The sequence below is a fragment of the Vulpes vulpes genome, chromosome 6 (genome assembly GCF_048418805.1).
Source record: "Vulpes vulpes isolate BD-2025 chromosome 6, VulVul3, whole genome shotgun sequence".
Lineage (NCBI taxonomy): Eukaryota > Metazoa > Chordata > Mammalia > Carnivora > Canidae > Vulpes > Vulpes vulpes.
In genome coordinates this window covers 250,442-387,913 of record NC_132785.1, presented here as the reverse complement: position 1 = coordinate 387,913, position 137,472 = coordinate 250,442, and the positions used below count along the sequence as shown (strand labels likewise).

At 50.4% G+C, this 137,472-nt stretch overlaps 3 protein-coding genes across 12 annotated transcripts; 2 read left to right on the top strand and 1 right to left on the bottom strand.

The window, feature by feature from the left end:
* The first annotated feature begins 3,288 nt into the window (after positions 1 to 3,288).
* On the top strand, positions 3,289 to 4,278 carry CCDC70 (coiled-coil domain containing 70). Its single transcript, XM_025987152.2, has one exon. The coding sequence runs from the start codon at positions 3,344 to 3,346 to the stop codon at positions 4,010 to 4,012; it is 669 nt and encodes a 222-aa protein (XP_025842937.2). The 5' UTR covers positions 3,289 to 3,343; the 3' UTR covers positions 4,013 to 4,278.
* Positions 4,279 to 39,427: 35,149 nt separating this feature from the next.
* On the bottom strand, positions 39,428 to 104,612 carry ATP7B (ATPase copper transporting beta). 10 transcript variants are annotated; one of them, XM_025987147.2, is made up of 22 exons: positions 104,403 to 104,548; positions 103,382 to 103,452; positions 72,701 to 73,931; positions 66,283 to 66,540; positions 63,742 to 63,905; positions 62,284 to 62,445; positions 61,332 to 61,408; positions 59,864 to 60,038; positions 58,617 to 58,850; positions 57,777 to 57,868; positions 51,801 to 51,928; positions 51,543 to 51,697; positions 51,195 to 51,329; positions 47,968 to 48,162; positions 46,790 to 46,972; positions 45,567 to 45,735; positions 44,145 to 44,288; positions 42,876 to 43,018; positions 41,360 to 41,563; positions 41,149 to 41,266; positions 40,600 to 40,702; positions 39,428 to 40,041 (listed from the first exon to the last, which is right to left on the bottom strand). In XM_025987147.2, exons 3-22 carry the CDS (start codon positions 73,884 to 73,886, stop codon positions 39,768 to 39,770), a joined length of 4,299 nt encoding a protein of 1,432 aa, XP_025842932.2. In that variant the 5' UTR covers positions 73,887 to 73,931; positions 103,382 to 103,452; positions 104,403 to 104,548; the 3' UTR covers positions 39,428 to 39,767. The 10 variants fall into 10 exon arrangements, with proteins under 10 accessions (XP_025842932.2, XP_072616597.1, XP_025842931.2 ...); XM_072760496.1 differs by lacking the exon at positions 104,403 to 104,548 and adding an exon at positions 103,632 to 103,767 and having other exon boundaries at positions 103,054 to 103,452; XM_025987146.2 differs by lacking the exon at positions 104,403 to 104,548 and adding an exon at positions 103,632 to 103,767.
* On the top strand, positions 104,187 to 119,294 carry ALG11 (ALG11 alpha-1,2-mannosyltransferase). Its single transcript, XM_025987149.2, has 4 exons — positions 104,187 to 104,260; positions 107,405 to 107,635; positions 110,157 to 111,088; positions 113,618 to 119,294. Exons 1-4 carry the CDS (start codon positions 104,217 to 104,219, stop codon positions 113,887 to 113,889), a joined length of 1,479 nt encoding a protein of 492 aa, XP_025842934.2. The 5' UTR covers positions 104,187 to 104,216; the 3' UTR covers positions 113,890 to 119,294.
* The last annotated feature ends 18,178 nt before the right edge of the window (positions 119,295 to 137,472 follow it).

Below are 137,472 nucleotides of genomic sequence, written 5' to 3'. Positions count from 1 at the left end.
CCCAGGTGTCAGGGACGGGGGCTGAGAGAGAGGGCAAAGGGTTTCTGTTCAGCGAGCACCTGCCCTGTGCCAGGTACCGAGCCAGGTACCCAGCCAGGCACTTGACACGTGGGACCAGAGCGAGGTCGGGTGTCATCGAAGCCCCGGGAAGGAGCCCCAAACGGACCAATGTCCACGCTGCCCCGAGGTCAGGGAGGACAAAGGGCTGAGTAGCAAGTGAGCTTGACAAGACGGTTTCGGGGAGTAAGGGGGCCAGAGGTGGGGGCGGGGGAGGTGAACCGGCAGCACAGGCTCGGGCTGCCCTCGGGGGAGGACTGGCCAGGGGGCTGGGGGCCCACTGGGGGGCCGGCTGGACCTGGGGGAGCTGCAGTGAGGGTGCAGCTGCCTGGCCCAGCAGAGGGAGCGGCTGCAGGGACGGGGCCAGCGTCCAAATTGCTTAATGTCATCCTTAAGTCGTCACCGGTAGTGCCCCTCCTGACTCGTACACAATGTTCCTGGTGCAAACCCCGGCCCGATGGTGTTCACAGGCAGCCCCGCTCGAGGACGTACAGCGCTTCCAGCACTTACCAGCAGAATCCTGATTCACCCCCTTAATTGTTTATATGGGTTTGTAGCCTACTCAAGCCTGAGTTACATAATGGGGTTAACCAAGGCGCCGACCCCACAGTCTGGTTGAGAGGATGCAACAGGGGAAGCCGGTGAATGCCCCATGTGACAGGGCTGAGTACGTGTGTGGGTGGCTGACGCTGTTACTGACTTTATCATCAGAAGGCTGGTTGCTGCTGACGCCGATCCTGGACCCCAGCTGACCCCCTAGAGTCCCCTAACCCAGGTCAGCGAAGGCTTGTTGGGGGCCTGCTTTGTGCTCTCGCAGAGGGCAGGAATAAACGTAGGGCCTTGGAGAAGGAGGCACTTTCTCCCACCTCGAGAAACAGTTACATAAATGAGACCAATAACCATAATGCAACATAGAAAAAGTTCCAAAATTCAATGAAACTCAGTTCAAGTCAGCCTATATTTTCACCAATCACGTCCTATGCCCATAGCTTCCTGTTAGAGGCCGGGTTATGGGGCGGAGCAGGGCACGCCCACACCTCTAGTTCCTCCGAGCACAACCAGTAAATAAGGGGAGTCAGTAGACACCGTAGTAGCAAGGAGGTGGTGATTAGCTGTGTCTGGAGGGTACAAGTAGCTTTTTTTTTTTTAAGATTTTATTTATTCATGAGAGACACAGAGAGAGAGAGAGGCAGAGACACAGGCAGAGGGAGAAGCAGGCTCCACGCAGGGAGCCCAAGGTGGGACTTGATCCTGGGACTCCAGGACCACACCCTGAGCTGAAGGCAGATGCTAAACCGCTGAGCCACCCAGGGATACCCCCCCCCCCTTTTTTTTTAGAACTTCTTTATTTATTTGAGAGAGACGGAGAAAGAGAGAGCGAGGGAGAACACACACACACACACGGCGGGGCGGGGCGGAGGGAGAGAGCATCCCAAGGAGACTCCTCGTTGAGCACCAAGCCCGATGCTCCTTCTCACATCCCTGAGATCACAACCTGAGCCAAAAACCAAGAATCTGTCGCTTAACTGACTGGCCACCCGGGTGCCATGGAGGGTCCAAGTAACTGTCAGAGGGGACGGCGTGGACAGGAATTCTAGCCCACGATGGAGGGGAAGGCGACCTGTGCAGAGGATGCAGCCCGCTCCTTGGCTCAGAGGCAGGGCCGAGGGTCTTGTCCGCAGAACTGGGTGCAGCCTGTTCTTACCGAGCCTTCGCTTTGGGGACAGTAGGAAAGTAAAGGGAATGACAAGCAGGACTTAGGTGGCAGAGGCCCTCACTCGAGTGTTTGGATTTGACCCCTGGGGTCTTTGGAGCTTTGTGAGCAGGTGTGATGTGATGCTTTTTAGAAACGCTCCGGGGCTATGCAGGGGCGGACGGGAGGGTAAGGGTAAGGCCAATCCCAGAGAGACCGCTGCGGCTGTCACAGGCTCCTGGCCCGAACCGGCGCCGTCAGTGAGGTGAGCAGGGGCTGTGCTCTCAACACGCGTTCACCGGGATGGCTGACGAGCAATCCGGAGTCTGCTGACGCTCCATTGCGTGGTGCTCGGCGAGGCCCGCCCAGAAAGTCCCAAATGGGAATCAGGGTCCTCAGCAGACGCGTGCACCCCTGCCCTCCAGGCTTCTCGCTGTTATCCCGTGTCCAGCCCTTGTCACCCCTTGTCACCCCTTGTCGTTCCTGGAGTGTCTGTGGGTAGGCCTGGCAGTTGCCGCATCTCATACCTCAGCTACGGGGCAAGGCGTTCCTCTTTCGGCTCCGTCCTGTTCTTCCCCTTTCTTCTCTTTCTTACCTTTCCTTCCTTTCTCCCGAGCTTATGTTTTATTGTGAAATATAATACATTTACTGGACTACGTGCATCTTAGCACATTTTTACAGGGAACACACAGGCAAGCAGCACCCAAGTAAAGAAATAGGATCGCCGGCCCCTCGGAAGGCCCTCGTGTCCTCGCCTAGGCAGGGCCCTTACCATCACCCCCCCACCGGCAGCCACCTTCGGGACTTACGGGATTCACTTCCTCGCTGTGCCTTTTTGTGTTATCACCTACGTATATTTCCATAAACAGTAGATTTTTACCTGTTTGGGAACTTTGTTTTTTGAAATTCGTTGATCCTGCTTCTTTCTTTCAACATTGTGTTTATAGGACTCACCCGCACTGTTGCACATAGCTATGCTATCCATTGACGAATATACTACCGTTTTTATTATTTTTTAAAATATTTCTTTATTTATTCATGAGAGACCCAGAGAGAGAGAGACACAGAGAGAGGCAGAGATACAGGCAGAGTGAGAAGCAGGCTCCATGCAGGGAGCCCGATGGGGGACTCGATCCCGGGACCCCGGGGTCACGCCCTGGGCCAGAGGCAGGTGCTCCACCGCTGAGCCCCCCAGACGCCCCTTCACAAACATTCTTGTTCCTGCATCCGGGGCCGGAGTCATAAGTTCCTCAGGGGACATGATCTGGAAGTGCAGCTGCTGGTTGTGAGGTGTCCGCCCTGTGGGTCAGTGCCGCCCCGTATTGTGAGAGCTCCTCTTCCCCACTCCCTCACCAAGATCGGCCTGGTCTCTCTCCTTACTGTTTTGAGCCTCGGTTCCCAAAAAAAGACTCTTCTACTAAAATAGGCCCCCTAGGTCAGGGTCTCAGCCTCCGTTTCCCACGCCCCCGGGCTTGTTCTCTGGCATGTGACACTCACGACCGTGTCTTCTGTGGTGCCCCGCAGGGTTTGACCAGCTGCCCTGGACGTGGCCGGCAGCCCTGTCCTCCGCCCCCCATTCCGCTGCCTGAGAAGATGTTTCCCTTCAAGGTGCGCAAATGGACGGGGCTGGCTTGCCTCCGGGCCGCGGTGGGCTCCTCACCCAACGTCCGCCAGAAGAAACTAATCCACAAGCTGCAGGAGGAAAAGGCCTTCCGGGAAGAGATGAAGATTTTTCGCGAGAAAATAGAAGACTTCAGGGAGGAGATGTGGAACTTCCGAGGCAAGATCCGTGCTTTCCGGGGTCAGATCGTGGGCTTCTGGGAGGAGGAGAGACCTTTCTGGGAAGAGGAGAAAACCTTCTGGAAAGAGGAAAAATCCTTCTGGGAAATGGAAAAGTCCTTCCGAGAAGAAGAGAAGACCTTCTGGATGAAGTACCGTACCTTCTGGAAGGAGGACAAGGCCTTTTGGAAAGAGGACACCGCCTTATGGGAAAGAGACCGGAACCTTCTTCAGGAGGACAAGGCCTTGTGGGAGGAAGAGAAAGCCCTGTGGGTCGAGGAAAGGGCTCTTCTGGAGGAGGAGAAGGCGCTGTGGGAGGACAAGAAGTCCCTCTGGGAGGAAGAGAACGCCCTCTGGGAGGAGGAGAAGGCATTCTGGGTGGCAGGCGGTGGCCCTTTTGCTGAGGGGCAGGTCCCTGACGACAGGCCCGATGTCGTCGATGGGGCACCACCGTCACCAGCCTTCCCCCGGGGCAGAGCATGAGCACACGGGGCCCCGTGCGGGAGGAAGAGGCATGTCTCAGTCTCCTTGCTTCAAAGAGCTAATAAAGTCCCAAGGCGACGTTTGTGAAAACGTCTTCCAAGAGGCCGCTGCCTGTGGTGGTCCCCGTGATCCTGAGGCCGCGTGCCCGCCCCGCGTGCCCGCCTCTGCACGCAGCTTGCTCCTGGGCCCCGGCGAGCCCCACGCGGGGGAGTGGGTGTGAACCAAGAGCCTCCGGCTGCCCTCGAGAGTCCACGTGGGAGGGGTGAGAGGCCGAGCCACCTGAGCCACACACGCCCCGGACGAGCCGCCGTGGGACGCTCACTCCGTCCGAGCCGTGTCCGTGGCCTGGGGCGGCAGCTCGGGGCCCTGAAGCGCTGGCCGGGCTCCCTCCCGCCTCCTGCAGGCCCCGCACCTGCACCTGCACCTGCACCTGCACCTGCCGCCCCGGCCCGCAGCGGGAGGCGGGCTCCGGGCACCCACAGGCCAGCCACGCGGACCCTGCCCGTGTCTTCCCACCCACGGGGCATCACGGTGCATCACGGCGCCGTCAGCTTAGGTTCCTCTCCTTCCATTGTTTTAAAATCAAAACGCCCCGGGGAGGTCCTACCTTCCGTGAATGTACACAGGTGTGACCCGCTGCTTACATGCCCAACGTCTCTTCCGGGGCCAGATGGTCTCCATGGAAGGGTATGGAGAGGACCGGATCGTGGGTGTCGGAAATGTCGAGGCTCACACCTGCTTCCCCCTTTCCGAGGCCGGGCCCCTGTTGTTATCAAGGCACCTGCCTACCTTGCTCTGTGCGGCCCCCCCTTGCCGAGCTCTCTCCCACTCCCAGCTCACCCAGCCGTCTGCACAGCTGCCCGGGCTGGCGGGGAAGGCGCGTAAGCCCACGCACAGATGTGGAGACTGAGACCCGAGAGGCGCGGTGACTCGGCACGGCCGGGCAGGCAGCCAGTGGAAGGGCTACCGGTAGGGCCCACGCGGCCTCCTGGTCCCCGGCCTTCCCCGAGACCCGCTCCAGGAGGTGGAATGGGGCCGTGGGGCAGCTCAGCCAATAAGGCGTCAGGCCTTGGTGAGCTCTACAGCACTCTGTATCTTCACTGACGTTTGGGGTGGCAGTGGGGGGACGGGGAGAGCAGAGGGTGGGCCCGGGGGGCTGAGCAAGCCCTCCTTGCCACGGGAGAGGGGGCTCGCCCCAGGAGCAGCCAGGCCTCCAGGTCCCTCTGGGAATGTCGGGTTTCTGGCAGGACCTCTGCTTCCCGGGGTCGGGGCCAGGCAGTGGGAGCAGCTTCCTCCTTTATCACCCACGCTGCCTGGCACCCTCAGCCCCCCATGGGCCCCTGGACGGGGACCTCAGCCCGCTGTGGGAACCAGGTGCCGGTGCGGAGAATCAGACTCCTGCCTCAGGAAGGCCTGTCTGCTGGATGGTGTGCAGGACGGGGGACCCCGGGGCAGCCGGAGCCGCCGATTCAGTGGTCCCCGTGGCTCTGATTCTGCCCCAGACAAAGCAAATAGAATTGTTCATCTTAAGACCAGAGAAACATAAACCCGGGGGAGCAGGAACTGGGGTGCGGTGAATAGAAAGCCCCCCCACGTCCTTTAGCAGCATCCCACAGGAACCACGTGGAGACGGCTGCCGAGGGTAGGACGGGAGGAGCTGCCCAGACAGGACACGCGTCCCTCTGCGATGCCCGCTTCCTCCAGCAAACAGCCACGAACTCCCACTGTCCCAGGCTCTGCTTCCTAGGCCTAGGTGGGCAGGTGGCAGGTAAAGGGGCCGGCGCGGCCCGCGGTGATGTGCGCCCCGAGACCCAGAGCCGAGAAGAGCTGCTCGGCTGTCGGCAGTGGGGGGTGGGCGTGGATCTGGAAGGGTTTTCTGGGAGAGGTGATGACGGGGTGAAGCCCACAGTCCGGGGCGGAAATTAGCTAAGGGAAGGGCCGGGGGGTTCGGGAGGCCAACAGAGGCCCCCGACTGGGCAGGAACTGGATTTCATCCGTTCCAGACACAGCGTCTATGGCCGTGACCCTTCCCTCGCCGCTGAATTCACCCCGAGGAGCCGTCATCTTCCTGCAAAGCCTGCGCCCACCCAGACGCTCTTACCCGGACCTACCAGAAGGGGAGGGTGGCCTTTGTTTTTTTTTAAGATTTATTTATTATAGACACAGACGAGCAGGGGAAGGGGCAGAGGGAGCGGAAGCAAGAGGATCTTAAGCAGACTCCCCCCTGAGCTGGGAGCCCAACAGGGGCCTCCGTCCCACAACCCTGAGATCATGACCCGAGCCGAGATCCCGAGTGTGTCGCTTAACTGACTGAGCCTCCCAGCTGCCCCACAAGGACAGCGTTCTTGAAGTGCAGTGGGTTCCTTAGGAAGGCGGATCCGTTCATGGGAGTCGCCATTGACCCCTTTAGGCTGTGGACCACAGGCCTCAGACTCAAAAATATGATTCCTGGGCTCCACCCCACGCTGGATCTCAATTTCTGGGGACTAAGCCTTAAAACCTATATTTGAAAGAGTGTTTTCCAGGTGATTTTTATGCAAGCTAAATTCTAGAAAACACTTGTGTGCAATAAAAAAAGCACTGGGCTAGGAATCAAAGGTCCTGATTCTGCGCGCAGCCCTGCAACTCCTAGCTAAGAGCTCGAGCACCAGGTTGAGCCACTGTTTCCTCAGCTACGGACGTAGTGGACCTTCGAACTGGAGAAGCGCCTGTCGGCGAGTGTGGGAAGGGAAGAGAGTCACAGCGTAGCCTCTTCAGAAAGAAATCTTCCAAACTTATCCCCAAATTTCCTTCTTTTGACCCTTTAGCACCTTCGATGGGGGTGAGAGTTTAAGGGTCGCGTAAATAGTTTTTGGGAACTTTTTGGGTCACTTCTGTGTTTGTCTTAGCACCTACTCTGGAATTTAGTATCTGTTGTTTCCTGGTCCTTCAGCCAAAACGTCCTTTAAATAGTTTGCTACGGGCACCCGGGTGGCTCAACGGGTTGGCGCTGCCTTCGGCCCAGGGCGTGATCCTGTCCCACGTTGGGCTCCCCGCATGGAGCCTGCTTCTCCCTCTGCCTGTGTCTCTGTCTCTCTCTCTCTCTCTGTGTCTCTCATGAATAAATAAATAAAATCTTTAAAAAAAAATAGTTCGTTACATCTCTCTGGAACCAAGGTGATTATGGGACTAATCTCCAGTACGTACTTAGGATTTCAAGCTCCATCGAAGGTATCTTCCTAATCACTGTTTCTCAATGAGCCTGCCTTTGGCATTTGGGTTAGAAAAGTCCTTCGCTGTATGGTAGTTTCTAAGACTTTTATGACAGCGTCTCTGGCCTCACAAATGCCTGCGCTGCCACCCAGCCTTTGATGACAATCAAAGTGACCCCCCATTTCCTCACATCCCAAGGGAGGCAGTTCTGCTCCATTGAGAACCGTGTTTCTTAGCTGACATCCTCGGCTAAGAGGTGGTAAGTTTTCCCGAAGCAAGAATGAAAAGAGGAGGCATTGTCAGTTAAAGATTACAAAAAAAAAAAAAAAAAAAAAGGCATGAACTGGCTTCTACTCCTTCCCTAAATCCCAATCAAGAATGGTAAGAGATTACTAGAAAGATACAAATCCGCTGGAATAAAAGGAATAAGAGAAAAGGCAATAACAAAATTTTGAAAGCAGAAAAGCAGATGGATGAGTAGAGCTGACTTAGCAGAAGCAAAGCTGAACTTTAAACTGGCAACAGCAGAAAAAGCCGAGAAGCGCCCCAGTTACACCCCAGAGCCACGTCCTCCCCCCCGAGGCTTAGGTGCTAGCGCCCAGCTCCTCCTGGAGCGGGGGTAAAGGGGGGCTAACGGGAGGAAGACGGGGTGAAAGTCTTTTTAGAAGCGAACTCCCAGGGGCACCTGGTGCCAGCTGGCTGGGTCCCGCTCAGGTCCTGGTGTCAGGTGGGCTTTGGCTCTTTTTGACCAAGTGCCAGAAAATTCCGGCTTTACTCTCGATGCCCAGAGGATCCAGGGCACCTACTGGTCGGTACATGCCTAAGGAGACAGGTGAGAGGGTGAATGATTGCAGGAGAGCAGCTCCGGGGTGGGCGGCTGTGACCCCAAGGCCCCCACAGGCAGGCGCGGGCCTCTGTAGGTGCTTCCAGCAGGGCCGTGACCTCACGGGGTCACAAGGGGGCACCAGGCCATCGACTCCAGAGCCACACGGGGGTGAAGGAGACACCCCCTGATCTGCGGGGGGCACCCCTGTGAGAGTCTCACCTGCAGAGAAGGGCGAGTCCCAGGGGTGACTCCCCGAGTCCCGCCGGTCGGTGCACCCACCCATCTCTACTTGATCTCTTGCTTTTGGGCCCCTTCATTGTGGGCACCTCCAGCTGGGAAGGCTGGCTTTGCCCCCTGCACCCTGTACCCCGCACCCCGGGCCCCCGCACCCCGTACCCCTGCACCCTGCATCCCCTGACCCTGCACCCCGGGCCCCGCACCCCGCGCTGTACTTCTGCAGAACGCAGAGCCAGTTGCTTAGCAACCAAATGAGATGCTGGCTTGACTGGCTGTGGACGCGGGTCCCTAACAGACTGGACCAAAGGCCCGACAAAGCCTTAAGGGAAGGATGGCGGCTCGGGCGGGGGGCTCACTGCTCGGGCCCTGTTCTCCGTGCCCAGCGCTGTTCCAGACTCGGGGTCCTTCGCCGAGTCCTCACAGCAAGGGACGCTAGGGTTAGCTTCCATTACCAATGAGGAAACTGAGGCACAGGGAGCCCAAGGTGACACCCCCAACAAGAGATGGAACGGGGATTCGGACCCAGATCGTGTGGCTCCCGAGCCCTGGCCTTTTTCAATTAAGTTAGAACGGCGGCCTCGGTGGGTTAAGCAGCCGCCTTCAGCTTGGGTCATGGGTCCATGCCCCAGGATTGAGCCCCCGCTCAGCGGGGGTCCCCTTGTCTCCCTCCCCCGCCCCGCCCCTCCCCACTGCTGGTTCTGTCTCCTCCTCAAATAAATAAAGTGTTTAAAAACACTCAGTAGCCCGTGTCAGGGCCCTTCCCGTAAAGCAGCTAAGACAGCTCGGCCCGGGCGCAGAGCCGGCTCCCTCAGTCCCGGCGACAGCCATCCGGGCTTCGTGGGCGGCCCCTGGGGCCCAGGACTCCCGCCGCCGCGGACTTGGCTGAGGTGGCAAGCCCCCTGCAGGCCGAGGCCCGGACCGGTCCCACGGTGGCCTGGGCTCCCTCTGCGCTCCCCACCACCGGACCTCGGGGCAGGGCCCCCTCCTGACCGCGACTTCTCACAGTCCCCCTCTCGTCCCTCGGGCCGCTTCCTCCCAGGCTCTCTTCCGTGAAGCTGGGGCCTCGCCGCCCCTCGCCTTCACCCTCGGCCCTGCACGCTGCCCCCGTGTCGTTCTGTGCAGCTCCCGGGGGGCTCGGGAAGGAAGCCGCGGGGCACCGGGAACCCGCCACAGCCTTGGCCTCTGGGCCTCTGGCCGCCTCCCACCTCCTCCCTGCGCTGTACCTGGACCTCTTCCCCAATTACCCCCCGTCCAACGGTCCCTGTTGGCCCCCCGAGGTTCGGTCAGGAGACCCCCAGTCCTGCTGGCCCGCCAGGGCCCCCCCGGGGGGTTATTCTAGTAGCATTTCTCCAGCCGAGACGGGGCCTAGCGGCGGCCAGGAGTCCCATCAGGTTCTTCCCCAACCGGTCGGCGCTGGGCCGAGGGGCTGCCCCACAGGGACCCCTCGGGCATGTTGACAATTTCAAGTGCAAGTTGCTTTGAGCCAGCCTGGGCAGCAGGACACCCGGACCCTCCCCCGGCCCCGGAAAGCTGGGACTGAGCCCCCTCCCGGTGCCAGGAGGCCAGCCCCACTGGGGGAAATTTGGGGCCGTGTGAACGACCCTTGTTACTTCCACCAGTTGGCCCCCCGCCCCCCCCCCCACCGCCCGGATTCTGCTCAGAAACCCCCTCACGGAGCTGCCGAGCCTGGGTCCTCCTTGTCCCGTCGGGTCCTCCTTGTCCCGTCCATCCCTCCCCGACTTATCATCGTCTCCTTGCTGGAAAAGCAGGAACACGGCCCCCGCCGCGGTGGCTTCTTACGCCTCAATGTCCTCGTCGGGGCTCTGCGCTGAGCCGGCCCCGGGCTCCTCCCTCCTGTAGCTCAGTCCGGCTGGAGGGCGTCGAGGGTGGAGGCGAGTTGCCCTTCGCCTTTGTGCTGTGTGGACCTACCCCTGCACCGACACTGGCCCGCGTCCCCTTAACGCCCGGTTAACTTCTTTTCACCTCATTTCCGTTACGTCATCACTTACCCTGAACCTTCAGATTGCGACGACGGCTCGTCGTCGCCTCGTTTCTAAAACGGAGCCATGGACTCAAAGTGGCTAATGAATGGATGTGCCGGGACGGAGGTGGTGCTGGGAAGTAATGGATGATGAGAAAGCGGGTCTGGGAGGGTATAGAAAATCGATTTTAAGAGTCTAAATTCCTTATTAGGCTTTGGAGACCATGAGAGGTTTTTATTTGCTTTCTCGTGTGATCGTTTCTTTTGCCGTCTACCCCCCCAAGCATGGAAGACGGATCCGGCTGAACAGAGCACGGTCTGGCGGAACCCTCCGGTGAGCCTGCGATGCCAGCCGGAGGCCAGGGGCAGGGAGGGGGACCCTCCCCGGACGCTAAGAGGCAAAGTCTTGGCAATTCTTAGCTCGTGGTAGGCCCCGGGATTTCCGCCCCGCAGGGCCTAGAGATCCAGGGGGGACAGGCCTTGAAGCTGAAGCCCCTTCTTCCATGAGTGGCTCGCTGCGGCCCCTCTGTTGGCTTCCTCCTGTCTGTCCCCAGTTTATCAGGTAAATGCCACGTGGCTCAGGACCTCAGGGGACTAAATGTGCTCATCCATGTAAAATGCCGGACACAGTAATTCCCCAAAAAATCTCTACTCCCGGCTCCCCCCCCCCCCCCCCGGCCCCGGCTCACATAGCCCGTCCCATCGCACCGCAAGGCCAGGCGGAGGTCTCATCCGCCCTCTTTGTGCCTTCGGCTCCCTCGGCTCCAGGCGCTCAGCAAATGTCTGAGTCCTGAGAGGACGGACCCTAACTAAGAAGGTCTTCTCCCAGCACCGAGCATCGTGTTTGCTTTGGACTTTCCTTCCTTACAAAAGTCGCCACAACGGATGCATCTGGTCCCGTCTGGGGTAATTTCTTCTGTTTAGACTCAAGGAACCAGAGACGGGGGGTCAAGGAGTCCGTCTCCCTAACTCCCTCTCTGGCGTGTCCGGACCAGCTCCGGATCATCGCCGGCCTCGCGCCTGCGGCAGAGAAGCCCATCTCTCCGCCTCGCCGTCTCTTCTGCGACCCACACGGAGCGCTTCGCTTCTGCCACTTCTGCTCACCAAGGGGACCGTCCCCGCACCCCGAGCAATCCTCGGCCACACCAGCAGGCAACCCCCAATTCCCGGTAACACTGTCCACCTAGAAATAGCATCAGATCCCACAGGCGAAGGGCTCCGTCCCCCAGCTCGGATGCCAGCCGCGAACGGTGGGCTCCCAGGCCACCCACGACTCTGCCTGATTCGCTGGGAGCCCCCTCTCAGGTCCCGTGCTTTGCTAGAGCATTTGCAGCACCTGCTTACACGTATCACTTTCTTAGAGGGCGTGCAAGGATCCGGATGAAGAGATGCACCGAGCGGGATCTGTCCTCTTGGGACTGGGCCACATCACCCTCCTGCGTGGAATGTGTCCATCAAGCTGGAAGCTCCCCAAAGCTCGAGCCCTCCGTGTGCTCCACTATTAACTCTCCTTCCAACCCGGCCTCCCTGGAGAGGTTGGAGGCAGGAGGAGGCCGAAGTCCCACCTCTAATTGCGGCTTGTCCTCCGGGAGACCAGCCCCCGCCAGGAGCCAGCCAGGAGCCCACCCAGAGTCCCCTCCGTGGAATACAAGGGTTCCTGGTGCTCTCATCCCTGACGAAGTCACCAAGGGTTTAGGAGCTTTGTGCCAGGAAGAGACCAATAGTTGTTTTATTATTATTGTCTCACAGCTACGCACTTTGCTAATTTTGAGTATTGCCATTACAAAGAAAAAGTGCAAATTCATGAAAATGGGGTCTTATTTTGGATTTTAAATTGGCATCGTTTTACTACCTGTGAGGCTATACATTTTCTTTTTCTTTCTTTTATTTTTTATTTATTTATTTTTTATTTTTTATTTTTTTGGGTATACATTTACTAATGGTTGTTTACTAGAGTTATTTCCTCTTCTGTGTGGATCCCCTGGTTACTTCCTTTGTTTCTTAAACTACAGGGTTTTTAGCATTTATTTCGGACCGATGTGTGTGAAGTATTTACACACTAATGATACTGTCTCCTGTCTTCCTTCTGTAAGTTCTTTTCTCATTCTGCTGTTGTATTATTTAGGTTCTGCTGTATGATTTTATTTCAGTGATACTATGGTCGCTCTCAATGTTTACAAACCCTCCAGACACATTTTTTTTTTCCTGGAAAATTTATACTTAGAAAATTCTCCTCCATGCGCAGACTTGATAAATATTCACTTCTATTTTCTTCTGGTTTTTCCCCTCCCATGGTTTATTTTTAAGTATGTAACTCATGAATGTATATGGAATTAGAGTAATATTTGGTAATGAGGAATTCCCTTATAATACATTAAATAACTCTTCCTTTCTCCTTGTTATATATTAAATTTATATGTGATTTGATATTTTTTTTGTGATTTGATATTTGTATCTCTCACTTCTATTTAATGCTTTAGCATATTAGTCAGAATTTCCAAAAGGACATTATATAAAAATTGGGCTGCCTGGTTTTGTTCTGGGTTGCAATAATGGGCTGATTCCCTCAGGATTCAGGAAATTTAAGGCTTGCAGCAGAACTTCTCTCAGCTGGGCAAGAGGCCCTGGCTGTGGGCCCCACAGCTCACAGATACCAACGGGCAAAAGTTAGTTTGTTTGTTTTACTTCAATCTCAGTAGAAAGATTTTGGAGTTTTGCAGCAGCTCTGGTAAACAGGAATTCTGGGGAGGGAGCTGGGAGCAGAAACAGGCTGGGGGCTGGGGGCCGGGGAGGGAGGCCGACAGCGAGCACCCAGCCTCAGCGTGTAAGCGCAGGAGTCCTTGGCAAGGGGCATCTGCTCACGTGGGCTGAGAAGTGGAGAGAAACAGTCTGCTGCAGGGGGAAGAGAAGAACAAAACACACTCAGAGGGGAGAGGAGTAAGAGCCAGGGCCAGGGGACCCCTGGGCTCCTCGCCGTCCGTGACCCCTGGGCCCTGACCAGCCACAGCGAGGCTGCTCCGTGAGGTCCTCCAGTCCTTACAAGACTTTCTCTGTTTTACTAACATTAGTTCAGTTCAAGTGGGTTTCTACTTCCTAAACCTGAAAAAAGCCCCAAGGAGCCAGAAGTGCCATCGTGCAAGACTGCAGACCATGAGGGCTCCACCATGGGCTGGATGAGCTGTCTACGCATTGGCAGGAGCAGCCCATCCAACTGGGGATGGGGAACGTGACTGATGGCTCGGAGTGGTTCCCAGTGTCACCCAAACCTCTCAACAGAGAATTCAACAATCGGAAATTTCTAACATGCAGAGAAAGGTCTGGAATATGGCGCAGCCCAGAATACTCGATTATTGTCTGGTCACCTTCAGCGCCTTCTGTCCAGGCTGAGCAATCTGCTTGCCTAAATTATAAGCATCAGAAGTTAGGACATCCATGTGTATCATCACTAGTTACTCTCTCGGACATCCAATCCACTGCTTAAAAACAACCAATTCTTAGAGAGGAAGACAAACCATGAGAGACTCCTAACTCTGGGATTACGATGACATTTCGATGAGTGGTGGCAGCATAAAGGCAGATGGAAAGGGTACCCTTCACCTCCACGCCGTCCGCCCCCACCCGGGCCCACTTCCACCGGGAATCTCGGGTCGCCTGCTTTGGGCCAGGTGCTAAGGGCAGTGAGACCGAATGGGGAGCTGCCCAGTGAGCTCCACAGAGGGTGCTTTGGGAGGTCGGAAAGGTCATGAAGCCCAACAGTGGAGTTCAGGAAGGGCTTTCCAAAGAAACTAAAGGAAAAGGATAAAACATGGCATGACGTCATTATGGGTGCCTCGGGCCGACACGCTCTCGGACAGTGGAAGTCTGGTATTCCGAGTGTTCTCATGGAACAGCTGGATTCCACGCTCCCTCCCCCCACTTGGCCTGATCTGATGTGCTGGGGAGGGGGGGTGACCAACGAGGCTGTGGAGTGTCTGTTTTCAAGCTTAAATGTAATTTGAGAACATTAGTAATAGAACAAGCATGGGTAACCAAGAGTAGAGTCTGGGGTCTTCATGAGGGCTTATTCCTGGAAGGTAGTGGGTGGGAGCAGTGATTTTGAGGCTCTTGGATTGTTGGTTTTTTAATTCAGTTCCTTTTACCCATAAGAAGTAATAAATGCGGGATCCCTGGGTGGCACAACAGTTTGGCGCCTGCCTTTGGCCCAGGGCGCGATCCTGGAGACCCGGGATCGAATCCCACGTTGGGCTCCCGGTGCATGGAGCCTGCTTCTCCCTCTGCCTGTGTCTCTGCCTCTCTCTCTCTCTCTCTCTCTCTCTGTGACTATCATAAATAAATTTTAAAAAAATTTTAAAAAAAGAAGTAATAAATGCAAGCTAAGTTGTGAATAAAAAAGACCTGGGAATCAGTCGAAATACTTGAACAGACCCCTGTAATGATTCATCCCTCCAGATGTTATCACTGGAGGCAGGGGACTGGAATAGTGGGCATAAAAATGGTTTTTTAAAGGACAATTTTAATGAAATATTGAGTAGATACAAAATAATATTTATAAAACATATGCAAGGAATAAATCATTGCAACACGGCTCTTAAAGTCTTACTGCGTCTTGCCATACACAGATGTGAGAGGCTCTCTTTGGCATTTAGATTGAAGTAGGATCGTCGGATCATAAAACATGTGCTTCTTCAACTTTAGCAAGTAAAACCACACTATTTTTTTTCAAAAGCATCCATACCAATTTATTTATTATTTTTTGAACCTATTTTTATTTAAATTCAATTTGCCAACGTATAGTAGAACACCCAGCGCTCATCTCGTCTGTGCCCTCCTCAGTGCCCGTCACCTAGCCCCCCATCTCCCTACCTGCTTCCCCTTCTGTAACCCTTTATTTTTTTCCCCAGAGTTAGGAGTCTCTCGTGGTTTGTCTTCCTCTCTAAGAATTGGTTGTTTTTAAGCAGTGGATTGGGGTGTCCGAGAGAGTAACTAGTGATGATACACATGGATGTCCTAACTTCTGATGCTTGTAATTTAGGCAAGCAGATTGCTCAGCCTGGACAGAAGGCGCTGAAGGTGACCAGACAATAATCGAGTATTCTGGGCTGCGCCCAGGTGACGGGACAAGTCGTCAGGAAAGGTAACGAAGCTGCAGTAACGGGGATTCGGCCACACTGGCCTGCGCTCCTAGAAAGGACGCAAAATTCCTTCTCTGGCCCTCCGGGACCGGGATGGACGGTCACCCACCGGAAACAGCGATGGCGTTAAAAGCCTGAACGTGTCGAGAGGACATGATGCTCCTCAAAAGGTGATTACTCTCCTTTCTATTAATAATGACTTTTGTTTTTAATCAGAGAGCGGGGAATGAAGGACAGGACGGACCGGTGGGAGCGGGAATGGAGGCACCGGGTTCGACGGATCTCGATCTCTCGAGAGGAGGGAGAGGCCGTGAGAGGCGGCAGGCCTGGAGCAGAGCCGGGAGGGCAGGGGCGCGGGACGCTCAAGAGGGGGGTACGAGAGAGTCAAGACGAAAAGGCAAGAGGATCTAAAGCGTTATCAGGCGTGGTGCGGTGGTAAGAACGGGTTAGCACTAAATCTGTTTTTCATCTAAATTATGTAAAAAAATAAATAAACATTTATTTTACATGACTTTATACCGCTGAGCTGTGTGTCTGAATGTGACATTGTTCTGGGACGGAAGCACGTGAGTCTCTGATCTCATCGGGTTGTGTACGTAGCCGTCACTTCCTCATCAAAGCCTCGTTAAATGTCTCACGTGTCGGAGCGCAGCCCGAGATTCTGCGACTGTGTACTTTTGTCACCCTGGGGTGTGTTCAATAATCAATACACACGTTGCTAAATGTACGCTTAGTGACATTTTCGGAATTGGCCTGCTGGGCCCTTATGTTGCTGGGGCCTCGTGCTTCTATTGAAACAAAAGCTGGAGACATTGTCCCCAAATGTAAGGTGAGTCTATCGTTGGTTCTTAAATAGCTTATTGAAGCATTAGCGTCCTGGAGGATTTTCCTTGAACTGCCTTCAACTCTGGTTTGATAAGTTGCTAAAGCAAAAATGAACTTCCTGCGAATTAAAACTCAGGCAGGACTGTTTACCTGCTCGAGGCTTCGCCCGCTCCCCCGTGGTCCTGCGCCCGGGCTGACCCGATGATTAAGCAGCGCGCCAGGCGTGCTCTGGAAACCCCAAAGCACTTGCGGTGAACAGCGGGAGGGGTACGGGACGCGCTGACCTTTCAGACCCGGGAGCCAGGCCAGCTCGCCTGTGATCCCTGCTCGTCACCCGCCAGCTGTGCGGCCTCAGCGGTGTGGGACAGTGACCTGACGCTGGAGCCGACGTTTCCGGCTGAATCTTGCCTCTGCCCCTGGCGAGCTGCGAGGGCTTGACGGGCTACCCCGGGTCCCTGTTGCCTCACCCGCAAGAACTAACCACACATCTTCCCGGAAAAAGTCACGTAAAGATCAGCTAGGCGACCAGGTGACACGCCCAGGACATCTCCTGGGGCAGAGAAACTGCCAACGGCGGCCGCGATTCAACCTGCCGAGCCTCTGCCTCCTCTAATCGAAGGGGGAACGGAGCCGTCGCTCATAGAGCTGTTAGGGATGGAGTGAGACAGTACTTCGGCAGGTGACACAATGCCCGGGGCACAGCGGCCCTCAGGCGCCCCTCTGGTGGCTGGTTCCACGAGGCCAACTGTGCGCCAGACGGAGGCGGTCGTGGGAAGGGCACCCCCTTGCCCCGCACAGGTTTAGGAGGAGCACCTGACCCGTCTCTGCCCGATAAGGCTTAAAGGCTGCGAGAGGCCGCCCCAAGGAACCCTTCACCTGTCCTCAGCCTCAGGGAGACACGAGCTCTGATCGGGGTCCGGATGCAACACCCCTACACGCTCGGTTCCTGCGTAGACAACAGCCAATGCGAGTGCACAGAATTAGTGACTGGCAACACGTTACAGCTGAGTGAAATGTCTCGGAGACCGAAACTCTTGGAAAGAAGCTTGGGCAAGGCGCCGGCTTTCATCTTGTCACAGAAGGAGGTTCCCCCGAGGGCCATTCCTTCTGGACGCTACAGCCACATCCTGGGCACATGGAGCTGGAAGGCTTATTACCCAAACACGGGATCCCAGTTTTGAGTCTCTGTCCCGCCTGAAACCAAGCCGAGCAAATCAATGTCCAATGCAAACAAGTTTTTATTTATTTTTATTTATTTTTACTTTTTTTTTTTTTTTTTTGAAAACAAGTTTTTAAGACTATGGCAACCAACATACACGTTTGTCTCGTGCCCCAAACAAGAACCTACAGAAGATGAAGCTACGTGAGTCACTCAGCTCCTCTAGGAGGAGCCTGTTAATCTTCGGGAGGATTTTCCTGAATGTTCAGCTTCCCTCTCTAGTGACTTTCAATGGAAACTGTCATTTTTCTTTCTTCACTGTAAGGCTTTCGGTCTCACGACATTGGTGTGGGAGAGTGACACTGGGGTATAGACAGAGCACTGACTAAGACTGATGCAGTGACAAGGATCCAAAGGACTATAGACTCTGCATGAAAGGAAAGATACTGATGGAGAAATTGGGGTCGAAGAGCGGGTAGGTGGAGGACTTTGGTTTTATTTTTACTTTATTTTTTAAATGCTTTTATTTATTTATTCATGAGAGACTTGCAGAGAGAGGCAGAGACACAGGCAGAGGGGGAGCAGGCTCCATGCAGGGAACCCGACACGGACCTCGATCCCGGGACTCCGGGGTCTCATGCCCTGGGCTGAAGGCAGATGCTCAACCGCTGGGCCAACTGGGTGCCCTGGTTTTGTTTTTATTTTTATTTTTTAATATTTTATTTATTTATTCATGAGAAACAGAGAGAGAGAGAGAGAGAGGCAGAGACACAGGCAGAGGGAGAAGCAGGCTCCATGCAGGGAGCCCGACGTGGGACTCGATCCCGGGACCCCGGGGTTACACCCTGGGCTAAAGGCAGATGCTCAACCACTGAGCCACCCGGGCTGCCCTGGTTTTAGTTTTAAATAACAATAGCTTTCAAGTTATTAAGCAATAATATTTACATTTGTTGAACCGTCCACATAAGCCAGGCAATGTTCTAAAGGCTTTACGTGTATCAACTCACTTAATCCTCTAAATTCTCCAGGGATTTATATTATTCCCAGGTACTTAGGCTATTTTTCCCATTTTACAGATGAGGAAAGTAAGACAGAGCTGTTCAGTGACTTACCAAAAGTCACACAGCGAGCAAACGGCAGAACTAAGATTTGAAAACAGTCTTACCTCCAGAACGAATGCTTTGTCATCTTAAATAAAGAAAGATCATTTTTTTCTACACATGTAAAGCTTTCTAAATTCCCTATATCGGGCAGCCCTGGTAGCTCAGTGGTTTAGTGCCGCCTGCAGCCCGGGCCGTGATCCTGGAGACCCGAGATCGAGTCCTGCTTCTCCCTCTGCCTGTGTCTCTGCCTCTCTCTCTCTCTCTCTCTCTCTCTCTCTCTGTGTGTGTGTGTGTGTCTCATGAATAAGTAAATAAAATCTTTAAAAAAAAATTTCCTCTATCATTCTTATTTCAAATCATAGTGTGTGGGGGGCAGGGCCACAAAGCCTTCCTGCGTGGGCCTCCAAATACTGTCTCTCCCAATCGGATGGGGCCCCCAAATGTGGGGCACACCCCTGGGGGTGGGGGTGGGGGTGGTGAAAGAATGGACCCAAGGTAGAAAAGAGGTAGAAGCGTACTGAGGGCACAAGGAGGTGGTGGGCAGGACACACCGAGAGCCTGTGCCGGGAGGCGGTGGTGAGAGGCGCCGTAGGGGGCAGAGAGGGAGTGTGAGGATGTAGGATCTTCCCTGTCTTGGTAATCTTAGGGTCGGGCCGCTTGTAGCTGGTCAGTGGGGGCCCAAGGCTATTTCCGGGCGGGCCACCCAGGGGCCTGGTGGGTCCTCTGCCTCGGCCTACGTCCCATTGCTCAAGCCCATTGCCTGCAAGTGTCCTTTGCGCCTGGTTCCTACCATATAATCTGTGCCAAGCATGGACTTTGGGCAGAGCCTCGGAGGTCACTGCCGGGGGCTCCATCCGCAGTAACTCGCTGGCGACTGAACATTTCAGGCTGAACAATCCTCAAAGGATTCCGTGCTGGCATCTGAAACCAGCAGTCTCCTGTCCTCGCATGAAATAATCCTGGGACCAAGCAGACGTAACTTAGTTATTTGCTCCAGGAAGTAGTTGTTTCTGGAAGATGAGATTGTCAGCCAACTAAAATAGCTAACTTAATCCTGACTGTTACCGGGCCCCTCAAAACTAACTTCGGAATCCTCATTTACGAGGCTCACTGATCCAGAGCTGTGATGTCCGAAATCCCACCCAGTTCCAAGCAGGCCTCAGGAAATATCAGAGAGGGAGACAGAACATGAAGACTCCTAACTCTGGGAAACGAGCTGGGGGTGGGGGAAGGGGAGGAGGGCGGGGGTGGGGGTGACTGGGTGGCGGGCACTGAGGGGGGCACTTGACGGGATGAGCACTGGGTGTTATTCTGTATGTTGGCAAATTGAACACCAATAGAAAATAAATTTATTATTTTAAAAAATAATAAAATAAAATAAAATAAAATAAAATAAAATAAAATAAAATAAAATAAAATAAAATAAAATAAAATAAAATAAAATCACTTAGCCCAGGACCCGAACTCTACGGATCTTGCCCCTATTTTCTCCTTCCCAGACACTGAGTCTCCACAAGGCTTCCTCACTTCCTCACTTCAGTCTCATAAACGGGGCTTCACTTGCCCCACGGCTCTGGTGATCTCGGCAGCATTAGCTGACGGTGGGAAGGCTCTCGCCCGCTGGTGGGTGGTTGGCCATACTCCCTTGAGTTCCTCAATAAACACCATTAACTGGCCAACCCGGGCAACTACCAGGCACCGGCCCGAGCCCTGCTCCCCTGGAGTCACGCCAAAGCCCATCTCGAAGCAGAAGTCTGAAGGCTGGAGCCACAGGCTGACAAAGGAGGATCAGGGCTACTGGTTCGAGCCTTCTCGGTTTTAGTTCTCTTGAAATGTTTTCTTTTCCGGAACAACGAGTGATGACAAAAATCTCTGTGTTTCAAAATTAAGTCCACCACTCTCCAAAACCTGCTTTACTAGCTGAGAGCCCAACCAGGTCAGAGAGAACATTCCAGACAATGGATGTCTCTGTTACGGAAAGTCACTGGCTTTGAGCTTGAGCTTTTCTCCGTCACGTTAATCCAGTAATGCGTAGCCTTATGTGGCTCATTTTCTCGCCTGCTTAAAGGGAATTAGAGGTATTTGGTTCCATAACCAGACCGCAGCAGGAGGGAAAGCGCGACTCTTCTGGGACAGCAAATTCTTAATGACTCGGTCATGACTCTGTCCATGATTCTCCATCCCCTACTCTCTTCTCCCATTTTGGAGGCTCTCAGGCCCAGGGGTGCACAAAGGGCTCCCGAGGGGAAGGTGAACTTGATTGCTTCCTCCCGGCTGTCTCTTAACTCTGTAGCACCCAGCCAGCCTAGGTTTCCGGGCCAGACCTGAGCTTATTTCTTTTCATTTCACCTTAAAAATACCTCTGAACGTATACACACCTGTACGAATATATATAAATGATAAAATGCGATCATATTAGCCACACTGTAGTTTTACTCGATGCAATCTTTTAACAATCTACGTCCTCCTTACTGCTCCCGCCTCTGCAGACTCCACTCCTCGCCACGTCTCGTCAGGCCCTGTCCCCACCACCTTCCAGGCAGCCCGTGATAACAGCTCTTACGATCACACACCAGCAGCCATGCGCCTAAGACCCGCGTTATCATTATTTATAACCGCCTTATGCGTGCTCTCCCGCATCTTGCTCTTCTCGCACAGTAACGTTTTATAGAAACCCCTCCAAGTAGATTGGCAGAGCTCTAATTCCTTCTTTTTCATGGCGATACAGTCCCTGGTCATGTGCACATCTCTTTCGTTTTTTAACCATTCTCCAACTGCTGGCATTTATGTGTGCTCACCTGGGGCAGTTCACCACTAGGATGAGGCTGCAGTAGCATCCTTGGACATAGGTCTTTTATTTTATTTTAATTTAATTTTTCAAAAGATTGTATTTATTTATTCATAAGAGACATACAGAGAAAGAGACAGAGAGTCAGAGACACAGGCAGAGGGAGAAGCAGGCCCCATGCAGGGAGCCCTACGTGGGACTCCATCCTGGGTCTCCAGGACCACAGCCCGGGCCGAAGGCGGCGCTAAACCACTGAGCCACCCAGGCTGCCCATGTTTTTTTGTTTTTTTGTTTTTATAAGATTTTATTTATTTTTAGAGATAGGGAGAGAGAGCATAAGTGGGTGGGGGGGTGGTGAGGGAGAGGAAGAGAATCCCAAGCATATGAGCACCGAGCACAGAGCCCAATGCAGGGCTCCATCTCAACACCCTGACATCATGGCCTGAGCCAAAATCAAGAGCTTTCTAGCTGTGAGATAGTTCCTAAGACTAAGGTGCTGGGGGTCCCCGGGTGGCTCAGCGGTTTGGCGCCTGCCTTTGGCCCAAGGTGTGATCCTGGGGTCCCAGGATCGAGTCCCACGTCAGGCTCCCGGCATGGAGCCTGCTTCTCCTTCCTCCTGTGTCTCTGCCTCTCTCTCTCTCTCTCTATGTCTATCATGAATGAATGAATAAATAAATAAATAAATAAATAAATAAATAAATATCTTTAGGAAAAAAATAAAGACGTGACGGAAGTTAAGTCAAGTCCTAAGATTGGAGCCCCAGCCCGATACGACTGGTGAGCTCGTAGGAAGAGGAGTCACCAGGGAGATGCCCATGTGAGGACCCAGGAGAAGACGCCGCTTGCCAGCCACAGAGCGAGGCCTCGGGAGAAACCAAACCTGCCAACACCTTGATCTTGGACTTGCGGCGCCCAGAACTGTGAGAAAATTAATTTCTCTTGTTTGAGTCCCCAAGTCTGTGGTATTTTGTTACAATGGCCCTAGCAAGCCCGTGTGCTCCACCGTGCTATGTCCTTCGAGAAGATTTCATTCCCTCTCATAAGTCCTGTGCACTCCTTATTAAACTTATTTTTAATATTTTATAAATTTTGTCACTATATGTTCATTTTGGGGGGGGGAGTAAATTTGGAAAATTTATATTTTCCTAGGAAATAATTCTTTTTTTGTCCAGTTTTTCTTTTTTTTTTTTTATTTTTTATTTTTTTTTATTTTTAAAAAAATTTTTTTTAATTTTTTATTTATTTATGATAGTCACAGAGAGAGAGAGAGAGGCAGAGACACAGGCGGAGGGAGAAGCAGGCTCCATGCACCGGGAGCCTGATGTGGGATTCGATCCCGGGTCTCCAGGATAGCACCCTGGGCCAAAGGCAGGCGCCAAACCGCTGCGCCACCCAGGGATCCCCTGTCCAGTTTTTCAAAACAATTTTTTTATAACCATTGAGTTGCCCATGACATTCTGATAGCTATTGGAAGATTTTCTATTATTATAGTCCCTTTCTTATTCCTAATCTTTTTTTTTTTTCCAAATTTTTATTTATTTATGATAGTCACACAGAGAGAGAGAGAGAGGGGCAGAGACATAGGCAGAGGGAGAAGCAGGCTCCATGCACCGAGAGCCCAACGTGGGATTCGATCCTGGGTCTCCAGGATCGTGCCCTGGGGCAAAGGAGGCGCCAAACCACTGCGCCACCCAGGGATCCCTCTTATTCCTAATCTTATGTACTTTGGCTTTCTCTGTGTTTTAATCTTAATATCAATGGTTTCATTTTCATTGATTGGACTTCTCAAAGTACTAGCTTCAAAAATCAACCATGAGAAAAAAAGAAAAAAGAAAAAAAAATCAACCATGTTTTCTATTAACTTTTCTTTGCTGTTTCATAAATTTTAGTCTTATTTATGGTCAATTCTCTATGAATAGCTATTTAACATCTCATCTGAGGTTTTAATAAATGCAATAAAAATAAAATAAATGTAAAATGGAAACAATAGTAAGCTATTTCCTTTTTTGTTGACAATATGATTATATACTTGGAAAACTCTAGTTTGAAAAAAAATTTAAATTCAAGAGGAGATGTAGAAAGATGGCTGGTTAGAAGCTAAATATGCAAAATCGAATACTTTCTTTGTTTTAGCGGTAAGCAGCTAGAGATATAAATGAGAAACTACTCCATTTTCTCTTTCTACCTCATTTCAGTTTATCTTGTTCTTTTTATAACTTTTTAAGACCCTGTTGCCTCCTCTCCTCATCCACTTTTCTTTCCTAACTCCCCTGATCCCACCCCGGAATCCTCTTCATCATATTTGAACATAACGGGTTTCTTCCTCCGTCTCTTATCCTGGCTCACACACACCCTCCTCTCCCCACTAGCCCTTCACTATATTTCTCTCTTCCCCACAAAGCAAACCAAAATACATCTTGAAAAAGTAAACGCTTTAATTTCAATTTTATTAAGTCAAAAAAACCAGCTGGTGTAGTTGGCATTTTTTAGAATTAAGCCTACTATTGGGGCACCTGGGTGGCTTAGTCGGTTGGGCCTTCAGGGTCCCAGGGTCCTAGGTCCCAGGTCCTAGGGTGGAGCCCTGCCTCGGGTTCCTCGCTGGGCGGGGAGCCTCCTTCTCGCTCTCCCTCTGCCTGCCGCTCCCCCTGCTTGTGCTCTCACACTCTGTCAAATTAATAAATAAAATATTTTTAAAATGAATAAAAAATAAACCTACCGTTACACATAGAGACATGTCTCCCAAATACGCACGGACCACCTAATACGTGCTACCCCTGTGAGGGCTCCACGGCCCCCCCAGTTAAGCTTGCGGACGGTTAGTGGGTCTCCGGGGTGTCCGCAGTCAGACCGGGGAGGCTCAAACGCTGAGTCCCCGTCTGCAGACTCTTGGGGCTGCACACGTGTGGGAGACCTAAGATTAGCCCCGCTGCGGAGGTTGCTCCCGGGAGCACGCGGCGGCCGGCTCTCCCAGCATCACCTCCAGCAGGAAACTTTTTGTCCTTTTGTCTTTTCAGTGTTTGCTCTTCTTCTCTGTTAAGGCACCAGGAAAGCGAGCTCCGGAACTCTGGGACTGTCCCTGGAGCTACTGGAAAGGCCACAGTCACAGCCCGCGCGGCCCGGGCCCGGACCCCAACCCCGGCGGGAGCCGCACCACAGCAGAGGGCCGGTGTCCCCCGGGCGAGCGGACACTGGGAGGGGGACCGAGGAGGCCGGGAGGCCGAGGTGGCCCAGTCCCCCAGCGGCCGAGGTGGGCAAACCAAGGCCAGGCCGGAGGGCCTCGGGTCACCACGTCAAGGGCGCCCAGCCAAGGACGGGACAGCGGCGGCCGATCCCCGCTCCGCCCTGGCCGTGAAGCCGCCGCGGCCTCTGTCGCTGGGACCCTCCTACCCCCGCCCTGTCTGCGCCCCACTCACTCTTGTTACCAAAACTTAAACATTTCAGTATGCCTCAGTTTATCCTCTGACGACGCAGAAACTGCTGTTTGCTCTTCTCTCATGAATCTGTCTGATCACAGGGCGGCTCAGCCAAGAGCTCAGTAGGGAGAAAAGGAGTTTTCCTTTTCTATGATTCTTACTAGACGGAACCTAAAGAATTTTATTTTTTTAAAAAAAGATTTTATTTATTTACTCAGGAGACACACAGAGAGGCAGGGAGGCCGACGCCGGACTTGATCCCGGGACCCCGGGTCACGCCCTGAGCCAGAGGCAGATGCTCACTGCTGAGCCCCCGGGTGTAGACTTTACCTCCTGGCACCAGAGCCCCTCAAGGAGGGGATTCCCAGTCCCACACAGACAATAAGCCAGGGGCAGAGGGGAGAGTTGGGGGGACGGGGGGGGGGAACAGCGGGGGGCAGAGGGAGGTGGGGGGGTGGGGGCTGGGGATCCCCTGGGGGTTGGGGGTTGGGGGGTCAGGGGAGCCCCTCAGGGGTCTGGGGGATCGGGGGAGCCCCTCAAGGGTTGGGGGGGGTCAGGGGTCAGGGGTTGGGGGAGCTCCTCGGGGGTCAGGGCCCAGGGAGCCTCTCGGGAGTCAGGGGGTTGGGGGGTCAGGGGTCGAGGGAGCCCCTTGGGGGTCAGGGGCCCAGGGAGCCCCTCGGGGGTCGGGGGTTGGGGGAGCCCCTCAGGGCCCAAGGGTGGGGGGCAAGCAGCCCAGCACCTCTCAGGAGGGCTGCAGGCATGAAAGCGGCCGTGGCTGACCACTCACGACCCGGGTCACCCCCTGTGCTTGGGGCCCGCACAGCGGCCGCTGTGGCCCAGGGCTCAGTCCACGGAGCTCGGCCACCGGTGGGTTCCCAGAACAGAACCTCCGAAGTGCAGATGTTAGGAGACCAGAGATTCGGGGCCCAGCCCGCGGCCCTGCGCTGGGCGGGGAGGGAAGTGCTTTCGACCGTGGCCCTGACCCCGCAGAACGACCGGCCCATGGGGGTGGCCAGCCCTCGCCCACAGCCGTGCCCCACAGGGATGAGGCCGCAGCTCCAGGTCGGGTTTAAGTAAAGGACGGGTGGGGGGACACGGGCAGCCCCGTGGGGACCCCTCCCCCTGCACCGCCTGTCCCCTCCCCAGGACCCCATCCCTTGCTCCCCCTCGGGTCGGCACCCACTCCTCGCCCCACAGACAGGAACCCGCTGCCCGGCTTCAGCGCCTGCTCAAGCCAAGGGACCCCCTTCGCTTCACAAGGAGGGAGAGTCGCTGAGGAAGGACCTTGGGGCCTGCACGCAAACCCCACCGCTGGCTCCGTCCCTGCCAAGGCTCGTCCCGCGTGGGGAGGGCGCCCCAGCTGTCACGTGCCTGTTTGACCAGAGGCACCCGGCAGGGGCGACCCAGCGATTTCCACGATGAGCCTAATTGAATATTCTTTCTGTCCCCAAACCGATTTGCTGAGCGGTTTCTGTTCCTTCACGACGGAGCCGGAGCCGGAGTCTGCAAACCTGCCCCGCAAGGCTGGGGGCTCAGGGTGCACCTTGGGGCGGGGTCGGGGGGCTGCCCGGACGCAGCTGGAAGCTTCTGTGCCCAAGTGCAGGGCAGCTTCACCTCCCTGCTGCGTGTCCTGTTCCCCAGGGACGTCTGTGGAGAGGGCTGTGCAGGGGAGGAGGGGACGGCCACCTGCGTCGCAGGGACACAGCAGACAGAGGCAGAGCTGCGCCCGGCGCGTCCCGAATCCAGCTCCTGGCCCCACGTGGGGGCTCCAGTAACTCTTGGAGAGAACCTTCGGAGTGAGCGGTGGGGCCGGACGCAGGCCACGGACTGGACCCGAAAGTCCAGGAAGAGCTTTGGAAGGTCAACGGTTTTTGATGAATATTTGTGAAATTGGGTTACCCCAAACTCTGAAGGTCGGATGGATCAACAGCGTGACGCAGAGTCGTTTTTAGGGATTTTGCTCTCTCCCAGCGGCAGCACAGTTCATCTGCTGGCCTTTCACCGATAAAGGCTTATTTCCACGCCTGAGACCATGTCGTCAGTGAGGGAAGGCGTCTGCAGGACGGTCCCTGCCGCGCCATCTGAATCCCGCGCAGCGACCAGCGCGGTGAAGCTCAGGGGGGCTCAGTCGGAGACTCTCGGAAGATTGGGGTCGTTGGTTCCCAGAGCCGCCTGCAGATACACGGGGCCCGACCCCCAGGTCGCTCTTCATCCTTGCCGTCCCCTGTCCCGACGCTTTGGCAGCAGCGACACCGGCCCCAGCCTGTGTGTCGGGACATCCCCGGCACGGGAGGGGCCACCCCACCTGCCTACTTCCTCGCCACCCACCCCCTGCTCTGCTCCCACTGCCGGGCGGCTCCTCTCGATCCCGGTGCCGCTCTGCCCGGGAGCTGGGGCCGGGGGCACGCGGGTGGGCAGACGGCAGGCTTGTGTACACGCGGCTCATCCTGCCTTCCACACGCCCTGCCGGTGCCGGCCCCGGGCCACGGTCCTCTCCCTTCCAGCTGAATCGGGGTCTGCCGCCCCCACGTTGGTCCTGCAACTGGTCAGAAAACAACAAACGGGCCCTTTGCTGGACTTCTCCAAAGCCTATTTTTTATTTTGGAAAAGTTGTGCACAAACCTTTTCCTCTGGCTTTTCCCGTCTCCAGCTCTGCGCGGCGGCTCCGCCCCAGGCATACGGACACCCGATGGTGCCAGCCGCCGAGGGCTCGGTCGCCGGGCAGCGGGGCGTGTCGGAGGACGCGGCGGGCTCTGCTGGGCGCGGGCTGCGTGCCCGGAACTAAGGTCAGTCTTGAGAGATGCCCGTAAAGCCCAGCCCTGAGGAGCTGGCTGTCTTACCGCGCAGAAGCATGTTAAATCTTCGACAGAACCCTCGGTGACCTTAGGAACGACACATTGCAAACCCAGGAGCGCGGCGCAGAGCAAGGACGGAGGGTCCCACACGGGGCCCTGGAGGGCCTGGAGGCCGCCTGGCACCTGTGCGTGTAGACACCCAGGGATGGAGACACCGCCCCCTGCCCTGGGCTTGGCCGGGCACACCGGGGTCCCCGCCCCAGCTACGATGGGCCAGACGAGCGGGGACATAGGCCCGGGGGGCCCGGAGCACCCGCCTGGCCGGGTCTGGGTGGTGGCCCCCGCCGGTCACGGGGCCTGAGGCTGTGACTTGAGGTCCTGCTGCGACTGCGGCCGCGTCCCGGAGGCCCTGCCCGGAAGCCCTGCCGGCCCAGCAGACGGCACAAAGGGCAAACCCGAGTATGGGGAGGAGGTTACAGTCGCTGTGAGAGGAAGACAGGGCCCTACGGCAGGGGTTTCAGCAGGGCCAGGCTGCGGGGGGGCCGGGGGGGCCGCGTAAGCAGCCTGGATCGCGAGCGTCCGCAGGCGGCTTCCTGACTCCCTGACCCTGCAGCTGCGGGTCACACCCGGGGTGCCCGCTGGGGAGTGGAGCCGGGACACCAAGGAGTCCAGACACGCTAGGCTTCAGGAGGGAGCTGGGTGGGGGGAGGAGTGCCCGCCCTGGGACCCACGGTGGGGGGACACCGACCTGGGACGCATGTCAGGGGAGGACACTGACCAGGGTCCGGGTAGTGCCCCCAACCCTTACCAGGTAGAGGGGGCGCCCAGCGAGCAACGCAGGAGTTGGCCTGTGCTCCCAAGGACACTCCCGCCAGGCGCCGCTCCTGTCCGCAGGTTCCCCCGCCTTGGGACTGGGCCTCGATGCTGCGTGCCTCCGCTCCTGCCCCGTTAAACTGGCTTAAGTGACTCACCTCGCAGAATTTTATGGGGTTAGATGGGGCGTTCCCTGATGAGTGATGTGACCTACTCGTGCTGGCCCCGAGCTCCCGGGGACGCGGTCACAGCCGTCCCTGACGCGCCGGCCTGGGCGAGGGAGCGGGCGGTGCTTCCAGCTCGCACCCTGGGCCCCCTCCTGGGGGATGTTCAGAAGAGACTGTGTTAAGGGACGTCTGGAATCCTCCCCCACCCTGCAGAGCGCTGGGGGCACAGGGCTCGACTTGGCAGATGTCCCGAGTCTCCTGCGGGCCGCTGTGCCACCGGCTGACCGCCTGGGGCTTCGCCTCCTGTCTTGGCCCCGGGCCCACCCGACGACCCTGACGGGGCTCCGCAGGCTGCACGGCCTCCCTGGACGGCCGTGTTCTCGCCCACAGGATGGGCGGTGCCCCACCGAGCCCCGGTCAAGGAAACCACGCGGCCCGTGGGGGGCTCCCCGGCCTGGAAGACGGAGGCTGCGGTGCTGCCCGAGGAACTTCTCCAGAGCTGCAGGGGGGCTGAGCTGCCCGAGGAAGCAGTTCGACGGCCGCACCACGCAGTGCCCATGGCGGCGCAGACCCGGCTCCTGGGGGAGCAGCCACGGGGCGCAGTCGGGCAGCACGGCCCCAGCCCACGTCTCCTGAACCGCAATGAGAGCCCCGGGTGAACAGGTGTGTGCGGGAGTCGTGGGCACTGCGAGGCCAGCCCTCGGTTCCAGATGCGAATCCTACTGGGAACACCCAGTCCCTGAGACTTCATCTTGTGACCTAACTGCCCGTTATGGATACAGCCGAGGTCTGTCACTGTTGTCACTGTTGTCTGACAGGGAGCGTCCACGTGTGAGCAGTGAGCGGGGTCGGGACAGTGAACAGAGGGAGCGGGAGGGACTCCCAAAGGCTCCTCGGAGCACAGAGCCGAGCGCAGGGCTGGATCCCACGGCTCTGAAATCACAACCTGAGTCAAAACCAAGAGTCGGACGCTCAACCGCTGAGCCGTGCAGGCGCCCCCGGGACACATCCAAGTTCTGTGTGGCCTGAGGTTTTAGGATTGGGCGCCTTCTCTCTGTCCCCTCCTTTATAAGTAGGTCCCATGCCCAGCGCGGAGCCCAATGTGGGGCCTGAACTCATGACCCCGAGATCAAGACCTGAGCCTAAATCAAGAGTCGGATGCTTAACGGACTGGGCCACCCGTCACAAATACAAAATCAGGTATGGAAGTGATGGTTTAGAATGTAGCCAAATCACAACAAATCACAAATATCAACCATCCCGAGAAATGACTTAACGCCCCCGTGTGACACTTTCGTCCTGTGTTCGCGGGTCCTGCTCGCCTCTTCGTGTGACACCAGTTCCACACAAGATGACCCGATCCTTCCTCTGGTTGCCCAGACAGGGATTCGAACTCAGCTCCACACCCAGACCCAGGGCTCGGTCCACTCCACTGCGCCGAGCAGCTCAAGCAAAGCCCCCACGTAATGTCACCTATGGGCGAAGCCCTGTGTCCCCCCACCGGCCACGTGGACTTTTCCTACTGAGGACGACGTGGTTTATGGGTCACACACCCACACACCTCCCAGTCCCGCGTTATTCCTGCTTGTTTTGTGACCTGCGCCCGAGAAGGCGAGAATGACACCAGAGCTTGAGCAGGCCAATCTCACCTTTCCTTTTTTTTTTTTTTTTCCTATTTTTTAAAATTATATTTAGATTCGATTTGCCAACACAGAGTGTCGTCACGGGCCCTCCCCAGCGCCCGTCACCCCGTCACCCTCCCCTTCTGCAACCCTTTGTTCTTCTGGAGGCCTTTGCTCTGGCTCAGCGATGTCCACGGGCTCGTCTTTCTAAGCAAGTGGCAGCCAAGCCCAGGGCTGAGGGGACCCAGAGGGCCTCGCCGGCCCGGAGACAGTGCCTGGGGGGCGTGAGGGAGACGGTGGGACGGGCTGAGGGCCCCGCAGACCCAGGAGCAGAGACGAGGAGCCCACAGTCCTTGGGCCTTCCACTCGGCCCCCTGCACCACCCGGTGCCCTCGGCAGGCAGCTTCCAGGGCGCTGAGCGCTGCCTCCCGGGAGCCCACGTTTACGGGAGGCCAGGCCTCAGGGCGGGTGGTCAGAGCGTGTGTGCCCAGCGGAGCGCGTGCCGCTGTGTCCACCTCCGAGGCCACTTTCCCGAGCCCCACAGGCTCCGAGGATCCACTGAGACCCACGAGCTCCGTGAATGACAATGTCATCGTGGTCGCAGCCTGACTCCCGGTCCTTCCGTCCGCGGCAGTTCCCGGGTGGCTGGCCGGTGTCCCCAAAGGCGTCCGCGTTTTCTTCCCTCCACTAGAGCCTTGAGTGACTCCATTCCCGGTTACTGTACCTTCTCTTGTTCACTTCTCCCCGCAAACTTGCTCCCGTGATCCTTTCCCTTTTCCTACCCGTCCTCTGAGCCTCCAGGTGCTGACGCCCTCCAGCCTGGGTGGCTCTCCTCCTCCCTGCTGCCCTTACGCGTTCTTCCCTTTTGCCTCCCTTTGGCCATTTGTTTTAATGCTAAGCTGCGTTAAAACATTTTTTTTTTTAATTTATTTCTTCATGAGAGACCCAGAGAAAGGCAGAGATGCAGGCAGAGGGAGGAGCGGGCTCTGTGCGGGGAGCCCGATGGGGTCACGGCCTGGGCTGCATGAAACGCTGCCCCGCTGAGCCCCGCGCCCCCTCCTCCTTTCTGTCGCGATGGCGCCCTGGCTGCTCCCCGTGCAAACAGCGCTGTAGGGACTCCCTGCACCCGCGAGCCCGAGCGCCCCTTACACGCTGGATCGCCTCCCAGGGCCCTCAGCGCTTTGCTGTGTTATTCGCTCTGTGCTGTGCCCACTCGGCCCCACGCAGAGCACGCTCGTGTCCTGTTGTCACATCGGCCCTAATGCGCAGAGTCGCGCGAGGGGAGGAGGTCCCGGAGCTTCCTGCTACCAAGGTGGGCACCAAGCAGCGGCCACGGCTGTATCTTGCAGGAACGGGGAGTCCCAGAGGCAGCGTTGGTGGCTTAGGTGCTGGGACGGCGCTCAGCCGCCTCTACGTCCGGGGGGAGCAGAGCCGCCACTCATGTTGGGGGCTTCCGAGGAGGCCAGCGGGGCCTACGTGGTTCCCGGGCCGCGAAGCTGCCTGGTCTCAGGCCACCCCGAGGCTCCGCGGCTGGCGGCACACGCGTCCTTCGCAGCTGCTCTGCACCCGTGGGCTCAGGGGAACCCGAGGGTCCACCGGGCTGAGGGTTGGGGTGGCCCGGAGCTGTGGTCATCGGTCACTAAGGGGCTGCGGCTGGGAGGTGGCGCCCAGGCGGGATGTGTCCTGGGCGTCCCGAGAGCTGTGCTGGGCTCCGCGGGCACAGGCCTACCTCCTGGGCAGGGGCCTGGAGCAGCGACCCAGGGGTCCGGGCGTCCGGGATGGGGCAGGACTGGCCCAGGGGGACCCGAGCGCGGTGCACAAGGGGGAGCCAGGAACAGGCCCCAGGACCTCAGTGGAGACAGTCCCTCCGTGAGGCTGGCCTGTGTCAGACCAGGGGTGGGGGGTGGGGGGGCAGGAGCCTTGGCAGGGAGATGAAGGATGGGTGGGGGGGGCCGGGCTCCCAGGCCCATCCCGCCTGCCCCCCCCAACACCCCGTGTGGCTACAGCCGGGCTCAGGCCACCTCCTCTCCCTCTCCACCCACAGTGAGGCAGCCCCTGCCCGCTGCTCCCCCGGGGTCCTCGGAGCAGCCGCCTCCCACGCAGCAGCTGGAGGGACCTTCTACAAACACCAGTGAGATCACAGCCGTCCTCTCCCCAGACCCCCAACGTCGTGTCTCATCAGCTTTGGGAGGAGCTGGGCTCTGGCTCTGGCCGGCTGCCCCTTGCAGCCCCGACACCTGCCAACTGGGCTGCTCGACCGGTGCCCTGGCCTCCCCAGGACACTCCCAGCCGGGCCCCCAGCCTCTGCACCGACCCCTCTGCAGGGGCAGGTCTCAGACAGCAGCCCCAACAGGTCATCAGCCCATCGCCCCGGCCCCCCCCACCTGCTCCTGGGTGTCTGTGGCACCTCCCGCCCGTAGACAGTTGCCTACTGTGGTCCCTGCTGCTTTGGGATTCCTGCTCCTGCTCCTGGAGCGCACGCATCCGGTCCCCCCTCGCCCCCCGCCCCCCCCGCCTGCAGGTGCCCAGCCCCAGTTCTCCCTGAGGTCCCCTGCGTCCCTGCAAACCCTTAAAACTCCCTGTTGCCGGCTTGGCCCCAGGCTTGTGCCCTTGTGTTCCAGCGCGGCTCGGGGGGGCACAGAGCGGTCGGGGGCCAGCCCTCCCCCCACACTTGGACCAGGACCAAGTCCAGGACCAAGCAGCGGCCGCAGCCCCCAGGCCGTCAGCATCTGGGGCCACAGGGAGCAGTGAGCCTCATCCAAGGGCGGGGCGGCCAGCCTGGGTGACCCCTCCTGTTGCGGAGCAGGCTTGCAGGCGTCTAGCAGCGTCCTCCCAGCCCACAGACGTGCGTCTGCAGGTAATGGCTTTTACCACGTTTTCCAGTTCCACGGGCCAGAAATTGCACGTCAGTCATTCCACGCCGGAGCCCAGGAGCCTTAGATGAGCGCACCCACCCCCCACCGCCCCCAGCCTGGCGGGTTTGCTCCTCAGACCTCGGGGCCCAAGTTCCCAGCGGTTTCCAGGAGCCCACTCCCAGGCTGCGTGTTGGGGGGGTCCTTGAGGCCGGGCACCCCGTCCTGCTCTGGAGGTGCCACCAGCAGTGCCCCCGATGGGCCCGCAGGCAGCACCTGCTAGCCCGGGCCACGGGGAAGCCCAGAGAGCCCACAGCCTCCCAGGGGGACACGCTCGGTGGGGGGCAGGCTGCTACACCCCGGGCCTTCGGAACCAGGGGGGCTCAGGCGTGTCCTCCCACGATGTATGCCTCCCCTCCCCCCCACCTTCCGGATCTGGATGGTGGTGTGTCACCTCGCGTGGAGCCGACCGGGCGGCTGTGTGGGACGCTCTCCATGTTGTCGCCCGGATGAGCCCCCGGGAATCCCGCACCAGAGCCCCCAGACCGGCGGGGCCAGAGGCACAGGCGCTTGGACAACCGCTCTGGGCTGGGGCTCCGGCCTCCCCGCCGCGGCTCTGGCCTTGCACCCGAGCATCAGCAGCGTCTCCGGAAGTGGGACACACAGGGGCTAGCGAAGAGCCAGCCCTGGGACCTGCCCTGGCCTCACAGTCCGGTCGTGACAGCAACCAGAAGCAGCCGGGCGGGGGCTTGCTCACGTCGGCGGAACAACAGCATCAGCTGAGGGGAGCCGCACTGGGGCTGTGGGGAGGCATCAGCGGACACCGCGTCTCGGGGGGCCACGCAGGCAGCCCCGCTCGGATGGGCAGCAGCCACCACCTGCTCCTCCATGGCCGGGATAGGGGGTGGCCCTGGGCCCCAAAAGAACGCGGTGATACAAGGACTCCCAAGCTGCCTGTAAGAAGGAAAAAGAAAAGAACAGGGGAAAAAAGAAGAAAAAAGGAGAATGGAAAGAAGGAAGAGAGAAAGGGAGAGGAAAGAGAAAGAAAAGGAAAAGGAGGGCTGAGGTGGGGTGAAGGGGGAGAGGCGAGGCGGGGGAGGGGAAGGAGGATCCCCGGTGTCCCTCTTCCTCAAGCAGCTCCTGCCCTCCCCCGTCCCCAGCAACCAGGCCTTGCTCCCGTGCAGCAGCCCCAGACCGTGCAGCAGCCCCAGACCGTGCCTCTGAGCAGGCCCCTCCCCTGCTTGCAGGTCACCCAGCTCTCACCCCACCTCCCAGGTGACCCAGGCCGCGGGGGTCCCTTCTCCGGGCCCCACATCAGCCCTGTGGTGCAGGCAGAGATCCCTGGGTCTCCGGGCCTCCCGACCTCCCGGGACCTTTGCTCTAAGCACAGGGCTGGGGACACCGCGGGACGGGGCGCCCCATCCCCTCGTCTCCCCAGGCGTGCACCAAGCCCTGCCCCATTCCTCTGCCTCCTGTCGCTGCTGCACGCGGCTCCATCCCCAGGCTCTGACCCTGGAGGAGCAGGTGCTGCCTGGCGGGACCAGGGCAGGGTCCCTAACCCAGGGACGGGCAGGATGGCTGCCTGTAGGTTCCAGAAGTCATGAGGGGCGAAATTCCGCTAGATTCCAAGTTCAAACGGATTTTACTTTCTGATGCCTCCCGCCTCGATGGAGGGCAGCTCCTCCCGCGACAGCGCGCATGACACACGGAAACACCCTGGCTCCGCGCGGGGCTGAGCTTCAGGCCAGGCTGTGAGCAGAAATGGGAGAGCAGGGCTGAGGGCCCCATATTCCCTGGGGGGCCGGCCTGGAGGGCCCCTGGGAGCCCGAGGGTGAGGGAGGTGCCCGAGGGGCTGGCGCCAAGCCCTCAGCAGCCGCCCCTCCTCGCTGCCCCGGCCCCTGCGCCCTTGGCCAGGCCCGTTCCTGACCCTCCAGGCGGCACCCGCACCCCGGGCCGTGGCCGCGCCTCCCGTCCACACCGGTTCGGAGGCTCAGGAGGCAGAGCGCCGTCCTCGCGGGCCGGAATCAGGATGGTCGCACGCCGGCCTGGGAAGGGGACCCCGCGGAGTCCTCACCCCTATCCTGAGGAGTGCAGACGGCTATGAGACAGCTGAGGCCCGGCTCCTGCTTTGTTTTCCTACATCGCGTGGAGGCGGGAGATCTCGGGAGGCAGGACCACCGGCCGCCGGCTCCTGCGTGGGGCACCGCGGACGCCCTTCCATCCACGCTTCTGGGGTCGGGAACAGGGCCGCGCTCCTCCTCCAGCAGAGAGGGAGGTGGGGGTCCGCAGCAGGAGGCCGCCCGGGATCAGGCGACTCTCCCGGGGACTCACCTCTGCCTGGGGCTGCGGTGGGGACCTAGAGCGGTGGCAAACAGGAATCTCCAAGCTTCGGGGCTGCCGAAAATCATTATAGATCACCTTGAAAACCTTTTGCTGTTGTTGCTGTTCAAACTTAAAAAAAAGCTCTTGACTTGGAAGCAGTAGGACAGCAGACGCAGGTGACAACGGCGAAGCTCCCGGGCGGGCCAGCCCAGCAAGGCACGGCCAGCGCAGACCCGCCGCCCCACAGCCTGCGCCCCAGCCGCAGCCGGACTCCAGCCCCCCGCCCCCCCAGCCCCATCCCTCATTGTCGTGGCGACGAGGTTTCTGTGAATTTGTAGATGCATCAAGAGAAAACGAACCAGTGGAGAGACTCTGGGATCCCGCCGCAGACGTGGAGGTTGTTTGGGTCAGAGAGACACCTGGTGGCTTCCGAGACACAGCACACGTCCTGCGACAGGCCCCTTCGAACCCCCCGCGGGGCATGGGCCAGGGCGCCAGCAAGGCCCGCTGCTCCCGGGGGACCGAGCCGACGGGCCCCGACACCCTTCCCAGCCTGGCGTCCTGCACATCGGCTGCCCGCGCCCCTCCCGCGGCTGGGGACTGAGGCCGGTGCGTGGAAAGGGCGGGGTGCGCAGGCCAACGGAGCCCCTGTGGTCCCAGCACAGGGCTGGCGGCCTCGCCCCGAGCCTCTGAGTGCCGCGTCTCCCGGGCTCCCCGGGGCCCGCGTTCCTGCTGCCCACGACGGCGCCTCCCCGGTCGGAGCCGGGCCTCGGGGTCCCGTGTGAGCCACCCACCGGGGACGCCCTCCACGAATGATGTCCGTGGGGTTTCCTTTGGGCGCTTTCCCTCCACTCTCTGGATTCCTGTACTTTAAAATTTTTGCTATAAGCAGTTATCAGGCTCACATTAACTTAGAAGAAATAAGCCATTTCCTTTTCGGAGGAAAAAAGGTTAAATTTCCATCACTTCTTGTTTTTCACATCTGTTTATTCATCTTTTTGAATAGAATAAAGGGGACTCTGGGATTTCGCGGCATTATTTCACATTCTCATATTCTATCCGGTAATTTCACCCGTTGTCATTGTCTTCACACAAAGGAGAGCGGCCGACAAGTACACATCTCCCTCTGGAATAAACCCACACACTGGTGTTTGTGTCCTTGCCCAAGTCGCGTGAGAAACGCAGGAAGCAGTTTGGTTCCCACCAGGAGCACAGTGCGTTCAAGCCACAGCAGCGCTCCCACCTCCAGGGGCGTCTGCAAAGGGAAACTGAGTCAGCCGGAGGGCTTGCTGAAAACATCCCTTGGTGTTATGCCTTCCCTGTTTTCTTTAAGCAAAAGATGCAGTTAAGAAAGAGGTGTCTGTAGAATAGAACCTTCCTAACTCAAGAAGAATTTTATATGCATCAGGGAATTTACCCACTGATATATTGATGTGATTACTTTTTTGTTTGAGAGACAGAGAAAGAGAAAAAGAAGGAGAGAGAGAGAGAGAGAGAGAGAGAGAGAGAGAGATTGCCACATGAGGGGGCAAGAGACAGGGGGAGAGAGAGGATCTCAAGCAGGCTCCACGTCCAGCTCCGAGCCTGATGGGGGGCTCCATCCCTCTGCCCTGAGACCATGACCTGAGCCAAAATCAAGAGTCGATGCTTAACCGACTGAGCCACCCAGGCACCTATTGACGTGAATTTTTTTAAAGCCAAAAAAAAAAAATCCTTTTCTAATTCAAATAATCTTTTTCTAATTAATCCATATGATGGGCTGATTTTGGTCTATGCCAGGTTTTCTTAAGATAAAGGCCACCTTTATTAATCTTGGTTTCTCGGTGAACTAGCAGAACCACTTGACTATTTTCCGCCATGTCAATTTCAAGGTGTCATCTTTACAAAAAACCTAAAATTACTATTCATTTACTTAAAGGTGACCCCACCACAAGCCTTCAGCAAGATCTTAAAGGCGGAAAACATAGGAGTGGAGAGACGCTGGGATTTATCCTGGTGTGTGTGCAATGGTATCAGGGAGATTTGCTCAAGTTTTAGAAAGATCTATTTTGTAAAAGAAATGGAATCCCTTGCTACTATGGAATCCAAGCCCGGCTTCCCACAGGGCACACGTGTACAGCATGAGACTCCCATACCTGGGCATCCAGGAAAATAGTCCAGCCCGCCTGGCTGGAAGTGCTACACGGTGCAGGGGCACCAGCTACTGCCCACACCCGGCTGGTTCCCCGTGGGGTCATGCTGAGCCCCCAAGAGGATCACCTCAGTGATTCTACAGAGAAGTGCTGGTCTTGCGATGTCGCAGAGGGGAAAATCAAACCGGATACAGGATAGGTCACCGGCACGTCTACAGAACCTACAATTAGGGCAGAAACCTCAAATGCTAGTCTGTGTCTGTGATGTCACAGAGTCTAATCCCTTTTGTTAGGAAGGTGACCCCATGTCCCGCTTTGCCTGGACGTCTCCGCTCAGGCCTGTTGCCTGGCGTGATCATTAATAGCACCTCCTTTTGCTCTTAAAAGCCTCCTGGTCTGGATGATAAATTACTCCGTCACCTTCAGCTGGAGCTCGCTTAGGGCCCTGCCACCCCTGGTGGCCCGGAGAGCCCTCCCGGCAGAGCCCCCTGGTCCAGGCATTTCTGCTGCCCCCCGCCCCCCCGCCTTTGGGGCCAAGGAACCCAAAACACAGCCCTCCTGATTAAAATGTGTGTGTCCGAGAGAGCCCTGGTTGACACCCGCCATCAAGCCGAGAAGTGCAGGAGCGGGCAGGGCCAGGCCTGTGCCACCGGGGATCCAGTCTCCCCGCCCGCGGGCGAGGGCCCAGGCGCCCAGGCAGCGCTGCGGAGGGCGGGGCCCAGGTCCGTGAAGACGCCGCCGAGCCTCAATCAGGCTCGCAGAGCCAGACGCCGCCTTCCTGTGCATGAAAATAAACTTTATTCTATCGCAGCCTGGAGAGGTTTTGAAACAGGAAACGTTCTTATCTGCCACCCGAGAAAGTCTTACCCCTTGGACTCTAAAGGCTACGTCCTGTACCATTATGTAAACATCGTCCCCGCCATGTACACACCACGTGTACGGCCCCAAAACCTTCTGAAAAACCAACACGATTAGATGCTTTAGGCAATGATTAACCGGGTTGGAAAACAAGGACCATCCCCAGCACAGCCGGGAATTCGGGGTGGGCGGGCGGGGGAGGCCCGAGGGAAAGGACCAACAGACCAACAGACAGACGCGGAGGTTGGGGCGCGGTGCGGCCGGGAGGCGTCGGGGGGCCGGGGCGCCCCGGGCCAGGCTGCACCCCAGGCTGCTGACACTGCCCACCACAGGCTGCTCGGGGCGGCCTCCTCCTCGCTCCCACCCAACTGCCAGGCTGCGGAGGAGACCCGGCCCGGAGACTCCGGCCTGCGCGTGGCCCGCGACCCGGGGCAGGACCCCAGCCCCCCACCAGCCCGACGCCCCTGGGCCGCGAGCAGCAGGGAGGAAGAGCGGCCCAGGCTAGAAAGGCGCTCAGGCTGCCCCAGGCCCACCCCGACCCCCACGACCCGAGGGCGGCCAGGGCAGGGCCCAGCTGGGCGCTGCTCCGCCCCAACCTCGGCGAGCCTCGGGAGCCTCGGGGCTGCATCGGGGGCCTCACGGCGCGGACTCGAGCTCCTGGAGCCCCCCGCAGGCGCTTCTGCGAGCGCGCACGCCTCCCTCCCACGGGCGCCCACGCGCGTGTCAAGCGCCGCAGGCCACCCCGGACCCCCGAAGCAGGATGCCCCGGGTCTCAGACCCTCACTCGGGGCGGCTCCAAGGCACAGCGGCTGCCCTGCGGAGCAAGGGGCCAGGATCCCGTAGCCACGCGGCACAGGAGGAAGAAACACGGGTCCTCCACTCCCAGGCAAGCCAGGCAGGCGCCCTGGCGGGGGCGAGCAGCCCGGGCCAGTGCGCGTCGGTCCCGCCGTTGGACTAGGCCAAGTGGGGATGGGGCAGCCCCAGGGTCAAGAGGGGGCAGGGGCGGGGCGGCCCAGGGTCGCCAGGGGCAGGGGCGGGGCAGCCCAGGGTCACCAGGGGGCAGGGGGCGGGGCGGCCCAGGGTCAGGAGGGGGCAGGGGCGGGGCGGCCCAGGGTCACGAGGTGGCAGGGGGGCGAGGGGGCAGGGGGGCGGGGGCCCGGCAGCCCCAGCGTCGGGAACAGAAGAGGAACAGACTGTGCCCGCAGAGATCAGTGGGTGTATTTGAGGTAAACTGCGGCGTCAGGAAGAAGCCAACGCGAGGCTCCTGGGGGTCCTAAGGCAAGGCCCAGCGAGGTTTTTGGTCCTGATGAGAGCATCTCACAAGTGGTCACCGCAAGCGCTAGAGCGGGGGGCGGGCCGTCCAGGCCCCGTGGGTCCAGCGGTGGGGGCAGGCCCACGCTCACAGCGCGGGTGGCCAGGCCGGGGACCCGGGGGCGCGGGGCCAGGCCAGGAGCCCTGCCTCCTCCCTGCGGACAGCGGGGCCGCTCCTCCGAGGAGCCGGAGCGGGAGCCGGAACGGGTTGCGCCCGCCTGCAGCGCTCAGATGCACTGCTCCTCGTCGCGGTCGTTCAGCAGCAGAGACCACGTGTCCCCGCCGTCGTCGGCCGCAGCGCTGTGTCGGGACAGCTTGTCGGACTTCAGGGAGGACAGAGACACCTGACTGACGCGGCTGACCTGGTCCCAGGGCGTGGCCCGCGGGGAGTCCCACCGCCGGTCATCCATGCCGATGTGCACGCTGACCTGGGACGCCGTCAGGGGCTTCATGCGGCCCTGCGCCTGGGCCTCGTACCTCTCCAGGTCGGGCTTCTTATAGCTGCCGAGCAAGAATCCAGAGCGTTTGAGCCAACGTGGATGCGCGCTTTTGGGTTTTTTTGCAAGGTGGGCAAAGCGCTCGCCAAAGCCTTTCAGTGGGCACAGCGTGGAACCCCAAGGGCCGTACAGGACAGGGTACTGAGCTCCTAGGGCCCAGGTCACAGTTGCCCAGTGGAGAAACTTCCCATCCAGATGCCTGGCACAGGACAGGCTACCACTGACTCTTGTTAAATGAAAGCACAAATAAGTGTCTTTTTCAAAAAAGGAAAAGCGATAGCACGCCAGGACCCTACGTGTGCGTGGCATTTCCACAAGCAGCCCTGGAACAGAGCAACAGGGGCAGCCCCGCACACGGTGCTGGGAGGTGGTGAATCACGCACTCGTGGTGCCAACCAGGCGTCACACACACCCACCTACACCGTCCTCCCTGGCTCTGCCTTGGGTGCACTGGAAGCTGCGCACAGCACCCACCCAGCACCAGCCCGGGGCGCAGAGGACAGGGAGGGGCTGCGTGGGGGAAGAGGGCCTGGCGAGCATGCAGCGGCCTCGAGGGACTCACCACTTGAGCTGCAGCGATGAGAGCACCACAGACACGGAGGAGGCCGCCATAGCCGCCGAGCCCATCCACGGCTGCAGCACGACGCCGATGGGCATGAAGACCCCTGGCCAAGGGTGGGAACACTCACACCACAGCCCAGGAGGGGGCCTCACTCTGGGCTGCTACCATGACGTTCCCATCGTGGGGTGCTCAGAACCCCCGCTGCCATATCATGACCACATGCCACATGCCCACCCACCTCCGGGGCAGGCGGCCTCGGAGCCAGGCAGGGGGTGCTGTCCAGGGGACTTGGGTCTCCCCAACCCTGGCCTTCCTGGGACAGTCCACAGTGCACAGGTGGCATCACAGGTTTCAGGGGGAGCTGCAAGGGCACAGGGAATGGCAGGCACCCTCTCTGCAGCTTTCACTTATTTTTAGAGACTTAAGAAGCAGAGAACATAACAAACTTAACTCTTTGTAAAGCTTCTATCCAGCGGGCCAGACAGCCAACGGGCAGGAGCCCAGCAGGCGGCGAGAAGCCTCAGGAGTCAAAACAGGTGAGCCCCCTACCTGCCGCAATGGGTATCCCGACCAGGTTATAGATCAGTGCCAGCACCAGGTTGAGGCGTATCCTCCACACGGTCCTCTTGGAGAGGTGAATGCTGGCCACCACGTCCAGCAGGTCGTTCTGTTGGAGGAGCACAGTCAGGATCCCTGTCCCCGGCCCTCACCGCCCCCAGAACCTGGGCAACAGGGCGCGAGGAGACACAGCCAAGCTCACTCTGATGAGGACGACGTCAGCAGCCTCGATGGCAACATCTGTGCCTGTCCCGATGGCAATGCCCACGTCGGCCCGGGCCAGGGCTGGGGAGTCATTAACCCCGTCTCCCACCATGGCGACTTTCTTCCCTTCGTTCTGGAGTTCCTGGACCTTGGCCACCTTGTGAGACGGGAGCACCTCTGCAAAGACTTTGTTGATGCCAACCTAGAAGGAAAGGGGAGCAGCGTCAAGCACACATCGGTGACAACACCTGGTGGTGGCAGAGAGTGGCCAACAGTAGCAGAAGCCTGGCCGTCATCCTGCCCCCCTCCCTCCAGCCTCCCAAGCTCAGTGGGCGAGTCAGTCACCAAGCCCTGGACCCCAGGCCCCCCACCTCACCCCCATCCATGCTGGCTTGGGCCCGGGGTGCATCTCCCTGCCCACCTCCCACCTCTTCTGTCTATGCCCACCCGTGATCCTTCCAGAACAGAGGCCACCTGGTCCCATTACTCTCCTGCCTACAGACCCAGGCAGCCCAGTCCTCTTGGGATGGCCTCCGCGCTCCAAGGCCCCTCGGGACAGGGTCTCTGCTCGTCTCCAGCCTCCCGCCTGTGGCCCAGCAGGCCCACCTTGGAGGCTGCCCGTCCGGCCCACGGCTGCCGTGCTCTGCTGCGTCCTAGAGACGTCAGCGCCCCTTTCTCCAGCCCTCTCCCTGTCATCCAAACGCTCCTGACTCCAGCATTTCCTCCTCTGGGAAGGTGGCTCCAGCCCCTGCCAGGCTGTGTCCTGGGCACTCCTCTGTCGCAGAGGCGAGCACTTGGTTCAGCCCTGGTCGCTGGCCCACGTCCCCCCAGGACAGCGAACTGCCGGAGGGAGGGCAGGCGCCCCGGCTCCTCTCTGGAGCCTGGCACGTGGGCGGTGCTTTGTAAGTGCTTGTTCAACGGTAACCACCCTAACCAGAAAGGGGGGCGGCACTCGACCGTCCACCCTCGGCAAGGAAGGCCACGAAGGCCATGTGGAGAGGCACCGCTGCATCCCTTGTAAGCAGCAGTTCGCTTTTAAGAGCACATGGTTCGCCCCCATGGGGAGGGCGAGTCATTCCCAGGACGGTGCACCGGGGCCGTGGCCGGGCGGGTGCCCCACAGGGCGCTCAGAGGTGAGGGAGCTGGAGGCCTGCCCGGGACCAGCCCAGGCAGTTGTGGGCGGCACCCGTGGGAGCCGAGCCGATGAATCATCCCCATCATGGCTCCCCCGTGCCCCCCTGGAAAGACAGAAATGGGGAGGGTGGAATCGCTTCCTCCAGGGCAGCTGCTTGCCCCAAGCTCCAACGTCCAGGCCCTGGGACGTAGCTTTGCCCTGCAGCACAGGGGCTCCGTGGGCTGCTGCCCAGCTCGCTGCGGCGTGGAGAGAAGCGCTCGCCAGGGAAGGCCAGGGCACGGGTGCAGCAGCACTTGTGGCCTTTCCTCGAGCTGCTCCAGGGAGCCTAGAGGCCGTTTTAAAGAAGGAAGAGCCCCAGCCCCTGCTCCCCGGCACACACCTGGGTGGCAATGGCTCTGGCCGTCTTGCGGTTGTCCCCTGTGATCAGGACCACATCCACGCCCATGCTCTTGAGCGTGTGCACAGCCAGGGCTGCCTCCTGCTTGACGGCGTCGGCAATGGCGATCATCCCGCATAGCACACCTGCAGGAGATGCCCTCAGGTAAGCCCTCGGCAGGAGCAGAGGGCAGCCCAAGGAGCAGAGGGGGCTGTGCTACCGGACAGTTTCCAGAATGTGATGCCACACGTGCAAAACAAAACACCAAGTTACGTCGTATGAAGTGGTCTTGATTCTGTTTTGAAAAATTACCCACGTTTCCAGACAAACATCTGGAAGGAACACAAACTTAACAGTGGCGCTCTGAGGGGTCGGGTAAGGAGTCATTTCATTTTCCTCTTTATCGCTCAGAATTTCCCCAGTTTTCTGCAAGGAGCATCTACTAGTTCAGAGTGCCTGGCTCACAACCCGATACGCGTTAGCTATTAAGATACAAGGAACAGGACGGATACAATGAGCGCCACTTCACAGTGATGAACGTCTAACGGAAAATCAGCCCTTCCTCTTCTCTTCCTACAGGAAGCATTTCTGTACAACTTCCTTGGTTTGGGGCTTTTTGGAGCGAATCTCCAGATGCTGAGGCAGGTGGGTTCTGAGGCCTGAGGCCTGGCTCCTTCAGCCGGGCTGGTCCTGATCTGAGCAGCTGAGGGGGCTGCAGCTCTGGGAGGACTTCGGAAAGGACATGGTGGTGCAAGCGGGAGGAAAGCCCAGAAGAGGGCCTATTTGGTTGAAGCGTTAAAAATAACACTTGTTTGTTACTTTTCTGCCTCCATAAGCAGAGGCTACCATCGACAAAGCGAGATTCCAGTCGTCTGAGGCATAAAGGCCTAGATGGAACCCGAGCGCCAGACACGTGATCGTGGGGAGCCCCCTGGAGGGACCCGTGGCTGAGTGTGACAGGGAGCTGCTGCTGGGCGTCCAGGGATGGAGCAGGGGGGTGACTGAACCTGGCTTGGATGGAGGCCGACGCCGAGGCTAAGGCAGGCCAGAGTCCCAAGAGCGGGGAGGCCGGCGCCCCTCGCTCTGGGGCAAGGAGGGACCCGGCGGGCTCAGACCCTCCGCACCGAGTGCAGCAGGAAACTGGCCAGGCAGCCTCTGGACGCAGAAGCTACGTTAACAGACAGGAAGACTTATGGGGGGGAGAAGGAGAAGGTCTGTGTTTGCCAGATATCCCCGGGAGTCTGCTGCTGAGAGCGGAGGGTGAGGCGCTACCGTCGATGGCCACCAGGATGGCCGTCTGGCCTTTCATCTCATGGTCCGCCATCGCGTCACTGATGTCGCTGGATATGGTCAGGCCGTTGCGCCTCATCCATTCACGGTTCCCAATCAGCACGGAGAAGGTCTGGGGTGTCCCATCTGTTCAGAACAGTGTGTGGTTAATCCCCAATCGTCCAGTCCCACTGTGGGAGGGCACTAAACACCATGGAAGCCTTTCAACAGCAAAACGTTTTTCAACAGCAAAAAGTCCATTTCACTGTTTTGAGACACTGTACCAGCCAGCCCCTCCCAGAACACCCCCCAAAGGACCAGAGAGACGTGTGAAACGTGGGGGTGTGGGTCCAACCCGGGTGCTGAAAGGTCCACGCAGTGTGTGTGAAAATATCGTAAACGTATTAAATATCAGGTTGTGTCATTATTTGCCTTTAAGAGGCAAATATCTGCTGACTGTTTTCCTGCAGAGATTAGAAGCAGCAAGTGTAGCTGAGGGTAGATGGCCCAGGATGCACCTGCAAATAGCGAGCCTACCTCCACGGAACGAGACAAGCTGTACCTGCTGAAAGGCCAAGGAGTCTGTCCCCATCACCTTCTAACTCTGTGTGCCACTAACCCAGGTGTCCCCGCACAGACCACCTGGCAGCCTCACGGAAGGCTCACCCCGGGCTCTGAATCGCTAGAAGGTGCCACGGATGGCGTCTAACAAGAGGCTGACACACTTCAGAGAAAACATGAGACGCGGGTTTCTTGGTCTGGGAGGGTCTCCATACTCCCACACTGCTGGTGAGGCAGCAGGCCGACACCCGAAGGCATTGGGCGGGCCATCCCCACCTGCCTTCCCCGCTGCCAGCCCTCCCGCTGGAGGTCCACAGCTGGAGGTCCACAGCACGGGAGGAGGTGGGAGGAGCAAAGCGGAATCCCTGCCGGGGCCTCTGCACTCTAGGAGAAGCAAGACTAACTTGGGATCAGAAAGAGGAGGCTCAAGATGGTAGGTCACAGGAGTGGTACCCGGAATCGCAGTGACATACACTCCTGTCACTGGTGCGAAGACTCAGATGTATCTGGGGCACCTGGGGGCTCAGGGGGTGAGCGTCTGCCTTCAGCTAAGTCAGGTCGTGACCCCAGGTCCCGGGATCGAGTCCCGCATCGGGCTCCCCGCAGGGAGCCTGCTTCTCCCTCTGCCTCTGTCTCTGCCTCTCTGTGTGTCTCAGCTCATGGATAAATAAAATCTTTAAAAGAAATTCAGATGTACCAGAGAACACGGCAGCAGAGAAAGTATGGGCTTTCCCAGGGGAGGTGGGCCCGCAGCACCCGGCCGTGAGGCTCCCTGGTCAGCAGCAGGGGACCATGCAGTGTGCTGCCACCTAGCGCGGCCGGGCCCAAACCCTGGCAGGCCGCACACACAAGGGCCGGGGATACCTGTTTCCTCTGGAACGCCGCCAACCGTGCCCGGGGGAGCGGCCTGTTTGCTCCGCTGGCGCTCGCCGGGGGCCAGGATGCCCTCCACGCTACTGACTTTGCAGCCAATTCCGCAGCCTGGCACTGCCTGGAAGTCCGTGCAGTATCCCAAGGTCTCCGTTCCCAGTTCCTGTGAGGTGGGGAGAGGGGAGGTGACAGGAGGCAGGACAGACCTTCCAGGAGCCGAGAGGAACTTGAGGGGGGTGGGGTCAGAGACAGACTCGGAAGGCATCGTGCACGTTACGGTTATTGACCTGGTGCCTCACGGCACTGGACAAGGTGCAGACCAGAAAGGCCAAGGGCAGCTCACAGCAATGCCCCAAATGAAGGGAGGTGGGGGAGCCAGGAGAGGAACGAGGTTGTTTTTATGTCACAAATAATTTCGTCAGAAGGATGGGGCAGGTCAACAGTAGCAAAGCTGCTCGGAGGCTCTCAAGAGGTCACTGCCCGCCTCCCAGGCCTGGGGGGACCAGGGCGGTGGCAGGAGGACCAGAGGAGCTGCCCCACTTGGGTTGGCCACATAGCAGAGGAGGGGCCGACGGCACAGTGTCCTGAAACATCGGGGGGGGGGGGGGTGACCTGAATGACCCCTCATAAAACACCGAGGGAGATTTCTGGAAGATTCCCTGTCAGCTTCTCCCCAAAGCGTCCACACCACCTCTCTACATTTACTGACGGTCGTATTTGCCCCAACCGTTGAACATTTTTCAGGACAGCGTCTGGCGCATCCTGCTGCTTCTACATTTACACTGAAAACAGGAAACTAAACGGGACCTTCTGTCTGCAGGTCAAAGGATGAACGCGTCCCCGTTAGCCGCCAAGAGCCACGACGGGGCGCTCGGCTCACCTGGTTCGTCTCCATTCACCGCCCCAGCTAAGGGGCTCTCTCCTGGCCGTGCCCCAGCCCCGGTCACTTCTGTGTCCCCTCTGCACGGATTTTCACAGGGGATCGACTCTCCGTCTGTCCCACCACTCAGTTCCTGGGCCACAGGTTAGCTCCGGTCCCGAGCACAGACGCCCGTCCCGCTGCGTAACCGCTAACACTCAAGCACTTTTGTGATGATCTGGAGGTAGGACGAGCTGCACCTCCACCTGGTGCACAGGGGCCTGCGGGCCCAGGTTCTGGCGGCAGGGGGAGGGGGCTACAGGCGGGGAGCCTGGGGGGGCTGCCCAGGTCCACCTACCTCTTTACAGTACTTGGTGACGGCCACGCCCAGGGGGTGCTCACTGCTGGCCTCTGCGGTCCCCACCACGGCGAGGACCTTCCTGAGGGGCAGCGTGGCCACATCCACCAGCAGGAGGACCCTCATGACTTTGGGGACCCCGTGGGTAATGGTGCCAGTTTTGTCAAACATCACGGTCTTTATCTGCGAAAACAACCACAAACACAGATGGCAGGGGCTGTAGGAGCCCACGCGACGGCCGGCAACTCCCGCGGGTGGCAGCACCCCTCACCACTCAGCCAACACGATCCTCTGCCCTGCGGAGGCAAAGCCCCAGGCCCCCCCTCCCAGCTCCTCCCTGACCCAGACCCTGGCCCCCCCAGCTCCTCCCTGACGCACACCCCGGGCCCCCTGATCTGCTGTCAGTCTTTCTCCCTCAGGCGACTTTCCGGCCCCTCAGAGTTCATTCCGGTAACCACCGAGGGTGCCCAGTGTGCCTGGTGCCGGGCCTGGCGCTGGGGGTATGACGGTGACAAAGTTTTGGGGCCGGATCCCGGGGAGCCGTGAGGGCGGTGCGGCTCCCCCCCTCCTGGGATGCAGGGCTTCCCGCCCCGTCTCGCACATCCCCGCTCCCGGGGAGCTCCCAGCGGCTGAGGCCCACGGCCATCGCCAGGCCCTGGCACAGGACCCGCACCAAGTGGGGGCTCGACAAACACCACATAAATAAACGGAGGCTCGGGAGCGGGGACGGCGTGTTGGGCCAGGGTCTCCATAAGCCCTGCTGCCGATGGCTCGCGGCCCGGACGTCGGGACATTGGTGCCCTGCTGAGTGCATGGACGCTCCCGCCTTGCGCTGGGCCTGACCACCTGGGCGTGAGGCTAGCAGGGCCTGCGGGCGAGCGCCCCACCTGCTGCCCCAGCTGCCGCTCCAGCTGCCTCATCTGCAAAACGGGAGTAATAAGCATCCACCTCGGAGCTGCTAATGGGATTACGCGGACCCGGTAGCTATTATCACTCCTCCCGGCCTCCGGTCTTACTTATTAACAGAGCTGCTCTCAAGCCGCGTCCAGGTCTTTTTCCTAATACGGAATTTAAGCACATACTACTTTCCCTTAAACTCTCAAGTTTCAAATAAAAAGAAAAAAAAAATCACAGAGTAACAGCTACAGAGTCATCACAGCCAGGAGCGCAAGGCCAACCTTGTGGGCCATCTCCAGAGGCTTGCCTCCTTTGATGAGAATGCCATTTTGGGCGGCCACCCCGGTGCCCACCATGACCGCCGTGGGCGTGGCCAAGCCCAGGGAGCAGGGGCAGGCGATGCACAGCACCGTGATGGACGTCTGGAATGCAAACCGGATGATCACCTCCGCCTCGGAGATATGCTTGTTGGGGGTCTGCACAGAGGGAAGAGAAGAAGGCAGGCTGAGGGTTACATGAGGAATCACGCAGACTTCTGATCACATGAGAACATTTCAGTGCAGACAGCGGGATCTGAGATGTGCAAGGAGCTGGGGTTCGGGAAACACGGGGTGGTCCACTCTGCTTCCGTGTCATCAGATCACACGGGTCACTTACTGGTCTCCATACCAGTTTTGCAACTTGATACCATAGGCTTTCCTCTGAGAGAGGCACAAGGGGAGGAGAGAGTCATATAAAACTCCCCGCTAGATGAGGGAGCACAGACTCCAGAAGTGGACCATGTGCATCCATGTCCTGGCCCTGACACTAATTTAACTTTCCCGTGTCAGCTCCTTTACATTCCACATGGAGACGATAATACCAATAATGCCCAACTGGTTGTTATAAGGAGTAAATGAACTAATATACATATAAATATACATTGTACAATACCTGGATGGGAGAAGCATCTAAGAAATTGTAACTATTACATTATCAATATTACATGTTATTATTATTATTATGAAAACTTTAAAAAATAAGTCTCCAAGGAATCTACCCTAAGATGATAACCATATAAGTGGCAAAAGATACAAACATATGTATTCACAGAGGTTTTTTTTTTTTTTTTTTCCTCAAAAAAACCCCTAGAGACAACCATAGGGATCTGGTTACTTAGATTCTGGGTATGAGGGCAGCCCTGGTGGCACAGCGGTTTAGCGCTGCCTGCAGCCCAGGGCGTGATCTGGAGACCCTGGATTGAGTCCCACGTTGGGCTCTCTGCATGGAGCCTGCTTGTGTCTCTGCCTCTCTCTCTCTCTCTCTCTCCCTGCATCTCTATGAATAAATAAATAAAATCTTAAAAAAAAAAAAAGATTCTGGGTATGATGTGATTAATGAAATATCATGCAATTGTTGAAATGATGATGCATACTTATTGACACGGAAAGATACCAGCAATGCTGCTAAATAAAAAAAGCAAGTACAAAATGGCCTGTGTTGTGACTGGGTCAGTGCAAAATTATCTGACCATATCTCTATCTAGCCTTTCAACATCACGGGAAAGATGTTAACCAAAGTGTAAGATATCGTTACTCCTAGGGATGGGATTTGGAGCCATCTTCATTTTCTTCTATTTTTTCTCCATTGTTTCATTGTAAACCCCAAACAAACAAAATATGGGTCTCCTTTCCAGTTACCTGGTGACACATACGGGTATTACTATTTGCCTTCTGACATCTCGGTTTATCTCGGTTTACTTTACAAAATGGCGGGTGTCTCTGGAGCACAGTCAGGAGACACTATATTCCCTTTAATCACAGTATGTTTTCTCTTTAGCTTCCATCTATACTTTATTCCTTGATTTTGAAAGGCACAATTCTAAAATACGGTGTATTAGTAAAGGGTCATTTCATCTCCATTAGAAACAGTTGGATTTAGATAGAGGGACATTGTGTTTAAGACATAATGCAATTTCCAGAGATAAAGATGATGCAATTAAAAAAACAAAAACAAAAACCAGCAATTCTCATCAGAATAACCCGGGTCATTCTGATGGGACTGGGTGGACTTCTAGAGGCTGACATGAACCTCTCCCTACAAATGACATTTAGACAGCAGGGTCATAATATCTTAAAGGAACATGCAGTACCTCATTTGCCAGCGTCCTCCCTGATATTGCAGATAAAAACAAAAGAAGCCAAAGTAAGATGGAAAGGCAGGGAACAGCAGAAAGCCACACATTCCAACTTGTTTAGGAATGACGTTTCCCACAGCCACATGCCAATGGGTAGCTCTCCCGCAAAAGCAGAAATCTGAGGGGTCAGGTGGCGTAACAGCCACGGGCAAATTCTAGGAATACGGTCAGTCATAGGTTACCCTTAAAAGCACTGAGGTCTCCTTAGATGTCAGAAAGAGTTTAACTTGGACATTTTTCATTATAAGATAAGAAATTTGAGAAAAATGACATCTTAGTAAATGACATGCGCCCCACGATTTAAATATCCTTTTAATTATGGATAGACTTTTTAAAGAAAAAAAAACCTCCATTTCATATTTATAATTTCTTATTCTACGGCTCTAAGGTAAAATATGCATTAGGTTTGGCTAAGTAGGAGCTACTTTAAACCAGAAGATAAAACACTGTTCCCCTCATTGTGCGGTTATCAAATGTGACTCGAAATGGGCCATTCCCTGTTGATGTACATCATGGTTTCTCAAGCTCAGCACGACTGATTCTTTGTTGAGGGGGGCTGCTCTCTGCCTCGTAGGACGTCTGGCAGGACAGCCTCCCAGTCTCTACCCACTAGGTGTCAGTACCATTTTCTCCCCAGTCAAGACAAGCAACAACGTCCCCAGACATTGCCAAATGTCTCTGGGGGCAACAAAATTACTCCCAATTGAGAATCACTGCTGTGTATAGTTCTTACTTCTCAACCAAAAAAGGATTTTTTTTTTTTATTTTCCATTTTTTTTGGAAGTTTGATAAAACTGTATTTGGTAAGATAGTATTCATCATCTACTTCTTTAATTCAAGAAAGTCTATTCCATTGTCCCTTGTATGTTTAATAAATATTTAATTATTAAGAAGCTATTAGCCTTGTTTGGGAAGCCACAAGGTGGAAGATGCTATTGACAGACACAGTGAGCAAAAAACATATTTTTCTTAAAATCTGTTAAATGATATTATCATGCCATCAAAATTGTGAAGTGACCTATGATGTGTGTCTCACAATCCAGAAATGGCCAAAATCACATAATGTAAATGTTTTAGGCATTACAACCAAGAACTAACTGGTGTCTATGAAATCATCTAACTAGAAGCAAAGGGCATCTTTAATAAAAACTTGCAGAAATAGAGTGACTGATCGTCCTATCCTGGCTATGATTTTGCTGCCAATAAGTGAAGCAAGCAAATAACTGTAATAGGTAATTAAGGCCCAGTGAATCTAAGATATGAGAGAATAGGATTAATGGCAAGAGATTATTTAAAACACAGCAACCATAATGCCCAAAGCATTCAACTTACAGGAAAGTATTTCTGAACAACACCAAAATCGATAAAACCGATTATAATCCATACCACCAACGTCAACGTTGAAATGATGATGATAAATGGGACAAAATATCCACTAAACCGGTCAGCCAGTTGCTGAATGGGTGCCTATGGAAATAAAACACCAAGACCATGGGAAATTACAATCCGCTAGGAAATACGCCAGCACAGGCATGGGCGAGCCCTGGGGTTGAGCCCTCTTGTTAACCACGCTGACTAGTCACTCTCTACTCGGCAAAATCGGCCTAATTCTATGAAACTCTTGGAATAACTTCTAAAACGAGGAAGCCAGTCATAATGACTTTTAAATTTCTTCAGTACCTTTGACATCTGAGCCTCTTCTACCAACTTCACGATCTGAGCCAACGTGGTATCGTTGCCCACGTGGGTGGCGGTAACGAGCACAGAGCCATGTGCATTCATGGATCCGGCGATCACTGTGCTCCCGGGTTTCTTCGTGACGGGCATGGCTTCTCCTGGAGGTGGGGACGAGACCTCAGCCGTCAGCGCTCAGGGACCCGGCGATGCCGTGATACACACCCCCCCCCTCCGGAAGGAACGCGACACACGCTGCCTCACCTGTGATGAGGGACTCGTCAGCCATCGTATTGCCCTCCAGGACTTTCCCATCCACCGGGAACTTTCCCCCAGGGACCACTTTGATGACATCGCCCCGCTGCACCAGCTCCATGGGTACCTGCTCCTCTCTGCAACAAATGCCACTCGAGTTACACACACGGCCGCAAACTGCAGCTCGACCCTCTTGGTCAGCCACCCAGCTGGGCTCTAGACGAAGTGTGGGACTGGTGACACCCTCTGTGCTTCACACTGGGCAGCGGTACCCGGCTCATCTGTTCACGTTCAGGTTGAGTCAGTGTTTAGTGTACGGCTACTAGGGGGCAGGCGCCACGCTGGGCCCTGAGACTGCAGCGGTGAGGACGACAGCGAGTCCCCGGCCTCGGGAACGCTGCTTCTGCAGAAGCAACAGGTGACACACAAGACAGTCCCAGGTATTAAGTGTTGTGATGCAAATAACGTACTGAAGGGCTTCTTTGGGGGTGGGGGGAGAGGGATCACCTGGAAGATGAACTGAGACCTGGATGTCAAGAGGGGCCAGGATACAGGGAAAAGAAAGTTCGGGGGAGGGGAAAAGCCAGCTCATGCGGAGGCCGTAAGGCAGGAAGCAAAGCAGGCAGTCCGGATCCCGTCGGGACTTGCGGAGCAGAGTCCGGGCCGTGGGTGTAAGGATTTTACCGGGAAGTGACATCATTTGATCCATATTTTCGAATCATCTCTCTGGCTGCCGCGTGAGAATGGGCAGCAGAGGCAACAACAGAAGCCGGGAGACAGATGGGTGGCTACGTGCGGAAAGAAAAGACTCAGAGGAGCTCTCCGTCTGCTACTGAGACGGAGGCCCGTGTACAGGCACAGCCGGGCAGAGGAGAGACGGAACAGGACCTCCGTTTTGGCAGCTGGCGTCCAGGGCGCATGTCGAGTAGGGGCTGGGAAACAGGCCTGGAGCTGAGGGCACTGGACAGAGCTGGGGCACGGGCCGGGAGCCGTGCAACACGGGATGTGCAGCCGGGAAACCTGCGAGGGCGAAGACTGGCTGTTCTAGAACTGAGCCCCGGGGCCGAGGGATGTCTGGAGGCCGAGCTGGACAGGGCGGGGGGCCCTGGGGGCACACACTTCACCCCACGCTGCGCCCGGGCTCCGGCATCTCCCCGAAGCTAGGTCACACTTGCAGAGAAAAGAAAACCAACAAGAAGGTTTAAACGGAGAGACCGGGGGGTCTGGGGGGATGCTGGCAAGAGGCCCAAAGGGTTGGGGTTGGCTGCGTGGGGGAAAGGCCGGTGGAGCCAGCAGCTGGCCGGCTGGGCGGGGCGAGCACATGAGGCCAGGAGGCAGCAGCTCAGGCGCTTCCCCAGAGTGCTGAGTGGGGACCGGAGGGGCTGCATGGGAGGCCATGGGCCAGACGGGACCTGCGGGCCGCAGTGTGTGTGCACCGGGTGCCAGGGGCTCAGCCCGGGACAGACGGATGCACGGTGGGGCCGAGGAGAAGGGCGGGCTGGGGGCACAGCCCACGGAGGTCGCCGGGGGACTGCCACAGGGCCACGGCCGCCGCCGCACGCAGTACCCCCGGCCTTTGAACGACATGGCTTTGACCATGCGGGTTCCATACAGGCTGGTTTGCCAGAAATAAATACAGTACCCTAAATACGTCGTCTCTTCCTTCTGATTTTCTCCAGCTTATTGTATTCTAAGATTACAGTATCTACGGACACACAAAATAGGTGTCAATCAGCTGTTTATGTCACCGGCGCGGCTTCCAGCCAACAGCAGCTTACCAGCCGTTAGGTTTTGGGGGTTGCAGGTGCACCTGGATTCCGACTCTGCCGGGTGAGTGCCCCCACCCCCACCGCTGTCCAAGGGTCACCTGCGTATCACAGGGCAGAGAAGCCAGCACGGCCTACCCAGCACGCTCCCTGCATTCTAGAGACGACGTTCAAACAGCACAAGGACTTCCGGTAAGCTGCCTACCGAGGCGCCGAGGGAAACGTTCACGGGGTGCGCGCTGTGCACAGCTTTACATTTGTTTTTCTCACTGAATCTTCCAAAGTATATGAGGTAAGTGATATGCACTCCATTTGCGCAAAAACCTGCAGATTTCTTAGAAAGGAGCAAGACTGGACCTACATGCCCATTTCCTTACATATCACTTGGTATAAGTCTCTAAAACTTGGCAACCAATGGGGCGCCTGGGGGCTCAGTCCGCAGAGTGTCTGCCTTCGACTCAGGTCGTGACCTCGGGGTCCTGGGATCCAGCCCCTCCCGGGGCTCCCTACTCAGCAAGTCCGCTTCTCCCTCTCCCTCTGCCTCTGTGAGCTCTCTGCCTCTTGCTTTCTCTAAGACAAATACATAAAATCTTTTAAAAATATCTTAAAAGACAAACAAAAAACTGGGAATCAAATGTGCAGACATGTTTACATCAAAAAATTTTTAAAAAATCGTGCAGGAGCACTTCTGTAAAATGAGGATTCAAGAGCCGTCCACACCCACAGTCCAGCTCCGCACCCCACGCTGTATGGCTGTGAGCACACGGCTGTGGCCGTGCGTACGGTGACAGGCTTGGTGCCACGTGTGCCACGGTGTGCCCGGGGTCGGGGCCACAGCAGGAGCAGAGCGGACACGGCCCTGCCCCAGGGAGCAGAGTCCTCCTCAGGGCACTGGTGACTCCCAGGCAGTGGTGCCATCCCGGCCAAATCCTTCCTACGATGATCCTGTTCCAGGGTTAACTGAGATGATGCGTGTTGGGCACTCAGCACAGTGCTGCCTCGCAGTGAGTGCCCAGCCAGGGTCGTGGCTGTACTGCTGCCACCTGCCGGGCCTCTGCGCAGCCGTGCGGCGCGGGGCTGGGTTCCAGCAGGACAAAGCAGCGCCTTCCTCTCGGAGGCTCACAGATCAGGCGCCACGAGCGCAGTGGCCACGACACAACGAAAAGGGTAGGAAAGGGAGAGCCTTTAAAAGGAAAAGGCGCGGTGCCCTGAAGTCTCGGGTCCGGGGGGCAGACGCCAGGGACTGTGCTGGGGGCTGGGCGGGCGGCACGAGGGCAGGAGCAGGAGTCTCCGCTGCCTGCTGCTGCTCCTTAAAGGGCCCAGGGGTGGAGATGCCCAGGCCCGGCCCCTCTGAGGCCCGTGTCCATGACCCGGAGGCGGTGCCCGTCAGCCCAGGTCCTCACTTGGCAAGACAGGCCGTGCTAGGGGGGCGCCTGGTCACTTGCGGTGGGACTAAGGGCAGAACCTCCACCCCGCTGTAACCCAGCTGCTGGGTTAGAGGCTCGCTTCCATGCGACTGAAGGGGACCCCGTTGGACATGGGTGCCTTTCTGAGAAAACCTTTGTGGTGCTACTCCCTGACTAATCTAACTTTGAATTTCCCCTTTGATCGGATGGACCAAATTTTTCTGAGTCTAGGCAGCTTAACTTAAGGTAAACAGAGCTTTATGGGGGTGGAGTTGGCTCCCTCTGGGGAATTCCCAGCATTTCTTCTTCAGAAGCTTGTATGGGGCGCCCAGGGGGCTCAGTGGCTGAGCGGCTGCCTTGGGCTCAGTGACCCCGGGTACCGGGATCAAGTCCCACACTGGGTCCCCGCAGGGAGCCTGCTTCTCCCTCGGCCTGTGTCTCTCTCTCTGTGTCTCTCACGAATAAATAAATAAAATCTTCAAAATAAAAAAACCCGAAGCCTGTATCTCCCCAGAATGCCCTGTTGTGGGGACACACCGTGCCCTTCCTAGCGCTTCTGCTTCAAGAGCTGCTGCCAGTGGCCTATCCACCACACCCGTCTCCTGCCTCCTCTCCCTCCTCAGCTAACACAAAGTAGAAAGATAAAGCTGAGAAGAGAACAGCCACTAGCCTAGGTGAAATCTGTAATTGTTTTCCCCACAGCCACGGAAGACTTCAATGCAGGAGACTGGGGACCAGCTCACACAGCCCGTGAATGTCAAGCACAAACACGGTGACGTCTTTAATGTTTCATGGTCATTTCAGTCATTCAACTGGTAATCTGCTCAGATTACCTGCCACCTGGGTGTCCCAGGGCAGGCAGAGCAAAGGCTTCCAGAGGATGGGGCCCCCAAGCGGAGCCCTCAAGGACAGGCAGCCAGGCAAAGGGGAAGAAGAAAGGTACGAGGCAGACCGGAGAGGCTCCCCTGGGAGCTGCCAGTGGGGTGTGGCCAGGACAAGACAGCGGGATGATGGCAGCACGAGGGCTGAGTCCGAGAGGCAGGCTGGGGCAGATGGCGAGACTCACGCGCACACTGGGGACACAGACTTCATCCTGAGGAGAGCTGGGAATTGCTGCAGGGTTTCCAGCTACAGAGGAATATGATCCTATCTGTGCTTCCAAGAGATCACTGGTTTGAACGTGGGAAAATATTTAGAAAGAGACCAGGCTGGAAGCAGGTGGCCAATGCAGACCCCACTGCAGTGCCACAGGGGACAGAGCGGTGGCAACAGGAAGGGGCAGTGGATGGGGGCGACCAGAGGTAATCAGCGCCAGGCTGGTCACAGATGCCCCATCGCCCAAGACTTGGGATAGAAAGAAAGGACAGGTGTTCCTGGCAGAGGGACAGAGGGAGGGACAGCCCCAAGTCTCAGTGAACGGAGACAGCTGAGGTGAGACACTCTGTTGGCCCTCCAAAGGCGCCACAGGCCAGCCTACACTAGCAGAAGCCCGACGACCAGGCCCCGCACACCTCCTGTTATGGAAGGTCAAGCTCCTCGGCAGGGTGGTGTATGGCCCTGGCCCTGGGAGAGCAGAGTGTGGCCACGGGCCTGTCACCACCCACAGCCTGGAGCACATGGTCCAGGAAGGGAGGATGGGAACCATCACCTGGTCGGGCAGACAGCAACTGTGCCTCGCAGGCCTCAACTGACGCGCTCCGAGCACACGGCCTGCCCGCAGCAAGGCCAGAATGAACCCTGGTCTTCTGGGCCCTCGCTCGGAGAATGGTGCCGCCATGTGATGATGGTGGTAGTGGGGCCCATAGTATGTCCACAGCCAAACACTAATCGCCTTCTTTGGAAAAGAACTGAGCTGTGACTGGGGTAGCCCCATCGTCCTTGGGCATTTCCACCAGCTCTGCCTTCCGGCAAAGATGCACGTCTCCTCCTACGTCTCCTCCTACTTGAATCGACAGAGCAGCCCCTGTGGCTGTGGCCAGTACTCTCAGAAGCACTTTGAAATGAAAGGCAGCGAGGAAACCATGGCTTTGGGCCCAGTCTGGACATTTCTGGATCTCAGAAACCCTCATGTCATGAATTTATAAGCGAGTGTGTAAGTCTTAATTTGTGCAAACGTCCCTATTGCTAAATACACCTTCCGAGTCAGAATGTGGAAGGGTCATGAGCACGGACCCCGGAACCAGGAGCCTGGGTCGTATCCCTTTCAACACCTGCATGAACTCGCGCCAGTTGCTTAGCTTTTTTGATCATCAGTTTCCTCATCTGCAGAATATGGCTAATAACAGTCCTTTCCTCCTAAAGTTTGTTTTCAATTGGATTTAACACGAAGAGGCTAAATAGTGTCTGGCAGACAGTAAATGCTATAAAAGTTCCAGCAATGGCGATAATAATCATTATTATTTTTAATATCTGCCAACCTTAGGGAGAAGAAAAAACACTTCTCCCATTTGCATTCTTTGGCCAGTGGAAGCCCCGCCTCCCAGCCTGTGCAAATCCTGCAACGAAGGTCCAGCGCGCAGTCCGTGCTCTTTGAGGCCTCCCCTGACTGCCTCCAGCCCTCCCCTCTGCATTCTGGGGACACTGCTCACCCATCCCTCTCCTCTGTCGTTTAGAGCACACACACCATGCCGAAGTCCTGCACATCTTGTCGTCTGTAGACGCCTCATTAGTTACCTGGCTCCAGAGGGTCGATCTGACCCTGCACACCTATGCCCATCCCCACAAGGTGTAACAGCATGAATATGGTCAAGTCTTGAGGTGTATTACACAGATTAACATAAACTGGTCAACAACTCTGGATGACGAGAACCCACCTGAGGATCAAGTTGTCCTCGCCAAGGGTCACAACGGTGGCTTCCGTGGCTTGGAGAGACATGAGTTTGGCAAGGGCTTCTGAGGTTTTGCTCTAGGAAATAACCAGGATGGAGAACAAGAGCTTTCATACACTGACCCGTGCAAGAGCAGACCAACACTCGCCAGGCTGGCGTCAGAGAGGCTGGAGTTCTAGGAAGCCCCTGCAGAAGGAGGCTGACCCCTTAACACAGCCACGGCCATGTCCAAGGGCTCCTGCGGCACGGAGGATGGAGATGCTACGCACTGCCATCCACGCTCAGCCACGTCATCGCCACGCTAAATGCACAACGCCACAAAGTTCTAGGAATCACATTTCAGCTGACAAAATAAAACCAGTTTGCCTATTACTTTTTTTTTTTTTTTTGCCTATTACTTTTTTTTAAGGTTCAGTCTAATTTCTTTAAGAGCCTGAGTCCTATTCTTTGATAGAATAGGTCAAAATGTGGGTAAAATGCAAGGTGTTAAAAATGGCAGGTCCCTAGAAGATGGAAATGTGGATTTTTAGACTAATAAGTCAGTTCCATACAAAGAGGTGGTGTGAACGCTGGCCTGAAACCCAGGGTTCTTTCTATTACACAATGCGCCTCAACAAAGGTTTCAATAATTAACCAGATTAGCTGGGATTTCAGGAGTAGCAACCAGTTGGGAGATTAGTGATCAGAACACCTAATTATACGTAGGCTTCACATTTCTTTAAGTCCTTCTCTAGCCTGGTATACCTGGTGCTCTAAACAAGGTGTTCCGGTGAATGAAGGTCTCTATTACCGAGGAAACGGTTTTTCACCCGAAGCGGCAGTTACCTTTGCTATGTGTTCCAGCCACCGCCCCAGGGCAATGAACACAAAGAGCATGGGGGGGGTGTCAAAGAAGGTCACAGGGCTCCTCTCCGCCCTCTCAGCCACGGCCACCACCAGGATGACGAGCGAGTAGGTGTAGGCGATGCTCGTGGCCAGCACGATGAGCACATCCATGTTGGCCGCCCTGTGCCTCAGAGACCTGTAGGCCTGGACGTAGAAGTACCACCCGCCAAGGAGCTGGAAGACAGGTGGAGAGAGCACAGCTCCACAAGGGTGCCCAGCAGTCCCACGAGCAACCAGAGACCCAGATGCCCCTCGCGGCTGCAAACGCCTGGATGGTACTTTCTCCTCGGTGAGGCTCACACAGGAAATGTGTTTCCCGATGCACAGGACCAGTGACCACAGGAACGGAGGGTCAGGGTCCTGTGGGACCTTTAAAACTCAGAGCACATAACCTGAATGTCCATCAACAGAGAAGGTGGCAACGGGGACACAAACCACGGTTGATTTATCCTGTGGGCAGTGCGATCTAGTCCTGAAAAGTAACGCGCTAGATCTATGAACCGCTGGCATGAAAAATGCCCTGTAATGCACGGTTAAGTGAAAAAGCCAGTTAGAAATCAATTTATCTGGTATGATCTCATTCCAGTTAATAAATAAAAAGTCTAGGTGTCTGTATTATGTGAGCACGTACACACACACACGCACACACACAAACAAGTGTGTATTTTCTCTGCATAGATGAAGGTCTGTAACATGCACATCCAGCTAGTAATAATACGAAGGTAATCCTGGGGAACAGGGTATGATTCCAGTGAAAGGATATCCTCCCCTTTGCTTCTATTTCAGCATGGTTTGAACTGTCGACAATAAATATACACCACATTTGTAATTAAAAAGAAAATACAGGAAAAAGCAAATCCAGCCTACAAATAACTGCCCTCAGATAAACTAAACATTCTAACGTTAAGTCCAGAGTTTTATCTTTTACCCTAAAACAGAGGGAGAAACACAGCTAGCTCCTGACTATCAGCCCTAGAGTGGCGGTCCCACGGTGCTTGCTGCTCCCGGGAGTTTGATCACCGACAGCCCACTGTGAACGTGACGGTGACACCAGGTCCCTTGACACGCGCCCCCCCCCCCCCCAGGTCTTAAGACAGGAAAGAAAGCCCCTGGGGGCAGCTGCGATAAAGCCAGGCTGGAGGGCTGTGTCTGGCCCGAGAGGGCAGAGGTTTGCCTCTGATACGCACCTGGACAAAGGTACACAGGATGAAGAAGATGAGATTCAGAATGGACAGTCCTGGAATGACGTTGTGGTCCAGGACCATGGACTCGTGGGGCGTGCTGCTGGGCACCAACATGTAGATCATCAGACCCATCACAGGGATGCCGAACACCAGGCTGCACAGAAAAGACTTCTTCCACCTGCAGAGCAAAGCAGTGACCCCGACCTCTTAGGTATCCCTCACCTTTCTGGGACAGACAAGCAGGGGTGTGAAATGAAGGGAAGGTTCTCTCCTAACACCAGCCGCCTGAGAGATCGCCCACGGGTTTAATGTCATAGGGACCCGCAGACAGCCCGCCTGCCTGAGGCTGACCCCCTGCCTCCTGTCTGGGGGGTAGGCAACCGAGGCCCAGGGCAGAGCTCCGCCCCAAAGAGGTTGAACATCTGGGTCCACAGGGCCACCTACAGCTCTTTTTTCAAAATAAAATCTTTGGGATCCCAGGAAAAAACAAATAAAAGCAAAACTGTATTAGCCTGAACTTCCTTTGACACCTGTGATTTTTGAACTATTACTTAACACAGTGTGAGGACTGGAAAGCCGTCTTGATGAACCGCAAGGTTTGAAGTGGGGCTGACGGGTGACAACTGTGGTCTTGTGTCAGCATCCGCGGGACCCCCACCGCGCGTCGTGGACGCTCTAGCACACCTCCACTGGGGTCTGCGAGACGCAGTCTTCCACTCCCAGGAGGGCCCGGGGCCCCGAGGATCAGCCCCTCGCTAGCTTCCCAGAGTGCCCCTCCAAGTCAGTCCCGGCCTGCTCCAGGCATGCTGACCGGAGCAACACAGGGGTCCCCGAGGGCCACCCGCCTCCATGCCCCAGAACACCCTCTCTGCACCCCTGCCCCAGCCTCCCAGGCCCAGGTCACGGGCCCTGCTGGCGGCTTCCCAGGCGCCCCGAGCCCACGGGATCCGCTGCCCACCTACGGGCCCTCCAAGGCGGGGATGGGCTGCCGTTGGTCCCCCGCACCTGGCAGAGTGCCGGGCCAATGCCGGCGCCCTGCTGTGTGCTGAACCCCTGCAACGATGAACAAGCTCAGGCCTCCTGCTTCCTAGGCTGATGGCCGTGGTTCCTGCCCTCAGAGCCACCTCTAGACCCCATTCAAGGAAAGGCCACTCTCTTCCTCCCAACTCTAGTTGGCCCCCGGCCAGAGGTGGCCATTTCCATGAAAATCAGCGGAGATGAAATGAAATTGGAAATTTAGTTCCTGTCATACTAACTGCTCAGTAGCTGGCGGCCACTGTACTGAGCAGTGTGGGCCTAGGGCACTGCTGACATCGCAGGAGACGTGTAGGGCTGGCTCACGGGGGCAGCACAGACGTCTCCCAAGTGGAGGGTGCCGCAGGACGCCCACGAGCACAGAGCCCATCAGGCCCAGCGAGGGGGACACCCACAGGAGCCCTGCGTGTCTCTCGGTCTCTTCTGTTCTACCTACTGCTTTATTTCCACCTTGTGGTCCAAGTGATGCGCGCTGGGGTTTCTCTGGGCCGGGGAAGCATGAAAGCCGATTTCCTTATTAAAAAAGAAAGAAGTGAGAAACAGGGGGAAAGCACTTGGTTAAAACATGCGTTGGCAGAGAGCATTTTACATCTTTTGAAATTAGCAAGTTAATCAAAAACTGCCTCAAAAGACTGTATTGGTTTCTTGGCAATGGCTTCTGCACCCAAATCACACTGCAAACCCTGTCAGAGGTCCAGCCCCATCTGCACTCAGGGACGGCGCCGTCCCCAAGGGGATGGCCTCACATGGCGACTCCCGTTTGTTCTGAGGGCAAAGGCGGCAGGTTCTGGGAGAGACTTCAACATGCCCCGAGGCTCATCGACGGCTTTGGCGGGCCCGACCCGCCGAAATCCCCACGCGCGCCCGTCCCCTCACTGCGCCCTCACGCAGACCTCACCCGGGGAGAGCAGTGTCCGCCACAGAGCGTGGCGGGGAGCAGAGGCCGGAGCCTGTGGCAACTGCTCTGATTTTCCAACCGAGAAAGGACTGGACTCTCCCATGAGGAAGCTGGCCCAGCAGAGGGGTCAGACTCAGGGTAACCCACTACCTGCATCCTTTGGTCTGTGGATACTTGGTACAGACCTAAACAATGTTTATAATGACAATCAGCTGATTAAAGCCCATGTGCCAGCTGTCTGGCTGGTACTGAGGTTTCCCAGGGAATACCTGCAATCAAAACAATAATATCCCTCTCTTACCCATTCACTGATTTTCACCTCAGATTGTCTGATATTTTCTCTTAGTTTTTTGGCTAGCTATATTTTCTTGTTTTTTTACAACAATTCTAAATCACCGTTTTTAAAAAGGTGGGCTATCTCTTAAACTGAAGCACAGCGGACACTCGGTGTCACATTCCTTTGTGCAATGCTTTCTGGTGAATGACTTACCTCGATAACTTTGACAATATCTCGCGGACCGATGATTTCAGGATCGAACTTCACGTGGGCTTTGCTGGTGGCGAGGGCCACAGAGGCATAGGTGATGCCGGCCATCCTCGTGAGTCTGGACTCTATGTTGTGAACACAGGACGCGCAGGTCATCCCCGTGATCTGCCGCACAGGAGGACAAGATCACTACTCACCCCGGGTTGAGAGGATCCGTCAAGGCACACAGGGGGTTGGGCTGAGAGGCAGCCAGAGCCCTTCCTCCTTCCTCGGCACCATTCCCACGGCTCTGGACCCCCACCCGCAGAGCCCGCGTGCAAGGTTTTCACCCAGGATGCTCCCCCAGTGGCTGCGGGCACGTAAACAGTGGTTCTTCCCCAACTCAGGGGCAAGAGACGTAGCCAGTCACTAAGCAGAGGGCAGCAGACCGACTCCTGACTTCCAGCTCTGACAGGGATGGGCTTTCGTAAGCCAGGCCGTGCATCCCGATGTGAGAAAAGGGGTTTGAGGTGAGACAGGCCATCCCTGCGATGTAGTAGCAGCCAGACAAGTCACTCTTCTGGGCGTCAGGGGTCGACATTTCTCAGATACTCATTTAACAGACGTAAAATGTCTACACTGTCTGAACACGTGATGATGATACAACTGTTGATACTGCTTCGTTTCACAAAAAGAACACTGTTTTCACCCTTCCCAGTAATATTCACAGTGTAGGTCTCCCCCGTGGTCTGCAGGCAGGGCAGCTGGGGACTGAGGGTCTCAGTGAGGGCCCCACTCCTGCCCAAGGGGCGCCCAGGGCTGTGGCCCGTCCAGAGCAAGGGACGCCCCTGGTCGAGAGCTCAGGGTGCTACTCGTGCTCTTAGTCCTCTTTCTTCCAGTATTTACTAACCACCCACGGCCGCGACTAACAGTAAGGGAAGACCCTCTTCAGTGCAGCAGCATCACTCAGTTCCTTGTGGGTTTTTCCTAAGTCTCCCTCTATTTGCACGAGAAGAGCTTTAAAACACAAGTGCTGGGAAATGCCAGCCTACGCACCGCTGCAAAGATTTGCCGTCCTGTACGGGGTAAGGGCGACGGACTGCAAGCCGGAAGGCCCGGCGCCACCACCTCCCCACCACACTGGCACTGAGCTGAGTGTGTGAGGCCCGGGCTACCACGCCGACTACCCCCCACAGCCCAAGATACCCCTGGCAGTCTGGCCTCCGTCTGGGCTTTCTGGAATGTGTTCATACTCAACGCCCTCAAACCCAGGCTCTGGACACTGATGTTTCCTCTTCCCCCTACACTCCTGCCATTCGCCGCCTCCTCCTCCCCTTGACTGTGACATGACTGAATGGGTCATTGTTGTTGGCTTCAAAGGGAAGCAACCCCCCCACCCCCGACACACACACACACAGGACATCTGCACAACGCGGAGGCTGTGGCCTGTGGCCCCGGCTGGCGCCCAGCCGCCACACTTACGATCAGCTCCAGGTCGCCATCGGAGCCCGCGTAGTCTTCCAGCACCGTCGCCTCAAAGCCTAGGTCCTGGATGAGCTGAGCGATCTCCAGTGGCTGGATGACGTCTGGGTGATACTTCACCTCTGCCTTTCCGGCCATCAGGGCAACCAGCACCGAGACGATGCCTGGAACCACGGGGCCCGGTTAGAACAGCGCAGGCAAGGCCTCTGGGGTGCATCCAACATAACCTAACAAAGACAAACATCGGCCCCAGAAGCCTCCCAATCAGGAGTTCTCAAACTTGACTGCACATGAGGATCACGGGGGGGGCTTTTAGCACTCCCCATGCTTGGCCCTAACCTCACACCAGTTAAGTCAGAACCCTCAGGGTGGGCGTCAGGCATCTTTTTTTCTAAGCTCGCCCAGAGACTGGCCACGTGCGAGAACCAGCGTTCCAGAACAGTGCTTCCCAGAGTCTGGTGGGCCGTGTTCGATGACAGATTCTGGTTTGGTCGGTGTGGGGCGGGTCTGAGGTTCCGCGGGTGCCCCCAGCACCCAGGCCATGCCCATGCTGCTGGCCGGGGGTCCTGAGGCAGGCTCCAGAGGACACTGAGGATGCGCCCATCTCACAGCCAGCTTGCAACTACTGGCTCCTCGGCTAGACGTTTTGCTTCAGACACGCTTCATACACAGAAAACAAGTCTTTCAAAAGTAGTGTTCCTTACCCTTTCACTCTCTAATCCCTTTCAGAAGTGGAAGAGAAATCCCGGACTACAGACCATCAGCTCCCACCGACAACAGTTTGGCTTACAACTTTCCGACTTTCTGATGGTGCGAAAGTACAGCTTCAGGAGAAACGGACTCCAAACTTTGGGTGTGGGCCTTCTCCGGGGCTGGCGCGCTGCTGCACGGGGCTCTGTGGCGATGCCAGGCAGCAGCTCAGGGCCTCGGCTCCCGCCCGGCTATGCCATCCTGAGGGTGAACGACTGATGCACGTTCTGACACAGTTCAGGTCGGTTTGGCCAAGCTCTGATGTTTGGTAGGTCCAGGGCACTAAATGCATTTTGACTTACAATATTTTCAACGTATGATGGGTTTATTGGCACTTGACACTATCGTAAGTCCGATGAGATCTGGATCTTGCTAGCACTAGTGTGTGAGTTTGAGGGGGAAAGGAAGACTCATTCACGTGAAAGAAATGTGCTTTAGAAAGGAGGCCATACTGGATAAAAATGAAGGATTCAAGTCAGGAAAAGAAGCAGAGGCACCAGGAGAGCCAGCCCATGGGTGAGGAAGCATGCCTCAATTTGCCAACAGCCGTTTGGGAGCTCCAGGACACTATGAAGCACGGGGAATGAGGGGCTGGGAGTGTGTCCCCGATTCAGGGCTGGCCGCACAGGCCAAGCAGCCTGAGCAGAGAGATACACGAAAAGAGAGAAGGTGACTCCGGTGGCAAGGTAGTCATGGTTAAGATATTTTCCAAACAAAAAACGGATAAAATTTTTGCTGCATTTTCAGGTTTAAGAGATAGTACTGGAAATATAGTTTAGAGGATAAAACTGTGGCATGTCTGCAACACTCTGTGGTTCACAGGCGCAAAGGATGGGGCATTTAAAACGGCCACTTCTGGGCCCCTGGGTGGCTCAGTCAGCGAGGCGTCTGCCTTCAGCTCAGGTCAGGCTCCCCAGCCTCTATGCTCAGTGGGGAGTCTGCTTCTCCCTCTCCCTCTGCTGCTCCTCCTGTTCATGCTCTCTCGCTCACTCTCCAAAATAAATAAATAAAATCTTAAAAAATAATTAAATTGCCACTTCTTTTTTTAAAATTCTTTTTTTGGGATCCCTGGGTGGCGCAGTGGTTTGGCGCCTGCCTTTGGCCCAGGGCGCGATCCTGGAGACCCGGGATCGAATCCCACGTCGGGCTCCCGGTGCATGGAGCCTGCTTCTCCCTCTGCCTGTATCTCTGCCTCTCTCTCTCTCTCTGTGACTATCATAAATAAATAAAAATTAAAAAAAAAAAAAAATAATAAAAAATAAATAAATAAAATTCTTTTTTTTTTTTAAGATTTTATTTATTCATAGAGACACAGAGAGAGAGAGAGAGAGAGAGGCAGAGACACAGGCAGAGGGAGAAGCAGGCTCCATGCAGGGAACCTGATGTGGGACTCGATCCGGGATCTCCAGGATCATACCCCAGGCTGCAGGCGGCGCTAAACCACTGCCCTAAATTGCCACTTCTCCACAAACTGCAGGCTATGTAGTCTGGTGACAGTGCCAGGCTGATGGACAGGGCTGGAGGGAAACGAGAGATGACCCCCAGGACCGGCTGGAGGGGGAAGCTACCCACGGAATGTGCTGGGACGTTTACCTGCCCTTCCCATCACTAACTCACACTGATACCTTCTATCTTAAACTAAACACTTCCTAAAGAGCAGAACGCCAGGTGCCCGAGAACACTGACAAACACCTCCGCTATGGCATCGTGGACTTGCTGCCAGGGTGTCAGGGTATCAGACCCTGCTGCCCGCAGTGTCTCCCCAGTCTAACAGGGGTGCACAGCTCTCACCTGCTTCTTTCTGCAGCTTTCTCTCTATGTTGGACACACAGGATGCACAGGTCATGCCTGTGATCTGTAAAAAACACTTCTGTGCTGCCACAGGGGTAGAGGCTGGCGGGGACCTGGACGGGCGGCCAGGGCTGTGGTTTCCAGGAAGCCCCTCAGCATGGGGAGCCCCTTCCTGCACAGACACAGGTACGCCGGCTGTGGTGTGCGCCGAGGAATTCCCCGCACTGTGGTTTCCAACATGGTTGCTGTAACCGTTTTCTAGGATAAAATATAAGAAATCATTCAGATTCAAAGAACAAATGACTTTTTTACAACAGGAGGTTGAAGCCTGACAGTACTGGTGACAGCTCCCGACGAGGCTACACTGGGGCCGGTTCTCCCTTCACGCCCTCCCCACAACCAGAGGCAGAGGTACACAGTCGCAGACATACGAAAAGATGCCAATACTCAAGAATGGAACCTTCCAGTTGGATGAGTGCTCTAATTAGATGATGACAACAAGAAGAACTCAACAGGCCCTCTGCTCAGCACATGGATGACCTCCTTGAAACAGCTCTCTGTGGTTCACAGGACTATCATCTCCATCTTACAGATTAAGAAATGAGTTAAAGAAATTTAAAAATGTGCCCACGACCCCTCAGGTAGTAAGCAATAAAGCTAGCTTCCAAACCAGGCCTCTTTACCCCCAGGATCTGTGCCTTTAACCAGTAAGTATCCCACTCTCGTTAGCAGAGGTTCGTTCTCTCTCTACGAGAATCAAAAGGACCCAAACGCCTCTCCTGAGTTGTTCACCTTTCCCTCGTTGTGTGGCTGAGTCCGGTCTGTGTTCTGGACCCAGATCCTTGTCAGGGGTCCACACTGCACCCACCTGCCCCGGGCCGTGCTCTGCATCTGCACTCATGCCCCATGGTGGCTCTTTTGATAGAACAAGTCCTAAATGTTACTGAGGCCCAACGTAGCGACCAACTAAACCAACTTTAACGGTTAGTAGTTCTGTGCTCCAGGAGCAGATCTGTCCGCCTGAACACTGAAAATATTCATACTGCTTTCTTCTAGAAGCTGTTACTTTAGTAAACCTCCACACTGGGCCTCTGACACACCGCAACCTAACTTTGGGTGGCTAAGAGGTCAGAGTGAAGGTTAATCTTTTTTCCATTTGGATATCCAGCTGATCCAGCCGTAAACTGAAAAGACCATCCTCTCCCCTGCTGAGTTCTGGGGATGAGGGCGCAGATGCCATTGGGGGCCGTGTTCTCTCCACCACATATGTACCTACACATATAACCAATCACCCAGACCTGGAACGTTTTCATCACTCCAGAAAGTCAAAGTCACACAATTTTGAGACAGAAAGTACTTTTAAGAATATACGAAAGAAAAAAAAAGAGTATATACAAAAGGTAATTATATCATTTAACAATAAACTCTCACTACTTGAAAATCCACAGCTGCAGAAGACAGGAGTTGGCAGTAACGTGTACTGACAATAGGCCAGGACTTTAAAGTTCTTCTAAATAAATCTCATGTCCTGGGCATCCTGGGATGTTTTGCTCATTTTCTGAAAGGTGCTTAAAGACTATTGCTACTCATTGTGAGTCCAGCTGATTGCCGTGCAGCACCTTCAGTGAAGACGCTCCACCACTCCGGCCTTACGGGACCCCTCTACCTCTTGCTACAGAGCCCACACTTCACCTACCAGCACAGGTATATGCTCCTGGACACTGGCATTGCTCCAGATGACTCTGCCCTTTGGATCTTAAATTCATAAAAGCTGTATTGTGGCCACACCTCTCCACATTCTATCTCCTGCACCCTTCTATCCCTCCCATACCCATCAACCTGCACTGTACCTATCCAACCCTCCTGCACCTGTTCAACCCCCTCACCTGTTTTCTGGGTTCACCTGCCCTTCTATCCAAATATCGTGGTCCACAATTTTAATAACATTTCTACTATTACAGAGAACTTCCTACCCCCTACTGACCTATAATTTGCACTCTGCCATTCTCCCACATTGGGATTTAACTCACCTAAATTCTGGGCTTCAAGAGATTACTAAAGAAAATTGAAATGAACCAACAAAACCCAAACAAGACCATGCTACTGAGTCCTTTTTCTTTACCAATCTACACTAATACTATGGGTGGGCATATAAATTGATTTGGTTTTCTGGAAGTCTACTGGACATTATCAAAAACAGTACCTCTAGCTGCTTGACACTTAGTAGAGGCATAACAGATATTTGTAAAGTTTATATCCTGTGACCCCCCAGTAATTATGCTTTCAGGTATTTATCATAAGGAAATAACTAAGTCTGTGCATAAAATGTAGCATCAGATATGTCCATCAGTATTACTTATAATCACATGAACACAAAGTACATGAGAACAGTCCAATGGGAAACTGATTGACTAAGTCATGTGTATCCATACGACGGATGCTACGCAGCCATGAAGCATGGTGTTGCAGACCTCTGGACGGAGCGGTAAGCATGGTATGATACACTGTAGGGTCAAAGAGGCAACCAAACCACCACGTATAACACAAATCTATGTTATTCCTAAATATAAATAGTATATGCTTTGGGAAAAGTCCAGAAGAGTATATGTGAAATGAAGTGCACTATGTGGGTACCGGGGGAAGATGCACCCTGCATTGTAGACAGGCAGGATAACAAATACAAGACCCTGAGGTGAGAACAAGCCCGACAGGAGGGCTGGAAAGGGGTTAGACAGGCAGGGAGTCAGGGAGGGGGCTTCTAGATGACCCTGAGGAAGGCTTCAGTGCATCAACAGAGTAACAGGACCACTGCGAATGCTGGGCAGGGAACAGACTGGAAGCCTGAAAGGCAAGAAAACAGCAGGGAGATAGTTCAGAGCCTCTTCCAGAATCCAGGACACACACGACGGTGGCTTATACCAGGTGCTGGCCTGTCTGCCCTCATTGCCTATTACCTCTACTCAAGTTCCACCCAAGCGACACTGCTCCCAGGACATGGCAGGGACTCCCGCCAGGGCGCGTCTGCTGTGTCTCCTCCGTCTTGTCTGGTGCAGTCCTGCCCTTTTCTGCCCGCTGAGATCCTATCCATTCTGAAGTCTTACCCAAGTCCAGCTCAACGTCACCTCTACCACCAAGTCTTTGGGGCCCCACACCCAGATGCTGGTTTTCTCCTCATCTTCTGAATCCCAAGAGTGCTCCACCCACACTCTCCCCGTCACATGTATTCCAATCTGCCTTGGGTGAGGGGTCTCTGATCTGCTTCCCTGTTAGAGTGTGAACCGCACGTGGCCAGGTCCTGGATGGCCTCTGAGCCCTCGGGGCAGCCAGCACAGTGCCTGGGACCCAGAAGACCCTCAACACAGGTGGGAGGAGAGAGCAGAGCCCCCAGAGTGACACTACCCATTTATTTACAAGGATGGGGGAACATGGTACACATGGCAGATGACTTGTCTTCACAGTGTATTCACAGATTCACTCATGTGTTCATTCGTTCATTCAAAAAATACTCACCGTGCAAACCATTGCACAAATGCAGGGCTGATTTCTAGAAAAAAAACCAGGTCTAGGTTTATTTTTAGCTGTCAAATAAGCTGGACTTCAACGCCTGCCACTTGCCTACACGCTGTCTCATGGTTCCCTTCCCTCTCCCTTCCCTCTTATCAAGGGAGCTGATCCTGCAAAACCACTTTTCCCAGGCTCCCTTGGTAACTGGTTGCTGGTTAAATCTGGCAACGGGAGGTCACAAGTGGGGTACAGGGTACAACAGGACAGCAAGAGAGAGCCAGTGGCATCTCCCATCTGTCTGCCGGGGCCCGGCTCCTGCTGCGGCCTCACCTGTCGGCCCTAGGGCTGCTGGCTCAAGCCAGGCCACCTTGGCCCCTGGGCTCCTGTGGTGCCCTCCACCCTCAGACCCTCCTGCCCAGGGTTCCAGCTTCTGCCAGCAGTAACCTCTCGGTTTCCTTCCCCTTCCCTGTTTGGTTGTTCAGCTCCCTCTAACATCCCTCAGTAGTTCCCTGGATTAAACCCCACCACCAAGCACCCCCCACCCCCACCCTGCGAGCCTGCTTGCCACAGTCTTGTCTTTTCCTTTCCCTCCCTTCATAAATCCCTACTGTTTGCTGGGTGCTGGTGGGTGCTGCTGGGCCTGAGGAGAAGCTGATCCCACGGTGTGAAGACCGTTTCAAGGAGCTCCTCTTCCTGGTTGAACCAGAATGACCAATCGAATACAAATAATGCCTTTTAGCATTTAAGTGGCTTTAAAGATAGTCACCAGCACACTTACAGTTTATCCTATATATTTTTTAAAGATTTTATTTATGTATCCATGAGAGAGGCAGAGACACAGGCAGAGGGAGAAGCAGGCTCCCTGCGGGGAGCCCAACGCGGGACTCGATTCTGGGACCCCGGGGTCACAACCTGAGCCAAAGGCAGATGCTCAACCCCCGAGCCCCCCGGGTGCCCCTAGTTTATCCTAAATTTTAAGACCACCAGATGAAATACAAAACAGCCAGCTAAATTTAAACTTCAGATAAACAACAAATAACTTCTTTTTATAAGTATATTCCAAATATTGCATGGGACACACTTAAACTAAAACGGTATTCACTGTTTACCTAAAACTCAAATCTAATTAGGCGTCTACATTTTTATTTGCCAAATCTGGTACACTAAACACCCCTTGGGCTAAACATAATTCTCATCATTCGGGCCAATAAAAATCACTGTCCTTTTCTTTCTAGATTTAGTCAAATCCAATTATTCTGGATTATGCAGCTCAATGCAAATTTATTTTTACTGCCAACAACCTGACTGTAGTTGAAAGACTTGAAACCACGCACAAACACAGTAGACGATGACTCTACTACATTTCCTACCTTTTACGTACAGGATCTACTGTTCCCTTGTGTTTTCCTTATTGATTTTTGTTTAAAAATAAACTCCTTCCTGAAACTTGGTACAAAAGACAGAGCAGAGAACGGGGCCAAGTCAGTGCACGTGACGGACCCACACCCTCTACAGGGTGTGTGCAGGGAAGCACAGGCCGCAGCCGCGGGAGGCCCACCGCCAGCTGGCCCTGAGCACCGACGAGGGTCCCCACCCACACGTCCCCACTAGTGCTGGGTGGCCATGGGCCACAGCACCCTGGTCCCCCCCCCCCACTCCCTGGGATCTGAGCCGCCCACCACATCCGATGCCCCTCGTCACCTCCAGGCTCTCTGCACACTGCACGCCCTCTGTACCCATCATCTCCTCCACCTCCTCCATCCCTCCTGGGCTACGTGTGTCCTGCCCCCTCCCAGCCCCCCCCCCTTGACTTCCAGGCTGCCCGGGTGGTGCTCTGGGGAAGTCTCCTCCTCCAGACACCCTTCCTTCCTCACCAGCACCTTCAGGGCCCTCCCTCTGCCCTTCCCGGGTCACACCCCCTTTCTGTCCTCTGTCCCTCCCATGGCTACCACCCAAAACTGCACTTCCAGCCCCCCTTCCCCAGAATTGAGCTCCAGACCCAGCTGCCCAGCACCTGTGGCCGCAGGCCCTCCCTCTCTTCCACAGCCGCCCCATCACCCCCTCGTCTGGACCAAGCTCCTGAAGGTCATTCCAATGCCTCTCTTGCTCCCCAGCCACAGGCATCCCTCCCCCACCTCCATCCCCGCTGCACTGCTCAGGTGTCAACTCACCTGTGCTGCCTCTGGAGAGACGCTTCCTCACATTTAGAGGCCGAGCTGAGCTCAACAGGCTGGCCCACGCGGAGCGGCCACCCGCTGACCCACCCGCTGACCCACCCGCTGACCGGCCTGCCTCGTCACCCTCCCAGGTCCTCACCCCTGGGCTGCTCTTGGCCACCCCAGCCCACTGAGCGGCCTCCCGGCCTCCCCATCCCCGTCCCCTGCCCTCACAGGCTCACGCGGGACGTGTCCTGCTCACGGGCCCCGGCACAGGGCAGAGACGCACGCCTCTCCCCATGGCTGTCAAGGAGGCCAAGGAAATCATCATGGAATCCCCATTAATTCCCACTTTCAACAGAATGGGCTCCAGGTGGTGAGACTAAGGTTCTATTTTTCTGGTTTTGTTCGGCAGAGAAATCTGAGAATGTGATGACGGTTCCTCTGGAGAGAGAAGATCCTGACAGTCCCACAGGGCTCTTTTTTAAAAAGAACACAGAATCGAGAGCTCTCTTCAGTTAAAAAAAACAACAACAAGAAAGAATTTAGCAATGTAGTCCCAGCCCCATGAGAGGCAAAATCTACATGCCAGAAAGTTCTCTTTCTCCCACCCGGACACATTCAACACACAGGGAAACGCTGCGGAACTTGGCCAACCCGACAGGCGAGCAGCTGGGGTGGCTCCCCCGTGCCACCCTGCAGGCTCTCTGCCGTAAGGCCCAAGGAGAAAGGAGAAGACCCGGGGTGCCACTACATACCAGAGAGGACTGAAGTCTCAAATCCCATCTCCTCGACGGCAGCTCGGAGTTCTTCTGGGCCAATTACAGAGGGATCATAGAGCACCACTGCGGTCCCTTCAGCCAGAGAGACAGATATTTGCTGCACCCCTTCCCTCTGGGAGATCAGGCCTTCGATGGACTGGACGCAGGATGCACAGGTCATGCCCGCAATGGTGAGCATCACAGTATCGCACCTGCCCGGTGCCGGGGTTCTCGGGGCGGGGGCGGGGGCGGCACATGCAGAAAACCTGTTACCTGTCTCACTTCCTGCTGCTGCTGCAGGAAGAGAAACTTTAAAGTTCCCTGGTGGGAGAGCTTCAATGGCCCTCTGCAGGGCCCCTGCGGTGACACAAGAAGGGTCGTACTGTACTTGGGCTGTTCTGTTCTCCAAGGACACTTGTACATTCTGAACCCCGGGGAGTTGGCCTATATTCTCTTCAATGTTCAGGACACAAGACTGACAGTGCATTCCGTCGACTCTCAGCTGCAGGGTAACCACATGGCTCCCTTGATGGCCCAAGGTCTCAGAGTTATTGAGATTCTGGTTATCAGAAGTCAAAGGCATCTTTGGGTTGGTCCTCTGTAACCGCCCAATATCAATGGGTCCCAGGCTTACGGGTGCCACTCTGTTCTTGATGACAGCTTCAAACCCCATGTCGTTTACATGGTCCCTGAGGTCCTGGGGTTGAATAAGATAAGGCTGGTAAGTGATGACTGCCTCCTGGGTGCTGAGGGAGACCCGGACTCTTGCTACCCCTTGCAGCTTTCCGAGCTTGCCTTCGATGGAGCTGACACAGGACTGGCAGGTCATGCCCTCTACCCGAAGTCTGACCACAGCCTCGAGGCCAGGCGAGGACCTCGAGGGCCAGGAGGCAGCCTTTCCTTCTGCAACGCTGGCCTCGAAGCCCATGTCCTCAATGTGACGGCAAACCTGCGGCAGGCTCAGAATGGACGGCATGTACTTCACAGTCGCATTGCCTTGTTCCAGGGAAACCTTAATGCTCACGATGCCTTTCAAACTGGAGATCCTGCCCTCAATGGACCTTACACACGACTGGCAGGTCATACCCAGAATGCTGATGGTGCTGGTGGCTGTCTGAGGAGGGCACACACTGTCCAGGCCACCTTCGTAGCCAACATTGTCAAAGGCAAAGCTCTGCTTCATCACTGGTTCCCAGGCACGAGTGGGCAAAGAAAGTTTAGACAGGATCTAAAAGGAAAAGAAATGCCATTTTTTTAATCCTTGAAACTAAATATTTGCTTAAATATCCCGGCTGGTCTGGCACTGAGAAAATGGACAACAATGCCACTGTGTCAAAAGGTCCTGAGAGTTTATGGTCAGAAAATGCGGGGAAAGAAAGCTATAAACATGTTATTGGCCAAATGAAGTGGTTCTGATGGGTTTCTTTCGGCTTGAACAGTCTGCAGCTGTGAACCCAGATGTCAACTGCCCACCTTGGCAAGATGTGTTTCCTAACCTAGACAATGTGGAGGTCTCTCTAGGGAAGGAAGAGAGCGTGATGCGGCTCACGCACACAGAACGAGCACAACAGCACCTCTGCTGCGACCTGCAATCTCCCTGCAGAACTTGGTGCTCTGAGCTTGAACTCTGGGGATCCTGCTGCAGTGCACGTATGGAGGACGGCAAGCACCTGGATTCTGTCTCTCCAGGGGTGCTATCCGTCTCATTCTCTTAGCAGGGGTTAAATTTAACAACCACTGGGCACGTGTTCCAAATGCAGACCTCCGGGCCCTGTGGAGTCAGACCACATGCCTGTGATAAAAGGTCTGGAAGTGTGTTTGGTGAGCCAGGGGAAACGAGCACAGAGTGGCTGAAACCAAGAGGGGCAGGAGCGGGAAAGCCCGAGGAACCTCCGAGGCCTGCCTCCATTGAGTGTCACTGCCCGCACCCCCCACCCTCCGCCCCCAGAAGTCTGAGACAGGACTTCCAGAAATTAAATGGATGCATTTTCTTAATGTACCAGAGTACAAGCATGATTTCCTGATTTCTGTCTTCCCATCATCATGTGGCTTCAGCCATTCTATGAACAAAACCCAATCTTCCTTTCACAGGGTCCCAGCCTCCCCACACTCCTGAGTACATATAGTTTTTATACTGGTACTATTACATGCTCCGAAATTCCGGAACAGGCCTTTCTATACAGCACATGATCAAAAAGCATGTCATCGTCTGTGCTTTCACAATCCTTACATCTCCACATGAATCTGTTACGTGGATTGATCCGCATCCCAGGGTATAAAACAACATCAGCTTTTGAGCAGCTCAGCAAAATGAAAGTTAAAATGATTTTTAAAACTAACTATAAATGTTCATTTATACATCTGCAAAGGAAATCCTAAACATGCCTGGGATTAATAATTATAAAGAATTGTGTTTTTTTTAAAGATTTTATTTATTCATGAGAGACACACACACAGAGAGAGAGAGAGAGAGAGAGGCAGAGACACAGGCAGAGGGAGCAGCAGGCTCCATGCAGGGAGCCCGACCTGGGATTCGATCCCCGGTCTCCAGGATCAGGCCCTGGGCTGAAGGCGGCGCTAAACCGCTGGGTCACTGGGGCTACCCTAAAGAATTGTTTTAAACAATATTCACTATGGTATTTCCTAAAATAGTAGAGAAAAATGGAAATAATTAAGTAATTCATGGGATAGCAACTCAAAAAAGATTTACTGCATTAAATAAGTATACTGAAACTACCTGTGGCATAAATATGGAAATGCAGTATCTGATAAGGATGACACAGCACAAGAGTATTAAAGGACAATTGGGAGAAACGGAATTTGGAACCTATATATCAAGAGATATTTCAGAGAGCTCAGAGATGAAGATGTAAAAAGCAAAAGAGTAATAGTACTACAAGAAAACACAGGAAAATACCCATTATAATCTCAGGCAGGGGAAAATCTAAATATGAAAAAAGAAACAGAAAATTAAAAATATTCAAAAGCTACAGAAGACTGATAAATCTAACCACAATTAGAGAAAACATTGCTATGACCAAAGAAAAAGATAAATGAGAAATGGTGGGGGAGAAAGATTTTACTTTGTATTAAGAGCTCATTTCCTTAAAATATAAAGAGCTCCTTCTAGGAAGAAAAAGGCCAACAATCAAACATAAAAAAAGGCAGTCCATCAAAAAGGAAATGCAAATGCCTTTTCAACAGACGCAGAAACAACAGAAAGGCAGGAATGTGACATTCCAACAGCCCTGAAGTACTACTGGGGCTGGCACTGTCAGCCCATTCCCTAGAGGGGGTGGGGGTGTAACCTCTCAGGAGGGCAACCTGGCAATGCACATTAAAATGACAGATCCAACTATTCTTTGACCCAGCAACTCCATCTCTAAGAATTTACTCAATAAATATATTTGTATATGTATAAAAGCAAGCATGCAGCAAGGGTATTAAATACTGCAAAGAACTGGAAACATAAATGTCCCTCAATAAGAGGCTGATTAATTCAATTACTACACAGCTATACAAAGAACAAATATCCAGCTCTTTAAAAAGGAATGAGGTAACTCTATATATACTGAAATAGATTATCAAATATATCAGCCAGTGAAAAAAAGCAGGACACAGAATACAGGGTGAATGCAGTGTTTCAGTTTTCTGTTGCTGCATGCAAACCAAATCTAGTGGCTCAGAAGACCGCTCACAGAGTTTCAATTTGGACACCGCTCAGTAGGGAAAGCTGGTCTCTGCCATGGCACAATGGGGCTGGAGGAGCCACTTCCACGAAGATGGCTTGTGCGTCACATGGCTGGCAAATTGATGCTGGCTACTGACTGGAAGCCGTGGGCAGGGACCTCAGTTCTCTTCCATGAAGCCTCTCCACGTGGCTAGGTCAGGTACCTCACCAGGGTACCCGGTGTACCGGGGTACCTCGGGTAGCTGGTTTCTGGGTTCTGAGAGGCAGTGTCCCAATAGTGAGCATTCCCAGAGAACAAGTCCCAATGCATTAGCACTTACCAAGCCTCTGTGTGCATCACACTTGCTAACTCACCTTTAGCCAAAGCCAGTCACATGGCCAAGACCAGCCAATCCAGGAGGGAATTATTTAAGGGCTTAAATACGAGGAGGCAGAGTCTATTAGGAAGGCCACCAAAGTCGGTCTATCATAGCATGCTAGCACTATTTGTAAGAAAAAGAATATTATCCACGTAGCTGATTGCATATGCACGGACTATCTCTCAGAAAATAGGTAAGAAACCGGTATGGAGAAAAAAAAAAAAAAAGAAACTGGTATGGAGATTGAGGAGTATTTGGAGCTGAGGCACAGGAGTAGGAAGAGTTACTTTTTAGTGTCTGACCTATTGGATAATGTACATGCATGACCAAATGCTAAAAAATAATCAGTTTAAAAATTAAAATAACAAGTATAAAGGAAATCTAGAACAGCGACTTGATTGTAACTGGTATTAAATACTTGTTTAATTGAAAAAGATGAAAGAAAAACTAAGATATTCGAGAATGCTCACTTTAATATAGGATCTTAATAAGCAGAACTGCCTCCTTAAAACCAGACACAACCCCCAATCACCAAGTCTGTTGGCAAAACAAATCCTTAATGATTTACTATCCAACTTATTTTGCTTGGTCCTAGGTGGGTCTAGCTAAAACTCACCAAACTCCAAGCCACAATGCTAGCTCTTAATCCCGGGATTAAGGATTCTATGCTCCTGCCAAAAAGGTTTGCAGAAGCATTGGAAGCTATTTGTTTGTAGCAAACAATACTCAGAGGTCCCCCTTCTAGACAGGCAGGTTTCTAAAAGACAAGTAGTTACGAAAGATAAAGCTTTGCATGCAACACAACTTCATGAAACACCAGAATCTCTGTTGGTTTATTTGCAATCTCATAACAGTTGCTGGATATGTGAATAGTCTTTAAGTATATACACAAGGTGTGTGTGTTCCATTCTTCAATTAAGAGGATCTTTGGGGGAAAAAACTCTAATTAGTTCAAACAAACCAACAGGTTGAGGTTTAAGGGCTCATCAAGCAATCATGGATATTTGAGAGGGGGTCCAGAGAAGAACTGTATCCAGGGAAAATCTTAGGGAACCCCAGTGTTGCCTAATTCTCACAAAATTGTGTACTTCTTGAGGACAGATGTCTGGGACTTCTTTGGCAAGCCAAACAGGTTGGGGAAGAACTTTTGCTAGGTTTTGAATTTTTTTAATTTTTTTTTAATTTTTTAGGTTTTGAATTTTTAACAAACTATTAGTACAGTGGCCATCAGGATTAGAAGGGTCTGGCAACACAGGTAGTGGGAGGAATTCCACAGAGGAGAATCCAAACATGAATTTCAATTCCTTGCTATTGTCTACACACCCAGGCCACATGGCATTTGCTGTGAGTGCCAGGGCTTGTAAAAGAAAAGTCGGATAAAGAAATATAAACAGCTGATTCCCTAAGTAACTACGATTTGTAAATAGGCCAGACTGGTATAAAGGAATTGGAAATGGGGTGCCATGTTTGGATGAAGGGTTTCAAAACCAGACTGAAATTGCAAAGCCCAGAAATGACTGCCTTACAGAAAGTGTCTGTGACCACAAATCAAGGAGCAAGTCCTCTATGTGTACAATACAAGGACACACTAGCCACCTTTGAGATCTCTTAGTTACACTTGGATCCTCATCATCCTTAAGGATACCACTGGCCCACTTACCCTCCAGACGTCTTCCACTCTGAAGGGTGTGTAACACCCTTAACTCAGGAGGCAAACCATGCTCCTGCGTTGAGTTACAAATGTGCAACTCTTCCAGCGTTTAACGGCCACCCAACATAACAATATGTGCCTGAATTTTCATGGAATTCAAAATACAGAGAAGTCCTGGCTTTTTCATATGTATGCAGATCCAGTAAGAGCAAACAGTTAATGATTCTCAGTGTTATTTTATGAGGATGGCTTTTATAGCCCTAATGCTCAAGATAATTCTACAAATAGGTATTCTTATCACCATTTTACTGTTGAAACGGACTCAGACTTATCAAAGGTCACAAATCAATCTGAATAACAGCTAGGATTTAAATCCAGCTCAAAAGTCCAGCGGGCTATTTTTCTAAAACAATATTTAAGGTTACATTTTCCTTTTAGTCATGCTAATTACAGAAAGAGACTACAATGCAGAAAAAGCAAAAAAAAAAAAAAAAAAAAAAAAAAAAAGCAAAATGCAGAAAACATGGAAAAAGAGTTACACCTCACCTGCCCTAAGTGAGTGAGCACAGTGAGGGGGCAGAGGAGCCGCCAGGGGCACTGAGCCTGAGCCTAGGTCCCTTAGGAGGTCACCCCTAGCTGTCTCTGGCACTTTAGAAAAGTACAGCAGAGTATCAGCACTTACTCTGCTTTCTCCAATATTCCTAGCTGCAAATACACTCAAGGCCACACACTTCAAGAGGAGGCAGGACACGAGGAGAGGTGGCAGTGGTTCTGGGACCTTCTACATCTTCCTGGATCCAGAGTATGAATGAGTCATTGCCAGGCCCTGTTCTTATCTGAGAAATCTCTGCATATCAGAGGTTCGCAGGGAGGGAGGGGTGGAAGAGACTGTTGCCTCAAGAAAAGATCTCCCACAAAACACCATAGGCAGATGGGCCTCGGTCTCTAAAACCCCTACTGAGGAAGGATCAAGGTCTCCTTAAACCTGTATGTATCCCATGTACAGGGAGTATTTACTTATGTATATTAATACATCAAATGGAGTATATACATATGTATTAATACATCAAATGATCTCTGGGTGAGACTGTATGTTTTCCACTGAAATTAAAAAAGCAAACAAGTGTCACGTTTTTACCTGAAAACAAATGTGGTTTTTTGGTTTATCTAAGGCGAAGAGTTATCTTGTTAAACCACACAATATAAACAACAATAATATTAATCATTGTGATAAAGAGGACAACAATGATGCCTTGATGGTATACCTGTACATGGCTTTATGCTCTAAAAAACATTTTCACATATTTATTTAAATATCTGTCCTTCAGGCAGCCTGGGTGGCTCAGCAGTTTAGAGCTGCCCTCAGCCCAGGGCCTGATCCTGGAGACCCGAGATCGAGTTCCAGTCAGGCTCCCCGCATGGAGCCTGCTTCTCCCTCTGCCTGTGTCTCTGCCTCTCTCTCTGGGTCTCTCATGAATAAATAAAATCTTAAAAAAAAATATCTGTCCTCCTTACTTGCTGTGAATTCACAGACAGTCTTGGGTATGAATTCTAGTCATGTCTGAGCAAATCAGAGCCTTGGTCTTTTTTAGTTAGGGGTAAAATAGGGTAGTAATGATGCCCATTCTACAGTTTGGCAGGAAGGCCTGAAAGCTGAACGGATTTAAAAAGCTAACATCCGCATCATAAATTCTGAAAATCAATGACTAGGAAGACAAACATTTGGTCTTTGGTCCTCAAAAGTGGCCCAAGAAAGTAGACAGGGAACTTAGTGTTTCCACCATTTAACTGATAGGGAAAACTAACCATTAAAACTAGTGTACATATTCCCCCAAACCCCACTCCAACCCCTTCAAACTGTTTTTTCATGATGATTCACCAAGGTCCAGAAAGAGCTTCCAGCAACTGTTATTTAAATTTTATCTGCTGAAAAAACAAACTAACCAAAACTCTGGCATTAATTCAGACACTGATAAGGGCCAACCATGTGCCTGGGCTGTGTGTGCGACCCCTGGATCTCTGGCCTTCAGGGCCACCCCAGCTCCGGTGCTGACTGTACTTTCTGGAAAATTCTGGGCAAATAAATTGCCTGTTTCCTTCTCTTGACCACAGCAGGGAAAAGTATTAACTCTTACTGAGAAACTGGATGCAGGATATCCATTATTTGTTTGGGAGGAAAAGTGAATAAAGTTAACCAGTCTCAATATATACATACAATGCATGTTGTTTTCTACATATGACAAAATAAAATTTAGGAATGCACAAACCATAAGATCTCTCCAAGAAGCGCTTCACAATTATTACCTCAGAAAACCTGTTCACAATCTCGTTCCAAACAGCCTTACTATTATCCATTTCAGAGAATTTTGTTGCTTTTAACTTAAGTTTATAGCAACAATTATTCCACCAGACATTTACCAAATCAACAGCATTTTTTTTCTTCTTCAGAATCTTTTCTGATAATACTGTATTTCAAACCCCTCCTATCAAAGAAATTTTTACAGGCCTGTCACTACAGAGCAACTGTCAACATCTTCAAATATGTTTTTACATTTGAATGAAACAGTCTAAGTCAGAATCATACGGTCATAATTTCCTTATGTCATTTCCCAGAATTATAAAATCACAATGTAGAGACCTTACATTAAATATGTGCAAGAGTACCACGGGTTGGAAGAAATGTCACACTATTAACTCAGATAATTATATGACAGAAGTCAATGAACTCAGGATTATTTTTGCTAATTATTATTACTGATAAATTCCATATGGCTGTCGAGATTTGGTGAAATAATGCAGCTAGTATTTTATCATAAAATTGTATTCTATAATGGCTAGTGAATTTAAGTTTTTGCTTAGAATCATAGGCATAATCAGCTCAATACAAAACTAAATATATTCCCTTGAAAGACTTAGGTGTAAACACATATTTATAGTGTATACGACCCTATATTGTACAATAGGAACTTGATACTAAAAATAATCCTCAGAAAAAGAAATGCAGATTTTTAAAAAAACTTTAAAAAAAATAATGTATAGTCAAGTAATATTTAATAAAAGGGCCAATAAAAAACAAAAATAGATAAATAAAAGAGCCAATACACAATGGAGGAAAAAAGATAATCTCTTCAACAAATGGCGCTGGAGAAATTGGATATTCACATGTAAAAGAATGAAAATGAACGCAAATCTTACACTATTCATGAAAATTAACCCTAATGGATTAAGGACTTATTTTTTTTTAAGATGTTATGTATTTATTCATGAGAGAGAGAGAGAGAGAGGCAGAGACACAAGCAGAGGGAGAAGCAGGCTCCATGCAGGGAGCCTGATGCGGGACTTGATCTGGGTCTCCAGGATCATGTCCTGGGCCGAAGGCAGAGGCTCAACTGCTGAGCCACCCAGGAGTCCCTGGATTAAAGACTGAAATAGAAGACCAGAAACCATATAACTCTAGAAGAAAACAGGGAAAAAGCTCCCTGAGATGGATCCTGGCAATGATTTTTTTGGATATGACAAAGCACAGCAAGAAAAGAAAAAATAAACAAGTGGGACCACATCAAGCTAGTTTCTGCACAGCAAAGAAACCATCAACAAAACGAAAAGACAACACATGGAATGGGAAAAACTATTTGCAAACTACATATCTGATAAAGGGTTAACAACCAAAATACATAAAAATTTCATAAAATTCAATGACAAAATATATGTACATGTGCATTAATTTTTATATATTTATATTTATACACACACACAATTAAAAAATAGGAAGAGGAAAAGAGTAGATATTTCTCCAAAGAAGACATACAAATGGCAACAGGTACATACAAAGGTGCTCAACATCGTTAATTAGCAGAGAAATACAAATCAAAACCACAACGAGATAATACCTCTGGCCTGTTAGAATGGCCATGATCAAAAATTCATACCAAGTACTAAATAGTGTAACTCTCAAGTAGATTCAAAGTTTAATTTATGATAGACTTTCAGTCAATGCCCTGTTGGTATGGAACAAGTACTCAGTTACAAATAACCTTAGCTGGGTTCTTATCATCCTAAACCAGCTACTACAAAGTTTCCCCATTTGAGAATAACTCATTTAAATTCTTTCAAAAGATAACCCTAAAGTGGGACTGCAGTTAAAACTGATGAAATAGATGTGTATATAGATGTAAATATATATCTATCTCATATGTGTGTGGTATATGTCCACAAAATATTAAGTAAAAAAATGTAAGGTATAGAATATTAGGTACCATCTGGTCCTATACTTGTAAATAAATAAATAGATACATGTTCACATATATGGCTGGAGCATATGCTTGCTTATGTTTTCTTCCTAATAACTTTTCTCTATTCCCCTTGCTTCATCTTAAATTTGTTTTGTATAATGAGCACATATTATAATCAGAGCTTTAGAAAAAAATAGTTGCTGGGATCCCTGGGTGGCGCAGCGGTTCGGCGCCTGCCTTTGGCCCAGGGCGCGATCCTGGAGACCCGGGATCGAATCCCACATCGGGCTCCCGGTGCATGGAGCCTGCTTCTCCCTCTGCCTGTGTCTCTGCCTCTCTCTCTCTCTCTCTGTGACTATCATAAAAAAAAAAAAAAAAAAAGAAAATTAAAAAAAAAAATTAAGGGATCCCTGGGTGGCGCAGTGGTTTAGCGCCTGCCTTTGGCCCAGGGCGCGATCCTGGAGACCCAGGATCGAATCCCACATCGGGCTCCAGGTGCATGGAGCCTGCTTCTCCCTCTGCCTGTGTCTCTGCCTCTCTCTCTCACTGTGTGCCTATCATAAATAAATAAAATTTAAAAAAAAATTAAAAAAAGAAAAAAATAGTTGCAACTGTGCTCCGACAGAGGAATCGGCTGACATGGTTCTAGCAGATATTCGGAGACAGAGCACTGGGCAGCCTGGGTGGCTCAGCGGTTTAGCGCCACCTTCAGCCCAGGCCATGACCCCGGGGTCCCGGGATGGAGTCCCACGTCGGGCTCCCTGCATGGAGCCTGCTTCTCCCTCTGCCTGTGTCTCTGCCTCTCTCTCTCTCTCTGGGTCTCTCATGAATAAATAAATAAAATCTTTAAAAAAAAAAAAAAGAGAGAGCACTGAACACATCTTGAGTTGGGAATTCTACTGAATATCCCACTTTGGGCAGAAACCGCTCCACTTTGCGTTTCTACAGCACTCTACCAAGTGCTTTCACAATCCCACAGGTCAGGACTTAGGATTCCACTTTGCAGTGGGGAATCTGAGGCTGGAGGAGTCAGACTCTCCTGCCAGGTCCCCCAGCCCAGCAACGGCAGGGCGCAGATCTGCACCAGACCGTCAGGACCACAGCCTCTACCCCAGCACCCATTTGGGTCCTCCTTCTCCTTCCTCAAGGGCCCCCCCGCCAGGTTCAGATTGCTCCTCTACTCATGCCAGTTTAGTACTGGCCATTAAAAATTAAACTATTTCACATTCAAATAGACACAGGCTAGATTTTATAAAGCAGTAGTCTGAACATTTTAAAATAATGTCAGGCATCCTCCCTCCCCTCCTCCAAATTTAATATTTTGCTATCTTAGACGCTCAACTAAAAAATACAAAAGCTGACCATGCACTGCATAAGAGACATTCATAAATTTCCTTCAACAGCTGTAAATCTCTTGTGTAGCACATTTCAAAAATCTCTTTTGACAAAATTTCCTTTAGCTTTTGGGACTTTTTAAACAATAAAAGCCAGAAGAAACAAAACTCTTAAAGGGGCAAAGCAAAAACTCATGAAAATATTCCTTTGTATCTAACTGGTATTTCTTTCCATCTGCCTTTGTCAATAAAAAAGAGCCCACGAACCCCCAGTCTCAACCCAGAAAGGCTACTAAAAGCCACTACTTTTGTAAAACGTTACACTGCCCTACTTTTAAACATGACCTGACCTTTGGGTTAACAAAACTTTCATTTGCTTAAGAAGAGCTGCTTTGTTTTTGCAGCACCATGCTCAAAATATTTATTTAGTTGAAATGTGGAGATTGACAGAACACTGTACACATTTTAAAAAACAAGAGAGGAGAAAACCCATTTTTGTCTGACCTGCCTTCGGAAAACTTTGGCTCCGCAGAGGCTTACAAAATACCCTGGACCCTGAGCAGCAACGCCCCGGGTTGCCAGACGGCTGTGCCTCCGGAGGCCACCCGGCCGGGCTCCCTCCCCGGGCTCCCTCCCCGCCGGCTGCCCTGGGCCCCTGGTCCCCTAGTCCCCTGGTCCCCGGGGAGAAGCGTCCAGGGGCCGTGCAACCCGTCCAAGGCCCCAGGGCTCCGCAGCGTCTGCAGCGCACTGACCTGATCGCCACTGACGCCCCGCGCTCCATTCAAACCCTTCTGTGACAACTTGCCCTCCTCCTCCTCCTCCTCCTCCTCGGGCACTGGCCTGGTGGAGCCCCGGGCCCCAGGGGGCCTCCTGAAGGACCACCGCTTGTGCACCGACACTAGGGTCACCTGCGGGTCACCCAGGGTCGCCAGGAAGGACGGCTTGCCCCCCGCCTTCTCCATCACCGCGTCCCGGGCCCCCTGACACAGAGCAAGCAGTTTACAGGCACCAGGCTGCCTGGGCAGGTGGGAGGCGACACTGTACAAGTGTCCCCACAAGCAGGGGGCTCCTCCCGCCCGCTGCCGCCGCAGATTCCCCTCTGTTCGGGGCCAAGCCGGGAGGCTGCACCCGCTGCATACGGACCTGCCCTTGTTTACCTACATGCTTCCAGCCAATGGGCACCCTCTCGCTCATCACACTGCATTCGGCACCGAGGACCTCTGCACACGGCCCCACGCGTGCCCTCAGCGGCCCCCAGCCCGCCGGCGTGTGCAGGAGCCCGCACGTAAGCACCTCCGCCTCCGGAGCCCAGCGCGGAGCCCAGCGCGGAGCCCAGCGCGGTCTCCTTTCGGCCACGTGCGCTCCCAGGAACCCGCCTCAGGGCAGGGAGGGTGACACTCGCCTTCCGGGACCGACAGCAGCGGCCTCTCCTGCAGCTCCGGAGCTGGCGGTGCGCGGCACCCCAGGGGAGACAAGGATTTCCTGGGCAACATGACTTGCATTTCCAAGAAGGTGTAAGAAAGTTCCATGTTTCCTGCAGCTTTGTTTTCCCTTGGACCAGCTTGGCTTGACTTCAGCAAGAGCTGCCTGCAAAGACTCCCTGGCTAACAAGGCTCATCCACTTCGTATACACAGCAGGCCAGCCAGGAACCAACCCGCAATTCAGGCTTCTCGGGCCACCCGCTGGGCCCCAGCAGGATTAAGAGAACCCAGGAGGCGGCAGCATGGCTCCCTGGCCACCCCCACTGCCAGCTCCAAGGCAGCGAGCAGGCAACCTCATCCCCCGTGCCCGTGGGAAGGACCAGCTCCAGCCACTTTCCTGCGCAGCCACCCCCTCCAAGTGTGTATGCGTGGAATGTCCACACCGCCCACGGAATCGGGTTGGTAAAACACACTACAACCTCTGCACTCCTCTGGGGGGGGGGGCGCACCTGAGGGCACTTGGAACCTTCCAGGGCCCTGAGGATGCTGCCTCCCTGGGAGGCAATGACCCTTCCGCCCCAATTAAAACTGCCACCTCTGCCCCGACAACTGCTGACCAGATCTGTTCTCTTTGAGGGAAGGCGACTCTCCTGCCTCTCATTTGCTCTGTGGGGATTTACCCCCGTCGGCTCCCACTCCTGGAACATGCTCAGGGCATGCCACTCCAGTCTGTGTCTCACCTGGCTTATCTGCCGCGTGCTCAGTCAGAAAAGAACCCGCCTCTATTTCCAAGAGGTGCTAATCACATCAGTGAGCAAGAAGGAATGGCATGTGTGATGCTTGGTCCCTCAGGCCCGACTCCACCGAGGGGCCGGCACAGGCGAGTCCAGGACATCTGTCATTGCTTTCTTGCGATCGATCACTCCAATCTTATCTGCAAGGACCCATCAGGACCTGTGTGTGCCTGCCAACCCCCTCACATTTCCTTGGGGTGCATCATAAGTATGTTCTACGGATGTCTGAAGCTATCTCTTTGAGCACAGATTTTTAAAAATGTTGTCATTTTGGGTAGAAATCCTTCCCCAAAGGTGCTGTTTCTTTCTGCTGTCTTTTAAAACAGAAGTTAATACTCAGGTCTCAACTTTTCTTGGTGATAGGAGGCCATTATAAATATAAGCGCTTCTGTGCTGTAGCTATGAATGGTTAATAAGGAAACTATGTTGGCCTCATACATCCCAAGTGCTTTGGAACAGTCTGTCCTGTTAGCACCATGGGCTATAGAAAATTTAAATACTTTGCTGTAAAATACTTTTACTTCTCCTAAATGGTCACTCAGACCCAGGACACAGCCAGAACAAGGAGGCTGGGGCCAGGTTATAACAGGCCTGAAGTTCAGACTTTGTCCTGTGGACAGTGGGGAATCGCCAGTTTTTAACGCAAAGGACTTCCATGATTTACATTTGTGATTTAGAAATACGGTTTGGGCAGGCCTGAGAACGGAGACTCCGAGGAGGGGGTGCCTATAGGGTTACCAGGAGCAGAGAAAATGAATAGCAAAGAAGGATTAAACCAAGGAGGCGGCACTCCAGGCTCAGAGAGGCCCTGTGGTGGACTCGGCCACTTCCAGGGAGGCGGAGGCGAGGAGGAATGGGGGAAGCGGTCTGGGGTGAAGACAGTAGCCTCTCCTCTGCTCCCACGGAATCCTAAGGGACCTGCAAACAGCCAAAGCGTGAACCACTTTCCCAGGCTAAGAGCGGAGCCCAAACCTTTCTTTGTGGCACCTCCCCCCTCCTCACACCTGACCTCCTCTGCCCGGCTAATCCCCCTTATCCCTTAAGTCCTGCTCTCAGTGTGGCCTCCATTCGTGCTAGCAGGGCTTGCTCCCTCATCTGAATTCCAGCCTCACCCATGCCAGCAGCCCAGGCCTGGCAGGTAGGAGCCTCTGCTGTTCCCTGGAGGCCAGGTCTTCTCCCTCCACGGAGGCGGTTTCCAGATCAGCCCATACTTGCCCCCGACACCAAGCACGTGGCCACCACCAGGAGACACGGTTCCTGGGTCTTACCTAACACAGTGATGAACAAGCCCCATTCCCCAGGCGTGACATGTGTCCTCACTGAGATGAGGTCCAGACAGACCCAAGTGTGCTTCCTCCTACGTAGAACTTCGTGGTGCTTTTGTTCCCCTGACTCCAGCGCAAGGGCATATCCGGCTCTCACACATTCCTTCTAGAGCTACAGGTCTGCAGGGTTCTCCTCACACTAAATTATTCTTGCCTCCCACGTGTGCAAATTATACCATCCACCTTCCAAAATAAATTTATCCTACCCACGTTCCCAGTCTCTGGATCTTTTTTGTAAAAAAATTAAAATCCCTTTGGAACCCTGGTGCAATCTGAGGAGCCGGGCTCGAAGGCAGATGGACAGCTCGTGTTTTCATGAGCCCCTGAGACATCTGGCTCCAATATTTCAGCACTTGACAGAGATGACCAGCTCAGTCCCTGGGTGGGGCTTCTCAGGAGGAGTGCTGGGCCAGTCCTCCCAGGACAGGCAGCGGAGCCCCGGATCCTGTGACAGGACGACAGGACCTGACACTACGCACGCTGGGAAGCAGTGGCCCCGAAGGTTCCCAGAGAACAGGAGCAGTACAAACAGCCCATCCTTCACAACGGAGGCGGAATATTAATAAAGGAGGATAATTCAGAGCCTGAGAGCCAACCACTTAAGCGCTGTGCACATCAGAAGATAGGGGACACTCTGCTCTCGGGAGTTCATGAGCAGGTTAGGAGAGAACAGTAGAGGACAGTCCTCAAGCTTAAAAGCATCCTTCAAACTGGAGGTGCCCGGCGTGGGAGGGGCTGCCGCGGGCCAGTCACCCTAGAAGACCTGCTGGGGAGACAGCCCGGGGCCGCTCCTCACATACCCCGCACTGGGGGCCTCTGAGACTGAAACAGCCCGTCACACACACAAGAAGAAAGAAAGAAAAAGAAAAGCAAGGAAAAGAGAAGAGAAAACCCTGGCTGGATTTCCTACCGTGGGAAAAATGATGACAGTTCTAGATCATAGAGACTGGACAGGGCCAGAGGACAGACACCCGAGACAGTTCACGGCTGAGCACACGCACCTCAACCTCCTTGGCAGCCCTGCACACCCCCAGCCCTGCCGCCCCAGCGTTCCCCCCACCCCACGCTCCCTGGCCGGCTGCTCACAGCCACGAGGTCCAGACCAGACACTGCCCTGGGCGCCTGCCTTGCCCTCTCCCTCCCGCTGTCCCGGAGGACTTGCCACCTGCCCCACCTGTCGTCCCCTACCCCCCCTCCTCCGACCTCCACGCCCATGCCCGCGGGGGAGCCGGCCTCCTGCCACTGGGATCTAACTGGAGCAACCAGCACAGTCCTGCCTGCCGAGGTCTCAACCCCGCACCCACCTGCCTCCCCCACCTGCCTCCATTCTCCGTCCTCCCCTCGGGCTGCAGGGAGACAGGGAGAAGTGTCCTGGCCCCCAGGTCTCGTTCCCCCCCCCCCGCCCCCCACCCCCAGCTCCTTCTCGGAGGCCCTCCAGGAGCCTGCTCCTCCCGAAGCTCTTGGTGCTAGACTGGCTCGCAGCTCAGCCCCTGTTTGGGCCCCTTCCCTGTGGGCGAGCTCCCCCTTCCTTGGTGAGCTCATTCAGCCCAGCAGAAATACGGCTTACGCCCAGGAACTCCCAGACCACACTTCAGGACCCAAGGGCCTAACCTACATCTCCTGCTAGATCGTTAACATGCATCGTGAACGTTCACTGGTCTAAAACTGGGCCCCCCCCAGTTCTGGCCCTTCCCTGCCCCTGCTAGTCTCCTTTCTTCCACCTGCATTAACCCTTGATAAGAACGGTCTCCTCCTGGGCAGCCTGGGTGGCTCAGCAGTTTAGCACCGCCTTCAGCCCAGGACGTGATCCTGGAGACCTGGGATCAAGTCCCAAGTCAGGCTCCCTGCATGGAGCCTGCTTCTCCCTCTGCCTCTGTCTCTCTCTCTGTGTGTATTCTCATGAATAAATAAAATCTTTAAAAAGAAAAAAAAAAAAAAAAAAAAAGAACGGTCTCCTCCTTTCAAACCTGGAGGTAAATGAACAGCAAATCCTGTCTGTCCCACCTTTAAATACAGCCAGCATCCAGTCCCTTCTCAGGAACCCACTACACCCTGCTCCAAACCACCAGCACGCCTTGCCTGCACTAGTCTAACAAACCTGCCTAAGGGACCTCTGGCCTAAAGTCTCTTCTCCAAGCAAAATCCAGAGCCCCTGAAGGAGAAGTCAGAGGACTGTGGTTGGCTTTTCAGCCAACCTCCATGCTGCTCATCCCTCACCCAGCCGGCCTTTTCTGCAACAAAGCAAGGCTTCCTGCGGCCTCAGGGACTCCCCCCACTTCTACTCTCTGGGGCCTAAAAAGAACCCTTCCCCACCACCCCTCCCCAGATGGCTCACTTCCTCACCTGCCACAGGTCTTCGCTCAAAGGTCCCCTCCCCAGGGGCTTGCCCCTAATTGCTCCGTTCCTATTTCAAACACTCCCACTCCCCTTGGTCCTTTCCTGCCAAATTTTCAGAGTCCTCAGCTACCATCTGATACAGTAATACATATTTTACTTGTTTACCGACCATCCCTCCATCAGGATGTGAGCTTCACAAGTCCCAGAATCCCTGTCCATTTTCCTCACCCACTTCTGTATTGCCAGCACGCCAGCAGCACTTATATCTAAGTTTCTCAATAAAGATTTGTTGAATGAATGACACAGAAAACTAAACCAAAACAACTGACACATTTGCTTGCTATAAAACATGGATTGCTAGACTTTCAAACAAGTATTCAATGTTCGGAAGCCCCATGCACAGCTGGCTCTCTTCCCCCTTATTCCTTTTCCTCTCCAAGCCAACAGTCTGAACTCAATTACTACTGAGAACAGGCACTGACCTTGTGAAAAAAAACTCAACTGAGTAAATTTGAAAATCTAATTGGCTTTATTAAACGATCCATGCATCGAGTAGCATCCCATTGACAGAGCAGGGGGCACTCCAAGGAGTTGTATGAAATGGAAGATTTTAAGGGAAGGGGAGTGGGTGTGAAAGTTGTAAGGCAAGAGGCAAGGAAAGGTTGTTTCAGGAGAAGAGCAGAGGGTCTTACTGCGCAGATTACCTCATCTTCCTTCGGGAGACAGAGAAACCCACCTGATAGATGACCCCATTGCTGTTTGTCAGAAAACTCCTAACCAGTTAAAGAGTTGTATTCCTGCAGGAGGGGGACACTGCAGTGACCTTAGGTATGAAGCCCTGGTTTATAGTCTCGGGAACTTAACCTAAGTGACACCATTTTGATCCTGTGGTTTTCTTTTTAACGTGCTCCCCCTACATGAGGCAGTTACTCCTGGGCTCCAGCCAACTGCTGTCAAGAGTCTTGGGTCGCCAGGGTTTCCAACAGAAGGTAAGTAGCTGGAGTTTCACACAATAAAATCTTCTAATTTAAAAATGTTGAAAACTGATGCAAAGTTCTAGCCAATGAAATGTAAGGAAAAGCTGTTTGTCAGGGCTCCTGAGAAGGCTCCCTAAAAGAGAGACCAGGTTTGTGCTTACCCCTTCCTCATTTCTGCTGTGTGTGACATGGGTTAGACGGCTGGAGTCCTGGCCATGAGATTATGAGGAAGATGGGAGCTGCATCTTAGCTTTCCAGAGTAGTGAGACAAGGAGGTCTGCATCCCTGATGACCCCGGAGACACCCACCAACCCGGGACACATGCCTCTTGACTTCACTAACAGCCATATTGCTTTAGACCTTCTGTTGCACATGGCCAAACATAATTCTAATACAAGTGTCACATGTAGTAGAGGAGTAGGGGTTTTGGGCATGGCAGTATAAACTGCAGACCAGCTCCCCAGTAAAACTGGTGAAAATTATTTTAAAGAAACCTTACAAACAAACACGGAAAGGCTCTGGAAATGACCCTAAAGACATAGATCAAATGAACAAATATTTGTTCAGGAAAACCTCCTACAATTTGGAGCAAGAGTCTACACGGTTTGAATCAAGACCACACTCCCCTCTCTGAACTCAGCAAGGTGGGAACTCCACTTGACTGGTGCAGCCAAGAACACAGGGATCCCTCCCCACCCAGCTACCAGTCAGTGGGCTTTCTTCCCAGGAGGGGCAGCACATCGGCACTTCTCACCCTATCCATCTCCTGATGTTGAGGCTAAGTTGTAGGCTGACACAGCCACGTGGTGGAGGTTCCCCTCTCCCATCTAGACCCCCTGGTGGTACGAAGGCTCTACTTTGAGCCCGGTGCACCCAGAATATGACTGCCCTTGCCCTGGCTCATGATGTGCTGGTCCCAAACCAAGAGAGGAAAACTGAGCAGAACTGAGGGTAGGGCCTGCCCCGTGCCCTGTGAATCCCCTTCCCAAAGCACTCAGCTCCTAAAGAGGGAGAATCACTCAGAAGTGTGACATTGTCCCCATTCCCAGCTCAAGCCTTGGCTCAGAAATTCTGTCCAGGTGAAAGGCAACTGGGAGGAGATTGGTAGATCAATTGGACTGATGGGCTGACCTACAGGCTGACCGGTTTGCAGAAGTAGCAGAGACAGTGCTGGTGGGGTGGGGAGATGGGGAGACGGGGAGAGCATGCCTGGGGTCAGAACAAATCTCAAAACACTGAGCTCAAGAACATCCCATCAAAGGAGCCTGAATTTGAGTGGGCCCAGCTGTGGAACAATTTATACCCCAGGGCATTATTGAAAACAATAGATCATCCAGCAATTAGTGGAGCTTAATAGCTATGAGTGGGTCAGGAAAAAAACCACAAAAACAAAACAATTGTCATCACAAAGTGACTGTGAGCACACCCAAGGCTGTGCCCCAATAAGAAACAACAGAGGCTCAACACTGCTGGTGTGAAACATACTCCACTAAAATAATCTAGTGAGTCACTAAATAATAATAATAAAAAAGCAAGTAACAATAAGAAGCCCTTGGGCGGCAGTGGTGAGGAAGTAGCAGTACCCAGAATTGTCTAAAATGTCCAGTTTCTACCAAAAAAATTGTGAGATGTGCAAAGAAAAAGACAAGTATGATCCACACACCAAGGGAAACAAAGCAGCCAACAGAAACTGCCTGATTGCAATGAGATGTAGGATTTAATATACAAAGACAGAAACCATTAAAACCATCTTAAATAAAGGAAGAGATGACAATGTTGCATTAAATAGACAATAGCAATAAGGAGATAGAAAATATAAAAAAGAACCAAATGGCAATTCTGGAGTTGAAAAATATAGTAAACTGAAATGAAAATTCACTAGTTGGGTCCAACAATAGATTTGAACTGAATTAGCCAACAAGAAGAGATCAAAGAGACAATGCAATCTAAGAACAGAGAGGAAAAAAGGAATGAAGAAAAATGAATAAAACCTCATGAAATTGTACCCCACAGGCTTAACGAGGTTGCAACTAGCAGGAAGTTTAAACAGTTCAGAGAACTGCTTCCTCCTAATCAGCTACTGTGTCTTTTCAGACCCCACTATCAAATCTACTCGTGGTCATCACAGAAGCCTGGACTCCAGGTCAACTGATACGGTTCCAGCCTAGGAACAAGCAAGGCCCTGCCTTCCTTACCCAAGATAAGGAGCCCAAGACCCCCTCAGAGTTGTATCAGCTCTTGGAGCATGCCCGCACCCCGCTCCCTGTCCTAAGATAACCTCCTGATGTCAGGGGCTGAATTTTGCCTCACTCTGACATCAAGTCTCTCCCTAAAGTGAACATGGAGCATATGCTACCTATATGTTTGCTCAGTGTGCACACTCCATCCTTCCTCATGAATAGTCATAAGCTTCCCCACCCTCTTCATCAATATGTGTGTAATCTCAACCCCTAATGGTTATAAAAAACTTGTTCTGTCCCCCTTCGGGAGGTGGGTTTCAGGCTTGCCCATCTCATTTGCCTCTCAAAAAAACGCTTTCCTTGCTGCAAACCTAGGGTCTTGGTGATTGGCTTTGCTGTGCATCAGGCAGACAAGCTTGGGCTGTTACACTCATAGAAATTTGGGACACCACTGCCCACACCAGCATATGTGTAATGGAAGGCCAGGAAAAAGGAATAGGAAAAATACTCAAAGAAACAGTGACTGAAAACTTCCCATATTTAGTGGAAAAAAAAAAAAATGGCCTACACATCCAGAAAGTTTGATAACTTTAGATTCAATGACACAAATAGACTAAAAATAAAATAATGGAAAAAGATGTATCATGCAAACAGTAACCACAAGAAAGCCAATGTGGCTATCCTGATAAACAAAACAGACTTCAAAACAATGTTACCAGGAAAAAAAGGGTACATTTTATGATGATAAAACTCACTCCACCAGGAAGATATAAAAATTACAAACATAGACATCTAATACCAGCACACAAAATACATGACAAAAATAACTGACAGAAATGAAAAGAAAAAAGACAATTTACCAGTGACAATTGGAGACTTCAACACTCACTTTCGATAATGAAGAAAACTGTGCCGAGTATCAACAAGGAAACAGGTGACTTAATAACAGAAATATGTATTTGGTCTCCTAAAGCCCTTGGAATTTCCTAAGTGACATGAGACCTTGCCCAATGTAAAACTCTTCCATCTGGCTCTTCCTGAGTTATAACCTTTTATAATATACTGATGTAAGTAAGTACTTTCCTGAGTTCTGTGAGTCACTCTAGCAAATTAACTGAACTCAGAGGGGCTTGTTGGAACCTTCATCCTATAGCCAGTCAGTAAGACGCACAGTTGACAACCTGAACTTGTCACTGGAATCTGAAGTGGAGGGCAGGAGGGCAGTCTTGTAGGAAAGAGCCCTGAACCTCTGGGATCTGATGCAATCCCCAGATAGATAGCTTAAGAAATAAGTTAAATTGCAGGACACTCAGCTGACCCAAGAATTGTTTGGTGTATGGAGAAAAAAATCCACATGTTGGAACCGATATCAGAATTGCAAAATAGAAGACAGGGACAACAGAATAGGCCAAACAGACCTAACCAATATATATAGAACCCTCCACGCAATAATAGTATAATATATCCATTTTCAAGTGCACATGGGACATTCTCCAGGATATACCATATGCTAGGCCATAAAATAAACCTCAATAAATTGAAAACAATGGAAATAATGCAAAGTCTAGTCTTCAACCACAATTGAATCAGAAATCTGTAACAGAAAGGAATCCGGGAAACTCACAAATATGTGGAAATGAAACAGGACACTCCTAAATAACCAGTGGGCCAAAGAAGAAATCAAAGGGAAATTAGTAAACACTTTGAGCCAAATGAAGACACAACATACCAACATTTATGGGATGCACCTAAAGCAGTGTTTAAAGGGAAACCGATAGCTGTCAATACCTAAATAAAGAAAAAAAGAGGATCTCAAATCAATAACCCAAGCTTCTACTTAAGACACTGGAAAAAGATGACTAAACCTAAAGAAGTAGAAGGAAATTATGTTAGTGTCCTAATACTGCTATAACAAAATTGAGTATTAGAAATCTATTCTCTCATAATTCTGATGGCTAGAAGTCAAGATTTTCCTTTTTGAGGCTCTGAATCTATCTCATGACTCTCTCCTACTTCCTGGTGGTTGCTGGCAATCCTTAGCATTTCTTGGTTAATAGAAGCATCACTCCAATCTATTTCTATAATCACATGGCTTTCTCTTCTGTGTCTTCACATGGTGTTCTTACAAGAATAGCAGAAATTGGGGCCTCTGGATGGCTCAGTGGTTGAATGTCTGCCTTTTTTTTTAAAAGATTGATTGATTGATTCATTCATTCATTCATGAGAGACACAGAGAGAGAGGCAGAGACACAAAGCAGGCTCCTTGTGAGGAGCCTGATGTGGGACTCAATCCCTGGACTCCAGGATCACGCCCTGAACTGAAGGCAGATGCTCAACCACTGAGTCACACAGGTGTCCCGAGCATCTGCCTTTGGCTCAGGGCATGATCCTGAGGCCCTAGGATAGATTTCTGTGGCGGGCCCTCTGCAGGGAGCCTGCTTCACCGTCTGCTTGTGTCTCTGCCTCTCTTTCTGTGTCTCTCATAAATAAATAAATAAAATCTTAAAAAAAAAAAAAGAATAGCAGAAATTGGATTTAGGGTCCACCAGAATCCTGTATGACTTCATCTTAATGTACTAATTACACCTGCAAAGACCCTACTTCCATGTAAAATGACAACACTCACAGGTACGAGAGCTTGGGACTTCAACCTATCTTTTAGGGGACACAGTTCAACCCATGACATAAGGGAATAAAAGATTAGAGTAGGAATTAATGAAATAGAGGACAGAAAAATACAGAAAATTGTCAAAACCAAAGGCTGTTTCTTTGAAAACATCAACAAAATTGGTAACTCTTTAGCTAGAATGACTCAGAAAACAGAGAAAAGACTCAAAGTATTAGAATCAGAAATGAAAAAGGGGTTATTATCACTGATTTTAAAGAAATAAGAAGGATTATAAAGGAATACTAGAAACAATCGTGTGCCAACAAATTAGATACCCTGGATGTAATAGGCCAATTCCAGAAAGAAAAACTACCAAAACTGACTTAAGAAATAGACAATCTGAATCAACTTTCAACAAGTAAGATCTTGAATTAGTAAGTGGAGAACTTGCCAAGAAGAAAAGCCCAAGCTCAGACAGCTTCAACACTAAATGCCATCAAAGATTAATTGAGGAGAACACAAAATTTGAATACAGTCTTCCTAAGGAAAAAGAAAAACCAAAAGACAAAGGAACACTTCTCAACTCATTCTATGAATGAGGCCAGCATTACCTTGATCCAAAACTAGACAAAGAGATCACAAGAAAACTACAAACCAATATCTCATGTGAATATGGACACGGATATTCCTCAGCAATATTACAGTAAACCAAATCCAGCAAAATATTAAAAATATTTCATGCCATGACAAAGTGGGATTTGTCCTGGGAATGCAAGTCTGGTTTAACATCTAAAATCAGTTAATGAAACACACCACATTGATAGAATAAAAATCAAAACATGGTTTTTTCAATAGACACCGAGAAAGCATCTGAAAAAATATAAAATCCTTTCATGATAAAAACACCCGACAAAGTAGGACTTGGAGGGAACTTCTTAAAACATGATAAAGGATATCTATGAAAAACCCACAGCCAACATTGTACTTAATGGTGAAAGACTGGAAGCTTTCCCCTAAGATATGAAAACTTCACAACAGGCAAATCTAAAGAGAAAGTAGATTAGTGGTTGCTTAGGCATGGGGATCATGGGGAGGTAGGGAGTGATAGCTGAAGGTGTATGGTTTCTTTCTGAGGTAATGAATGAAAATATTCTAAAATTGACTGCGGTTGATAATTGCATGCATCTGTGAATTGTACCTCAGTAAAGCTTTTAAAAAAAAATGTAGAGAGATTATTCAAAGAAAAATTAGGGAGGATATGCCTGCTATTCATAGAAATCTAAACAAAAGAGTTTCCAGGTGAGCGGTGAAGCACTAGAAACAGAAGTGGACAGAGTGCCAGCAAACACCATGAAACGGCTGGTAACTGCAAAAACCCACAAACCACCCAATATCCTTCAAGGAAAAAGGATAAATGATGTTATATTCCCACAATGGCATAATGCACAGCAACGATTCTTAGAAATACAATGACTAGTGAATTAAACTACTGCAACAATACCGAAATTAAAAGCACAGCAAAAAAAAAAAACCCATCAACAAAACAAAAAAGCAATTTACCATACTGAATGGGAGAAGATATTTACAAATGACATATCTGATAAAGGGCTAATATCCAAAAAATATAAAGAACTTACACAACTCAACACCAAGAAAATAAGTAATCCAATTAAAAATGGGCAGAGAACTCGAACATTTTTCCAAAGAAGACGTATGGGTGGCCAACAGACTTATGAAAAAGATGCTCTACATCACTAATCTTCAGGGAAATGCAAATCAAATCCACAGTAAGATTATCACCTCACACCCGTCAGAATGGCTAAAATCAAAAGCACAAGAAAGCAGAAGTGTACTGAGGATGTGGAGAAAGGGGAATCCACATGCATTGTTGGGAATGCAAACTGGTACAGCCACTTTGGGGAACAGTATGGAGGTTCTTCAAAACACTAAAAATAGGGATCCCTGGAGGCTCAGCGGTTTGACGCCTGGCTTTGGCCCAGGGCGCAATCCTGGAGTCCCGGGGTCGAGTCCCATGTCGGGCTCCCAGCATGGAGCCTGCTTCTCCCTCCTCCTGTGTCTCTGCTTCTCTATGTCTATCATAAATAAATCTTAGAAAAAAAAAAAAAACACTAAAAATAGAACATATGATCCAATAGTTCCAGTACTGCATATTTACCTGAAGAAAACGAAGACACTAACTCAAAAGACAGACATGTTCCCCTATCTTTACTGCAGCATCATTTACAATAGTCAAGATATGGAAGCAGCCAGAGGGTCCATCTATAGATGAATGGATTAAAGATGTGGTGTGTATGTATGTATATATATACAAAAGGAACTATCAGCCATAAAGATGAAATATTGCTATTTGCAACAACATGGATGGATCTAGATGGTATACTGCTAAGTGAAATAAGTCAATGAAAGACAAATACCCTATGATTTCACTCATCTGTGGAATTTAAGAAAGCAAACAAATAAAAAAAGAGACAAAGGAAAAACCGGACTCTTAATACAGAGAGTAAACTAATGATTGCCACAGGTGAAGCAGGTGAAGGGGATTAAGAGTACACTCATAATAATGAGCACTGAGTAAGGGAATTGTTGAATCGCTATGTTGTACACTAGAAACTAACAAACACTGTACGTTAACTATACTGGAATTAAAAATTAAAAATTTACTTAAATGAAACAAATAACTTTCCTAATGTAACGTCTGGTGAGAGAATGTCTAGTCCCAGAAGACTAAGCACACTATGAGAGAATTTTTATAAAGCTCAGAATCCAGCAAAGTTAAATAATGGATTGTTCAGGCATTCATTATATGTGATAAAACTTTACAGAAACAAAAACAAAAACAAAAGCTGGGTTACAATAAACAGAAGACTGGGATGGTGGTTACATTTATAGTGGGTACCTCCACAGGTGACACAAGAGAAGAACAGTGTATAGACACCATGGCATTAATAATCTCATTCTTGGATCAGGTGGGAGGTCAAAGGTGTTCTCTATTTTATTATGTTTTATAACTATATATGTGGCTGTATGCATTTCTTTTATGTTCAATAAACTGAAAATAATAAAAGAAAAATCTAAAAGTGAATGGGAGGGTGGAAACATGCAAATGAAAATGATTCTTTCAGAAGGGGAGAAGATACTACAAGAGGTCACGGGAGACACAAAGTAATGGAAGAGATTTTAAAATGAAGGCAAATGGCACAAATTTATAAATCGAAGGGGAGAAGTCTGCAGAGGGGGAAAGACTGGAGGCAAGAAAAGCGATGACCAGTAAGGGCTCCAGAACAGGTAGAGGAGAAGGGGCAGAGGTCAAGGGCACTCACTGAAGAGATGACCTTGAAAAGCAAGCCCCATCGGGACTAGACGAGCAAGTGGCTCGTAGGCTGTAGATCTACAGAAGCTTAGAAGATGCTGCATGGATGCAGATGGGAAGTTGAAGAAAACTAGACCCAGTGCTGTCACTTCTCTCCAAGTAAGAAGTCAGGTCATTTGTTGAGAATCAGGAAGCAGAGATGGCGCACAAGGCTCCCTGATCGCAGGAAGTTGACATAGGACAAGCGAAAAGCATCTGCAATTTGCGGGCACAGTTGACATTAGAAACCAGAACCTGTGAGCAGCACCAAGCACGCGGTTGCCTGAAGGTCCCAGCAGTTGTCACTGTGCCGCAGGAGCTGAGAGGGCGGCGTGCAGATCCACCCGAGCAGCGGCTGGAGGGTCCCGGGGCTGGGGCGGGGGCCGGGGTGGCCACAAGATGCTTCTGACTAAACCAGTCCATGGCCAGGACAGAGAGAGGCCACACGCTGCCTGAGGATAAGGACGGACTCACGGAGGGGCGGCTTTGAAAGCTGTTAACACACCCACGCGCACATACACCATGGAGTTTGGAAAAAGGAAAAGACTGGATTGAAATATGCCAAAGATGTTAATAATACTGGTTCTCTTTCAGTTATAAGAATATATTTTTTTATTTCTAAAAATTAATAACATGATGCAGCAAAAGAAATAATAAATAAAGTTTACAAATGTGCTAACGGTCATCCTGAGAGTGATAAGTAAAAGTCAATTTTCTCCTTTTGGGCTTTATTTTCCAAATCTCTCTTATAGAATTACTTTCATTAATAGTAATTTTTTAAAAGAATTTAAAAGAATTCTAAGCATTTCTAATCCCCAATGTGGAGTAATTTTGAGTTTCCGTAGGGACTGAGGCTTCAACACAATGGCTGCATTTCTGAATCCACAGATTTCACAATTACCGGTGTTTTAAAACCTTATTTGCCATGTTGGTTACATCACAATAAAAAGCCACCCTGCTTTGCTCTCTACTTTATCTCATCGACCTTTGATCTCCTCAGATTTTCCTCCTTTAACTTAGTTTTTCTTTTTAAAAGTCAGACATTTGAAAATTTCACCTGGCAATGATTCTAAACCTATAGATAAAAATAATATTGCACACACTGGACACGGACACGGACACTGCCCTGCTACATGTGCCATCAGCAAACAGTCATCATGGCCCTGGGCTATCTCCATCCTTGCCATGAAGATCCATGTCAGATAAAGAAACACTTAAGATCCAACTCTCCTGCCTCCCCCCCAGCTTCCCCTCCCCCCCCCCCCCGCCCCGTTCATTGTCCCCCTCCCACCCCAGCTTGCTCCCAGTAACTTGTGTACCAACTATGCTCTGTGTTGTCGCTGATTGGACCACCATTGCCTCTGACACTCTGGACGCTGTGGAGTCTAAAAAACCTTTTATTCCTGATGCAACAACTCCACAGAAAATGGAACTCCCAGGTCTTTTGTAGGGTTTCAGCCACCTTGGGTCTGGGTGAGCAGACTGCTGGCAAAGGCCTCTAATTAAGTCTCCAGGAGCTCACTTTTCTGTTTCACCTTCTTTGGAGAAGCCCCTCACACTGTTTGTCCAGGTTTTACGAACTCTCCAGTTTGTGGGATAAAGTCCAAAGGCCTGAACACAGGGCCTCCCGCAATTAGCTTTCCAGACCTGTCCGGCCATTCCTATCCTCTGGGACCTTTGCACCTGCTGGTCCTGTCCTGGGACATCCCTCCCTTCCCCCTTTAGTGTGCCCAAATGACACATGGCATTTCTCCTTCAAGACCTCACTCACTGGGGCACCTGGGTGGCTCAGTGGTTGAGTGTCTGCCTTTGGCTCAGGGTGTGACCCCAGGGTCCTGGGATCGAGTCCCACATCGGGCTGCCCACAGGGAGCCTGCTTCTCCCTCTGCCTGTGTCTCTGCCTCTCTCTGTCTGTCATGGGTAAATTAATAGATAAAATCTTGAAAAGAAAAAAAAAAAGACCTGACTCGTGCCACATCTCTTCTTGACCTTCTTTTTGTGGCCCTTCCTCCCAGGAGGGGCTGACTGTTCCTATGAGTGCTGTGCTGTGTCCACACCTCTGGACTGTCAGCTCCAAGAGCATGGGGGCTGGCCTATATTCATCTCTGTGCCCCTCTTGCACCTCTGTTCTGCTTTGGCTCAGCACCAGAGAAACAGAAGCTGCTCCATGCTGGCAGAGTGAAGGCTGAAGGACCCAGCGCATGGGCCACCACCTCCCTTCGATAGCATCTTCCGTCCCATGTCATTCCTAATGCCCGTACCCTGATATGCTCACAACACTTATTAGTGCCAGAAATCACAGTATTTGTTTACCCCCCCCCCCTTTTTTTAAGATTTATTTATTTGAGAGAGAAAGAGAGAGAGAGCAGGAGCAGGCAGGGCAGAGGGAGAGTAGAGAGGATCTCAAGTAGACTCTTGGCTGAGCACAGAGCCATTGTGGGGCTGGATCTCAGGACCCTGAGATCATTTCCTGAGCTGAAACCAAGAGTTGGATGCTTTACCAACTGGCCACGCAGCCACCCTTCGTTCACCCTTCTACATTTCTATACCTCCTCTAAGGCAAAAATTCCTTAAGGGCAGGGTCTTAGTCTCATCTGGATCCACTGGGCCTAGAATGCCTGGCACCTAGTAAATACTATAAAAAATTTGTTAAATAAATGGTAGTAAGAGGAAAATAAGACCTATAATGAAGAGTTTTGTGAGGATTAAATAACAGAGTGGGGGTATATAAAGTATGTAACACAGAGCCTAGCAGTAGTAAGCTCAATAACGCTGGCTAGTGCTATTACTATCCAGAAGAAGGTGAGCTCAACATTGGGAAAAGCAGTTACCAAAGTTTTAAGGAGGAAGCATCATGAGTTTAATCTGGAAGGTTAAGAATTTTTCAGATGAGTACTGAGGTGGAGGCATTGCACGGTTTGAAGCTTCTTCCCTTGTTTGAGCCACCCCTCCCCCATAAGTTCTTCACACTTCCATTAACTGCAGAGTCATCACACTAAGAATCATCTATCAGCCAGCCTCTCTCTACCCATCCATTAATCCACTTACCTTTCATTGCCATACCACCAGAGCCCAAGACAGATTTCACCACAAAAGGGCACACAATCATGTCATTAACTTCTGAAATCTATAGACCACCAATTCAGTCTATGATCTATCCTAAAGAAATAGTCAACTGTCAGGATGCCTGGGGGGCTCAGGGGTGCTGAGGGGTCCTTTGGCTCAAGGCGTGATCCTGGAGTCCTGGGATCAGTCCTGCATCGGATTTTCTGCAGGGAGCCTGCTTCCCCTCTGCCTGGGTCTCTGCCTCTCTCTGTGTCTCTCATGAAAAAATAAATAAATAAAATCTTAAAAAAAAAAAAAAGAAATAGTCAATTGTCACACTACAAATCACATACAAGGATGTTCACTATAACATGGCTTGTGAGGGGGGAGAAATTAGAAGCACCCAGAAGGATCACCCACAGGGAAAAGATAAACACACTGTGGTATGCACATGGTATGCATCCATATTGTACAGAGGTTAAACTGAACAAGTCGGATGCTTACATACTGAGCTGAAAATCTCTAAAACACAGTTGTACTGAAGAAAAAAAACGTTGCAGAATATACACTGTGATTTCATTTATGTGAAACAAAACAAACATTTTAAAACTACACACATACAAAACCTAAAGATTTCTCTGGATGCACACACACACACACACACACTTTTTTTTGGTAACCACGGTATTTTCAGCTCTTCAACACCATGCCTGAAACACAGTAACTTCTCAATAAATGTTTGCTGAACAAATGGAGAAATATGTAAATAAATAGAAAAGGATTACAAAGTGCATCTGCTTTTCATGCTCGATACTTCTGTACTGTTTGCATTTTTAAGTGACTGCATTAACGTGTTACTTGTGTAATTAAAATGAATCCAAAGTAGTTCTTAAAAAAAGAAAAGTCGCTGGGGGCGCCTGGTTAAGTGCTCTTGATCTCGGCTCAGGGTCCTGAGTCCCCGTCGGACTCCACCGTGGGTGTGGAGCCTGTTTTTAAAAAAAAAAAAAAAAAAAAAGTTGCAGGACCTGAACAGACCGTACAGAGATCCGCACGCTCCGAGTAACTTCTCTCTGGGCAATTAATTTAATCAGCCTGGGCAATCCGCGCTCTTACGCGGCAGCAAGTCGACGCTCACTTTACGTGGGCAGCTTCAGATTCCTCAGCACCAAGATGAACGGGAAGGTGTCCTGCAGACCCGCCCGGGCCCCGCCTGTCCTGGGGCTGCTCGGGGTAGGATCCCGACTCCCCGGGGCTGGGGCTCCGCGTCCCGCCCCCGCGGACGCCGGCCGCCAGGTGGGCGGGCAGGGGCCGCCAGGTGGGTGTGCGCGCCCGGCGCCCGGGAACGACACTTACTGTCCGACCGGCCTCTTCTCCGGCTTACGGCTGCAGCATCGTCCTCCGGGGGCACCGAATCCTGGGGTCACCTGGTGGGGGCGGAGGGGGACAAGGGCGCGGTGAGCGCGGCATCTCTCCGGCCGGGCGCCCCCACGGGGCCAGGCCCGGGACCCGCAGCCCTCGCCCGCGGGTGGGTCAGACGCGCGCCACGGGCCCCGGAGCCGCGCTCGCACCCTGGCGGGGCCGGTCCTCCCCGGGGCTCCGCTACCTCGGGCGGGGGCGCTGCGGACTCGGTCTGCGGCCGGCAGCGAGCGCCGGGAGGGCCGCGGGGCGGACGCGGAGATGCGGACCCAGGGCGCGCCGGCCGCGGGCGGGGAGGTGCGGTGCGGCGGGCGCCGGCTCCGGGTCCGGGTCCGCGCCTGGCTCCCGAGCGCCGGATCCCAGGCGTTACAGCCGCGCCGGGGGTGACCTCTGCACCTGGAAAATCGACCCGAGGCGCGCAAGGGCCTCCCATTGGTCTCAACCGCCCGCGGGCCCCGGGCGGGGGGCGGGGGGCTTCCCGTGGGGGAGGGGGCCGAGGGCGGGGCGCCGGTGTCCCTCGCAGGCCACGCCCCCAGCCCGACTCCCGCTCCGGCCCCGCCCGTTGGGGCGGGACCCTCGTGCGCCACGCCGAACACTCGTCTCCTCCCCGGGAGATTCTATTGGCTGGAAGGCCGTGGGAAGCTACTGCCAGCAGCCAATTGAAACGCAAGATGGGCCCCGCGGGGGCGGGGAGAACACCCCCCCGCTTCCTCAGGAGCCAATAGAGAAGAGGAACAGCGAAGCGCTTCCGGAGGTCGGGGGTCGAGGGAAGATGGCGGCCGCCAAAGGGGGCTGGTGCCTGTGCGAGTTACTGAGGTGAGGAGCGCGGTGGGGCGGGTTTGCAGGCGTTTTCTTTCGCGGGGACACCTGTCCGCCTCGTGCAACTGGAACTGGCGGGGAGGGGGTCCTCCTGCCCCGGTCCTAGGCTGTTTCCTCAAAGACAGCGCTTTCCTCTCACCTCGGAGTTTCCAGTCAGACTGGAGCTGACCGGATCAGACTCCGTTTACCGCCTCGTCTCGGCCTGCCCCGTGCGGTGAGGGCCGGCGTCTCCCCTCCCGGTGTTCCTCGCGCCGTCGCTGTCCTCGCCCTGTCACGGGTCGTTCCTGCTCACTCCTCCTGTGTGGCCGAGCCACGAAGCCCGCTCCGAACCACCGCGTCTGCCCTTCGGTGGAGGATGGGCTCTCCCTCTCCCGTCGTGGCCGCCCCTCCTCACCGACACGGCCATGGCCAGACGTCGGCTTCGTCAGCTTTGGAGACAAAACCACCGTCCCACCGGGCGCAGTGGCTTGGTTTTGGCCTCGGTTTTCCGCGAAGAGCAGAGAGGCACGGGCTCTGGCGGAACCGCAGGAGAGGGCCCCCGGCTCCCCGACCGGAAGCTGGGGGGCGGGCGGGCGGGGTGAGTGACACCCGAGGGGGGGCGGGGGTCTCCTGGCTGCTCCTGGGACGCTCTGGGAGATGCGCGCGCACCCCCCCCCCCCCCCGCAGGTCCCGCGGGACAGGAAGCTGGGGGGCGGGCGGGCGGGGTGAGTGACACCCGAGGGGAGGGCGGGGGGCGGGGGGGTCTCCTGGCTGCTCCTGGGACGCTCTGGGAGATGCGCGCGCACCCCCCCCCCGCAGGTCCCGCGGGACAGGAAGCTGGGGGGCGGGGCGGGCGGGGTGAGTGACACCCGAGGGGAGGTGCGCGCCGGCGGCGGGGTCTGCGCAGGCAGCTGCTCCCCAGGACTGTCCGGCCGTGATGCTCGGCCTTCGGGACTGAGGGATCGGGCTCCGCGCTGGCCCCCCGAGCCCTCTTAGGGACGGTTTTAGTTCACAGATAGAAACTTCATGCTGAGTCCTCAGCTCCATGATTACCCGCTGATCTTTATTTCTGGTTGATGGAAGAATAGTCACATAAAATTTTATCACATAGACACTACATTGTTTCTTGTAAAAAAAAGTTAGGAAATAGATGAGCAAAAAAGAAAAATCATGGGATCCCTGGGTGGCGCAGCGGTTTGGCGCCTGCCTTTGGCCCAGGGCGCGATCCTGGAGACCCGGGATCGAATCCCACGTCGGGCTCCCTGCATGGAGCCTGCTGCTCCCTCTGCCTGTGTCTCTGCCTCTCTCTCTCTCTGTGCGTCTCATGAATAAATAATTTTTTTTTAATGATAGTCACAGAGAGCGAGAGAGGCCTTGTGTTTCTATGATAAACATTATTTAATGGCACATATTTTTAGTTATATTTAAATAAATTCTAAAATTGATAGGTTTTTTTTTAAAGATTTATTTATTTTAGAGAGGGGGAGAGAGAACCCTTCGCAGACTCCCTGATGAGCCCAGAGTCTGATGAGGGGCTCCATCCCAGGACCCTGAGATCATAAACTGAGCTGGCACTTAACTGAGTAGTTGGTGCCCGTAAAATGAGTAGTTTTAATGTGCAAGCAATACAGGATGTTTAATAAATTTATCTATAGAGTCTGAGTCTTCAAAACTAACAGACGCAATAAAGGACTGGCTCAACTTTAGTCATTAATATGGGGGTTTTTTCCTGATTTTTTAAAAAAATTTTATTTATTCATGAGAGACACACAGAGAGAGAGAGAGGCATTGACACAGGCAGAGGGAGAAGCAGGCTCTACTCAGGGAGCCTGACATGGGACTTGATCCCAGGTCTCCAGGATCACACCCCGCGCTGCAGGCGGCGCTAAACTGCTGCGCCACCAGGGCTGCCCTTTTTTCCTGATTTTAAGTTAAATAGGTCAAGTTGAAAATCTATCATATGAATCTTACCATTTAAATCATTAGAAGGAAATGTCATAAAAATCTTTGTATTATGTAATATAGGTCAGCCACATTCTTTTAAAGATTTTATTTATTTCTGAGAGACACAGAGAGAGGCAGAGACACAGGTAGAGGGAGAAGCTGGCTCCATGCAGGGAGCCCGATGTGGGACTCAGTCCCGGGATCCCAGGATCACACCCTGGGAAGGCAAGTGCCAAACCACTGAGCCACCCAGGGATCCCCAGTCAGCCACATTTTAAGTTAAATGGGCTTTTGGCTTGTCCTGGGAAAGCTCTATAATATTGCTTTAATGAATTCATGTATTCCAAATGTTAAATAAATGACAAATCTTTCCACTTCTGTCAAACTCTGTTCATCCTTTAAGGCAATGGTTCTCAAAGTACGGTCATAGACCCTAGCAGGTCCCCAAGACCCTGTTAGTAGTTCTTCAAGGTTAAAACTATTTTTATAATAATTGAAAATAACATTTGTTTTTTCATTATGTTTACATTTGTACCTATAGTGCAAAAGTAATGGTGGATAAAACTGCTATTTAGCGCAAATGGAGGCAATGACATCAAAGTGTTGTAATAGGAGTGAGTTCACCAATGTGTGTGAAGTAGGTTGTTGGTGCATTTTTGGCAACTCGCTTAGAAGTACAGGAGGGAAGGCAGTTATTTCAGGGTCATAGAAACAGATCAAATGCAGAACTTGTAATAGAAGTGGAGGTATCTAAGTTCCTCTTGCCCCAGAAGGTGAAGTGAGAGAATAAAAATGATTTACAATTTCATCAGACTTTTAACTAATTAGAAGTCTGTGTCATAAATTTGAGGATCAATTGCCATTCCTAATCATATCTTGTTCAGCTTAGTAATTAAATTTGTTATTAATCATTTAACACATATACTGTTAGGAGAAAGGTGGCTCAACATTGATTTTTCACTGCCAATTAAAAAGAAAAGTTATACTGAATTGCTAGCATCCTATGGAGATCAGAATTAAGGGGGATTTGCCCTTCTGACATTGGACATTTTATGTGTTAGAATATTAAAAGTTGAGTATGTTGTTAGCAGACTCCCAGCTATAAAACTTTTGTGTTCACTATTAATGTATAAAGTGGCTATGTAAAAGTAGACTTTAAATTGTAGTTTCTTTAGAATGGGCATTTTGTCGATTTTTACATTTTCCTTCTTGTTTCAGATTTTTTTATTCATTGTTCCTCCCTGGGCTAACAGTCTGTGGAACTTTATGTGTATGTCTGTTCGCTATCCTCTGGGGAATCAGACTGCTGCTACAGAAAAAGAAAGAGTCAGTATCAACCAGCAAAAATGGGAAGAAGCAAACGGTGGTTGCATTTTTTCATCCATACTGCAATGCTGGTGGAGGAGGAGAAAGAGTTTTGTGGTGTGCCTTAAGGGCCCTGCAGAAAAAGTAGGTATGCATCTCTCCTAGCTCATTTACTCTATTATAACCATTAAAGAAAAATCCTTGTCCAGATAATCAGCTTGCTCCACTACCTTCTTTGTAGCCAGGAATTAATTGTTCTTCAATAAGGAAATACTTCTGTTATATGCCAACCTGCATTACAAGAGCATGTTGAATTTTAGTTGATATGATTAAAAAAAAAAAAATAGGAAGGGAAAGTCTGCTTTTTGATGGCAAAATGTAGTGGGGATAACTGTCTCCTTGGAAGAATGTGTGGAGAAGAAATAAACAGAAATAGACTAAGTAATGGGGAGTACTTTAAACCTAAATACTTTTAGTCAGTAGTGGCCGCAGGAAATAATGTCTGTGAAAGTGTTTGTTTGATTCTGAGGTTGATACCATTACCAGTTAGATAGTCTTAAGTTACCGCGTTAGAGTCATTTAAAGTTTGAGGCTTCCTTCTCCCCACCCACATCCCCATCCCCACCCCCAAAATGTTTATGATTCCCTTTTAAAGAGGAACAAACATAATAAAGTAGAAGTTCCATTGATGATTGTATCATAGGAGGAAAACTATTATTCTTCTACGGTTACACTGCTTCCTGGCACATGCCCTTCATCCATTTCCTGAGCCCTCGCACAGAATTCCCTTCGCTTTACATTTCTATATTCTCATCCTGGCTCCCAGCCTCCACCCCCGCATTTCCTTTGCCATCTTCCATAACTGCCCAGATCCAAAACATTTTCTTAAATCCCAGCGTAACGGCCTCCTCCTTCAGGCCTTCCCTACTCCCACTCTAATTCCTCCTGTTCTTTGCTTCTCATAACTCTGTGCATTAACTTGTCGAACTGGATTATCTAGCTCTAGTAAAAGGGCAGTAGTAAAGTTTTGTGATAGCTCTACCATGCACAGATCTTAGATTTTAGCTGAGAGAGAGACAAGATAATAAACAAAGAAAAATATCAAGTGGTGAGAAATGCGGCGAGAGAAATTAAAATAGGATAACATGAGAGTGATTCCATACTTTAGGATGAGTGATTAGGGAAAATCTCCAAGGAGGTAACACTTAATGGAGTCTAAATGACAAAAGCAGCTGACATTTACTGAGCACCTACCTCTATGCCAGGCATTGCCTGGAGTGCTTTACATGCCACTCAGTCCTCACTACAACCCACTCAGTCCTCACTACAACCGTATGAGGTTGTTACTCTTACCCTCATTTGACAGGTGAGGAAACTGAGTTAACCAGAGTCCATGTTGTAATCCACATGCCATACTGTCAGCCTCAGGAAAAGACAGTGAATGTGAGAAAAGAGAATTCAAAGCAGAGGGGATTACAAGTTCCCTAAAACAAGAAGGACCTTGGCTTGTTCACAGAAAGGAATTCAGTTTGGCCGACCGTGCGGGCATGTGAGACAGTGGAGGCCTCATGTTACACAGGACTTGAGTGAGCAGGGTAAGGAGTTTAGGTTTAATTCTAAATGCTATGGAAAACTGTATGAGAATTTCAAACAGAGAGATGACATTCTGCTGACCTGTTGCTGTAATGGCTAAAACAAGAATTTATTGTTCTTTCTAACAGTTTAGACACTGACAGGCCCTGTTGGGAATCCCTCATGCCAAGCAGCTGCATTAGATGGCAGCTGGGGCCCAGTCATCTGAAGGCCTTTGCTAACCTGTCTGCTTCCTGGGCTGGGACGGTGGCAGCAGCTCCCGTGGGTGAGGGTGTGGGATACAGGTCAGGCATCTCTGTCGCCCTGCAGCCTCTGCACATGACGGCCTTGGGCTGGCACACAACACGGCAGTCTCAGGATACTGGACTCCTCATGTGACAGCTGACTTCTCTAGAGCGAAGTAGAAATTGCCGCTATTAGAGCCTGGGTCTAGAAACTGGCAAGATGTCACCTTTGACATAGGCTAATGGTTAAAAGAGTCACAGAGCCCACTGTTATTCCAGAGGAGGTGGCGTAGATCCCACCGCTCGACAAATGTCAAAGAGTCTGTGGCCATCATCTTTAAGCAACCAGAGGCTGATGCAGGCACCAGATCTAGCTTGAAGAATCTTGTTGCATGTCTCAGATAAAAACACTAAGTGATGCTTTAGCATTTACAATTCTATCTAAAGATACATTTAGTAAATTTTAACTCTTGTTTCTGAATGTTATTAATATTTTAGTACCATTTTTATATTGAGAAATTTGTCAAAATAAAGTTTCTGAATATTTCTTAAAGACAGAAATGTCGATCAGCAATTTTTGTTGATGTCTGCTCTATGCAAAAGTCTTAGAAGAGGAAATAGCAAAGAACTAGAGATCTCATTTGGAGGACTAACATTTCACTCGCAGGGCAGCAGAAGACTCAGGAAAGAGGAGAACCAAGAACAATGAATGAAAGACGTGGAAAACCTTTTTTTCATTCTAAAATAAGGTTACTCTTAGTAACCTTGTGAGAAAATAATTATCTACAACTTTTTGCTTGGTTCTCACCTACACTAAGGAAAACCTTAAGTATTACATTCTATTTTAGGTACCCTGAAGCAGTTTACGTCGTTTATACTGGTGACGTCGACGTCAGTGGACAGCAGATACTAGAAGGCGCTTTCCAAAGATTTAACATCAAACTCACTCACCCAGTGAAGTTTGTCTTCTTAAGGAAACGCTACCTTGTGGAAGATTCACTCTATCCTCACTTCACACTGCTGGGCCAAAGTCTAGGGTCCATTTTTCTTGGCTGGGAAGCTCTAATGCAGTGTGTTCCCGACGTTTACATCGATTCAATGGGATACGCGTTCACACTTCCTCTGTTTAAGTATTTAGGTGGTTGTCGCGTCGGAAGCTATGTTCATTATCCCACCATCAGCACCGACATGCTTTCCGTAGTGAAGAATCAAAATGTTGGCTTTAACAATGCAGCCTTCATTACCAGGAATCCTTTTCTCAGCAAATTAAAGCTCATCTATTATTATTTATTTGCTTTTGTTTATGGACTTGTTGGTTCTTGCAGTGATGTAGTGATGGTCAATTCTTCCTGGACGCTAAATCACATTCTCTCACTGTGGAAGGTTGGGAATTGCACTAACATTGTTTATCCACCTTGTGACGTGCAGACATTTCTGGACATTCCCTTACGTGAGAAAAAGACGACCCAAGGACATTTACTGGTTTCCATTGGCCAGTTCCGGCCTGAAAAGAATCATCCTTTGCAGATCAAAGCCTTTGCTAAGTTGCTGAATAAAAAGGTGGCTGAGCCACTTCCTTCACTTAAACTTGTCCTCATTGGAGGTTGTCGTAACCAAGATGATGAGCTGAGGGTAAACCAACTGAGAAGGCTTGCTGAGGATCTAGGAATTCAAGAAGATGTGGAATTTAAAATAAACATCCCATTTGACGAGTTGAAGCATTACTTGTCTGAAGCAACAATTGGTCTGCATACCATGTGGAACGAGCATTTTGGGATTGGTGAGTCTGTCCTTTAAGCAACTCGTTTGGCGCCATGAGAATGTACATTTTAGGTTCTCTTGATACAATGATAATACTGTGGAAGTTTTTATCAAGTCTTCATGCTCTTCCACTGGTCCACCAAGTAAGCTCTTTTCATTTGAGACCCTGCAGGACATGACAGTATGTAGTCAGTAATAATAGGTGATATTTATTGACAATTTACTGCATAGAAGTCACTGTTGGGATTTTTCAAGTGTTATCTGACTTAATCCTGCTTCATATATATTCTTAATTCCATTTTTTATATTTTTATTTTATTTTTATTTATTTTTTTAAAGATTTTATTTATTTATTCATTCATGAAAGATGCAGAGAGAGAAAGAGAGAGAGAGGCCGGCAGAGGCACAGGCAGAGGGAGAAGCAGGCTCCATGCAGGGAGCCTGACATGGGACTCGATCTCGGGTCTCCAGGATCATGCCCTGGGCCAAAGGCAGGCGCTAAACCGCTGAGCCACACCAGGATCCCTCTTATTTCCATTTTACAAATAAACTCAGGCACAGAGAGGTTTTGAACTTGTCCTTGTTCAGCCGCAGGAAGAGGTAGGGCCTGGATCATCCCTCAGACAGCCCCTGCTCTTATCTACCACAGTTTCTCTGCCCCTCCCAACCCCATCTGCAGACCAGTGCAGGTTCCCGGCCTAATCTCACTCAAGGACCAAATCTGAGTTCTTGGGTGGAGCCCAGGTAGATGTATTTTGGTAAAGCTCCTCGGGTGATTTTGTTGTACACCAAAAGCTGAATCCGCTGGGCTCCACACAGACTTCTGTTGGCTCTTCTATTGATTCCCTACTCATTACTAGAATGGCCTCCCCTCTTCCTGCTGAATCCTGTTTAAGTATCTGACTCACCTCCAGTGGTGGCTTTGTGCCTTCCCATGCTCGGTGTTCAGGGAAAATGGAAGAACATAAAAGTGAAGTTTCCTATGCGAAGGCTACAGTTTATCTTCTACTCTTGTCAATCCCTGGTTGGGAGCACACGACTAAGCTTAGACATACAGCAAGAACTCTGGTTCAAGCCTTCTGCATGGGGTTTGACTTCCTGCGCTTCCTTCCGCAGAGACTTACTGAGCATGCACGGTGCCAGGCTTGTGGTGGGTGCGGGGAAATGACCGGGACGCAAACTGGTGTTCAGAGACCCCCAGCTCTGCGTGTGATGCAAACCAGTTAAACAGTACTTTACTGGACAGGGTGCTAAGACCTATGTCAGGGCAAGCAGAGAAACACCTGTTGTAGATTTGTGAGGTCGGAGAACAATTGCCCGAGGACATGATGTCACTTGTAAGCTGGGACCTGAACAATAATTAGAAGCCAGCCTTGCAAAAGAGGAGAATATCCAGCAGAGGAAACAGCGTTGAGACAGGTGTGACAAAGGGAGCCTTCACAGGCACGCTGAAGGGACGATGGAGGTACAGCTTGCCAAAGGAGCGGGGGGCTGGGGCCAGATCAGGTGGCCGTGTGATGCCAGTGGGAGAAGATAGACCGATTTTAAGTGTTGGATTGAAAAGCTTTCTGTTTCCTCCAGTTCACTCCGGGTGCCACGTGGAGGGGTGGATTGGTGAGGAGCAGAGAGAGCCAGACGAGGAAGGCAGGAGGGTGTGTGGGGCTGCCCCGGCAACCTGATGGGGTGGGATCTGAATGTGGCGGGCGAACATGCCCGAGCGGATTCTGAAGCAGGATTGAGCAGGACTTGGTGATGAATTGGATTTGTTAGACGAAGGAGAAAGAAGAGTCGCAGGGGACCTCCTGGTGCTTTGAGTTGGACAAGTGTGTCAGTGGTGGATGGCTTTCCCCTAGAGATGGACTCCAAGAGGAGAGGCAACCGATGAGCCGGGCTCCTCGCACACAGAGTTAGGTGTTGGTGGGACACGGAAGTGTGTGTGCGTCCCAGTGGGCACTGGTCTAGAAGTGCAGGTGAGGGGCTTGACCTGGAAACAGAGGAGCTGGCGTCACTGTCCCGGCAGTTGCAGAAACCCCACGGATGAGTTACCTCATTGCCTGGGGAAAGTGTGCCCAGCGAGAGGAGGCCCTAGTACAAAACGCTGGAAACAAGAACGGCTGAGAAGTGGGTAGAAGCAGGAGCCAACAGAGAAGGGAAGTGGAGGGAGGAGGGAAACCTGATGCTGTGATTTGAACTCCTGAGATTTTGCTTTTGATATCTTTTTACAACTTACCAGTAGCCATTAATCATCTGCCTTCTTGCTCACACTGTATGGTCTTCTGCTTTGTTTCAGTGTCCGCAGTATATCTGTTATATAGACTTCCACCTGCTTGTCTGTTTCAGTTAAGAATGAAATAGCATTATTGCGAAGCTTCGAAACTAAAAAACTTTCATTTGGTACTGCGGAATTTTAATAAGCAAATTTATAGACGCAACATTTACTTAAATTTCTCATGAGTGGCTTAATATTTTTAGAGGTTTCTGCTCATCCTTGTTCTTATGAACGCTCTCAAAATGTTAAAAGACTACACAGCTTTTGTTTGTTTCTCAGGAGTTGTCGAGTGTATGGCAGCTGGCACAATTATCCTTGCACACAATTCAGGGGGCCCGAAGCTCGACATTGTCGTTCCACACCAAAGAGAGATAACTGGATTTCTGGCTGAAAGCGAAGAAGACTACGCTGAGACCATGGCTCATATTCTTTCCATGTCTGAGGAAAAGAGACTCCAAATCCGAAGCAATGCTCGGGCATCTGTGAGCAGATTCTCTGATCAGGAGTTCGAACTGGCATTCCTGTCATCTGTGGAGAACTTACTTAAATAGTGCTGTATCTGTAAAAGAATTCAAAGGTATTTTATATAAAACAGCTAAACACCTTCATATGTTAGTGTTTTTCTAAAGTTTTTCCGTATGGTGATAAAGTCAGCCTGAGCAATGTACTCAGCAGTTTGTATATAGACAGGATATTGATTTCAATGGAAACGAAAAAAAGGTAAAATTACCTAAATGGTTTAAATGAAAAAAAAAAAGTAAGATTAGTATTCTGTCTCAAATTCTGAAAAATATGGATCTGAAAGAAAAAAATGAACAGTCTTACTGTTGGTATGACCCGTCTTTTTCCGATCCAATTTGTCAAATCACCGTACTTTAGAAACCAAGAAAGAGAATTTCCCTTTAGAAAAAAAAGGAAATGGAGAAAGGGAAATGGAGAGCTGACAATTAGTTGATGAGCACTTAGAATTGTTCTGCCATCTTGGAAACACAGATTTTGGTACATTTAAGTTCTAAATACTATTGTGGATGACCTTCTTGAAGATGCCTAACGGTTTTCTTAAAGAGAAGAGACACTTGCAGCAGGCTGCATCGCGTTCTAAAAGCTCGCAGGGCCGAGCCAGGCGGACTGTGACTGCTCTGTGGCCGAGGGTCTGCTCGCGGAGGCCCCGGTGCTGCCCCGAATCCATCCCTGTCGGGAGCTTGGGATTTGTGAAGTAGCTTTTTGTGTAGCGCTCCCGGGACACTTGTACCAATCCCTTCACAGTTCCACGTTCCCGGGGGCTGGAAGTCAACTTTAAGTCGATCAGAAGGTCTGAGTGAGAACGTCCTGCTAAGTTGTTGTTCTCATAATGATGATGGAGTAACCAGCTCCATCCTCCGGGTCTCTGTTAGCAGCATCATACATTGTACGGTGACAAGGTGGCATTTCAAAAAGAGCCCCGGACTGGCAGTTAGAATACCTGAGCCTGACCCCACCGTCACTATTTACAAACAGCAGACCTCCTACTACTCAGGCTGCTGCTTAATCTTTTTGAAACTCCGGCTCTTCATCTATAATCTGGAGGTGGTAGTACCTGTCCTCGCTACCCCTTAGTGATTCTGAGATGGAAAGTACGGGAAAGTACTTTGAAAACTATAAAAGTTTTTTTAAAGGTCCCTTTATAAAATAATTAAGAGTAACAATATATAGTAAATGTCATTTGTGATCAAGCCTCCTTATTAAAATAGTAGGACTCAAGGTAGGTTACTAAGTCAATAGCTAGGACTATGTGCTGACTTGAACAGAACGTCTGTGCTGAACGACTAGCACGGAAAGTATGCGGATGTGCAGATACGGCTACAGAGCCCCGCGGCACTTGGCGTTCTCTGCATACAGAATTCGCTCCTTCTAGATCAGTGAATCGACCTCCAGCCCAGTCTGATACATCTTTGTGTTAGGGGGCATGTGAAAGAGGTCTGGTTTTCCCTCTTTCAAACTCCTCTCATTCAGTCATGGACCCAGCCAGCTCCGTCATCTATTCCCAATTTCACCTTTGACTCATCTGCAGGCCTCCTTCTGTCATCAGATCAAAAAGCAGCAAAGCAGAGCCCCAGGATGATGTGCCACCAACATAGCTTTGGGTGGAGATGGTTCAGTTTAGAAAAGAAAGACTGGTGGACATGGAACCTGGAAGGACCTTACAAATCCTCTGGTCCAATTTTATTTTCAACTTTACAGACCACAATTTAAAGACCTTAAGACTCCTTCAGTCTCACAAAGCTGTTTTAGGGACAAAATCAGGATTATAAGCTGGATGTTCTGACTGCAGTCCACTTGGTTTTCTTATCTTATAGTTAATCTTGGGGCAAGATTTGGCCCACCGCCCCCAGCACTCACCTGTCTACCCTCAGAAAACCATAGGACTAAAGATAAATTGAAGTAGACTAAGCAGAAGGAAAGGAAGCAGAACAGGAAAAAAAAAAAAAAGATTCTGAAATTCTGTAAAGCATTTTTAAATCCTATTTCTTCTAAATTCTTTTTATTTGCCACACACATCACTGGAAACATACTTTGCATATCTCTTCACCCTCCCTATTGCTAATGTGATATTACGTGTTTTTTGTTTTTTGTTTTTTTGTTTTCTGGAAAGACCAATAACCATGAAGAGTGTCAAAACAATACGTCAGCTACTGTCTGTCTGGGGAACTTCTGAGTGATTATTCATTCCTATAAAACATTGTTTTTGAATGGTCCTGTTGCGGTATATCCTGAACCCCCAACAATGGGGATTCACATTCTTATTTGGGTTGTGCATAATAAAATACATGTCCCATGTTCTTTGATAATAATCTGTATATAATATGACTTGGATTTAATAGATACAAAATCTGTTTGTATCTATGATTTAAAGCGATTTTCATGATCTTGGGTACTTTCTCCTTATGGTACATTGGTACCCCCATGCATTCTCCCAATGCTGAATTTGTTATCTACTACTAATATTTCTAAGCTCCACATGCTGGGAATTTAAAAAAAAAAAGAAAAGGAGGCAGGCAAAGGTGGAGGGAGGGAGGAAAGAAAAAACTTCAAGGTAAAACAAAATTGTCTTGCCTTTGGTACCCAAGAAGAATAGGTTGTCAGGTTTAATAGACTTTTTATTTTAATATTTCAGACCTACAAAAAACACTGCAGAGTTTCATACACTTTAATAATTTTCAGGGCTTTTTACAAAGTCATAGACAAAATTATGAGAGTGGCCAGTATAATTGTAAATGCTTTCAGAATATTTGTGTTTAATCATGTAAATGTATCCTAGACTCCAGGACTATAATATGAGTAAGTAGAGTGTCTGCTAAATCTGTCAACAGATTTGGGTACAAGGAGAAAGTTACCCACAACAAGAAGTCATGCAAATTTCTAGAATCAAATTATGCCCTTGTAATTTCCCTACCTCAGCTGATTCTTTTTCCTCTGTCCCCATCCTAAGTCTAAGGCCACCCTGGGCCTTAAAGAAGCATCAGTTCTAATGCTTGAGTGCTACATGCTTGCTTGGACTATACATGCTACAAGATACCTAGAAGGGAAGTTAAGAGTTGATACACCACTTAAAAAATGATCAGTTTGATAGCTATGATATATAGTTACCGAGATGCATAATTTTTTCCGAGATGCATAATTTTTAATAAAATTTATTCTAAATACACATGCAAGTCTAATCAGTAGTTTCAACTTAACACATGCAGCTAACCTAAACCCAGAATAAAGTAATCAATTGTGCCTCAAGAACATGATTTAGGTAATTGTGTACATAAGGTGGGTAAGGTGAATTAGGAGCTGAAGTAGGTTGGAAAACCTTGCAGATTTGTATACTTGCCACAGTGGATCCTTCCTACTTTATAGCAAAGAACTCAAAATCTGAGCATGAATGATAAGGCTTGGTGGCTATTGGCTAAAGGAGACTTTAGCCAAGCATCTTGTCATTGGAGCAGACTTGATAGGTTTCTTCTTAAACATTGACCTTAAGCATTCATTCTTTTTTCTCTCTCTCTGCCTACAACTTACTGGTCTTTGGGATTTTCAGGAACTGTGTTTCATTTTTCATGCATTCAGATACTGTTGAGTGTTTGTTTAGCACACCACCAGATTTAGTGTGTCTGAACCACATAATGTTCTGAAGTAATTAAACATGCATATGCTGACCAGTAAAAGACTCCTAGAATTGATGCTCCAGTCTCTCGGGGTCCTGTGCTACCAACGTTGACATTAACACAGTGGTGAGAAATTTTTAAATATTCTGAGCCTCATGATGTGACCATGCCAAGCACTCTCCCTAAAAGAGTAGATTGTAACCCTTATACGCCGAGTTGAAAGAACAGTACTTCACACACCAGGAAGATACAGGCATGAAGGGGACATTCCTCACAGTTAGGGGCATCCTGATACTTTCCCCACCTTTAATGAAATTATATCAAATGTAAAAATAATCCGACCAACACTTCATCTTTGTTTTCTTGGCTCAGCAATGTATGAATGTGCAATTTTAGCTTTATTTGTATTATAGAGCATATATTTCAGGCAGAATTCTATCACTTAGAAAGGTAACCACTCCGTCCTTCACAGCAACAACACGGTAAATGAATAAATAGCTAAACTGCAGGCACGTGTTCAACACTGGAATTGTTATAATGTGGCTCTGCTAAGCACCATTTATAAAAAGACCAGCATAAGATATAAGAACCAGGTAGAGTCTCTGCCTTTAAGAAGTCTATAATCTGTACATGTGAAGCTAGTAGAAATTAATTCAATAAAACAGTAAAATGATTTCTTGGGCATAATTAACATGACATGCCTTGATCCTCTTTGCTCAGTTACCCTACTCCCTAAGTGTCAGTGTCCACTTCAGAACAGTTTATTCAATAGAACTTAAGGAATTTCAAAGTTATAGTTTTCTAAAATGGTTGAATGATTATTCTAAGTGAATTAGTTTGTACACTGTGTTTTCTATCATTGTTTTAACAAATTAGCAAACTTAGTTAAAACAACACACATTTATTATCTTTCAGTTCTGTAGGTCAGAAGTCTAAAGTGGATTTCACAAAGCTAAAACCAGCATGTCAGGAGGACTGTGTTCCTTCTGTGGGCTTCTGGGGACGCCCATTGCCTGGCCTTTCCCAGCTTCCAGAAGCTGCCTGCATTCCATGGCTTGTGGCCCCTTCCTCCAAGCCTACAGCACCAGGCTGAGCCCCTCTCACACTGACATCTTCTGGTTCTGTCTCTGCCTCCCTCTTCTACCATTAAACTGGCCTGTGGTTACATTGGGTCTACCTGGATAAGCAAAAATAACTTTCCCCTATTTGAGGTCAGCTGATTAGCAGCCTTAATTTCACCTGCAACCTTAATTCCCCTTTGCCATGAAACAATATATTCACATTGTTGGAGGTGTATTGGGAGAGGAAGGCCCTGCCTGTGACATATATTGTCCAAAAGATTCCTTGATAGAAATTTTGAAGTAAAATATTAATTTCTACATCGAATTGGTCAGTCTCATGGTCTAAATTGGGATAAAAATAAATCCCTGGGATTACTAGAAAACTCATGAATCTATGACTTGTGCTCAAACAGATGCTGCAGTTCATAGGTACTAGCACTTATGAAAAAGCAAAATAACCACACTTGTATATTTTGATGGGTTGTTGATGTTTCTGTTTTCATCAGCGATGCATACTTTGTCATTAGATCGAGTAGAAATACTCCCTGAACCTTCATTTAATTTTGCACATTCCTGGGATCCCTGGGTGGCGCAGCGGTTTGGCGCCTGCCTTTGGCCCAGGGCGCGATCCTGGAGACCCGGATTGAATCCCACATCAGGCTCCCAGTGCATGGAGCCTGCTTCTCCCTCTGCCTGTGTCTCTGCCTCTCTCTCTCTCTGTATGACTATCATAAATAATAAAATAAAAAAATTTAATTTTGCACATTCCTGTGTGTCTGTCCCATCTCTATGTCCTAACTTCTCTGCAGCCTTAGAGAAGCCAGGCGTCTCTTCTCTTCCTCTTTGGGAGTAGCAGGTTTTTCCAGGCACTCCACCACTTTGTTTCTCAACTCACCTTCAGATTCTTCAAAATTTCTGGAAATAAGAGGTAAAAATCAACTTTATGATATCAAAACAATGAAAAATGCATATGAAAAGTAGTTCCCCTTCTCATGCCCACCCCCACGTAAGCAATTTGATGGTTGCATCTTCACCCAAGTAATGAATTATTTATTACATCAGCCTGGCTTTCCAACATTGGGATAATCAGTATTATGTTTAGTTGGACTGGGACTCAACAACCTTTATTAATACCCATCTACTCTTATATTTAAAAGGAGAGGAAGAGAGAAGAGGAAAAAAAAAAGAATAAAACAGCTGCCATATAGCGAGCTCTTGCCATACACCAGTGACTGCCCTGAAGCACTTTACACATGACTATTTCATCGAATACAGCACTTCGAGGTAGACATACTCACCATCTATTTATTTATTTTTAAAGATTTTATTTATTCGTGAGAGACACAGAGAGAGACAGAGAGGCAGAGACACAGGCAGAGGGAGAAGCAAGCTCCATGCAGGGAGCCCAACGCCCTTGATCCCGGGACTCCAGGATCACACCCTGGGCTGAAGGCGGCGCTAAACTGCTGAGCCACCCAGGCTGCCCTCTCACCATCAATTTATAAAGAAGCTGAGGCTCAGAGAGGTTAATAAAGCTGCCCAAGGTCTCACAGATACTGATTAGCAGGACTGGGAATTGAAATTGTATCTAAGACCTCAACACTGGTATTCTTAGAAGGGAAGAAGGCAGGAGACCAAGAAAACCATCTCAATGATCCCATATTTACTTGGCGAGTAAAGAAGCTGAAGGAGATCTGATAAGAGCCAAGAAAGTATTCATCATGGGAGCCAAGGAGGCAGGAAATTTCCAGGTAGCAAGAAGCCAAATAAGATGACAGAAATGACAGCTGGACCTGACAACTTCAAGGTAATAGATGACTTTTGCAATAAAGTGTGCTATGTGGCAGGAGCCATCATAGAGTGGATCAAGAAAGCAAGTAGGAGGTGGGGCGCCTGGGTGGCTCAGCCAGTTAAGCCTCTGCCTTCTGCTCAGGTCATGATCTCAGGGTCCTGTGATCGAGTCCCACACCAAGCCCTCTACCTAGCGGGGAGCTGACTTCTGCTGCTCCCTCTGCCCGTCCCCCCTCACTTGCAACCTGTGTTCTCTCTCTCTCTCAAATAAATATATAAAATCTTAGAAAGAAAGAAAGAAAGAAAGAAAGAAAGAAAGAAAGAAAGAAAGAAAGAAAGAAAGAAAGAAAGAAAGAAAAAGAACGAGCAAGCAGTAGGAGGTAAACAAGTGATGACAAGAAGCTTAAACTCCTTTGAGGGAAGCCTGGCTCTGAAAGGATAGCGTTAACTTGAGAAGATGAGGGCAATGATTTTTTGGTGTTTCTCAAGAAGGGACAGATTTGGGCACATGTATACGCTGAGAGAAAGTAGGTAACAGACATTAAAAATATAGGACAGGGGATCCCTGGGTGGCTCAGTGGTTTAGCGCCTGCCTTCAGCCCAGGGCGTGATCTTGGAGTCCCGGGATCGAGTCCCACCTCGGGCTCCCTGCATGGAGCCTGCTTCTCCCTCTGCCTGTGTCTCTGCCTCTCTCTCGCTCTGTGTCTCATGAATAAATAAATAAAATCTTTTTAAAAAGTATAGGAGGACAGATAATACGAACACGTTCTCTGAGAAAGCCTGGGATTCAGAGCGCCTGTGCCAGGATGTGCTTTCAGCAGGGAGACAGTTTTTTTTTTTTTGTCTGGGGAAGAAGACAGGAAAAGAGAAAGCAGTGAGGACTTATGTGGATGGAAAGACGTTTTGGAACCAGACAATCAAGACCATTCCATTTACAAACCACATACCAGCTCTGTGAAGTAGAGGCATGGTCCCAGGACGAGACTGAGGTGAATGGGAGTGAATATGCAGGGTGGAGGGTTTGGAGGGAAGCAAGCCAGGCATAGGATTGCCAGATACCATGGAGGACCTCATTAAAACCGGAGGGCATGCATCTGGGGTGAACCAGCAATTCACGCTCCTATTTGTTAAGCTATCATCCCTTTGTCTTCGTTCCTCTACAGTTTGAAGTATGATGTGTCTAGGTGTGAATTTATTTTCACTGTTCCTGCTTGGTTATTGCTCTGCTTACCAGAGATCACAGCGTATGGCTTTCAATGACTATAAAAAGCTCACAGCTCTAATTGCTTTGAATATTGCTTTTCTCTGATTCTCTTCCTCTGGAACTCCTTTTAGATACACATTGGACCTTCATGACCCTTAACTCCTCTCTCACATTTCCCAATATTTTTTACTTCAAGTCTTTCTGGCAGTTACTAATTCCCTCATTAACTGCACCTATTCTGTATTTAAACTGTCATTTGAATATTAATTTCTACTAGATTCTTTTTCACTTCTGGAAGCTCTGTTTGGTTAATTATCAAATCTTCCTGCTCTTGATAGATTGGCTTTTTTCTTATGTTTTCATTCCTTACTCTAGATATTTTTAAATGTACAATTTTAATTATTATATAAATATTAAGTATTCATAGGATAATTGTATTATCTGAATTCTTTATGGTCTAATTCAGCTACTTGTTGCACATGCTCTCTTTCATAGTGGATTCTATTTTTAGTTGTAAAAATAGAATCATGTTCACCAGTGCCTTAATGACAAAATTCAACGTAGCCTGGACTGAGGCTATATCCCTCCAGGATGTTTCATATTTATTTATTCTCGAGACCTCAGAGTATTGTGATTTCTTACTATTAATTTTAATGTTGATTTCTCAATATCTGCATTTCCAGACCATCCAAGTATTTTTTTAAATTGACCATATCAAGCAATAAGAACACTTCTACACTGTTCATGGGCTGTAAAATGGCACAAACGCTTTGGAAAATACTTTGGCAGGTCTTTTTTAAAGTGAAACATTCACCTACCATATGACTCAGTCATCCACACCTATGGTTTTACTCATGAGAAATGAAATTTATGTCTACACAAAGACATATACATAAATATTCACAACAGCCTTATTTATAATAGCCAAAGACTAGAAACAACCCAAATATCAATCAACAGGTGAATATATAAATAAATTATGGTCTATCTATATAATGGAATAGTACATAGTAATAAAAAGGAATGACCAACTGATACATAGGACAACGTGGATGAATCTCAAGATTATTATCAAACAGTAGGGTTTCCAGGGAGCTTAATTGTGTTGTCCTTCAGAATCTAGGCAAAAGCTCAAGACAGAGAAGCACTTGTCTAAAAAGGATTTGTGGATCTGGCTTTTGTCTAATAAAGTGAATCCCAGTAAAATCTACAGAGGTCCACAAAATTTTTGAAAGAAATATATATGTAGAAACATAGCCAGGTTGGACCAAAAGGGACACAGATAATCCTAATTGAAATGAGTCTGCTGGACTCCAAAATTCTACTGGCAGGAAGCAGGCTGAGAAAATTCTCCCTCTTCCTTCCCTCCTTTATTTACTTCCATGATTCTAACATTCACTTGGAAAAATAAGCAATAAAGACTAGAGAAAAAAAAATACTGAAAAAGGAACGTATTTAAGGGAACTAGCCCTCCCAAATAATAATTCATATTATATAACAATATATTTATAATACAATAATTAAACTAGAAAGAATAAGAATTGGAAGCAAATACATATAAAACTGTAGTATATCATAGAAGTGGCATTTCAAATTGGTAGTGAAAATGAAGATTTTCAAAAGTGTTGGAGTAGGTAAGAAGTTATTTAGAGAAAAGTAAAGTTGGAGCCACACTTTGCAGTGTGATATGAATGAAATTCCAGAGGAATAAGTTATTTAACTAGAAAAAAATTAAATCCTAAAAGTGCTAAAAAAAAAATCCTGGTATTGTTTCTTATCATTGGTAAACCTAACTAGATAAAAATGAGAAATTTCTACATGGCACAAGCTGCTATAAGGAAAATGAAAAGGCAAATAAAAAACGGGGGGAAATATTTAGAGTCACATTATAGATAAAAGATCAATTTCCCTAAAGTGCAAAAGGCTCCCCAAATCAATACAGTGTTAGTAGCCTGATTTTTTAAATGGCTAAGGCTATGAATAAAATTGTCCCCAGTGAGGAAATAAAGATGGTTCTTAAGCACATGGAAAGGCAATCTTACTCAAAAAAGAAATGTTAATTAAAACTAACCTGAAATGTCATTTTTGAACGTATCAGTTGTGCAAGATCCAAAAGTTTGGTAACACACTAAGCAAGAAAACATGCAAGGAAACAGGCACTTCCATACTCTGTCAGTGGAAGTGTTCATAGATGTAACCTCTGTGAAGGGCAACTTGACAATATCCAGCTACAAACGTACATACTCTTCGACCTAATACTTGGCTTTTCTGGGAATTTAAACTGCATGTATGCTACTATTTGTATATTATGATAGGTATGCAGACTACAATGTTAAATGATAAAAGGAAGTTGCAGGATAGCATGTGCACTATCAATCTGTTTCTATAGGAGAGAAAAAGAATACACAGTCTAGGGCAGCCCTGGTGGCACAGCGGTTTAGCGTCGCCTGCAGTCCGGGGTGTGATCCTGGAGACCGGGGATCGAGTCCCACGTCAGGCTCCCTGAGTGGAGCCTGCTTCTCCCTCTGCCTGTGTTTCTGCCTCTCTCTCTCTCTCTGTGTCTCTCATGAAGAAATTAAAATCTTAAAAAAAAAAAAGAATACACAGTCTACATATTGGCTTACAGATTAATAGAATTCCTCAGGAGAAGTGTGCATAAGAGGCATATTCGATTGGTTGATTCTGGGAAGCAGAATTGTGTGGTGGACGTAAAGAGATAGAAGGAAGACTACAAAAAGGGTGTAACTTCTGAATTTGAAGTCATGTGAGTATATGCTTATTTAAAAAGTGTAAAGTTTTTAAAATTCAAAGGACTCCAAGTTTTAGAACTAATAAGAGAGTTCAGCAAGGTTACACAGGATACAGCATCAATAGTGTTCTATCCACTAGCAGTAGCTAAGTTGAAACAGTAAAAGAAAAACAACCCCATTAATAATGACAACAGCAACAACCACCAAGTTAAATGGTACCTCTATCGTGATTAAAACTACAAAAATGCTAAAGGATATTTTAAGAAAAGACATAAAGAGATGCAGAGCTATACTATATTCATGGAAGTTCAGCTATATGGTCATAAAGATGTCAAATGCTTTAAATCAATCAACAAATGTAATGCCATTCTCCTCAAAATTCCAGCAAAGCTTTTCATGACATTTTACAAGTGGAAGATGTATATGGTAAGTAAAGGGCAACAATAGCTAAGATAATTTTGAAGAAAAGGATAAGGAGGCTAGAAGCAGGTATGGGAATAGCCCTACCAGATGCCAAAAGTTATGGTAAAGGCACAGTAATTTAAGAGAATATCAGTCATTCAGAGATAGGAAACAATCCCAATGGGAAAGAATGGAGAGCCCAGAAACAAACCCATGTGTGTAGTAAAACTTAGTCTCTATAGCTAGGTTTCTGAGACTATGGTCCAAGTCTCAACAACAGCATTTTTAACTTTCTACCAGTGCTTCATTCAGGCATCTAGATAAGACCTACTTACGTATCATCATCATCATCATCATATCTTGGTTGTTCCTTGTCTACTTCAATGCCAAAGGCAATTTCCACATTCCCCTCATCTTCTTTAGGAAGCCATTGTTTTAATGTTCCCACTGTTAAATAACAGATTAAAGCATCCCAGCCTATATGCATGATGAGAGGTTTATACCCCAAATCCTGTACTGGATAACAACCATGAAGGTAAAACCTTTGAATTATTTCCATTAAAACAGAAAATATAGGTTAAAAAAAAATAGGTTTTTTTTCCCCCCCTGTATAACTTCAACCTTGGTGCAATCAAGAGCAATGTTGAGACAGATTTCCTTAAAATCTAAAAAACATAAAGAGTTCACAAAAGAATTAAAAATGCTGGCTTCTTAAGTTGACTTTAAAACCATGTAGATCTAGCCTTCTTTTGCTGCTCACTTTGGGAATGTTGCTAAATATGTTTATATTACTTAGCTTTTCCAGAATAAACCACCACCTAACTTAGTGGTTTAAAACAGTAACCATTTGTTTAGGTGACTCTTCAGCCGTTAGGGAGTTTGGGCTGAGCTGAGCTGGTTGACTCTTCCAGTCTCCGCTGGCCCCAGCCAAACATGTTCAGTCACTTGCCAGGCCAGCTGGAGGACGGCTGGCCTACTATGCCTCTCTTGGGATGGCCTTTCTCTCTTTTCCACATGGCTTCATTTTCCAGCAGGCCAATTGGAGCTAGTTGAGACACAGGGTTCAAAAAAAAAAAAAAAAATTGCAGCATCTCCTTGAATACTCAGATTTGGCACACCACCATTCTATTCCATCCTACTCATGCACACAAATCACTAAGGCCAGTTGAGATTCAAGGGGAAGGGGAAAAAAGCCATTTAATGACGGAGGAGCTGCAAAGTCATATTGCAAAGGGCAGGAATACAGGGAAGAGTGAAGACTGTGCTCATTTTGGTAACCTATCAGAATCTGCCTCTCCCACATGCACTCTGCAACCATCTGCTTCCTAGGGGTCTAAACTGTGTTTCATGTTGGTCTCCAGGAAAAAATCCTACCCACTGCTAACAAGTGGGATTAGAAATAGGAACTTTTCTCCAATGGTGAAATTAAAAACAAAGTGTGCCTATTATTTTGTCTTTTGGTAAACTGAACATTCAGGTACATACCTACAAGTAGGAATTTTACCACACTGTACTTAAATATTTACCTATTTTTAATCAATATGTGTCACCCCAAATCACAGCCTATATCATTTCCTACAGTACATTATAAAATAAATGAATTGATTGATACAGCTCATCTAGGAGGTAGCCTGGGTAATTAATAGGAGCCTCAGTATTCCACCTGCTGTGGGAATCATAGTTTTTGTTTTCCTTTTTTAGGAAGACAGTTTTAGGAGGCTTTTATTTTTTGCTTAACAGGATAGAAGAAAGAATGAATAGCTAACTATAGAAATGTAAATCAGCTGTTATCAGGATGTGCATCTCTGATGTTACCAAGGCAACTATGTGGCCTGAAAACTTATACAAGAAAAATGGAGGTTACCTTCCCACCAAGGATCCCCTTGGAGTGGTTAAACTGCAAACAAAATTACTGACCTGAATGAATTATGCACACATTAAAAAAAAAATACTTGTCCTTATCTAAAGAGTGTAGCTTATACTAGTAAAAGTCGTTGAAAAGGATTTTACAAAGTCTTGCTATTTTAAACTTAAAGTTAGGATAAATTAAATAGGTAGTTGATAAAGTTTCATTTTTTTAATGGAATGCAGGGTTAGAAGCATTAAAGCAATTTATTTTCAAGGAGTTGGAAGTTTAAGCAAAAGAATGTTGAAGGACGTGAATCGTGCTTAAATGTATGCCCAATAGCTAATCCCTGAAAGCCTTTATAAACTGCCTATTAGACTTGCAATCAAAGTTATTAAAACTTACACATGCAGGAAGTCTTCATGAAGATTCTACATGGTCATAAGAATTATTTTTCACATTATAATTTCCCTATCCAACTTGATGCCAATATGAATGTTGGTAATCACATGCCTTTATATAAAGTAATACTAAAAACGTGCTACAGTTTTATGTTCATTCATAAAGACGATGGCCACCTGCTGAGTTCTAGGCACGAGGGAGAGACAGGTGAAGCAGGGTGGTAATCAAGACAAAGCTCTCGTAAGCTTACAGTCCAGTGGGGAAGAAAGATAATAAGAATAGGAAATTAAAGGGAACTTTATTTCTATGATCAGAGAATCACAGTGTCTTGTGGGGTATGTGAGGCCAAACCTAGAGGCATAGCATGCTCAGATCTTTCTTAGTCATTTAAACAGTGGCTTCCCGTCAGTGGCACACAGGCAGTAGTTTGAGATCCAGGTTTATCATAGCAATCACTAAAAATTCAAGTCAACTGCATCTTTTTATGACATGAACTTAAATGATAAATAAAGTGATGAAATGTCACTATTTCATGCACTGAACAAATATTTGAGCATGAATGAATCTGAGCATGAGTCTGAATATGAAATTGTCAGAATCAGCTAACAAACTTGAGGACTTGGTAGAATTTTTTGGATTAAAGAGAAGCATATAGAGTTACAGGGTCTTCCACTCATTCATGCAAAAGAGCACATAAGAATCGACGTTATTCCAGACCCCTTTACAAAGAAAGTCCTGTCAGGTAGTACAGGGAAAAGCACTGAGAGAAGGGTAACCACCCATGACACCTAGTGACAGAAATGGTAGTTTGCAGGAGGGATTATCCTGGCAGAAGGAGGCAGGGATTCTAAACGGGGAGAGCCGGTGGAGGAGTATCTGCTAGTGGGGAAGGGCTGGCCAACCCTGGCATTGCGATGGGCCAGGCCCATCGTCACAGAGAGACTGGATTTTATCCTGAGGGTAAGAGAGAATCTTTTGAAGGATTTTAAGCCGAAAAGGGATTTGATCTGTTTTAGGAGGATTATCTCTTGGGGGTGCAGAAGGTTGAGGTAACATAAGAAAAGATGACCAGGAACAGGAAGTCAAGAGGCCAACAGCAGTTAGAGGCAGAGCACAGCTGGACTGGGAGGGGTGTCAGCACCCCAGCAGGTTGCAAAGGAAAACATCTGCACTTGGCTTTAAAGGCACCTTTGGAGGTAAATTCCTATTTACAATCTCAGGTTGGTCAGATAAATAGCTCGTATATGCCCAATGTAAAATCATCCATGGAAAAATACAGTAAGTTTGTGAACTAATTAATTTGGCATGACAGATCAAATGAGTTTTCTATGACTCTGAGAAAAACAGGAGCATATGCAAGAAGAAACCAAGTATGTCACCACCTCCGTGTCTTGAAAGGTGAGTGCCATCCTTCACACCTGGCCCTGTGGTCCCTGGGCTTGGCTTCCAGGCCAAGCCAGGTCAGCCCAGAGCTTCCTCCTCACTGCCTCCAGAGCCACCCTTAGGGACAAGGCTTATTTTTTTTTTTTTTTTAAGATTTTATTTATTCATGAGAGACACAGAGAGAAGCAGAGACACAGGCAGAGGGAGAAGCAGGCTCCCTGCGGGGAGCCTGACATGGGACTTGATCCCAGGACCCCGGGATCACTGCCTGAGCCAAAGGCAGAAACGCCCAACCAGAGCCACCCAGGTGAGGGACAAGGCTTTTATCCCAGGACAGAATGGAAGGGGGCAAACGGACAAAACACTGCTTTCTGTAATCTGAAGGTATTATAAAGAGTCTCAAGGGGGGGGATCCCCGGGGGGCTCAGTGAGTGAGCACCGCCTTCAGCCCAGGACGTTCCGGACGTTCTTGGAAGATGCAGCTTTCACAAAGATTTCACAAAGGTTGCGAAGTTCAGGCTTCACCAACTGGCAAACTCCCTCTTGGGTGGTAGGTACTCACCTTCATTATTCTCGGGGTGGTACATAGTTTTGTATAGTTCTTTAACTTGGTAAGTATCTGTCAGCCTCCGTGTACCTCGTTTGTATCTCTGCCTCTTCGCCACCACAATTTCACAGGGTCCCTAACCTTGCGCCTGTGCACATACCCACCTGCCTAAGGTGGCCTTCCTTGTCGCAGGGCACACCCGCATGCCTGACCAAAGACCAAATCCCCCTGTGACATGAAACCCCTCAAACTTTTGAAAAGGATAGTTGGCTTCCCATAAAGTAAACACAAGGATAATCTTGCTAAAAATCAGAGGCAAAAAAAAAAAAGAAAAGGAAAAAGCCAAGAAACTATATTGTGATGTACTTCCGATGCCTATAGAATAGTGATTTGTTGAATAGCTCTCAGAAATACACTGTCAGGTAGAGCTAAGCAGTACCAGCTTATCATCTACAAAGCCAGCTTCCCTACTTATTTTCAGCAGTTGTCAACTGACCACATTAAAGAAAATTACCCCACTCTTTTCGGAAGCTCGAGTCTCTTGTTAGTGGCATTTCGAACAGGCTTGGACACAGCAGATCGGTTTCTGACGAGGCTGAGACCTCCCCAGCCCTCTCACCAAGCCTAAGGTATTTTTATACCCTTTCTGTATTTCCAAGTCTCTGACAAAATCCCTCAGGGGCCTGGTTATGTTCTTAAAAATAAACTGCATTCCCAATTCTCCTTCATTGGCAGAAAACGAACTACTTGTTAGATGTGCTGCAGCCAACGTGCTCATTAAAGTTCCTGGCGCTTCCTGCCGCCACCGTCTTCTATTTTCTGGAACGCCTTCGGTCACGATCCCTGGGCCACCTGAAGAGGAGACTGTGTTACTGAAAATAAAAATGCTTCATTTGAATTCTTCTAAAATCACAGAATGTGAGAGCCTTGCGGTGACCTAATCCCACCCCTCCTGTTACCACTAAGAAAACGGTGATACAGAAAAAGTTTAGTGACTTATGTCACATCACGTGGCTGATGTGTAGGAGAATCACTTGTTTGCTTTGTAAAGTGGCCACTTTGGTGTGTTAAATTTTCTACTCTACTTGATTATTTTAAACTGGTCTTATTGTCTCCTTGGCATAGGACGGATTACATTGTATCTTGTTTGCAAGCCCTTTCTTGCAAGTTTGAGGACTTCAGTGGTTCGTAATGCTATCATTGTAAGTCATATTTCAATGTATAAAATGGGTATAGATTTTAGCTCTCTCCCAACCCCATGTTATCAAGAGGAACACAGGAAATAGATAATAAAATTCTCCATCACCTGTAAAAAGAACACCCAGATGTTGCTCTGAACTCCTGTGCAAAGACTATGCCAGAAGCTCAAATGTAAACAGAGGAATTTAGTTTTGAAATATCATCATATTCTAAACACTCTTAACATTTAAATAGCACATTGGCTTACAAAGCAATTTTTTTTTTACAAAGCAATTTTATATGTATTTTTGCACTGCTAACTAAAAGTCTTTTTTTTTAAGATTTATTTATTTATTCATGATAGAGAGAGAGAGAGGCAGAGACACAGGCAGAGGGAGAAGCAGGCTCCATGCAGGGAGCCTGGTGCAGGACTCGATCCCAGGACTCTAGGATCGTGCCCTGGGCCAAAGGCAGGCACTAAACCGCTGAGCCACCCAGGGATCCCCTACTAACTATAAGTCTTATGGGATAGCTAGTATGTTAATTTGGATTTTATTGATGGAAAAACCCCTCCAAGAAATTCCAAGGAACTAATTGGGCTATGGGAGGCAAGTCAAGCCAACTGCCCTTCCTTAGACAATCCCCCTCACTGCAAGGAAAGTGGGGTTCTACATCTTTTCTCTTTTATATTCTCATACCCGGAATGGTCAGTTGTCTAGGATAACTAGCAGGCAAGGTTCTCGGGAGGTGAGGGAGATACCAAAATAATATCTTTGAAGGCATTGATACCAAATCTGTAGGGATGGTATTGAAAAGGGAACTAGGGAGTCAGGGTGAGCGCCAGCAACACAGCTGCATCTGAGGCCTTGTCTCCTCTGCGGGCATCTTTGACTGAGTGAGTGTAGATTCACCTGCAGGCACAGCAGAGCAGGTGGAGGTAGTGTTACCCGCAGCCATCAGCTCCAGCAGTCTGAGGAGCTCGCACATCCCACTGTCTCCCATTCCCTGCAGAAGCACCAGTATCTTGAATGAACAGCTCTGGGTATGAGAAAATAACTCATTAATTTTAAAGTAAAATGCAATAACTAATTGCACCAAACGGTTCTTAGGAAATCTGGAGGTAGTCCATCTGTTGGTACACTTGGAAACACAGAAATTATCACCTCCTCCTAATACAGATTGTTCAGGCTGAGTGCTTGTATCCAACCTCCCCCCAAGTTCCTGTGTTGAAACCTAATGCCCAACATGATATTGGGAGGTGGTGGGAATCTTTGTGGGGGGTGATGAGGTCATGAGGGTGGAACCCTTGAGAATGGGTTTAGGGCTCTTTTACAAAAGAGCCCCCACAGGGCTGCTAAGTGAGGACATAGCGGAAACATGGCAGTAGGCCCTCATCAGACACCAAGTCCGTCAGCGCCGTGATCTTGGGCTTTCCAGCTTCCAGAACTGTGAGAAATAAGTGTTCGTTGTTTATAAGCCCCAGAGTTAATGGCATTTTGTTATAACGGCCCAAACGAACTAAGATATAGATCGTAACCTAGAAGGCCAAAATTATAAACAGGCTTAAAAATTGTTTCATTTTCATTATTAACATGTGAGAGACTAGACAGTATATCTAAATGTTAACAAATATTAGTGACAGGAACGGACAAATTCCTTGAGGCAACTCTGAGCATTTGACTTCAGTCAGTTTCAATGGAAGTGCAATCAGTTGTTATCTTTTTTTTTTTTTTTTAAGATAGATTTATTTATTTGAGAGACAAACGGAGTGAGAGTGGGTTGGGGCTGGCAGTGGGAGACGGAGAGAGACACCCAAATAGACTTCACACCAAGCACAGGACCGGATTTCACAACCCTGAGGTCAGACCTGCGCTGAAACTAAGAGTCGGCCACTTAACCAACTACGCTACCCACACAGCCCCAGTTCTGTTATCTTCATTTTTTTTTTTAACTTGCGACCCCTGGTTTACAAGACCAGTGCTCTAACCCCTGAGCTATAGGGCCTCGCAGGCGCTTGTTATCTTCATTTTTAAAATCATTTTCTTTCTTTACTACTATGTTTCATGATAGCAAATACGAAAATCAGATAAGTGGAAGAAAATAAAAATCACCCATAATCTCACCACCAAGAGTCTCTTAAGATTTCAAAAATCTCCCCTTGGATATAGCATCTTTGTCTTGAAACAAAAATGGGCCTCACACTATGCATAACTTTCATAACTTGCTCTTTTCAATGAACAACATATCATACCCAGTTTATTAGCTGCTGCTCTATACAACCATTTTAAAGGAAATACAGTATTCTGTTTCATGGGTGTATTATAATTTAATTCTTTATGATTAGATGGTTAGTTTGCTAGCCATTTTTCACTATTATAAATAATACTACAATTAAATAATTGCCGCTAAATGTTTGTGGACATTCATGATTATTTACCCTAGATAAACTATTGAAGGTAACAATTCTAGGGACAAGTATTATATGCTTTACCAAAGCTTTTCACTGCTAACATGGAACCTAGTACTAATTTACTCATGACTGTGTTCCATATATTTTAAATAGCTGGTTCTTCCCTATCAAAAAAAAAAAAAAAAAAAAAAGCAAACTCACCTATTTTTTCTTTTACTTCATTTTCTTTAAAAAATTTTTTAAATTTAAATTCCAGTTAACATACAGTGAAATATTAGTTTCAGGTGTACAGTGTAGTGTGATTCAGCGCTTCCATACAACACCTGGTGCTCATCCAAGCGCCCTCCTTAACCCCCACCACCTGTTTCACCCAACCTCCACCCACCTCCCGTCTGGTACCCATCAGTGTGTTCTTTGGTTTCTTGGTTCTATTTCTTGCTTTGCCTCTCTCTCTCTTTTTCCCCTTTACTCGTTTGTTTTCTATCTTAAAATCCACATGTGTGTAATCATCTAGTATTTGTCTTTCTCTGACTTACTTCACTTCCCATAATATATTCTAGCTCCATCCATGTTGTTGCAAATGGCAAGATTTCATTCTTTTTCTTTTAAGATTTTATTTATTTATTCATGATAGATATATATATAGAGAGAAGTAGAGACACAGGCAGAGGGAGAAGCAGGCTCCACGCAGGGAGCCCGACATGGGACTCGATTCCGGGTCTCCAGGATCACACCCTGGGCCAAAGGCAGGCGCTAAACTGCTGTGCCACCCAGGGATCCCCAGATTTCATTCTTCTTGATGGCTAATACTCCATTGTGTATAAATACCATATCTTCATCCATTCATCAGTCAATGGACACTTGGGCTGTTTCCCTAGTTTAGCTATTGTAGATAATGCTCCTATAAACATTGGGGTGCTTATCTCCCTTTGAATTAGTATTTTGCTATTCTTTGGGTAAATGCTTGTGGTATTATTGCTGGATCATAGGGTAGCTCTATTTTTTACTTTTTGAGGAACTTCCATACTGTCTTCCATAGTGGCTGCACCAGTGTGCATTCCCACCAACAGTGCAAGAGGCTTCCCCTATCTCCACATCCTGGCCAACACCTGTTTTTCTACTGGTGTTGATTTTAGCCATTCTGACAGATGTGAGGTAACATCTCATTGTAGTTTTTTTTTTAAGATTTTATTTATTTATTCATGAGAGACACAGAGAGAGAGAGGCAAAGACACAGGCAGAGGGAGAAGCAGGCTCCCTGTGGGGAGCCCAATGTGGGACTCGATCCAAGGACCCTGGGATCATGCCCTGAGCTGAAGGCAGATGCTCAACCACTGAGCCACCCAGGTGCCTCTCATTGTGGTTTTGATTTCCATTTCCTGATGATCAGTGATGTTGAACATCTTTTCATGTGTCTGTTGGCCATCTATCTCCTTTGGAAAAATGTCTATTCATGTCTTCTGCCCATTTTTTAACTGGATTATTCATTTCTGAATAATGGGTGTTGAGTTATATAAGTTCTTTATATATTTTGGAAACTGACCCTTTATCAGATGTGTCGTTTGGAAATATCTTCTCCCATTCCATAGGTTGCCTTAGAGTTTTGATTGTTCCTTTACTCCATTTTCTAATCTGTAACTTCATTTTTTATATATAAACTCTGGTTTTTCAAAAATTTATTTTGTTGTATCATTATACAGGATCTGATTTCACAATTTTTCCCAAATTGTAAACCAATTGGCCTAGCAGCATTTATTTGACTGAGCCTTCCTTTCCCATTGACTTGTGATGTCACTTTCAACATACACTAAATTATTATCCATTCTAGAGTTTGTTTCTAAACCATTTCTTCTTTTCACTGCTTTATCTATTCTGGTGTTCCTATCATCTTGTTTTATAATTTATAGAATATATATTGATATTTGAAAGTGTATATACCACTTCACTGCTTTTCTTTTCTAAATCTGTCTGCTTAAGAGTCTCCAAGATTCTCCAATCTGCCATGATGTCCCCATCTTTTTGTGGTTTTGACGATTTTGATTGAAATTGGCAACATATGATATATTTATTTGGAAAGAATATTTCTAATATGTAAGTGTTATTTCTCCCCATTTATTCAAGTGATCTTTAAATACCTCAGTAAGTTTTTATAGTATTCTTCACATGCTCAGCATAATCTTTATAAAGTTTATTCCTAATCATATATGTACATACACACACATTCACACACATTTGCTGTTGTTACTGGAGATGAGATCTGAAAACCAAATGACAAAAATACCTGCAATACATATTACAGGTAAAGCTTTAACTTAAAGAGTCTTATAAAGGATAAAACAAATGCCATTTTCAGTGGATAAAAGAATGAAGGATGAGAACACATAATTCACAAGAGACATGGATGGTCAAAACATATGGAAAAGTTTTTTTCAACCTGAATTATAATTACAGGAATGCAGACAAGTTAAAAGACCATTTTCAGTATCAAACTGAAATTATTTTAATAATTTAAAAAAAGGCAGCTATTTCTTTTGAGACTTACAACTTGCGATCTCTTCCCAGCAAACTTAAGCAAAGAATAACTTTGGAATTCATCACTTTCACTCAGGCCGCCAAGGGCTCCCGGTGGCCAGATCCATAGGCTGTTACTCAACCCACCTCACTTGGCCTTTCTCTTTAGTTGATGCTGCTAACTCTGTATCTCCTTCTAGAACTTTCTCTCCTCCTTTGGCTTCACTCTCTCTGGATCTCTCCAAAACTTGTCTAAACATTGCTAAGGTCTGTCCTAAGCTCCGTTTTCTTCTCACTCTAGTTCCTCTGCCTAGGCATTTTTGACCATCGCTAAAGTGATTATAATACCTTGTGTATGCTAAGGAAACCCTGATTTGCCCCAGAGCTTTGGTGTCACACAACTAGCATCTTCTAAGCATCTCCAGCTGAGGTTCATAAAGAACTAAATCACCATCTGTCCCAAATCTAGAGTGGGATCCTATGTCTGCTGACCTCCTTCTGTGTGATGTGTGTACCTATTTGGTTGGTGACAGCTTCATCCATCTGAATTAGAAAACTGGGAGGATCCTTGACCTCCTTCTTTTCCTCAACCCTGACACTCAGTGGTTCACACGTGGGATCTTTCTCACCACACTCCTCTGGCCAGTGCACCTGTCATTTCCCACCTGGACTGTTATCCTCCTGCCTGCAGTCCTGCTACTCCACATCATCCTGACACTGTAGCCAGCACGATCTTTCTCCATCACAGATAGAATTTAATTCCCTTTGATTGAAGGTCATCACACAGGATAAAGCCCAAGCTCTTTAGCATGCCAAGCTCTGCAGGAGTGGGCACCTCCCTGACTCTAGCCAGCTGGCACTCTAATGATGATTAGTATTTGGACTCAGAAAACATGTTTTCTGCCTCCTTTCTTTGACTCAGGACACATGGTGATGTCGAGGGCCGACCCAGTTTTCATTCATCTTTGAGATCCCTACCATGTAGCACAGTCTAAGCACATGGGAGATTCTCATAAGATGTCTGCTGAACTGAATACAGGTTTTTCCAGATGGAAATGAGGTGAAATATATTATTCCAGGAAGAAGACACAGAGCCAAGCCAGGGTGTGTAAATGCTCACACAGCTGTAAGAGCAAGGGGTGCTCCAGGAGGCTATATGGATCCCGTCATCAGTGGTAGGAAAGAGGGGTGCTGGTCACCACAGGATCAGGCCCCACAGCGTTCAATAGGACACTATGTGGAATGGACTATGGGGAATCCTGCTGGTATTATCCCCCAAAAAAGTTGAAGTAGAAGAATAATATAATGAGATAACTCCAGCAGCCATATAGAGAATGAAGGAGAAAATACTAAAGAAAAGGACACATAGGAGAATAAGGCAGTACAGTGAGGTACAGAGCATTTATTAAGCACATACTATGTGCCAGATACTTCATATATCAAGTTTTGCTTTAGTCCTCACAATAAGCCTGTGTGGCAAGTACTATCATCCCCGTTGCTAGGAGGAAGCTGAGATTCAGAGCATTGTCATCACTTGTGAAAGGTCACACAATCAGAAAGTGGCAGTGCCTGCTGGAATCCAAACTCCCATATGTCTCCAAAGTCCATGCATACACCATACCGCTGTGGACGACAGGGCCCCAGACCAGGGGCCGAGGGAGCGAAGGAGTAGGAGAGCCCACCCTGGCTGTGCAGTAGGAACTCTTGACCCGCTGCTGGCAGTACCCGAAATAAAGGATCGATGGGAAAGACGAGCTCTGAAATTCAACTGTACAGATGCTGAGTCTGCAAGGCCAATGGGATTTGTCCATGGAGGCTTCCAGCAGATAATGAGAAAAGTGGATGGCGTGGAGCGGCTGGCTGGGGGCAGCTGCCCAAGGAGACAGCTCAGAGCAAGAGCAAAGGGCTGAGTCTCTGGTGGCAGAGGACCCGGGGTAGGTGACAATGGGGTTGCAAGTGAGTGAGGAGGGGGGCTGTGACGGATTGCTGATAAAACATTCCTTCTCACTTACGGCTTTCGAGGGGCACGATACGTACCTGCCTCTGGACAGCAGAGCTTTTCAAATGTTTTGTCTGTATAATCTTCATATTCCTTCACACATTTATATTCCTTAAGCTTCATGCCATCCTCAAAGGTCAAAGTTTCATTTTGCACACCCACTGCCTAAAGCAATACCACAGTGTTCGACAACAAGCCATATTTTGATAAAAAAAAAATATGTTGAAAAATGTTTTTGTGTTCCCAGTAATAAACAGTTACCAAGGCATACGGTACATATGCAATATATGTATATTAAACAAATAAGTTAGTAGCATTTTAACTGGAATGATGTTTGAACAAGATAGAAACAGGGGTGTGTTTATTTCTTCTCCTTGTCAGTAGTGACAATCACATAATGATCATATGGCAACTTGATTTTAACCAGACTTCCTGTCTTCGATTTATTCTCCGGCAGTTCCGTTCTATAGAATGCTCAAAGTTATCTCACCTTATAGAACGCCCTGCTTTAAGTGTACA

Coding starts and splice junctions, on each gene's coding strand:
- ALG11 (XM_025987149.2), top strand. CDS start 104,217: ATGGCGGCCGCCAAAGGGGGCTGGTGCCTGTGCGAGTTACTGAG. Junction 107,636..110,156: donor TTAAGGGCCCTGCAGAAAAA/GTAGGTATGCAT, acceptor ATTCTATTTTAG/GTACCCTGAAGCAGTTTACG. Junction 111,089..113,617: donor GAACGAGCATTTTGGGATTG/GTGAGTCTGTCC, acceptor TTTGTTTCTCAG/GAGTTGTCGAGTGTATGGCA.
- ATP7B (XM_025987148.2), bottom strand. CDS start 84,932: ATGGAGAAGGCGGGGGGCAAGCCGTCCTTCCTGGCGACCCTGGGTGAC. Junction 41,564..42,875: donor CCAGAGCCATTGCCACCCAG/GTGTGTGCCGGG, acceptor CTTTCCTTCTAG/GTTGGCATCAACAAAGTCTT. Junction 40,703..41,148: donor CGGGATACCCATTGCGGCAG/GTAGGGGGCTCA, acceptor ACCCTTGGCCAG/GGGTCTTCATGCCCATCGGC.
- CCDC70 (XM_025987152.2), top strand. CDS start 3,344: ATGTTTCCCTTCAAGGTGCGCAAATGGACGGGGCTGGCTTGCCTCCGG.